Below are 144,179 nucleotides of genomic sequence, written 5' to 3' on the forward strand. Positions count from 1 at the left end.
CCCTGTTGAGCCGCCGGCACTGCTGCCTTCACCGCTGCTCCATCGCTGCCTGCCACCTCCCCCCGCCACAGCCTCTCTCTACCTGTGCTGCCGCAGTGTGGGGGAGTGTGCGACTACAACTCCCAGCGGCCTCCGCGACCGGAAGTCGCGTTAAGGCGGAGCGCGCCAGGAGGCGCTTAAAAACGATCTTCATCTCCCGCGTCGCGGGAGCGCGCGGGGCCGCGCCGGGCAACGGGCGGGCCCTCTGTGGCCCTCAGAGGCCTGAAGAGACTGGTCTGGGCCAGTCCCCCTAGTCGTGGGACCCCACTGAGTAAAGTGTCCAAATTTCCTATAGTTTGGTGTAACATTACCATCGTACTCTAATGTCTACCACCGTGCTTAGTCCGGGCACTGTTGTGCCTGATAAAGCAGGGGGCCTGATGAACGGAACTCTGGATAACTATTTCACCAAAGCTGTTTCTGAAGGTTCAAAAGAATTATCTTTAGCAGAACGGCGGGCTGACCGCCGTCGTTCTATTGAACGTATTAAGAACAGGACTCTTTCTGAGCCTTTTCCTGTTGTTACCTTGGACAACGAGCTCTGCGCCGATAACACGGATGCTATTTCACCTGTGGCCAGTGTGCCCCTATTGCTTAGGGAATGCTTAGCACCCTCTATCGGCCTAACTCAAGCTGAAGCTGATATTATTCCTCTTGATTCCTCTAGTACACCTAATGTATCAAAGGTTATGATTTCACCTACACCCAGGCCAGGGAAGGTAGTAAGAGGAAAAATTATGAGGTCTATGCCATATAAAACCCATGGTCCCCCGCCAACTAAAAAGAGACGTAAGAGGGTGGATCCAACTAAGCCAAAGCTGAGCCATTCTGAGTTCGGGAAGAAGTCTAACCCTATTAGCACCGGAGCCGCGGGAACTATAGTCGTTAAGGAAAATGCAGGAACAGCGTTAGACCCTCCAACACTCCTACCATCATCTTCTCACCCAGCTAATGAGTTTAATACGGAATATGATTTAATGGTTGAAGGGTCTCAACTAGCCCCTACTAGTAATCTGCTGGATAGTATAGAACATATTGTGAGAAGCTATACATTAGCTATAGTTTAAAAACTAAAAGGAATGGAGCTAAGACTAGGGAAAATAGAGGCAGATCTGGCAATACATGGAAATCCTACTAGGACTTCAGAAAATAAAGGGCCAATAACAGCATTAATCCCTTCTCAAGCCTCTACATCGGCACATACCTCCCTATCAGACGCAGTTGTAGCAGTACCTTCTACCATCACCTCACACAATAACTTGAAATCAGTTATATCGGCTGCTACCAATCATTTGTCTACAAGTATAACATCTGTACCCAAACATCCCCTCAACCCTAATACAAACCAGTCAAAAATATCAACGACAAGACCGATCACAACTTCGAATCGCATTCCTGATATTCCAGCTAATAACTTAGCTAGGGAAATGGGTAATTCATTAAATGGGTTACCAAGATTAGAGGAGGAAGAAGCGAGATATACAAGAGGGGCCCAAGGCAGGAGACCACCCACTGAACTCCCGCCGGAAGCCGTACCTTACGTGGTGGTTCTCACCGGGGTACCAGAGTTGTCTGGAAATAAGCGGGAAGGCTTCTTTCAACTAAAAAATAAAATAATGCACTGGTTGACCTCATATAGACCAATAGCCAGTAATATCAACGGCGACATAGTCCATGTTCGACGTTTGCCGTGGCTAGGTGGAAGACCAAAAGACATAGGGGGAGATGTGGTTGTAGTAAATTTTAGGGATAAAAATGCAGTACAATACATACTAAATTGGCCACATGGTAATGCGAACACTTGTATCACGCCGCGCCCATTAACCTACTTTTATCCAAGATCCATAGTATTTCCACCTCATTCGGTACCCAGTAACGTTTTCTTTGATAACCATTTCTCTAACATGGATTTTGCTAGGAACCCTGTTTATATGTATCAATCAGCACCAGCCCCTGTTACATCTGGGTGGAACACCGTACCCCCCAGACACAACACATGTGAATATAGAAGAATGGCGCCTCTTATGCCATTTACGCCGCTGGAGTTATTGAATAGGTTTGATGTATTCCGTGGTCTGGATGAATGTGATTGAAGATTATTGAACAGGGAGGAAGACAGTGGTGGTGCAAATATGTTTAGTTCAGACGGAGCTAAGGAGGTAGAAGGGAACAGATCCCCAAGGGTAGAAAATACTAGTACTACAACCCGCACTGGGGCTAATAGTAGCCTGCCCTTATCTACACTATCAAGCAACTGCGGGTCAAATGAGGGGCCTTCTTTGATTACACTAGTCTCATGGAACGTAGCGGGAGTGCGTGCAAAAATATGTGACCCGACTGGAATATTTATATGAATACCTTTGATATCTGTGTGTTGCAGGAAACTTGGGCTACGGATCAGGTTCACAGAGTTGGATATAAAACATACCAAATAGAGGCTGTGCCTTCATTAAGAGGATGAGCCTCAGGAGGTTTATTAATATGGATCAGTGTATCTATTAACATTGGCATAAAAATGTTAAATACTGATTCACTAGACATACTTGGTCTGGAAATAACCACAGAGGATAAAAGGGTGATTAATCTTATAGACGTGTATAACAGGCATCATCCATCTTATAAGGAGTCGCCATGCATTGAAAAACTGGAGATTTTTATGGACACTTTAGAACCAGATGCAAGCATAATCTTATGTGGGGATATGAACTGCAATTTTGAACCGATTATGGGCATGGTTAAATTGTATGAAGATGAGGATGTTGGTAATGGGATACCTGTACTGACTAATAATGGAACAGTTGCTGGAACCACGCTAGCCCTTCAGATCACAAGGTTGCTTACAAGCCAAGGTTTGAGGGCATGTAATGGGCGCATGCCTTCTGATAGCCCGAAAGCACCTACTTTCAAGAGGCGAGATCGCGAAAGTAAATTAGATTACGTTATTGTTTCTTTTGACCTATGGCCATACACAAATGATTTAAAGGTCAAGGAGAGATTTGATATTACCATTATCCACTTGAAACTAGCTTTCTGCAAAGTTTATTAAAGGGGTCGGGAGACATTGAGGGAGGTCCCAGCCAAGTACAGCCACCAACAATAGATAATATCATTCTCAGTAATAATCGAAGGGCTGTCAAATGGGCATATATATTGGAAAGAGAGGACTTATTGGCTAACATTTACTGTGCCTTTGTAAATACATTTGAATCATATTGTCCATTTAGATGTGAATCTGGAGAATTTGTTAAATTACATAAAACCCTTTTTAATGAATTGTTAGACCTTCTTACAAAAAGACCAAAAAAAGGGACCGGCACAGTGAATGCAAAACCAGTAGGTAAACCATGGTACAATAAGGAATGTTGTGTTGCCAAATCCATTTTGATGGATGCACTTAAAAGAAAAGTTCCTATAGAAATTAAAGATAAAAGGAAATCATATAACAAGATAATGGTAAAAGCAAAATCTTCTTGGGATGAGGAACTATGGTCCAACATGCTATCAGCAGCCAAAACAAAGGACCAGAGGCAATTCTGGGAATTAGTGGCTAAGGGAAACAAACGTGTGAAAGGCTCCAGAGAGGTTTTCCTAGATGAGGCCACGTGGGTAAAACATTTTACAACGTTGTACGCAGCCCAAACCACCGAGGAAACTCCTCAGGAAGAACACATTTCTATCCAGCCAGAGAAAGCATACCCACTGGTAGTCTTTGACCTGCAGGAAACTGAGCTAGCAATTGCTTCAGTTAAACAAGGGAAGGCGCCTGGACTTGATAAAATTCCAGGCAATCTTTATAAGCATAATATTGATGTTTGGGCGCCCTACTTAAATCACTTATTTAATGTTATTGCGGCTGGTGACCAAATCCCGGACACATGGGATGGTGCAGAAATTATTACAATTTTTAAAAAGGGGGATAGAGGCGATCCAGCTAACTATCGCCCAATTAGTCTTTTAGATATAACTCAAAAAATATACGCCAGGCACATATTAAATCGTATAAACACTTGGTTGGATGAAGAATCAGTTTTATCAAAATACCAGGCAGGGTTTAGGGAAAAAACAGGGACCATAGATCAGGTATTAAGGTTATGCTGCTTGTATTGGAAATACGTCATCATTCGCAAGGGCCACTTATACGTGACCTTTGTAGACCTACGAGCAGCATTCGACCTTATTCCTCGTGACCTGCTTTGGAAATCTCTGGAAAGGCAGGGACTTCCTGGAGAACTATTAAAGCTGGTGATGGGCCTGCACCAGGAGAACTATGCTAAGGTTAGGTTGCGGCCCAAACGGGGAATTAACTGACCCAATCCCCATAAAAAGGGGAGTACGCCAGGGATGCGTTCTGGCTCCCACACTTTTCTCCCTTTTTGTTAATGATATTGCAGCTTATATGGAGAATTGTGAAAATGACTCGCCCCGATTGGGGGGGGGAACGAGTACCGTCCCTCCTCTTCGCGGACAATACGATCCTCATTTCACAAACTCCTCGGGGCCTTCAGATCCTATTAGATGGGTTCCAGCAATATTGCACTTTAAAAGGGTTAGAAATTAACATAAAAAAACAAAATATATGGCACTAAACCCGCACAAAAGTTTTAAACGAAATCTAATCTTAAACGGTCACAAACTTGACTATGAACAGAGTTTCACATATTTAGGGGTATTACTAGATTCGTCACTGGGATGGAGACCTCAGCTAGAGAAATCAAAAATAGTGTTTAAACAAAACTGTCTTCCAATACTAAAAAGACACAATAAATGTGTGAATAAGGCAGTTACCCCAGCAATAGAGATTTTTAGGTATAAGGTCCAGACAGCTGTTTTGTATGGGGCAGAATTATGGGGACCAGTATGCAGGAAGACCTTTGAAACACAGGAGAACAAGTTCATTAGGGGTTTATTAAAAGTACCAAATAATACTCCATTGATACCACTATTTTTAGACTTAAACATTAAGCATACTGACCACCATGAAATGTTGAGACCATTATTATTATGGGTTAGATTATGGACAACCCCCGAACTGTTTGAATACAAAAATGGGTTGAAAGAAGTATTGGACCTAGATAGTGGCAGCAAAATCTATTGGTTTAAGCACGTAAGAGCTTGATTAACCAAATTAGGACTAACCCATTTTTGGAGTGAGCCGGAGTCTTTAAGTATGGCCTCTAAGAAAATTGTTAAATTGTCCTTCTGGTCCTACGTGAGCCATGATTCTGCGTACATAAGAGTGCACAGCCCCTTAACTGAAACATTTTTATTGGTTAAAAATGTGGCCCATTTTGAAACGTTTCTCGATGAGATTCAGCCACCATTGGCCAAAACCCTGTACCTGAAATACAGATATGGAACATTGAGAACAAAGGCCACTGAGAAAAGCTGGAGGAGGACAAACGGTGATTATTGCACTTTATGTACAAACAACATAAGGGAAGATGTTTTACATATATTGTTCTTTTGCCCTACCTATGGGAAAGCAAGGAAAAAATGGATAGTGCCACTATGTCGTAACATTGGTTCTATTTCCCATAAGGAAGCTGGCAGAATCCTAAATATGGATACCAGCCAAGTAATTGTGTTTGGAATTAGTAGATTTCTTTTGGCTGTAAATTTCATTAGATTGAAAATGTCTCTTCCTTTTTAAATTGCAAACCCTGCGGATCAGTTCAAACCATGCCTTGGCTGTTATAAACTTAAATTTAATGACTTTTAGCTTTGTAAATAATGTATTTTAATCTTTTATACATATTTATTTCATATTTTGTGATAATTCTAACCATAACAATGTGACCCAAAACGATGATGTGTAGTATTGATTATTGATTTTTGGCATTGTACAAAGTACTTTTTTATTGTATATCTTTTATGATGCAAAAGCAACGAAATAAAGATTGAATTGATTGATCTAGTTGATGTATTCGTAGGTTTAATAACTGACAGAAGATATTCACACATTCACTGCACCTGAAAGGATTTTTCTCTGTGCATTAACTGATGAATCCTTAATGCAAAAGATTTCCTAAAGATACTTCTACATTCACTACAGTTGTATGGTATTTACAGAGTGTATGTAAGCTGATGTCTATATAGGCTTGATAATTGACTACATTTATTCACACATTCATTGCACTTGAAGGCTTTTCTTCTGCGTGTGTTCGCTGATGCCTGTTTAGGATTGATAATGGACTTCAGCTTTTCAAACATTCATGGCATTTAAAAGATTTTTTTCCCCTTTGTGAGCTCGCTGATGATTTCTTAATGCTGAAGAGTAAGTAAAACTACTGCCACATTCATTGCAATGGTAAGGTTTTTCCCCAGTGTGTATTCGCTGATGTCTCCGGAGGTCTGAAAAGTGACTAAAGCTCTTTACACATTCACTGCACTGGTATGGTTTTTCCCATGTGTGTATTTTCTGATGTGTGTTGAGCTGTGAAATTTGACTGAAGCTCTTTACACATTCCTTGCAATGGTAAGGTTTTTCCCCAGTGTGTATTTGCTGATGTCTCCCGAGGTCTGATAATTGACTAAAGCTCTTGACACATTCACTGCACTTGAATGGTTTCTCCCCTGTGTGTATTTTCTGATGTGTGTGTAGGTGTGAAATCTGTTTGAAGCTCTTCACACATTCACTGCAATGGTATGGTTTTTCCCCTGTGTGTATTTTCTGATGTGTGTGTAGGTGTGAAATCTGTTTGAAGCTCTTCACACATTCACTGCAATGGTATGGTTTTTCCCCTGTGTGTATTTTCTGATGTGTGTGTAGGTGTGAAATCTGTTTGAAGCTCTTCACACATTCACTGCAATGGTATGGTTTTTCCCCTGTGTGTATTTTCTGATGTGTGTGTAGGTGTGACATCTGTTTGAAGCTCTTCACACATTCACTGCAATGGTATGGTTTTTTTCCTGTGTGTATTCGCTGATGTGTGCGGAGGTTTGAAATGTTACTGAAGCTCTTTACACATTCATTGCAATGGTATGGTTTTTCCCCTGTGTGTATTCGCTGATGTGTTTTTAGGTGTGATAACAGACTGAAGCTCTGCACACATTCCTTGCAACGGTATGGTTTTTCTCCTGTGTGTATTCTCTGATGTGTGTGGAGGTTTGCAGTTTGACTGAAGCTCTTTACACATTCATTGCAATGGTATGGTTTTTCCCCAGTGTGGATTCGCTGATGTGTTTGGAGATGTGAGAACTGACTGAAGCTCTTCACACATTCAGTGCAATGGTATGGTTTTTCCCCTGTTTGTATTCGCTGATGCTCTTTGATGGTTTCTAATTGGCTAAAGTTCTTGATATATTCAGTGCAATTGAACAATTTTTCTCCTGACCGTGTTTCCTGAAGGGTCAGCATAGTTAATAAACCACTTGCGTTATTTTGGACGCTTGATTTCCGATTTAACAATAAAATACAAGACTCACTAAATACCTGCCACATTCATAATATAAGTAAGGCTTCCTTGTGGGTGATTGCATCTTTAGATTGGATAACGGCTTCGCATGCTTGCGGGTAAAGCTTAATCTTCCTTCCAGTAGGTGAAAATTGGGACAATACTCTGTACTTTAGAGAGCAGAACTCCCCTTTCCTTTAGCCTTCAGTTGTTAGGCTCCACTTCGTTGTGCTTTTCCCTGGTGCCTGTGGTTTGGCTAGGAAGAGTTTGCAATACACCTAGAGCACTGAATGGTGGTCTGTTGCCAGTTTAAATAGCGAAGCACTGCTCTAGCAATATCATGATAATGAAGCGACTTGTAATGTGTACAGCTACTCCAAAGAGTGTCCTGGGGCCAAGCACAGGTCAGAAAAGAAAGTAAATCAGTTTGTTTCAAACATGGACAAAAAGCCAAGTTTTTAACCTTTTTAAAACATTTTCATGTTGCTAACAGCTCAAAACTGAAGAGGGAGTTTGTTCCAAGCTATGGATCCCAAATAGACACAAGACCTTCCGCCAACTCTCATACCGGCCTCATGATCAAAGCTGGTGTTAGACGCTTGTTTATACAGCAGGTTGTTTGTCAGTTTTGTTGTCTTGGCTTTGTTGAGGTCATCTCTTCGTCTTGGGGTGTCGAGGTGCAGATCTCAGACTCGGACACTCACTGAATTGCCTTTGACTGCTTCTTCCTGGATCTGTCCTCTGCCTCTGATTGCACTGATGTTTTTGGAGCTCCTTATTTTTGATAATTTTTGCAGGTTTGATGTGTTATCTTCATTATTCATAATCAATCCGTGCATTTAAGGCTTATTTTCTGTTGGATGTAAAGAAACTCAATATTACTAAATGCAAATGTAATAGAACGTGAATACACAATATTTAACCAGCTGTAGAAGACATCTCTTCTCTACCATATTTGAAATTTAGTAAGGAACATTTTACCATACATGGATATTTCATTAAAACTGTGGTTGAACATGTCACATTGTATTTACTTCTGAAAAGGTAGTGATTTACCATTATTCACTGAGTAACTTACTAAAGAAAGGGCAGCCACTGAGCACTCATGCTACAGGTAGAGTTTTAGGTAGATATACATGGACAAGATTTCAATTAAACAGAACAGATTGTGGAAAAAGAGAGGAATCAGGAAGCGCTGCCGTTAATTCAGTTTCAGGAAGTATCTACCAAAGGTAGCTCTTCAGGAAGTGTATAACAAAGGTAACTCTTCAGGAAGTGTACAACAAAGGTAACTCTTCAGGAAGTATTTAACCAAGGTAACTCTTCAGAAAGTGTATAACAAAGGTAACTCTTCAGGAAGTGTATAACAAAGGTAACTCTTCAGGAAGTATACATGACAAAGGTTGCTCTTTAGCAAGTATATATGACAAAGGTAACTCCAGACACCTTTTTCCACAATGCTTTCCTGTTCACACTGGATCAGTTCAAATGCCAACTCCCGCCTTTACCTTGCAGCTTATTAAGAGTCTTTCTATGAGTGCGACGGCCCTCATGATCGCCGTACTCACGGTTGCGGTCAAACTGCCACCATCCAGGCGGACTGACCGCCGTATTATGAGTGTGGTGGTGGGACCGCCCCCCCGCCAGGATCAAGGATCCCGCTGTGGAGGCGGTCTGCAAACACCCTGAATATGTTGGCAGTGCCGATGCCGTCATCGCCGAGCATATTACAGTCTGCATATCCACCGCCCTTTTCATGGTGGGGACCCTACCATGAAAAGGATAAAGGACATGCAGGTAAGGGGGCCCTCACAGGGCCCCGGCCAATTCTGCTCCTGGGGTTGCATTCGGGGGCCACGTGTTGTGCCACCCCATGGAATTGAACATGCTGCAGGCACTCTTAAGGTGGTGGTATGCTGTTTAGGCTCTCTAATGAGCCTAATACAGCCGCCGCGAGACCGCTGCTGCACCGCCCACCCACCCTGGATTTAGGTCATAATCCGGCGGCGGGCTCTCAATGGGCTTGGCAGTCTGCCTGGTACCTCCGCTGTGGTAGTCCCATTGGAAGACCGCCACACTCGTAATAAAGCCCTAAGTCACCTTCAACACATTTTACAGCCCTCCTGGTTCAAGCATTTCTGGATCCTTCTAACCTGGAAGACTGGAGCATTATCCCGAGTTGAGGTGGATTTTCTATCAGCGTAATATATATCCATCTCCCTTGAACTATTGACTGATTCTGCCCCGAAAGACAACTTAAAAAATGAGTCTTTAGTTCTTCCTAAACTAGGTAAAGTTAAGATCCTGTTGTATTTCAATCAGCAGATCCTTCCAGGGCTTTCTGTGAAACAGAATGAGGGGTTATTTCCAATAGCCTGTCTTTATATTGCGCACACAGATATGGCAAACAAACATTGAATCATGACATTTATTATTCAACGATATCAGTCATTTATTCCTTATAGAGAATTCATCACAACCAATAAATTATCTGAAATATCAAGCATCCAACAGATGTGTGCATATTAATAATTGCATTCCATTTCCTGTTTTCCATGATATTTGACTTATTGTGGTCTGTCTGAAGGCCAGGATGCTACTTTGAAACTCAACAGCGCTTTGGTAGAGCGAAAGGGGATGTCGATTGTTCACAGGTGAAGTCACATTCCTCCATTCCCATATTTCTTTTATCCAGGTATACCTCATTCCATGTCCTTCAGCTCCTGACTCCCCTCGGTCTGTGTACTCACTCTTCAGGGTTCATTGTTAGCTGAGGCAGGAGACACACTTGAAGCATGCACACAGCCGATGCAGATAATGGCCTTATAGCAAAGAGGCCATGGTTGGCAGTACGGAGCTCACAAGCTTTATTTCAGAAGCTCACCTGGGAGGTACTAAATGAGGAGGTGCACAGGAAGGGACCTATTAGCTATAAACAGAGAAGGTGCACAGGTGAGTGCTTGTGAGGTATAAACAGATGAGGTGCACATATAGGTACCTATGAGGTACAAACAGACCAGGCGCACAGGTAGGTACAAATGAGGTATAAACAGAGGAAGTAAAGAGGTAGGTGCTTCAGTGCCTCTGGGACTATATCTGCTTCTAGGCCCTCTTCCTATAATGCTGGATCTTGCTCCTTCTACAACACTTGCTGCAGACATAGGGCCTGATTTAGAGTTTATCGGACAAATTATTTTCTCAAACATAACAGATTCCATCCACTTTATTACAAATGCCACAGGATATAATGCACTTTTAATAGGTTGGACGGGACACCTACCACATTTATGACAGAATAAACCATCCACCTAAATATAAATCGGGCCATTGGCAGACATTGTGTCCAGTGTCTTTTCAGTTTGGAAAGCATCCATTTTATTAATGGCACAGTATTATCAACCACTGCTGTGGCTTGCAGTCTTAAGGCCATTATGAATGGTCTAAGATGTGTGCCAGAATGCCTGTGAATAGTTTAGCATGAGCGTTTAGGAGGGAGATGGGCCTTTATGATGAGCAGGACTAGGCGGTTTTCCAGGGCCTGTGAATAAGTGTTATTACTGTTTCTCTCTTGGTGTCAGTGGGCTTGTCTGTGTCCCAAGATGAGTTGTTTACAGCTTATCTTATTTATGCACAAATAGTTGTAGTTTTTAGGGCTAAGCAACTCTTTTAACAAGGTTTGAAAACAAAACTAGTCAGATGATCGCTGCCAGGTGTACATGTGTTGCATGTGTAGAATCACACACTAGTAAATGTAGCGCACGCATGCTTCGACGGGCCAGTTTGTGAATGAACCCTAACTTGTGAGTAAGTGAGCATTCACAGACGCCAATCTGACTCTTTATGACACTGGAAACAGTTAGAGTTTCACTTTAACAAAATGCTGGAGTAACTCTCCATCCAGGGTAGGAAGAGAAATGGATCACCCTCTGAACGTGGTGGCGAGTAGTGCTATACGGTTCATAGCACCATTTATCTGGGGAAAACTGGGGAAATGGTACAATGCACTGGGAAAATGGCATGTGATGACAATGTGACATGACATTTCTACTAAACGTGCTTTTACACTTTTTTGAGCTGTCTGTGTTCAGTTTATCAAGCTCCATGGTTTAGTTTCATGTCAAGAGATAGTGCAGGATTAGACTAATTATAATGTCATAGATACCAACAAATGCCTTTAACACGTATGCCTTTACCCTGCAATGCCTTACACACGTATGCCTTTACCACGTAACACCTTTACCATGCATATGCCTTGCCCATGCATAATGAAGGATTTACAAAAATGGCCCTGCCAGTAAAGGGTGGGTGCCCTTGAGCGCATCCAGGGCACCCACATGATCAATGTTGAGGGCCCCCAAAGTCCCCATGACGCCAGCGGGAGCCAGTATTGTTCCTACCCTTAGAGAGCAGCTTAAAATCCTGTGCTCTACGGGCAGGAACAATTTTTTTGATGTGTTTCTCTGCCCGCTTTATAAGCTGTGCATTGTGGGGAGTGTAAGTTATAGTTAGCCCAGGTAACTATAACTGCTCAGTTTCTAAGGTTTTGAGTATGTAAAATCTGAACCTAAGTAAACGTCTCTGTAACCTTTGTTTTTTTCGGTTTGATGCTATTTCCAATCTAGAACGTCTCTGTAAACTTTGGTTTTCTTTCAGTGAAAATATCTCTCTCTCCCTCTGTCTCTGTGTCTCTCTCTCTCTCTCTATATATATATATATATATATATATATATATATATATATATATATATATATATATATATATCTCTTATATATATCTATATATATATATATGACGCTCAAAATCCGCTTTCCTCAAAAAAGGACAACAGCACTCCGGGGGTGGTGAAGATCACAGCGGTCTTTAATGAAAAGTCAACAAACGCGTTTCGGCGCAAGCCTTCGTCAGTGTCAATGACACTAAGCACATGACTCAATTTTAACCCCGTCCATGCTGGGCCGATTCTGCTCCTGTGCTGAAGATTTCAGCGCGGGTGCCGTCATGACGGCCCCCAGCCGTCATCAGCACACGAGCACTGTAGTGCATGACGGCTGGGGGCCGTCATCAGCATGGAAGGGGTTAAAGCTCCTACACAGTAGTAGACATCAGCAATGGACTAGCCCCAAGTCAAATATAGACGCCATCTTGTAACGAGTAGAGTCCAGTACATAAAGTATGTAACTGCACCCGTGCAAGACAATAGTACCGTACATCGGTACACAAACAAGAAGTATGGGCATAAGAATGATAAATTTACAAAACATAATGTAACAACATCTAGCCCTGGATCGGCATGAGTCCTTTAACAGTCAGTCCGCCCCTGCAGGAGTAAGGCACGAGTCAGCGAGACATTCATTAAGAGCGATTACATAAATGTGCATATATAAATATAAATGTAATTATAATACAATGGCCATCCAAACTCCAATATTTCTACATCCATTGCTCCTAGGAGCAAGCAAAAAATGACCATTATATACCACATCATAACCTACAAGAGGATTAATCAATACAACCCCGCAACCATCTCACCCATGTTCAGAAAATAAAATAAAAGCAAGAAGACAAAAGGGAGAGATAAAGAGAAGAATTTAACAAGAGAAGAAAAGAGAAGGAAAGAAAATAAGAAAAGAAAAGGAAAAGGAGAAAAAATAAAATATAAATAAAAAGAAACAGTGGAAGAGATGGAATGGATAATTCAATATATACATACATACAATTATTAAAAAGTAAACTGTGTGTAGTCATAGCAAAAAATCATCATGAAACATCCTACAATTCATTATCCCAAGTTCGCCTTACAAATTTATCCTGAACACCAAACATAAGCTTGAACAGCCCTTCTGCCATATCCCCTGTTGTAAATTACTTCCCTAGATGGACGGCCATTTCCTCTCTGCTGTTAAGACCCCCGGGGTGTTTAGTGGCTAAATCGATGATGTACCTTGATTTCAGCCGTCTGAGTCGTCTCAGTTTATCTCCACCTCTGACATTACTAGGTATACAGTCCGATCCAAAGTATTGCAGTTTGCTGCGATCTTTGTTATGATGCTCTGCAAAATGCCGGGCTACTGGGTAGGAAGGATCTACCTTATCAATAGCCCTAAGATGTTCTAGCACCCTCATTTTTAGTTGATTGATGGTGCTCCCAATGTAGCGGAGGCCACACAGGCACACTAAACAATACACTGCATAAACAGTACTGCAAGTCAAAAATTTCTGAATTTTCATGGATCTACCCGTCACCTGATTTTCATATCGGAGGACTCTTACTAGCTGCGCAGGCTTTACAGCGGCCACACGGGTAAAACCCACTCATATCCTTAAGTGTTTTAGGCCTGATGGTGGGTTTATCGAAATGGCTTCGTACCAACATATCCCCTAATGATCTGCTTTTACTGAAGGTCACCAGAGGATATGGGGGCAAATCCTCCCTCAACGTACTGTCTGTGCGCAAGATGTGCCAGTTCCTACGCATCATGGCTTTGAGGTGGTTAGCTCCAGCAGAAAAGGGTGTGATCATCCTGAATTTACTCTTTCCTGTAATGGCATTCCTAGTCGGCTGTTCCTTCTCTTTCTTTTTGAACAATTCTGCCCTAGGAATTCTCCTGACTCTCTTGAGTGTGTTCTGCAGTAGGGAATCATCGTATCCTCTAAGTCGGAAGCGTGCCAGGCACTCAAGGGCTGCCCTCTCAAACTCCCGATCTTGTGTACTGTTTCTACAGAGTCTAAGGAGTTCCCCATACGGGATACTCCTGAAGAGTTTGGGTGGGTGACTGCTCTTCACAAACAGAATTGAGTTCCCTGCCGTATCTTTTCTATATAATGAGGTATGTACCTGGCCCTCATCAATATACACCCTCAAGTCCAAGTAGTCGACTGCCACTCGACTAATTGTTCCCGAAAGATGCAAATTGTAGTTGTTGTTATTCAAGTCCTCAATATACTTATCCGCGGTGGCGGTCGTACCCTGCCACACGATGAAGAGATCATCAATGTAGCGGTACCAATGTACCACCCTGCCATGCTCCTGACCCATCTTCCAGCTTCTGGGCACCTGCTCCTCCCACCAGCCAACGAACAAGTTCGCATAGCTGGGAGCGAAGCAGGTGCCCATCGCCGTACCAGAGGTTTGCCTGTAAAGCTGTTCTCTGAATAAAATTATGTTATTTAAACAGAACTTCACAAAATCGAGAATCATGGTATTATGCTGTAGAAAACGTAGCTGACGCTTATCTAAATGGTGCTTGACAGCATTCAATCCATGTTGATGATCGATGTTAGTGTAAAGGCTGGTGATATCCATCACCATCAATAAATAGTCACACTCCCAGCTCATATCCGCAATTTTATTCAGGAAATCTTTGGTGTCCTGAATATATATGAGTCAAGGCTGGTCACAAAGGGAAAAAGGACAGAATCCACGTACTTGGACATGTTTTCAGTTAGTCCATAGATAGAGGCAACGATGGGACGGCCTGGAGGAGATGTACAGTTCTTATGGAGCTTGGGAAGATGATAGAAAGTCGGAGTCATGGGGTTATTGCTCCCTAAAAAGAGATGTTCGTCTTTCCCCAGCATATGCAAATTATACCATTTCCGAATCAGTTCATCATAGTCATTGATGCTTTCCTCATAGGCCTTGCTGGTAGTTATAGAGTAGTACTTAGTGTCAGACAGCTGTCTCATTGCCTCTTGCTGGTAGTATTCACTAGTTAATAGTACCACGTTGCCCCCCTTGTCAGAGGGCTTTATTACGATCTTGTTGTCCCTCATAAGGTCACGCAAGGCTTTTCTTTGAGGCTCTGTGATATTATGGTTAATAGGATTCGTTGTCTTCCTATAATTGATCAAATCCACGGTCATGGCCTCTGTGAAAGCATCAATGGCGTCCCATGGTGATTGAGGAACGAAAATAGACTTCGGCTTAAAGTGGCTTTCTTCTCTTTCTTGTTCTATGCCCTGTAATAGGGCTCGTTGTACCATGTCCACATTCGTGACATTAAGTGGACTTCCTTCTTCCTCCATTCTCAAATGTTCCATGGCCTCCAATCCTGGCAGGTCCCTGCCACTCAGTATATCTGTAGCTGTCAATCTAGTCCCCTGCTTAGATGTATCTTTCATATGCGATCTCAGTTTAAAGTACTTGTGAAGTTTCAATTTTCTCGTGAAACGGAAGAGATTAATTTTTGTTTGGGTATATTCCATATTGTTACTCGGGCTGAATGTTAAGCCCAATTCCAAAAGTTCCCGTTCGGTGTCTGTTACATTTTTTTTGTCAAAGGTGTATTTTATTGATAGAAAAGAGAGAAAAACATTTGCGACAATCTCGCACAACTCCCCTCACAGGGGGCAATCATGGCAGGCGGGAGAGATTAAGATTAAAGGTGAAGACCCTCATCCAGAGGGCCGGGGCTCGTAAGATAAACAGTCACAGTTTGTGCACTCCAGGTCCAATGTGTGTCCACGGGTGTTAGTGACACAGACCCGGTAGCCCTCGATATCATGGATGCCTGCAACCAGCTGCAGCCTCCTCGGAGCGTCGTTGTACCTCTCCCGCCACAATCGAGGAATGGCGTCCCAGAAAATCCAACCAAAGAACCCCAGAAACCCCCCCCAACCCCCCTCCCCCCTCCCGGTGGTAGTAGCGTCCTGCAATCATACTCAATCATACAACTAACACTCATACCTGGAAGAGATGTAGGGCCCGTAATGTGGGTGGGTAGACCGCAGATGGAAGCCCCTTAGAGAGGAAACGGACCAGTGGACCCCAGCGGAAGGCAACGTTTGTAAAATCCCCCAGGAAGACCTCAGCCATGCGCTCCATGCTTAACAAACGCCACAGTCTAGCATGCCATAAAGAAATCGCTGGGGCCTCCCTTTTCCTCCAGGCCGCTGCCAAGGTAGTCTTGGCCGCCCCAATGCACAACCATAAGATCTTCTTATCCGCCCGGGTCTGATGTTCCAGCAGTGGATCTCGGAGGCCCAGTAGCACGTGCGCCATTGAGTCTGCCACGGGGTATCCCAGGATCTCTTTAATATGAGAGAGGATCTCCTCCCAATAGGGGCGGATAGCGGGGCAGTCCCACCACACGTGGCGGAAGTCACTTAACAGCCACAGCCCCGCCAGCATCTATCGGAAGCGCCCGGATATATACGGTGTAGTTTGGCTGGGGTGAGGTACCAGTCTATCATCGTTTTAAGATGGGCCTCTCGGAGTCCAACGGAGTGATTGTGTTTCGCCAAATCCCTCCACAACTGCGACCACTCTACATCAGAAATCTCGCGGTCCAACCAATCTTCCCACGATCCCATGTATCGCGGCCTGGGGGACATTGCCGTGGACAGGAGGCGACGGTAAAGAAAGGAGATAGTTCCTCGCATGCCAGAGGCCCGAGCGATAAAAGCCTCAAAGGGGGTGAGAGCTCTAGTCGCGGCGTCGCGAACAGTAGGGGAAAGAGCCCAGTGGAGAAGCTGGGCATGATGGTATTGTTCCGTTGGCAGGACCTCATAGTCCCGTCTGCAGTTGTCAAACGTTAGTGGGGCTACTCCATGAAACAGGTGGGTGAGGGCAAAACAGCCCCCCGTCCTCCAGACATCAAAGGGCCCCTCAAATTGGGCAGGCGGGAAGGCAGTGCCATCGACATCCCTCCTCACCTCCCGGAGGTCCGAGGCGAGCTGAGACCGCAGCTCCGAGATGTCCTCCTTGATGGCCGAAAAGAGTTCTAGCATGAAGGCTTTGGTGGCCGGAGCCTCATCATCCCGCAGCCAGGGAGACGAGCTGGAGCTAGTGCCTGGGGATGTCGTCGCCTGCGATCCCCTCAGGGGCCCCTCTTTGCCGGGCTTGTCCTTGCGATTTCTTTGAGCCATCGCGATCCGACCAGTCGCCGGCGTCTGCTGGTGAGCCCTTTCGAACGATGGCGATCCCCTGCCAGTCACGCCAGAGGCTCCGCCGCAACCCTGAGGTCTCGGTGCAGCTCTCAATCGCCCCCCAGTGGGCCCACGGTGCTCCCCTTCGTGTCGTTACCAGGGCCAGGCCACTTTGCCAGGCGATCCCTCTCAGCTCCCCTCCAGCAGCGCAGGTCACTCCAAGCGCGGAACCGCGTGTCCCGCGACCCCCTTAGCAGGAGAGGGGCATCACCTCCACGGGCCGCACTCTCACGTCCGGCCCACTTGTGTGCCAGGCAGCAGTTAGGCAGCCTGCGAAACACCGCCAGTAGGCCGCCACCAGGGGCCGTCACAGATATGGGCCGCCGGTGGTACTAGGTATAGGGAGCCCCCAGGAGAGCTCTACGCTCCTCAGTGCAGGCCTGGGGGCGGGCTACAGAAAAGGCAAAACAAAAACAAGAAGCAAAGGGCCACCACAAGGGCGGCTTCAGCAGCCCACAGCGGGCTGCGGGTGAGTCACCAGTCAATGTCCCAATCAGTTCTTGGACCGGGGTGTCTTCTCCAAAAGTACATAATTACCCACGGTACCTGAGCGGAGGGGGGGTGGTCCCTCCGTCGCCTATCAGCCTTCCCTGCAGGATCATGCCACCCCGAGCTGCTCTGCGACAGTGACTCCGTTGCACTCACCACTGCGGCCACTGCTCCGACCCTCTCTTGCTGGCTGGCCGATGGATCTGGCCTACCTTGCACTGTCGGGCAGGATTGAAATGGATGGGTGTAAACGGGGAGGGGAACGTTGTCCACCTCTCATCCCCAGCGAGTGAATCCCACACCTTCAAGGTGGTATCCGTGGGGGTGCTGATATACGCATTTTTAGGCCTGTCTCTCTTGGGCTTCCACGCCAGATCCCATATTGCCCTCCCCGTCACTCTCCTGTCCATATGGAGCCAGTGTTTTTCTGACATCGGTTGAGACCACTCTACCAGTACTCGAATCTGCTCCGCCTTATAGTAGAGAAGCATATCAGGAAGGCCGACCCCCCCCCCTCCTCCTCTCACAGGCGCCTAAGTGCGGCAAAGGAGAAGCGAGCCCTCCCTCCCCGCCAAATAAAGCGGAGCATGAGGGTTTTTACACTGCGAAAGAAGTCGGCATCGACCACGATGGGGAGCGCCTGGAATAAATAGAGCATCTTGGGGAGAAGCGTCATTTTAATTGCGTGGATCCGCCCCAGCCACGAGATGTAATGAGGTAGCCAGCGCCTCAGATCGGAGCAGATACGTGCCAGCAGGGGGGGGGGGAGTTGGCGGCGTACAGTTTCCCCACCGTGGGAGTGAGGTGAATCCCCAGGTACAGAAGGGAAGAAAGGGTCCACGGCAGGGGAGACAGCGGGCGAAGGTGGTCCACCTCCGCCAGGGAGAGCGTAAGGTTCAAAATAAAGGACTTGTCGTAGTTGACCTTAAGGCCCGCAACTTCCTCAAAGCGAGCCAGTTCAGTTTGGACCTGGGGTAGGGAGCGTGCAGGATCTGCTAAAGACAGCAAGACGTCGTCCGCAAATAACGAGATTTTAGATTGTTCGTCCGTGAAAGACAGTCCCCGGATGTCAGGGTGTTCCCGCACCGCCATCGCCAGCGGCTCTATACTCAGGGCAAAGAGAAGGGGCAAAAGCGGGCAACCCTGCCTCGTGCCACGGGAGTGGGGGAAGAAGGCCGACAGGTGACCGTTGACCGAGACCCTGGAGCGAGGGCAGCTATAGTTCGCTCGTATCATAGATACAAACTTGGACGAAAAGCCAAAAGTCGTTAGGGTCTGGAAAAGGAATCCCCAGTCCACCCGATCAAAGGCTTTTTCCGCATCCAACCCAACCAACACCGCCGGGATACGGAAGCGATTAGCCTTTTTAATAAGGTGTACCACACGGCGAGTGTTATCGTGGGTCTGGCGCCCCTTAATGAATCCGGATTGGTCGGGGTGGATGAGAGCGGGCATGAGATCTTGTAACCTAGCCGCCAATATGGACGAGTATAATTTGGCGTCTATATTCAGCAGGGCTATAGGCCTACAGAGGCACATCTGGTATTGTCCTTCCCTGGCTTGGGGATAACCAAAATAACGGCCTCTGCCATGGAGTCCGCGGTCGTGCCCGATTCCGCCATGGCATTGAAGAGGAGTACCAGATGGTCACACAACTCTGCCGCAAAGGTCCGATAAAAGAGCGCCGTATAGCCGTCCGCCCCGGGTGCCTTATTGGGTTTCAGGGCTTTGATCGCCGTCAGAACCTCCTCCCTAGTGAAGGGGGCCTCAAGCAAGTCGTTCCACCCGGGAGAGACGTGAGGAAGTGGAAGCGCAGTAACGTAGTCACGCTGGGTCGCAGGGTCCAGGGAATCCCCTGAGTATAGCGCAGCATAGAACTCTCCAAAAAGTTCCGCCTTTTCCTCATCAGGATGGTGCAGGTCACCCCCCGGGGTCCTGGATACCGCCTATATACTCCTTCTACCGTTTGTCCCTCAACTGGCGCGCTAGGTGTTTCCCAATCTTGTTACCCTGTGAGTAGGAGAGGCGGCGCAGTTTCAGGAGAGTGAACTCCGCTCTGTTATTATAGTGGGACCTAAGTTTACCCCGAACCGCAGTCAGCGAGCGGAGCGTCTGTCTGGTGGGATTCTGTTTATGTGTCAATTCCAACCTGGCCAGTTCGTCCTCTAACCCTTCCCTTTCCACCCGCCGCTGCCTATTAATAGCCGCGTTGAGGGCTAAGCAACTACCCCTGATCGACGCCTTAAAGGCATCCCAAGTAACAAAAATTGAGGTGTCCTGGACCGGGTTAAGGTCAAACAATTCGCGGATCGCAGCCCGCAGGGCTCTACAGGAGGGGTCGTCTCTGACCAAGGAGGCTGGAAAATACCACTTGCGCGTTCCCATACCATCCGGAGCCCAATGAAAACAGAGAGCTATGATCGGAGACCGAAAGGGGGAAGATCCTAGCATCGCACAGGGCTCCCCGCAGGGACTGGCTCAGAAACCCATAGTCCAGGCAGGAATAAGACTGATGAACATGTGAATAGTAAGTGTAATCTTGTGCGAGGGGATGAAGGGCCCGCCACCCGTCAACTAGCCCACAGTCCGTAAACCGCCTACGTGTCTCTGCTGAACAGACTCCTGCTTCAGCCCTCTGGGGCCGAGAGCAGTCCAGCTCACGATCCCACACCAGGTTAAAATCCCCCAGTACTAAAAGCGCCCCCTCAACAAAGTCCTCCACCGTAGTCAGTAGGTCTTGAAGGAACTTATTTTGACCAGCATTGGGAGCGTATAGGACTAGAAAGGTGCACAATTTGCCACGGAGCATCCCCCTGACCAAGATCCATCTACCCTCCTTATCGTTCCTAACCCCCAACGACTGAAACCGCACTGCTGAATGGAACATAAGAGCCACCCCCCCGTGCTTAGTGTGGGCCGAGGATCTATAAATCAGCGGATACTGTTTATGCTTGAGGCGGGACTCGTCCTTCCTCGCCAGATGCGTTTCTTGGAGGCCCACCACATCCAGATCATGATCAAGAATATACTTCCACACCTTCTGCCTCTTTTGAGGGGAATTCAGCCCCTTCACGTTCCATGTACCGACAGTGACCGGCATCACAGATAAGTACTGTCACTCAGCTCAGCGTCCCTCCACTCTATACCCGACACACACCACTCCATCCAGCACCCTTGGAACCTCAACAAGCCCAGACCCCCCCAGCTCCCTCCCTCGTACCCCCCACACCTTGAGGCTGCAAGAGCAGAAACATACCTCGACACACATTCACTCTACCACCACCCCCCCCTCATCCCCCACCAACTCAACCCCAAACGACCACCCCCCTCCAGGTCTGGAGAGCCTCAACAGGAGTACTGCAATGTGAGGACTTATATTTTAATTTGTACAATTACTTCTATACATTTTCTATTTGGGTGATAAATACAAACATACTAAATAGGTTCAAAACATTACAAAATTTTATTTTTTAAGTTTTTCAATTCATTTAAATACTAATTTTCATCACAAAAATCACAAAGGAAAAAATTACAATTCATATCAAAACCCTGACAAAAAACAGAGGAGTCATCAATATATACAACACAATTAATATATAAAAATTATAACCCCTTGGTAACAAACATATCTCTCAAGTAGCACGTGCTCGCTAACTTAATCGGATTCTTCACCTTTTTTTTTCATTATAGATTACGGTAGGAATTTTAACTGACATCCCGCTGACCGTCTTTGTCTTAAACCACTCCATGAATTCGAAAATCTAGGAACCATCTGCCACACCGGGTCTCCAACTACCATTATAGGTATACTCCTTTAAGGACGTAATGGATGTCCAATAAATACGGGCCTCTCTCTTGGTCTTTTCTCGAATTAGCCGCACACTAAGAGTTCTGTTTGGCTAAAATATGTAATTCTCTGCTTATAGCCACTTCAAGGACAAACAGGACATCCTGCCCTATGAATATTGTGATCGCAATCAACAGTATTGGTGGTAGAGGTACCGGGAGAGTGTAACCCCAGACTGACCCATGACTTACCTATTTATAATTTGTCCAGTGTGGATCTCAAACCGGAGGATGTGAAAGTATTAAGTAGGGGACTTTCATTTGTACCGAGTATCCACCTGAATAAATTTAAATTACACCAGGACCTCTTTGCCTTTTTTCGCAAAATTAGACTTAACAAATTCTTCACTAACCGTCCCCGGATAGAGGATGATAACAACTTGTCAGGATGTAAACCTCTATCGACCTTCACACCCACACTAGACATGGTGGGAACTGAAGTTGGGATTTTTGAAAAGAATGTCCTCCAAGACATAGCACGAGTTATAAGAAATCCCTACAAACCAACAACCAATCTCTCTGCCATAGAAACTACCTCCTTGAATGAATTAAAAACTAATTCATCAATTGTTATTAAACCCTGCGATAAGGGTGGGGGTATTGCTGTCTTTGACAAAGGAAACTATGACGCCAAAATGTTGGAGATGCTGGCTGTGACTGAACATTACAGACCAGCACAACGTAGGGAACTGGAAAGACTGCACAGACACATCCAGGAATTGACTCAGGGGGCATTCACAGAGGGTTTCATTTGTGAGGATGAATACGATTTCCTCAACAAAACAACCCCTGTCACCTCTGTGCTATATGGTCTCCCGAAGACACATAAATCGGAAAGTGATCCTCCTATGCGTCCTATCATTTCAACCATTGGCTCTAATACAGAGCCGTTGTCGAAGTATGTAGATAAGTTCTTGAGCCCCTTAATCCAAAAGTACAAATCCTACATTCGTGACACAGGGGACATTATTAATAAAATAGAGGGCCTCCCTTTCAACCCAGAGACGGACATTCTTGTGACGCTCGACATTGAGGCATTGTACACCAACATCCCTCAATGTCGGGCGTTACGATCAGTGTCCGATCTCCTCAAGAGATACCCATCGGATCGCCCTGATGCCTTTATTCTTCAATGTCTGGAGATTGTACTGATGAATAATTTCTTTGAATACGACGGTAAACTCTTCAAACAAATTAAGGGTACATCAATGGGGGCTTCCTGTGCTCCATCTGTGGCCAATGCATTCATGGGAGAGTGGGAGCTCAGGAACATTCATAACGAACTGGCCCCGTTTTTTGAAAATATCATTGTTTGGAAGCGTTTTATTGATGACATTTTTTTTATTTGGAGTGGACCGGAAGAACTTTTGCAAACATTTTTTCTTTGGCTCAATGCAAGTGATACCAACCTGAAGTTTACCATGAACTTTAGCACAAGTAAAGTAGACTTCCTTGACATTAGCATTGAAGGGACCAATGGATGCCTGACAGTAAGTCTATACAGGAAAAGTACAGCTAAAAATACTATCCTAGAATATAACAGCTACCACCCGAACTGTCAGAAGGACTCTGTACCTTTCGGGGAATTCTTACGAATTCGCAGAAATTGTACAGATATTTCTTCCTTTCATTTACATTTACGCACTCAGGGAAAGACTACTCAAGAGAGGCTATCCACGTCGCCTTGTGCGACATGCTTACAAACGAGCCAAATATTACGATAGGTCGGCACTCCTTCAGGGTAACAAACGGGTCAAACAAGAGCGGATCACATGTGTGATCGATCATTCAACTCTGAACTTTAAGATCCGGAACATCATCAATAAAAATTGGAGAATTCTTAACATAGATGACAATGTTCCTGTGCTCCCACTACCTATGCTCGCATACAGGAGGAACAAGAATTTACGAGACATGCTAGTTCACTCGAGATCACTGGCAAAGAGCCCGTTTTCCAATCAGCCTTCCATTACAGGCCTTCCAGCAGTGACAGGCAATCACAGGTGTGGTTCTTGCCACGCCTGTGACTCAGCCATTACTTCGGATACAATTACTTATAATGAAAGACACATCAAACTGCGATTTCTGACTAACTGTCGCAGTAGTAACATTGTGTATATCATGTTCTGTGACTGTGGATTGGCTTATGTTGGTGAGACAGGCCGTGAGTTTCGTGTCCGCTTCAGTGAACACAAGTCTGCCATCAGGACTAAAAAGCTGACAGCCCCACTGGTTCAGCATTGTTTGGAGAAATCTCACAAAGAAAATGAGATCAAATGGTGCATTTTGGAAAAAGTGACACCTAAACCGGGCCAAGTAAATGAGATTACACGGAAGAAACGAGAGACCTTTTGGATTTTCCATTTGGACACCGTGAAACGTGGTCTGAATGAAGAGTTATCTTGGTATGTAACCAAGTGAACAGAATTCTAAAACGTACCCCACTTGCGACATATTATCCATCAGATAATATTTGTTTCTGAACTCACATCAGGCGGCTTGTCTCTGATGCCTTCTCGCCACCAACACTGTCCCTTTAGGTGTATCTGACATCTGAAAGATGCTTGTTCAAATAATATGGGCGTCTTTAACTTTTATTGTGCAGTTGGTTGATAATAAAAAATCCTTCATAAAAAAGTTTTGACCTCCCGGTTAGTTAACATTATTTTAGATAATAATTTTCAGATACCTGTTTCTTGTTAGACGCGGCAATCTTAGTATGCCCGTTTTTATCATCACCAAGTTTAGGCTTATTAGAGATTATATCTGGCACGAGCATGGGCAGACGGAGGTATGTCTTAGTCCCTTGTTGGTGTTTACAAACGGAGTTGAGTCCCTTATTGATGTCTTAGCGTGGGGATGCTTGCGCCTTACAGCATGATGGCGTATGGAAAGGTAGTCCACTTTCTATGCTTATGATGTAGGACGCCGGTCTGACATTATCTGAAAGCGACTCGCCACGTGACACTGGGATTCGCCGACCGCTTTTAAAACAGGGAAGACTTCCCAGTTTAGTCGTTTGTTGGCAGTTGAGACAGACGGTGCGGAGACACGATGCTACAAGTATAGTTGCAAGGTAAGCGGACTAGAGTAGTGCGAGCTCGCTAATACCGAGTGCCGACCCTGCAATGCACCGAATTGTTTGTTTACGGCTGGCTTTCACACTTGCCATTAACTTTACTCGTAAGAGAATATAGACACCCTGTTCACGATAGCGTGTTAATGAACCCTATCGCCTTTCCTTTTTTTAGTAAAAGAACGCAAGGTTTGAGAATTATCCATTTCAAAGCACCCCCTTTCTTTTTTCGGGGGGTTTCTCGACCGCATTAAACTCGGGAGCATTACTGAATGATCTTGACATGTTGAGTGGATTATGAGTTGTTTTATGCTAGCCATCCGCATATAATATACCATATTCCTACCCCACACTCTAGGGACGCAGACTACGGAGCAACTTTACCCACGAGGGTGCTGTCTTCATGAATAAGTTTCTCTAATCAAATTGAAGTAAGGACTTATTGTGTATGCCTTGCTTCAAACATTGACTTTAGCAACATGTGGATGTTCATTTATTCGTTTTTTTTTATTCTTTTATCATCACAGATGACGGCGAGCACACTCACGAATGTGCCTTTCTACCATATGTGTCCTTTATAATAAATTGAAGTAAGAACTCACCCGGCAGCCCCTTTTCAAACGCACACCCTAGTAGCACGTGCTCCCTAACTTAATCGGATTCTTCACCTTTTTTTTTTCATTATAGATTACGGTAGGAATTTTAACTGACATCCCGCTGACCGTCTTTGTCTTAAACCACTCCATGAATTCGAAAATCTAGGAACCATCTGCCACACCGGGTCTCCAACTACCATTATAGGTATACTCCTTTAAGGACGTAATGGATGTCCAATAAATACGGGCCTCTCTCTTGGTCTTTTCTCGAATTAGCCGCACACTAAGAGTTCTGTTTGGCTAAAATATGTAATTCTCTGCTTATAGCCACTTCAAGGACAAACAGGACATCCTGCCCTATGAATATTGTGAGAGCCGGTCCTCCCTGACTCTACTGCCGTTGGTGCCAATTGGTAAGCTCACTGACAGAGGTATCTGAAAAACGGGATTACCCGGGTATGGCCCTAACTTAATTCGTAACCATTGGGTACATGTTTTATTGCCACACGATTATGTAAGTCTGACTTATGCACCCGTGTAGCCCCTTGCTTAGATAACTTAGATTAAATATTGTCCTTTCTTATTGATCATATGTACTATATGTTTCATTATATGATGTCTTAGTTTGTGGTCGAGTTGATGAGCTTCTGGTTCATGTAACACAGTGAATTAATTAATCCTGTTAGAAGATCTTACTTCCTTGGGTGGTAACAAAATGGTGATTTGTTGTATATATATTTTTCAGATCCCTTGGTATTGATTGTATCACGAGGAAAAGGTCCTGATGAAGGCGGCCGAGTGCTGCCGAAACGCGCGTAGACCTGCTGCGATGGCCCAATAGTACATCTGGGGGCCAATATTTTAGCATTGTTATTCTGCTTATTATCTATTCAGTTCCTTCTCCATTTGAATATGAGGTTGAGTGTGGTATGATTGTTAGCATGTGAGGATGTTGAGAGATATGTTTGTTACCAAGGGGTTATAATTTTTATATATTAATTGTGTTGTATATATTGATGACTCCTCTGTTTTTTGTCAGGGTTTTGATATGAATTGTAATTTTTTCCTTTGTGATTTTTGTGATGAAAATTAGTATTTAAATGAATTGAAAAACTTAAAAAATAAAATTTTGTAATGTTTTGAACCTATTTAGTATGTTTGTATTTATCACCCAAATAGAAAATGTATAGAAGTAATTGTACAAATTAAAATATAAGGCCATTGCAGGAACGTCCTCACATTGCAGTGTTTATGCTCCCCTCTGTTCCTGGGCCAAATTTACCTTTTGAGGGGGTCCCTTCGTACATGTTGGAGCCTCAACAGGAGTGCCTCCCCCACCGGTAACTGCAAAAGCCCCGAGGGGGCCACAGAAAAGGCAAAACAAAAACAAGAAGCAAAGGGCCACCACAAGGGCGGCTTCAGCAGCCCACAGCGGGCTGCGGGTGAGTCACCAGTCAATGTCCCAATCAGTTCTTGGACCGGGGTGTCTTCTCCAAAAGTACATAATTACCCACGGTACCTGAGCGGAGCGGGGGTGGTCCCTCCGTCGCCTATCAGCCTTCCCTGCAGGATCATGCCACCCCGAGCTGCTCTGCGACAGTGACTCCGTTGCACTCACCACTGCGGCCACTGCTCCGACCCTCTCTTGCTGGCTGGCCGATGGATCTGGCCTACCTTGCACTGTCGGGCACCCCACTCTCCGCCAGGAAGATGTGCGGCGCCGCCGCTGCTCCGGTGATCGATCCGCCCCTGGGGAGGGGGCAGTGTCATCCAGGCCCAGCAACTCCCTGGCCGCCTGCAGCGATCGAACCTGGACCAGCCTGTTCTGCCAGCGGAGGATAAGGCGAAAGGGATGACCCCAGGAGTACGCCACACCCTGTTCCCTCAGGTAGGTAGTCACAGGTTTAAAGGTGCGCCTCTTTTGTAGCGTCGAAGCAGCCAAATCCTGAAGAGTTGGGGACGATGCTCTCAGAACTGCAAGTCAGCAATCCCTCTCGCCTTCCGGAGTATGCGTTCCTTGAGCACAAAGTTGTGAATGCAGACCAAAATGTCCGGGGGCGGAGCCCCCGTGCCTCTTGGAAGCCCAACTCTATGCACTCTGTCCATTCTGATCTCGTGCAGGTCTTCTTCACCCAGGATCTGCAAAAAAAGTGCCTCCACATATCCACGCAAGTCCCCCGCCTCTCCTCCCCAGGGCACCGCACGTATGCGGATGTTATTTCGGCGAGAACGGTTCTCCAAGTCCTCAGTGTGGGCCTGTAGATCCAGGTGTTGCTCCGTCAACATGATCACATCTTGTTGGAGCCGATGTATGTCTTCTGCCGTGCCCAGATCGTGCTCTTCCAGCATCGCGACCCTCTCGCCAATGCCATCGACATCTCTCCTCACCTCCCGGAGGTCCGAGGCGAGCTGAGACCGCAGCTCCGAGATGTCCTCCTTGATGGCCGAAAAGAGTTCTAGCATGAAGGCTTTGGTGGCCGGAGCCTCATCATCCCGCAGCCAGGGAGACGAGCTGGAGCTAGTGCCTGGGGATGTCGTCGCCTGCGATCCCCTCAGGGGCCCCTCTTTGCCGGGCTTGTCCTTGCGATTTCTTTGAGCCATCGCGATCCGACCAGTCGCCGGCGTCTGCTGGTGAGCCCTTTCCAACGATGGCGATCCCCTGCCAGTCACGCCAGAGGCTCCGCCGCAACCCTGAGGTCTCGGTGCAGCTCTCAATCGCCCCCCAGTGGGCCCACGGTGCTCCCCTTCGTGTCGTTACCAGGGCCAGGCCACTTTGCCAGGCGATCCCTCTCAGCTCCCCTCCAGCAGCGCAGGTCACTCCAAGCGCGGAACCGCGTGTCCCGCGACCCCCTTAGCAGGAGAGGGGCATCACCTCCACGGGCCGCACTCTCACGTCCGGCCCACTTGTGTGCCAGGCAGCAGTTAGGCAGCCTGCGAAACACCGCCAGTAGGCCGCCACCAGGGGCCGTCACAGATATGGGCCGCCGGTGGTACTAGGTATAGGGAGCCCCCAGGAGAGCTCTACGCTCCTCAGTGCAGGCCTGGGGGCGGGCTCAGCGTCCCTCCACTCTATACCCGACACACACCACTCCATCCAGCACCCTTGGAACCTCAACGAGCCCAGACCCCCCCAGCTCCCTCCCTCGTACCCCCCACACCTTGAGGCTGCAAGAGCAGAAACATACCTCGACACACATTCACTCTACCACCACCCCCCCCTAATCCCCCACCAACTCAACCCCAAACGACCACCCCCCTCCAGGTCTGGAGAGCCTCAACAGGAGTGCCTCCCCCACCGGTAACTGCAAAAGCCCCGAGGGGGCAACAGAAAAGGCAAAACAAAAACAAGAAGCAAAGGGCCACCACAAGGGCGGCTTCAGCAGCCCACAGCGGGCTGCGGGTGAGTCACCAGTCAATGTCCCAATCAGTTCTTGGACCGGGGTGTCTTCTCCAAAAGTACATAATTACCCACGGTACCTGAGCGGAGGGGGGGTGGTCCCTCCGTCGCCTATCAGCCTTCCCTGCAGGATCATGCCACCCCGAGCTGCTCTGCGACAGTGACTCCGTTGCACTCACCACTGCGGCCACTGCTCCGACCCTCTCTTGCTGGCTGGCCGATGGATCTGGCCTACCTTGCACTGTCGGGCACCCCACTCTCCACCAGGAAGACGTGCGGCGCCGCCGCTGCTCCGGTGATCGATCCGCCCCTGGGGAGGGGGCAGTGTCATCCAGGCCCAGCAACTCCCTGGCCGCCTGCAGCGATCGAACCTGGACCAGCCTGTTCTGCCAGCGGAGGATAAGGCGAAAGGGATGACCCCAGGAGTACGCCACACCCTGTTCCCTCAGGTAGGTAGTCACAGGTTTAAAGGTGCGCCTCTTTTGTAGCGTCGAAGCAGCCAAATCCTGAAGAGTTGGGGACGATGCTCTCAGAACTGCAAGTCAGCAATCCCTCTCGCCTTCCGGAGTATGCGTTCCTTGAGCACAAAGTTGTGAATGCAGACCAAAATGTCCGGGGGCGGAGCCCCCGTGCCTCTCGGAAGCCCAACTCTATGCACTCTGTCCATTCTGATCTCGTGCAGGTCTTCTTCAACCAGGATCTGCAAAAAAAGTGCCTCCACATATCCACGCAAGTCCCCCGCCTCTCCTCCCCAGGGCACCGCACGTATGCGGATGTTATTTCGGCGAGAACGGTTCTCCAAGTCCTCAGTGTGGGCCTGTAGATCCAGGTGTTGCTCCGTCAACATGATCACATCTTGTTGGAGCCGATGTATGTCTTCTGCCGTGCCCAGATCGTGCTCTTCCAGCATCGCGACCCTCTCGCCAATGCCATCGACATCCCTCCTCACCTCCCGGAGGTCCGAGGCGAGCTGAGACCGCAGCTCCGAGATGTCCTCCTTGATGGCCGAAAAGAGTTCTAGCATGAAGGCTTTGGTGGCCGGAGCCTCATCATCCCGCAGCCAGGGAGACGAGCTGGAGCTAGTGCCTGGGGATGTCGTCGCCTGCGATCCCCTCAGGGGCCCCTCTTTGCCGGGCTTGTCCTTGCGATTTCTTTGAGCCATCGCGATCCGACCAGTCGCCGGCGTCTGCTGGTGAGCCCTTTCCAACGATGGCGATCCCCTGCCAGTCACGCCAGAGGCTCCGCCGCAACCCTGAGGTCTCGGTGCAGCTCTCAATCGCCCCCCAGTGGGCCCACGGTGCTCCCCTTCGTGTCGTTACCAGGGCCAGGCCACTTTGCCAGGCGATCCCTCTCAGCTCCCCTCCAGCAGCGCAGGTCACTCCAAGCGCGGAACCGCGTGTCCCGCGACCCCCTTAGCAGGAGAGGGGCATCACCTCCACGGGCCGCACTCTCACGTCCGGCCCACTTGTGTGCCAGGCAGCAGTTAGGCAGCCTGCGAAACACCGCCAGTAGGCCGCCACCAGGGGCCGTCACAGATATGGGCCGCCGGTGGTACTAGGTATAGGGAGCCCCCAGGAGAGCTCTACGCTCCTCAGTGCAGGCCTGGGGGCGGGCTCAGCGTCCCTCCACTCTATACCCGACACACACCACTCCATCCAGCACCCTTGGAACCTCAACGAGCCCAGACCCCCCCAGCTCCCTCCCTCGTACCCCCCACACCTTGAGGCTGCAAGAGCAGAAACATACCTCGACACACATTCACTCTACCACCACCCCCCCCTCATCCCCCACCAACTCAACCCCAAACGACCACCCCCCTCCAGGTCTGGAGAGCCTCAACAGGAGTGCCTCCCCCACCGGTAACTGCAAAAGCCCCGAGGGGGCAACAGAAAAGGCAAAACAAAAACAAGAAGCAAAGGGCCACCACAAGGGCGGCTTCAGCAGCCCACAGCGGGCTGCGGGTGAGCCACCAGTCAATGTCCCAATCAGTTCTTGGACCGGGGTGTCTTCTCCAAAAGTACATAATTACCCACGGTACCTGAGCGGAGGGGGGGTGGTCCCTCCGTCGCCTATCAGCCTTCCCTGCAGGATCATGCCACGGCCACTGCTCCGACCCTCTCTTGCTGGCTGGCCGATGGATCTGGCCTACCTTGCACTGTCGGGCACCCCACTCTCCGCCAGGAAGACGTGCGGCGCCGCCGCTGCTCCGGTGATCGATCCGCCCCTGGGGAGGGGGCAGTGTCATCCAGGCCCAGCAACTCCCTGGCCGCCTGCAGCGATCGAACCTGGACCAGCCTGTTCTGCCAGCGGAGGATAAGGCGAAAGGGATGACCCCAGGAGTACGCCACACCCTGTTCCCTCAGGTAGGTAGTCACAGGTTTAAAGGTGCGCCTCTTTTGTAGCGTCGAAGCAGCCAAATCCTGAAGAGTTGGGGACGATGCTCTCAGAACTGCAAGTCAGCAATCCCTCTCGCCTTCCGGAGTATGCGTTCCTTGAGCACAAAGTTGTGAATGCAGACCAAAATGTCCGGGGGCGGAGCCCCCGTGCCTCTCGGAAGCCCAACTCTATGCACTCTGTCCATTCTGATCTCGTGCAGGTCTTCTTCACCCAGGATCTGCAAAAAAAGTGCCTCCACATATCCACGCAAGTCCCCCGCCTCTCCTCCCCAGGGCACCGCACGTATGCGGATGTTATTTCGGCAAGAACGGTTCTCCAAGTCCTCAGTGTGGGCCTGTAGATCCAGGTGTTGCTCCGTCAACATGATCACATCTTGTTGGAGCCGATGTATGTGTTCTGCCGTGCCCAGATCGTGCTCTTCCAGCATCGCGACCCTCTCGCCAATGCCATCGACATCCCTCCTCACCTCCCGGAGGTCCGAGGCGAGCTGAGACCGCAGCTCCGAGATGTCCTCCTTGATGGCCGAAAAGAGTTCTAGCATGAAGGCTTTGGTGGCCGGAGCCTCATCATCCCGCAGCCAGGGAGACGAGCTGGAGCTAGTGCCTGGGGATGTCGTCGCCTGCGATCCCCTCAGGGGCCCCTCTTTGCCGGGCTTGTCCTTGCGATTTCTTTGAGCCATCGCGATCCGACCAGTCGCCGGCGTCTGCTGGTGAGCCCTTTCCAACGATGGCGATCCCCTGCCAGTCACGCCAGAGGCTCCGCCGCAACCCTGAGGTCTCGGTGCAGCTCTCAATCGCCCCCCAGTGGGCCCACGGTGCTCCCCTTCGTGTCGTTACCAGGGCCAGGCCACTTTGCCAGGCGACCCCTCTCAGCTCCCCTCCAGCAGCGCAGGTCACTCCAAGCGCGGAACCGCGTGTCCCGCGACCCCCTTAGCAGGAGAGGGGCATCACCTCCACGGGCCGCACTCTCACGTCCGGCCCACTTGTGTGCCAGGCAGCAGTTAGGCAGCCTGCGAAACACCGCCAGTAGGCCGCCACCAGGGGCCGTCACAGATATGGGCCGCCGGCGGTACTAGGTATAGGGAGCCCCCAGGAGAGCTCTACGCTCCTCAGGGCAGGCCTGGGGGCGGGCGCCGCACCCGTCTCTCCTCTGGCCTCTGGAGACAGGCCGCCGAAGTCGCGCCCTGGCGCTAGGCCGCAGATCCCCGGGCTCCCGTGATCCGGGAGGCCCATCTCGGCCCTTGGCTCAGCTGGATTTCGCTCCGGGGCCCCACCAGACAGCCCAGTCACTCACTCCCAGCGAGAGTGGATCTCTGATCGCCGAGGGTGTAGCAAGCTCAAGTCCCGGTGAGCGGCTCCACAGCTGTGCGGCCCCTCCTCAGCACCGCCGCACACAAGTCTGCGGCTTCCCCAGGTCCGCCACGCCACAGGCCCCGGCGCCGATGCGAGGCTAATCCACCACTCTCGGAGCCGCGGGTAGCGCTCGGAGCGCCCCAGTGATTCCGGGGGCGTCGCGCTAGGGCAAGAGCCGTCGGCAAGGTCCAGGGAAGGCGCTGGGCAAAGGCGAAGCAGATCTCGGCGGCGGAGGGACTGAAAGCACGTCTTACTCCGCCGCCATCTTGGACACGCCCCCCCATCTGTTACATTTTTATTCGTGAGGTTTACCACAGTAAGAGCAGCAGGCCTGCTATCCTCAGTGACCGTTAATTCTTCTTCCTGCTGCGGCTCTTCCAGCTCGGGCTTCCTCCTTTGCCCTTTCCTCTTCCTTTTGCCACCGCCCCCTGAACTCCTAGTTCTCCTGTTCCTGCCTCTGGGGGCTTGTTCTTCCCTCCCCTGATCCATGATTGCCTTATCAGTTTGAATTCTGCATGAAAAGGGACAGCAGCGCTTCTTCGGTCATTTAAAGGGTCAGTTTGGTCATCACTGGACTCATTGGCAGTTGCATCGGACTCTGATGTCGGTGCGCTGGTGTCAGCTGCTGCTTGTGTGTTTTGTGCACCTTGACTAAGGGCCTTCCTAGGGGCGTCATATTTTTTAGCAAAAGTGAATACATGCCCCAGGCGATAGTCGTTCTCATCACGATCGTATTTCTCTTGCTTTCGTGTTTTTATTTTTTGCTCATATTTAGTCAAGCGTGCTTTCATTAGCCCTTTTAAATGCTGCACTTTATCCGCGTCTTCTTCTTTATCAATTTCTTCCTCTAAGATCTTTATATCAGCCAGAGCCTTCTCTCTATCGCTCCAGGCGTATTTGACCAAAATCTTTAGTGTCCCCTCACAGTACTGCACTGTATGTTCCTGCTAGTCTGTGAGTAGTTGGGGGTCCGGGTGCTTGTAAGAGGGGACAGTGTACACTCTTAAACCTCTCGGTACACGTCCCTCCTCGATGTAGCTGGTCAAGCTTGTGGCTTCCCACCACTTACGAACCTCGCGTTCGTATAATCTCTACAGATTTGCCATGCTCTCATACAGGTTATTATTGCCCATTTCCATGGGTGTATTTGTGGCGGTTTACTGTATATTATGGCTCTTAAACATGTCCTTAGCCGCAGCGCAGCGTTCCGTCTCGCAGAACATGCTCATGTGCGTGTTTTCAAATAATGGACTTTTCGTGCACTCAAACCAGTTCCGGTCGAGAGACCGCTAAAGGCACCACCCTCCACGACGCACTGCAGCTAATCTGCTGTACTATCTACCCGTAATTACGGGTGATGGGCTTACCGGCTGAGCGTAGTTGGCGAGGCACAGTCGGCGTTCTTCGTTCGGCGATCCTTCTCTTTGATCCCTTCCGAATATTTCAATGCCCAAACAGCTTGCAGCGGTGCTCGAGACAAGGTTCCACCGCTCGTATTCCACAAAAGTGTACTCGAGCACTCAAGCATATATATATATTTAGAGAGAGAGACATATTACCTACTGGCGGTCGCCAGTAGGTATATATAGTTAGGATTTTTTTGAATAGGGATTTCTGAAAATTCTATGTTGAATAACTTTGGCGTTGATGGACGGAATTGGCTGAAATTTTCAGGAAAATGGCACATTTCGTTTCTGAGCGTCCCCTGAAAGTTTGGGGGGGTTTCGTCAAGCGGGGGCCGAGAAAAAAGGGGGGTCCCAAAACGAGTTTTCCATAGGGCGGTTGGACTAACTTTTAGCTCGAACGGCTGAATGGATTTCTATGAAACTTGGCAAAATTGTAGAGACTGTTTGCCCGATGTGCCTTTGCTAGGTCTCAAGATATGTGCTCCAGTGGATTTTGAGAAATTAAGGTTAAAAAAAATATATATATCTGTGACAGCGTCCCGGTTAGCGCCCCGGTTCGCGTACCAGACGCGTAACGGAACTTCGCGAGGAGAAGCGGATTGGCTCTCCGGTGACTCTCAACATTCAAAACAGTCCAGAGCGGCCGCCATCTTGTCTCTCGGTAGGATCGAGAGACAAGAGGTGGAAATAAACGAAGGGGGAAATGAATGAAAGGGGCAAGGTAGACCCCTCCTGACCCCCTAGGATTGATGTGGGGGCTATTAAAGGGCCCCGCGGGGCAAAAAAATAAAATACATTTTTTTTCGATTTTTCGCGGTGGAAGCGCTACCCGGTACGCGAACCGGGTAGCTCACCGGTAGCGTAACGGGAGTCCGCCATCTTGTGTTTCGGACGAATTTAGTCACAAGATGGAGGATAAACAATGTTGGGAATGGGTATAAGGGGGCACGGGAGACATATCCTGACCCCCTAGGTTTTCTGAGGATGGCTGAGGAGGCCCATATATGTAAAAAAAAAACACCTTTTTTTTCAAATTTTCGCACGGTTAGCGCCCGGTCCGCGCACCGGGTAGCGTTCCGGAAAGCGTAACAAGGGAAAAACCAAGGGAAATAGTAAAATAATATTTTAGAGTGCTTAGAGGTAGGGTAGCTCTGAATAGAGCTGTTGTGTTGTGTGGGTGATGTAAGTACCACAATGTAGGTACCAATGAAGAGTCTAAAATTCAATGTACACCGTCTCCTCTGTAGATATTTTGTATGTTCTAATATGGGTTATTTAAATGTAAATGTGTGGAAAAGCACTTCATGCTTTAAAGCAATTGTATTTTTGAACTGATTGTTCTTTCCTCTTAGTCCTCCTCTTTGTTTTTTTTTCCCCACACTCTTCTTCAGCATGATAGTTGATAAATTTGTTCCCTCAAAAAATGTATATACATAAAAAAATTATATTAAATACATATAAAATATATTTTTCCTTTAAAAGAAGAATACATTTTACAGCTTTTGATATTTGCTATTAAAAAACCATTGAAATTCACTGAAAAAACCATAGGTTATAGACCATATATACTTAGGAATTAGCATTTACAAAACCTTGAAAATTCACTGAAAAAACCATAGGTTATAGACCATATATAGTTAGGAATTAGCATTTACAAAACCTTATTTTACTCACACAAAACCATTGAAATTCGCATATATAGTTAGTTGCACTAACTATATATCGCGCACCCGCAATCCACTGCTGATCATGTCACATATTACATCATTCATGACATGGTCAGTGACATCACTGATGACATCACTGATGACATCTCAAATGACATCACTGATGACATCACTGATGACAACATCCAGTGACTGCATGTTTCTGTAAAGTTAAAATATGTCTTACATATTGAAGAATGAGTGGATGTATATGTGTCTGGATGAAGGATTTAGTAGGTGCATGACTGACTGTATGAGTGAGTGATTAAATGTGTCTCACTGAGTGCATGGGTTAGTGACTAAACTGTCTTAATTTGTGCATCATTATGTCTGTTGTTCTGTAAACTGCTGCATGTGTTGATCAGTAGCTATATGAGTAACTATACGGGTTATTGATTGGTTGCTCAAGTATTTGTATGGGAGACTGAGTGTGTGTGTGGGTGGCTGGGAGGTGTATGACTCTGTGCATAGATGTGTGAGCAGTTGATTCACTAGATGTATGGGTTCAAAAGTGCATGTGGAAACAGCTGTATGGGCGGTTGACTGTGTGCATGAGTGTATTGGTGAGTGAATGGATATCTCGGTGCTACATGTCAAAGTAAGTACATATGTAAAACACAGTACATGTGAGAGTTGACATATATAAATAACTGTGCATAAGAGCCAGTGAATGTGTGAGTGGCTGTATGGATCATTGTAAACTTGTATCAGGGATTGTATAAGAGAGTAAATATGTGTTAGTATATGTTTGAATAAGTAAGGTGTGTATAACTGTATAGTTGAGGAAATGGAGGTGTGATTGGTTCTTTGCATGACTGACTAGGTGTGTGAGTAACTCCATGGATGAGTGACAGTCTGTGAGTGTCTGTTTACACTGAGTGTATCTAAGGTTATATTAGAGTCTGAAGAGGTTCACTTGTGGGACACCCCCGCGCCGCACGGCCACCAGCTGCTGCGTGTGCCCCTTGCCTCGCTGCTGCCTCGTTTTTGCCTCGTTCGCCGGCTGCCGCCGCTGCGAGCGCTTTTTCCCCTTGTTTTGGTTGTTTTGTCAGGTATTTGTGCTTGTCTCACTGATCTGTTGTTTTCTCTGCTTTTTCCCCGTTTTTGTCGCTATTTTGTGCCTGTTCAGTATTGTAACGTGTGTACCCTCCTTCCTGGTTGTCCGCCTACCGCTCCGCCCCCCGCCCTCCCTTCCCGCCACCGCCGCTTGTCCCCGCCCCTTTTTCTTCTGTAACCCTCCCCGCTCCCGCCTCCCAGCTGCCCCGCCCACCCGCGCACTTCGCCTTAAATGGCGACCGTGCGAACGCGCAGCGGTCACGCGCAGCGGGCGCACCGATTGTGCGCCGAAGGCGCGCCAAAGGTAAGCCCGTCTACGCCTGTCCGCGCCTGGACCGCGCCCAGTGCCAGGACCCCTGGCCCCCGAAGAGCCCGACCGACCCGCCTGACGTACTCAGCCGCCACCCTCACCGCTCTCAACACCGGCCGACACCCAGAATGCCACCAAGCCACTCCAAGACGCACCCACGGACCATTCAGCTGCCACGCCTGCAAGTTCTCCTGCAGCCGGACCAGCCCCGCACCAGCACCCGCCAAGTCGAACTCCAGCAGCACCCACCTCAAGTGCATCCTCCTCAACACCCGCTCCGTCCACAGACACGCCATCGAACTCTGGAACCTCCTCGACACCACAGCCCCAGACGTTGCCTTCCTCACGGAGACCTGGATGAACGCCTCTTCAGCTCCCGACATCGCCATCGCTATCCCAGAGGGCTACAAGATCGTCCGGAGGGACCGAAACGCCAACCAGATGGGAGGAGGCATCGCCATCATCCACAGGAACACCATCCGCCTCACGACCAGCACCGACAACACCCTGACCAGCGCCGAACACCTGCATTTCCAGATCCACACCAACCCGAACACCACCCTCAGAGGCACCCTGATCTACCGACCCCCTGGACCACGCACGCAATTCAGCGACGACATCGCCGACTTCGTCAGCCCGCATGCCCTCCCCTCCGCTGACTACATCCTCCTGGGAGACCTCAACTTCCATCTGGAGAACAACAACGACCACAACACCAGCACCCTGCTCGACAACCTCGCCAACCTGGGACTCAAGCAACTGGTGTCCACCCCCACCCACCTCGCCGGACACACACTCGACGCCGTCTTCTCATCCAGCACAGACATCGACTTCAGCCACGCCACAGAGCTTCAATGGACGGACCACAGCTGCGTCCACTTCACCTTCAAGAGAACAACGACCCACCAACACCAGCAACACACCGCCCGCAGAAGCTGGAACAAGATCACAGCAGACCAGCTCGCCACCTCCCTGAGCCAACACCCTCCTGCCAGCTCAGCGAACCCCAGCCAGGCCGCCGATAACATCACGAAGTGGATCAGCAACTGCGCGGACGAACTCGCCCCGCTGAGGACCCCGCCTAGCAGACCCGGCAGCAAGAAGGCCCCATGGTTCACCGACGAACTCAAGAGCTCCAAGAAGAACTGCCGAGCCCTCGAGAAAGTCTGGAAAAGGGATCCGACACCGGACAACAGGACCTCCTACAAACTTGCCACCCGGAAACACCACCAGCTGATCCGCGCCGCCAAGAGAACAGCATTCAAGGACCGGTTGGACAACAACGCACACAACAGCAAGGAACTCTTCAACATCGTGAAAGAGCTTTCCAACCCCAACGCGGGAAACAACGACATCACCCCATCGCAAGACCTCTGCAACTCCCTGGCTTCATACTTCCACAACAAGATCGCGGACATACACAGCAGTTTCAACAACCAACCAACGCACACCACGACCGACCAGCCAGCCCCCCCCACCACCACCCTCCACGCCTGGACCCCGATCAGCACAGAAGACACCATCCGCACGATGAACTCAATCCACTCCGGATCACCAACCGACCCCTGCCCCCACCACATCTTCAACAAGGCCGACGCTGTCATCGCACCCCACCTGCGAGACATCATCAACACATCCTTCGACACCGCCATCTTCCCCGAGAGCTGGAAACACGCCGAACTCAGCGCTCTACTCAAGAAACCAACAGCGGACCCCACCGACCTCAAGAATTACCGCCCCATCTCGCTTCTCCCGTTTCCAGCCAAAGTCATCGAGAAGACCGTCAACAAGCAGATGGCCGCCTTCCTCGAGACGAACGGATCCCTCGACCCCTCACAGTCCGGCTTCCGAGCCAAACACAGCACCGAGACCGCCCTCATCGCCGCCACCGATGACATCCGAGCCCTGATGGACAATGGAGAAACAGCGGCCCTCATCCTCCTAGACCTCTCCGCGGCATTCGACACGGTCTGCCACCGCACCCTAATACGGCGCCTCAGCAACATCGGAATCCAGGACAAGGCGCTGGAATGGATCATCTCCTTCCTCGACGGAAGAACACAGCGAGTCCGCCTACCACCGTACAAGTCAGAGGCCTCCGAAGTCATCTGCGGCGTCCCCCAAGGATCATCCCTGAGCCCCACCCTCTTCAACGTCTACATGAGCCCCCTCGCGGCCATCGTACGCAAACACCACCTCAGCATCATCTCCTACGCCGACGACACCCAGCTGATCCTCTCCCTGACCAACAACCCCGCCGCCGCCAGAGCCAACCTACACGAAGGGATGAAAGAGGTAGCCGAGTGGATGACGACCAGCCGCCTGAAACTGAACTCGGACAAGACGGAGGTCCTCATCCTGGGCTCCTCTCCCTCCGCCTGGGACGACTCCTGGTGGCCTCCCGCCCTGGGCACCGCACCCAAACCGACAGACCATGCACGTAACCTGGGCTTCATCCTGGACTCCTCCCTCTCCATGACCAGGCAAGTCAACAGCGTCTCCTCGGCGTGCTTCAACATCCTACGCATGCTACGGAAGATCTTCTGGTGGATCCCCACAGAGACCAGGAAGACCGTCACCCAGGCCCTCGTCACCAGCCGACTGGACTACGGCAACGCCCTCTACGCCGGGACCACCGCCAAGCTCCAGAAGAGACTCCAGCGGATCCAAAACGCCTCAGCCAGACTCATCCTCGACATCCCACGATCCAGCCACATCTCCGGACATCTGAGAGACCTTCACTGGCTCCCCATCAACAAGAGAATCACCTTCCGCCTCCTCACCCACGCACACAAAGCCCTACACGACCAAGGCCCGAGCTACCTCAACAGCCGAGTCAACTTCTACGCTCCCAAACGCCACCTCCGATCAGCCAACCACGCCCTCGCCGCCGTCCCCCGCATCCGAAGAGCAACTACAGGAGGAAGGTCCTTCTCCTACCTGGCCGCCAAGACCTGGAACTCCCTCCCGTCCGACCTGCGCCTGACCCAAGACCACCTCTCCTTCAGGAAGAAGCTGAAGACCTGGCTGTTCGAGCAGTAGCGGCACCCCCCCCCCCCCCAGCGCCTTGAGACCCTACGGGTATGTAGCGCGCTTTACAAGTGTCACTGATTGATTGATTGATCGTATTATCACATGAATGATGTCATCAGTGATGTGATCAGTAATGTCAAATGAGATGTCATCAGTGAAGTCATTTGAGATGTCATCAGTGATGTCATTTGAGATGTCATCACTGATGTCATCAGTGATGTCACTGACCATGTCATGAATGATGTAATATGTGACATGATCAGCAGTGGATTGCGGGTGCGCGATATATAGTTAGTGCAACTAACTATATATGCGAATTTCAATGGTTTTGTGTGAGTAAAATAAGGTTTTGTAAATGCTAATTCCTAACTATATATGGTCTATAACCTATGGTTTTTTCAGTGAATATATATATATATATATATATATATATATATATATATATATATAACACATAATTTATGACTTATTATTATTAGAGACAACTCTATAAGGCCTTGTAGAATGCATTATTTATAGATTGTAAATAATTGTTGTGACAGAATAACTTACTGCCATGAATGAGGAAATGATATCATCATCTCGCACGCAGCACTTTAAGAGTACTTCACAGGAATGGAAGAAAGAAAAAATGGCGATTGTATTGAGCCATAGTTTGTAAATGAGGTTAACAGTCTAGTGTTTAATGAACACAAAGAAGGGTACTACCACTGAGCACTTTTTATAAATTTACTAGACGCCTGGGACTCTATGGTCCAGTTGAAGGCTAATTGTAGCCGAAACACGTAGGCCGTCCTATTCTTGCACGTTTTTGCACATGGTGTTTTAAAAATAAAATATTTTGCATAACCTACCTGTTGTCGTGCCATGACTTCCGCTGGGAAAAGAAAGCTGGTGAGAGGTATCGAAAGAATATATATATATATATATATATATATATATATATATATATATATATATATATATATATATATATATATATATATATATATATATATATATATATATGTATATATGTATATATATATATATATATATATATATATATATATATATATATATATATATATATATATATATATATATATATATATATATATATATATATATATATATATATATATATTTCACTGAATAAAACCATAGGTTCCAGGCCTGATATAGTTAGGAATTAGCATTTAAAAAACATCAGAAATTCACTTAAAAAACCATAGGTTTTAGAGGTGTTATAGTTAGCTGGACATTTCACTCGTACAAAACCATTGAAATTCCTCCGATATAGTTAGTTGTACTCACTATATCTCGTGCGCCCGCAATCCACTGCTGATGATGTCACATATTACATCATTCATGACATGGTCAGTGACATCACTGATAACATCTCAAATGACATCACTGATGACATCATCCGTGAATGTGGTTTGATTCGTTATTTAAATATGTATTATATGCATTGAAGAATGAGTGGATATATAAATATAAATATCTGAATGGAGGATTTAGTAGCAGTTTGATTGACTGTTTACTTGATTAATTTAAAGTGTCTCACTACATATGTTTGATAGTGACTAAACTGTGTGAACATCTGTATCACTTTGTCAGTTGTTGTGTAAACTGCTTCTCCAGTTGGATACTAGCTATTTCAAAGACTATATTAGTTATTCATTAGTTAACTGAGTATTTGTATGGGAGAGTGAATGTGTGTGTGGTTCAGTGGGGGGTGTGTGACTGCCCAAAGATGTGTGAATAGTTGATTCAGTAGGTATAGAACAGTTGTTTGGGTGAGTGAATATCTTTATGGGTGTGGTGATGAGCAAATATCGCTCTCAATGGTACATGTCCAACAAAGTAGAAAAATAAAAGGCAGTGTATGTGTCAGTTGTTGTTTATAAATAAGTATACATAAGACTCAGTGATTGTATGCGTGACTGTATGGATAACTGTATACTTGAAATAGTGATTTTATAACACACTAAGTAGGAGTTACTATCTATATGAATAGATAAAGTGGTATTTCTATAAGTGTGTAGCTGAGTAAATGTAAGTATGATCCATTGTTTGCATAAGTGAGTAGGATGACTTCCTAAGTGTCTAGGATGTGTGCTGGTGTGTAATGTTGAGATAGGTGTATAAGTATATTTGAAAGTGTTCTATTGATCATTGACTGCATGTATGAGTGAATCTATAGGTAAATGGTTAAATGTGTGTGTATATATCTAGGAATCACTGAGTGGAATTTTAGAAACTTGTATTGGTGTGTCAATGGATTCAAATATGGTACTCTGTATTTTACAGTGAGTGAACAAAGGTTATGCTAGTGTATGATGAGGTGTATCCGATTGTCACGTGGATGATGTCATTTGAAATGTCATCAGTGATGTCACTGACCATGTAATGAATGATGTAATATGTGACATCATCAGCAGTGGATAGCGGGCGCGCAAGATATAGTGAGTACAACTAACTATATCGGAGGAATTTCAATGGTTTTGTACGAGTGAAATATCCAGCTAACTATAACACCCCTAAAACCTATGTTTTTTTCAGTGAATTTCTAAGGTTTTTTAAATGCTAATTCCTAACTAGATCAGGCCTGAAACCTATGGCTTTTTCAGTGAATTTCGAAGGTTTTGTAAATGACAATTTTTAAATGTATTAATTGTTATATTTATTTTTTTGATACTGATTTACTACATTTTTTAAACAATTTATTTTTACATATTTTATTTTGTAAAAAAGCATTATAATTACATTATACATTACATTACAAAATATACTTTCTTAGAATGAATTACTTTAGTTTAAATACTTTGCAAATAGGCAATAGACTTTTAAGTACAGTAGTTACAGTTGTTGCAATGGGCAACAAAATTTCAAACACAATGCAACATTGACCTCAATGTGAATTTCTAGTTAAATGCAATTAGTTACTTTATGGATTACTTTTCTAACCACTGGACTGGATCCTATATTCAGTCCTTGGACATCTCCTGTAAACGGTTGAGTAAAAGTGTTTTAGTTACAGTAGTGATTTTTAAGGAATATTATTGTATTTTAAAGTTGACACAAATATGTTCACATAGAATCACCAATGTTATCCTATAGCAGGAAATTCCTTTAGCAGATACGTAGTGCTATAGTCACTTTTTCCTACTCAGTGGTGGATCCTGGATCCAGCACTGGTGCATCTCCTGCAAACAGTTGAAAGAATGCGTTTAAGTCATGCAGGCGATTTTTAAGGAATATTTTTTAGTTTGTGAAAATAGACATTAGAAACTTTTCTGGTGAAAACCAGACAATGTATTCTTATGGAAGGAAATACAAGTTACTGGTAAGTACGGTTAAAATTACTTTTCAGGGTCAGTGCTGGGCTGAAAGATGCAGCACTGGGTTCTCTCCTGATAACAGGTGAGTAACATCGGAATTTGTTGTTCGGATGATTTTAGGTGAATATTTAAAAGTTCTAAAACTCCACACTTAGAAGAATTTCCAAGTGAAACCAGTCAATGTTAGCCTATGGAAGAAAGTTCAAGTTACTGGTAAGTATGGCTAGAATTACTTTTGAGTATCAGTACTGGGCTCAAAGATGCAGCACTGAGGTCTCTCCTGTTAACAGGTGAGTAAATCGGAATTCGTAGTACATCCAGTAAGCACCACAGAGCTGCGTAGCAGAGAGATGTAAAAAGGGGCACTGCATGCACCACCTCTCTGCAACGTAGCACAGTAGCGCTTCCTGGAAGCACGTGGTGGACTACATGGCCCCCATGGTCCCTCAGGTTTGAAGTTGAATTTTTTCCCCAACTTAAAACGCGCCTCAGGGCACACATCACGTCAGTCCCCGCACCCTCCCTTCGCCACTGTGTAAACACACCCTGTCACTGTTCTAAGTTGAGAGATTAAGTCCCCTTCAATCCTAAGGATCCCTATGGTCAAACTAGCCCACTAGGTATCTCCAGTAAGCACCACAGAGATGCGTTACAGAGAGGTGTAAAAAGGGGCGTGGCCTCTGAACACCTGTCTGCAACGCAGCTCCCTGGCGCATACTGGAGATACCTGTTGAGATCTTTGGAGACTGCCAGTAGTGTGTGTGTGTGTGTATATAATATATATATATATAGCTTGCAAATTTGGGGTCAACACAAGAACATACACCACCCCCTTTGAAATCAACCCCGTCCCCCTACGAGATCATTTTACTTGCCGTACTGAGTTGGCAGTATACGTTTTGACCTGCAGCTGCAATTTGCAGTATGTAGGCAGCACCAAATTACCGGTGCATCAACGTATATTGCAGCACCTCCGTGCGATCCTACATGCAGACCAAAGTTATCCGGTGGCCCGACATTTTCAAATGGTGCACAATAAAAACTTAGCACATCTGAAATACTATGTCATTGATGCTGTAGTGACCAGTAAGAGAGGTGGCAACTATGAGAAGAAACTGAGGCAACTCGAGTCCCGCTATATAGTTTTGCTTAATAGCAAAAGCCCTGGGGGCTTAAATATGGGGGAAGATTTGCATAACTTCCTGTAGCTCTCTGCATTAAAATGTCCTTTTATCTCAAACAGTTATTCAACAGAGATATAGTGACGTTCTGTGATCAAAAAAGAATTCATGCAGATTTGCACATATGTCCCTATGTGATTATACCTACATCCCACTGTGATGAATTAGATCTTTTTAATGAAAATAAAATAAATGAAAGGATATTTTTTACACCTTTGTTTGAGCACAACACTTATGCACTATTTCAATATAAGTTTATTGATCCTCAAAAACTGCACTTTTTAAGACATATATGGTTTACACACTCTTGATGTATGCAACACAATCAGTACTATTTATATAAATACAAACAGATAGCATCCATCTTTTATAAATTCGAATAAGACTTAGCACAGTCACTTGGTACATTGTCCTATTTTGTTGAACTAAACATGCGAGTTGGGACACTTGGATTGAAATATTCATGAAATTTACTAATCAACCGTGTACGTTCAATTTTAGAATACATATAGTGATATATCAAAATGTCATTATCACAATGTATTTGTACCAACAATTAATTATGAATTGGATCATTGCAAATAGAAATGTGTCGATGGGACCCCTTATATACCACTATATATATGCACGAATGGGAGAACTAGGTTGAATAATTGATAAAACTATATATACTTTTTCTTCAGTCCCAGCGTAACCCCAAATCCCAATATATTCGCTTCCGAAATATAGCCTTATATATAATTGATCATGACTGTATATTTACACATAGCGTATTTGTACAAATAATAACTTGGCCAGAATAACCCATGAATTAGATGCAACACGAATGAAGCATATTTGCATGTAACTATGGTCATAATTTATTTAAAAATGTATAAAATGCCAGTTGCGTATTAGTACAAACAATAGCCATGGCAATGTCATACGATAACTAAACAATCGGCTTTTTTTAATAATTTCGAGAAGATTGTATATGTATGGGTTCAGTTATTTACATGAATGGTCAACACTGACAAGTACAAGTGACACGAAACAACCTAAATGTGGTACAATACAGAAACCGTTTATTTGAACTTGATTTTCTTTTTAAAAATTTTCTATTCAGATAAAGAAAAAGTTTCATAAACAATGTAAATCATGAACTACGTTCTGTTAATGTTACTAGGCCAAGATGGCGTCCACAGTTGCTAACAAATATCCCCTTCGTGCTACCAGTCTGTTAACTATGTCAACTATTTTATTTGGCGCGAATTTTGAAACATTCTGTATTTATTGTGTTGCTCCATCTCTGCCATTTGTCAGTGAGCAAGGGCACAGGCGTGCCCGAAACGCGTCTGATGGCAGCTTCTCCACCGCACAATGATTTAAAATAAAGCATTGGATACCTGACTTTCGCCTGGGCGTGCTGATTCCTGGTCTGTGTGCCTTTCTGTGCAGCTAAGCACTGGTGTAGACGGGCTGGATACATATATATATATATATATTTATATATATATATATATATATATATATATATATATATATATATATATATATACACAAGAACAGTAGTCTCTCACCACAGAACCACCAGGCAGGTAGCAACGAGGAAAAACCACGCGAGTCCCAATCTTCTTTCGGCAAGTTTTATTAAAAAGGAAAGTTCACCAAATCTGACGCGTTTCAGGGGTCCGCTCTTGGTCACAGATCGTCAGGTAAATGAAAGAACATCCCTTTTAAAGGGTACATTGCACAAATTCAATTAGTGATTTTTTTCATTTGCAACACCATGTGATTAGAAAATAAAAACTGAGGACACACTACATATGGCTGACATAGATAGTCTGTTTTCCAAACCACAATTTGATAAGTTCAAAAGATCGAATAGAAGGAGGTATTATCACAATATTTACATTTTGTTGCCAATAATATGTAAACATTTTGTCATATTTCATATTATGTAGATTTCATATAAAACAAATGCTGTTAGTGTCCATTTGAGGTGACACATGATATCCGCATAAATGCGCTTGTAAAATAGATAATAATGCAAAATAAGAAGACACAATGTAGCTATTAGTCATATATCACTGGAAAGTGCAATGCGCGTAGAAAAAGTGCAAATGCAATTGTGCAAATAATGCAGAATATTCTGTGCAAACATAGCATATAAATAAATACAAATATAAATATTTATAAATAATTTCATATTAAAATCATATAGGCTACTCAATTTAAACAATACTTGCTAATATATGTATTCACTAAGATACACTTAATAAGCCAGTTAACCAATCAATTTTTTTATAAAAAAAAAACATTCATTAAAACACTTATTTAAACATTTATTCTTCCATAGACCTTTACATATACATATATAAAACATATTTATTTTTCAGAAAGACACACATTCACTGGATGGTGTCATCAGTGATGTCATGAGTGATGTCACTGACCATGTCATGAGTGATGTAATATGTGACGTCATCAGCAGTGCATTACACGTTCAAGTTATAGTGAGTCCAACTAACTATAACGTGGAATTTCAATGGTTTTATGTCAGTAAAATTTCCAGCTAACTAGAACTGGTGTGAAACCTATGGTTTTTTCAGTGAATTTACTAGGTTTTTTAAATGCTAATTCCTAACCATATATAGGGCCACAAACCTCTGAAATGTAATATTTTTTATAATCAATCCTATATTATATATTTATATATTTTTTTTTTGTTTTTGCCCTGGAGCGCTCCGGGGGCGCGTACCGGGGAGCGCCCCGGTCAGTGCAATTTTGCCGCGTGCCCCGGGGCGCGTACCGGGGAGCGTCCCGTTAGCGCTTTTGCCGCGAACGAAAACATCATCGTGACGTATCGCGTAGCCGCGTCCGCGTGATACGCACGGCGTAAGCGCACCCGGAAGCACTCGAGCGAATACGATTGCGCAACGTACACATCCGACGCGCTTACACGACGCGGGGCGCGCCCGGGGGCGCGTAGCGTAAGCGCGTCGGGTCATGTGACCTGAAAATAACACTTTTTATTGGTGCAAAACAGTTTTGGTTTCATAATGATGACATCCCTGGTCTTGTGACCTGAAAATAACACTTCTCATTGGTTCAGGCCTTTTTTTTTTCCAAATGATGAAAGACCCCACCTTTTTTCCTTATTCTGACTTTATCCTTTGACTGAGGAAGACCTGTTTCAGCAATACAGAGAACTATTTTGTACTTTCAAATGGCTACTGTAGCAGCAACAGCTGGAGCATCTGCACCACCACCAAGAGGACCACCACAACTGTACATTGGTGGTCAGGAAGAGGAGGAGGAGGAAGAGGAAGAGGAGGAGGGGAGAAGATGGCTGCCTGAACAGAATACCCCATACCAGCCCAAACCACACATTGTATGGGAGTTTTTTTCAATCCCAGAGGGCAAAAAAAAAGTCAATGCGGCCAAGGTAACTTGCCTAATCTGTGGCATGGAACTCTCAAGGGGCAATCCAAACAAAAAGTATTCATTTGGTAATAATACCATGATTAGGCATATGACCCGCAAGCATCCAAACAACTATTCTAGAGCAGAGTTAATTGAACTGGCCAGTAACCTCCCCCAGTCTTCAAGGACCACCTCCAAAAGAAAGCAACCCACTCCATCGGGACCAGAAACAACGGAGACGATGGCTTGTATTCAACAACGATTTGAAGATTTTAGAGTTACATGCATTCATTGTGGCAAGCTGATCTCCTATGGGGAAAAGAGCGTAAAGCTTATCGTCCTTGCTGGGGACAATCACAATTGCCCCAAAAAACCCTAATTTTTGTTTTTTTTGTTTTTTCGCTCCAGTTGAGCCATTTTCAATTCCCTGTTTTTTGTTTCTCACCATAAAAATAACAAAAAAATAAAAAATAGTTCATAAAAGCCAAAAAAAGTACAAAATGTTCAAAATACACGAAAAAAATATAAACCAACAAAAAGAAGAAAAAAAAAAGAGTTCTTTTTAGAACTACCTCCAATTTATAAATAAAGGCTAAATTTTTTTAAAACTCATTCTTTTTTCCTCATGGAACGCTCCCCGGTGCGCTCCCCGGTGCGTGTACCGGGCGCTCCCCCCGCGGGGCCCTTTTATAACCCCCACATCAAACCTAGAGGGTCAGGTGTGGTACTGAAAATTCTGGACCCCGCTATTGTATGGTACCGAAGCCCTACACTTGTGTCAAAAATATTGTATCATGACGATTTTGGTATTGGCAGACCGGTAATGAATGGGATACTATGCACCAGCATTTGTGTCACGATAGTTTTCGTCTTTAACCCTTGGGTTCCATTTTGCGAGCGGCATCCATTTTGTGATTGCCCTTACATATTCAAATGACCGCAACTGAATTCGATACCAAAGGACACGTACACCTCTACTGACTCTTCTGTGACCTGGGCAAGCTGGAACCATCGCCCCAAGCCAAACCTGTTCGGTCAGTTCCTCTCCCAGTGGCCGAACGAGATAGCATCAAAGCACAACAGGCCATAAACTGTTCGCATCGCACACACACACCGCCCAAATCTTGCTCACACCTGTCTTTGCTCTTTTCTCTTCTTTTCCTTTATGATGAGGAGGAGCCCGGTTTTATTGAGGGTACACCGATATCTGATGAGAATGTTGGGCCTTGCCGGGTAATTTATTATGAACTGGACACACTGAAATGTGTACTTGTCATCATGACTCTGCTTTTTCTTTGTAGTGAAAATATGTGAATAGCCCACTGTAAATCTAAGAATGTTTGCACTGTAGATCTAAGAATTTGAGCCTGAAGCACAATATTCCGTATAAGTAAGAAGGCTGGCTTTGTATCTTTGAGCAGTCTCCTGAGAATATACACACCGTGTTGTTGTACTTCTAGGACACCTGTTACTTGGTTGCAGCCAATAAATTCGATCTTGGACTTCACCTAGAAGACTCTGTGTTTCTGTGGTCCGGAACAGGGAAGGACTCGAGGTCTTCAGGTGTTGTCCCCTGGCACCGCCGGGTCCGTAAAAACCCGGTACCTCAGTTGGCGCCCAACGTGGGGCGGTATCAAGCGGTTTCGGTCCAAGCCAGATGTTCGCGAGGAGCTTCGTGTGAAAATTCCAGAGGACGGCCAGCCACTTCAGCGACCCCTGTATGTCCACATGGTTCCGAAGGTCTTTGCTGCGAGGTTCCCCGCGTCCCGACAGCTACGAAGGACTGCTGCCCTGACTATCGCCCTGTTTTGGACCCTTGACGATTGGAAGAGCGAAACGATAGACGAGTCTTCTAGTGACGTCATCGATCATCGATACTTCAGTTAAGTATAAGTGGACATCTCCCAGTCCTTAGTTTGGTTCTTAGTTTAATATCCTTTGGGATAGCTTTGATTTGGAACTTGCAAGCGCCAAAGCCGAAGGACTTGTGTATTCACGAGGCTATCGTATTCGATAATCCTTTGAAGTTTGAAGCTAGACTAGAGAGAGAAGATGCCTGGTTTTAGCAGACTTGGAAATTTGTTTTGTCTTGGTTGTAGTAGGGATTCCCGGTTGGAGGACTCGTGTCCGGTTCCTCCGATTGGAACTCCAACGTATGAGCTCTATGTGAAGCATGGCGTAGGCCCTATCACATATAATGAAGTATGGGTCAGATACACCAGAAAAGATGGTGTTTTAAAATGGCCCCAATATGGTAGTTTCGACACAGAAATATTAGATAATCTAGAAATTAAACTTTTTAAGAAGAAAGCCCGGCCGGCGATTTTTGACTCTTTCCGCCTATGGCGCAAAGAAGCCAAAATGCACAAAATGCTACTGCGCCCCCGCAACACTTTGTTATACCACGCCCCGCAGCACAAACCCCAGTTCTTCCATAAACACCAGCTCCTCTTCAGCTGGTTCCTACTCCTCCGGCGCAGCCCTCTCAAGGGCTGCCACCTTTGCTACCTACTCCTTTTGTTTTTCCTACGACTTTGCCTACTGCTCTGACTGTTTACCCTGATACACCTTCTGTGTCTGTCTCCACTTCTGCATCACCTCACCCTGTCTCTTCTCCTGTCCTTCCGTCAGCCTCTCCTTCTGTGCGACAGAGAGTGACCAACACTGTTGCTGGTCTTTTCTCACCTTTCTTTGGGTCGCCTAATACGACCCCTAGTACAGAACGAAGACAGTTGCGAAGTCAACTGCCCGACCGTCGAGAGAGAGAATTGCTGGATCGGTTAGCACGTAAATGGGTTCTCGACACTGCAAGGTATGATGTACAGTCTGTCATGGAAGTCTTCCGACAGTGGGAAGCACCGAAGCAGAGATATGTTTTTGAGCAAATGTGTATTTTCCTCTGGGAGGATTTGGAGGGAAACGATCTAGAATGCCATCCACCTGAGTTGTGTCGTGTGCGGTTCAATTTTTCAGAAGGTATGATCGTAGGTCCCGACGTTGAAAGAGCAATTGAGATATTGTTGTCGTATCGGAGTAGAGGGGCGACTTCTCAGTATGACGCACCTGGTAGGAAAAAGGCGCAACAGTACCCCATGAGAGAGGTTCCTCCAGTTTGGAGGGAAGGTGACGCAAATGCTAATCCAGCCATTCCGCCGCATTTTCAGCGTGTGTGGGTACATGTTCCTTGGAAGAGATCTGAAGTTTTGGCTCTTAAACAGACATTGCCTGATCCCCGCAAAAATCCTGCAGGGTCAGACTGCAAGCTCCTGTTTCATGAATTTAGCTGATGTAGACATGTTTGGAAATGTTGTTCCACAGCCTTTATGGGGAAACATTAGTCATACAGATCATGATCAAGAGTTAGGTGACACCTGGGTTAATATTGCTGCTGCCGATTCTAGACAAGTTGGTGGTGCTAAACCTGAGCCTCTGGTAGCAGAACTTCCTGGTAGGATTATTGCATATATGAAGACTCTAATGCCCGAATTGCGTGTGAATTGGGACAAGTTGTCGGCATGCAAACATAAAATGATGAGACTGTGTCTGACTTCTTTAGGAGGTTCGAGGAGACTTTCGCCGATCATAGTGGTCAGGATATGTCTACAGAGGGTGGCCAGAGATTGTTTGTTGACAAGTTTGTACATAATTTACTTCCTGAATTATGTAATAAGTTGAAGGATTCCTAGAGTGCTTGGGCTGTTTCAACGTCAGCACAGATTTTAGCTACAGCCCAGTACTATGAAAATAGGCGCAAAGATGAGCTAGAGAAAGCGGTTAAAAAGACTAAAGAATTGAAAACTAAAATCCTTCTGCAGCAAGCTTATCCACCTCATAATAATAATGATCAGCGCGATTATCAGCAGCCTCAGCAATATCCAAGGAACTCGCAAACAAGCGAGTTTTCTCAGCAGCGTTTACCGTATGGACCGAATCAGTGTGCGTATTGCAAGGAAGAGGGTCACTTCAAGAATAGTTGTCCGGTTTTGTTACGGCGTATGAATTGTGCTTCTGGTGCGAGAGGTCGAGGCGTTCAACAAGCTCCTAGAGGTAGGGGCCGTGGAAATTTCTCCCAGAACGCTTGTTCATTCCCGCCTCAGAATTCCATGAATAGTTGTGACCAGCAGAATAACGCGTTCGCTAGGACAGCTCAGTACTATGCTGATGACTACTATGCAGAAAACGAGAATATGGAGGGTAATGATTGTTAGGACACCCATGGACAAAGAGAGGGAGTTGTTTCAGTTCCAGTAGATCAGATTGGACCTTATGTTGAGGTAATTACATCAGGTGTGTCAGAGCCTTTTCTGTTGGATACTGGTGCTACAAAGAGTTCTATTATGAACTCAAAGCTCCCTGGCGCACCTTTGTCTGGCGAAATAAATGTTTCAGTAGGTTTTTCTCTCGCCCCAGTTAGGAACCCGATTTCTAGCCCTATGTCTCTTTCTGTTGGGCCTTGTGAATTGGAAGCACCCCTCATTCTTACAACAGGTTGTGGCGAAAACCTGTTGGGATTGGATCTGTTGAAAAGATTACATGCAACTTTGTACTGTTCTCCTTCGGGAGTACAACTTACACTGGGTAAGAAAGTGGTTTCTCCAATATACCTGTCAAGGGAAAAACTTCCAACAGAATTGTCTTCTCTTCCAGATGTACTTTGGGCCACTGGCTCTAATGATGTGGGTCTCTTGGCAATAGCGCCATATGTTATAACATTGAAAACGAATGTTAGAATGCCACGCATTCCCCAGTACAAAATCTCTAGCGAAGGTGAAAAGGCGTTGTTAGCAATCATTTATGACCTGATTGAGAAAGATGTCATTGAAGAGACAACAGGCAACATCTGTAATAGTCCCGTTCTGCCGGTTCTGAAGCGTACTGACCCTTCCCAGCCACCTGTGTACAGATTTGTGATTGATCTTAGAGAGGTCAATAAGATTGTTGTGCCACAGTTTCCGGTTGTACCTGATATCACTGCCCTATTGACTATGATTCCAGCTTCAGCCACTTGGTTCTCGGTGATCGACTTTAAGAATGCTTTCTTCAGCATCCCGATTGCTGAGGAGAGCAGGGATATTTTTGGCTTCAGTTTAGGAGGCCGAAGTTTCCGCTTCAAACGCGCTCCTCAGGGCTACTGTGAAAGTCCATCTATATTCAGTCAGGCTTTGAAATCACAGCTTGACATGATTGCTTTACCTGACGGCGCTACCTTTATTCAGCACGTCGATGAAGCCACATTGTCGTTGTTGCGTCATCTGTGTGAGTTGCGCCAGCAAGTCTCTCTTTCAAAGTTGCAATATTGTCGACAAGAAGTGACCTACTTAGGTCACCTCTTATCAAAGGAGGGAAGGAAACTGACCCCAGAAAGAATTCAGGCAATTGCAAAAATGAGTGTCCCAAGGACACAGAGAGAAGTGCGTGCTTTCTTGGGCATTACTTCATATTGCAGACAATGGATACCAAATTTTTCCTTGTTGGCCAAATCTTTGGTGGCATTAACTCGTAAAGATCCACCGAAACCCATTCCGTGGTCTGGAGAGTGTCAGAAAAGTTTTTCCGAATTGCGTGATGCATTATGTTCGGCTCCTGTATTGGGTACCCCCGACTACAGTAAGCCTTTTACATTGTATGTCCATGAGAAAGAAGGTTGTGCATTATCAGTTCTGATACAGACTTTTGGGGACAAACAGCGTCCATGCGCATGCTTTTCGGCAACTTTAGATCCGGTAGCTAAGGCGTTGCCAAGTTGCTTGAGAGCCACTGCTGCAGCAGGTGTCTGTATTCGACAGTCTGCTGGGTTAGTAATGAATAATACGTTAAATGTCATGGTCCCACACGCAGTAGACATTTTGTTAAACAGAACGAGGACACAGCACTTAACTAGTGCTCGATTGTCGAGTTATGAGCTGACACTATTAGCGAGTCATGTACGCATAAGGAGATGCGATACACTGAACCGAGCCACGTTATTGCCCATTGCAGTAGAGATAGATGAGGTTGAAGAGCATGACTGCTGTTTTAGAACAGAAGAAGAAACAAGAGGGAGAATAGATTTACAGGACACTCCTCTTCCTGAATGTGATGATACCTTATGGGTTGATGGTTCATGTTTCAAGTTGCCAAATGGCGATACGACTGCAGCATATGCTGTGACGACGTTGCATACGATTGTTGAAGCTGCACGTATCCCCCACAATTCCGCGCAAGCAGCAGAATTGATTGCACTTACAAGAGCATGTGTTTTGGCGAAAGGGAAACGAGTGAATGTGTACACGGACAGCAAATACGCCTTTGGCTTGGCTCACAGTTTTAAACGATTGTGGCGTGAACGTGGGTTCCTGACGTCACATGGCACTAAGATCCAGCATGGTCAGTTAGTGAATGAGCTTCTCGAGTCACTGACCTTGCCTCTACAAGTCGCGATTGTAAAATGCAGTGCTCACAGAAGAATAAAGGATGATGTTGGTCGCGGAAATGCGTTTGCGGACGAAGTCGCGAAAGAAACTGCAAGGAATGTGATGAGTCGAATGTTTGTTGCGGGTCCGGCGAGATGGGTTCCGGATAGAGGGATGTGCGAAGACACCATTGAGAGTGTGAGATCCATTCAATCTGAGAAAGAGCTAAAGGTGTGGAAAGAGAGAACGGGTAAACTGGATGCTAATGATTATTGGATTGAATTGTCAGAGCATCAGAGATGGCTGTTACCCGATGCGTACGTGCTTGCAGTAGTTACAATGGCTCATGGAATGGCTCACATCAGAGTGAAAGGGATCTGTAAGTTGTTGGCCCCAGTATGGCAAAATGATGGAATCCCTAGATGTGCAGAGAATGTGGTCAAGAATTGCATGGTGTGTCTGAAATACAATCCTGGTAGGGGAACCCCAACTCCAGCTGGTCATTTTGCGCCTCCAACGTATCCGTTCGAGGTTTTGCAGCTAGATTTCATCCACATGGAAAGGTGCAACAATTTGAAATACGTACTCGTTGTTGTTTGCGCCTTTTCAAAATGGGTCGAGGCATACCCCCTGAAGGACAACACTGCCTTATCCACAGCCAAAGCCCTTGTCAAAGAGTTCTTCCCCAGGTTTGGAATGCCGAGAATGGTTTGGAGTGATAATGGGAGTGAATTTGTGGGTCGAGTGATAAAAAAAGTGTGTGAGGGGCTTGGCATACGACAGAAGTTCCACGCTGCAAATCACCCCCAATCAGCTGGACTAGTAGAGTGCTATAATGGCACTCTAAAATTGAAACTGGCCAAAATTCAAGCAAGCACAGGTCTTCAATGGCCTGACGCCCTGCCCTTGGCACTCCTATCCACGAGAATGACTGTTCACTCTAGAATGGGACTTAGTCCACACGAAATTGTGTTCGGCCGCCCGGCCAACATATGGGGAGTGCCAAGGCCCACTAGGTTTAGTGAAATAGAGCATCCTGTACTGCTTGACTACCTGTATGAATTGATGGCTAAATTGCGTGTTTTACACCAACAGGTCCACAAAATTCTACCTCAGGCTTCTGAAGCTCCACGGCATCCCATCGATCCTGGAACCTACGTGCTGGTGAAAACTTCCAGCGAACAAAGAACGACCAGCCCCGGTGGACCGGCCCTCATCTAGTCCTTCTCTCGACGAGATCTGCCGTTCGAGTTGAAGGGAAAAAACATTGGGTCCACGGAAATCATTGTAAGAGGGTCCCACTGCCTCTTCCATATGACCGGTGGGTCCAGGAGAAAATCGCTGACTCCGAAGCCGAGACTGTACCTCGCTTCCTACCTTTCAGCGATGCACGTATAAAAGGAACGAATTCTGAAAAGGAAAGCAATAACATTTTGCAAGAAGCTGTGCCTCCATCGATTCGACTGAACACTACGGAGCGTGAACTCTTTTTCCTGGACCAAACAGCGCCTGGCAGGAACCGTTACAATTTGAGGACAAATAAATATTTTTTTCATTTTACTGTGCAGCTCTCATCTAGGAAACTTGCTCATTTTTGTTTTTCTAACCGCCATCCGGTTCTGCTGCTAGGGTCGCGGTTGCCACAGTCTTTGGAGTGCAGCTGGAGACGGCAGGGCCTAGGCTCATGGTGGCCCTGTGCAGGGAGCGTAGGTGGGGGCCCCGGAAGAGGGGGTCCGGACCCTCATGGACATCCGATTCGCCAAAATGTTATGGGTGACAAAAGCGACATGTCACTCCCTTTCACACCCAGTGACATCACAGGCGTGTCTAACCTTGGACTTTCGACGGCCTCCTATTTACTGCTGAGGTGTTATGGAAAGAGCAAGAAATGGAGACAACAGAAAAGTAAACAAAGCTCCATGGGCCCTCTTTAGTTTCTGTTCTTATCTCTCTCTCTTCATAAGCTGAATGTGTGTGGTGTGTGTGTGTGTGTGTGGTTGGGGGAGGGGTAAATGTAGGGGATGGGGGAAGGACTTTGCTAAGGAGACCGGTCACCAAAGGGCAAGGTGGAGGTCAAAAGGCAACACACTGTAGCATGTGCTTCCTCTGGGCACCCCCAAAATGTCATCCATGTCTATCTCTCGCTTCCACTCTCTCCCAATCTCTTTGTCAGGAAACCGACACTGCTCTCGAGAGTAAAGCCTCTTTTCAGACTCGTTAATCATAAATTTCCCTGACGTATACAAGTGTACAGCCGACGCATGCGCAAGTGCGCGAAGGGCAGGCGGTGCAACAGAACAGGTGTTCTAATGCAATTTAGTGGTCGCCCGATATCCTCACCTTTTACCCCCGCCCCTGCGCTCCTGCTTACTGCTCTGCACTTCGACCTGTAGAGTTGTAAATGCAGCGCGTATTCAGTGCAGTCTGGATCAGGTAATGGCAGTGACGCTCCGGGCTCCTGCTATGTCTGGCTCGGGAGAAGCCTCAGACCAAGGTGTGCACTATGTGATTACACGTTTACAGCACAACTGAAGCCGTGCGTGTGTTGCTCGGGGTGATGACATTCACTTACAGACAAACAATGAGACAAATGGCAGAGAAAACAAGTAGTGAGCATAACACAGGCCCACTCTGTTAAACAACTTTAGTGGGGCATTAAAACATGAAAATGGCAACATACGAACAATAACATACAACACGTTCTGCAAGAAAAAGTTCCAATGTGATATGCATCGATTTTGACATTCGAAATGCGCCAACAGCGTTGGTTGCGTTGTTGAACCTCGAAAGCATCTTATTATCTGTGTACAAACGGGATTCTGTATACACTGAAAAAAATGGGTTGGTGCTTATGGAGTAAAAATAAATCTGGCATTTCACATAAAAACTGCGAAGTTCTGTAGGCAAGATAAAGCGTAACTTCTGACGAAAATACCTTGCTGCGTTTAGGCAGCCTCTGATAGAGCACCAGGCTGAAACATCTGCAAATAGCACAGAAAACCCTTGGCACTGAAAAACCATCTCTGGCACTGCTCTAACGTTCTGTGGGACTGTATAAACATTTCTCTGGCACCCCAACGACACCGAACAATCACCTTCTGGCCGTATAAATCAATATTCTGTATTATGTCAACAATTTAGGACAATGCATACGGTAACTCTGGAACTACACCCTGCATAAATTCACACTGCCCCTCGTAGTAAACTGACACTGCCCCCTGTTGTGAAGGAACACTGAGCCCTGAACTGCTATGGCCAGTATTTCCTTAAGTGAAATAAAGCCGTCCCAGCAGTAAATCGACAAAAGACCACGAGGTGCATTTGAGCCAGTGCTTAATTTGTAAAACTATAACTGCCGGTATTCATGGCCAGCATTATCCAAAACCTGAGTGTCCAAAACTAAGGCTGCAGAGTAGTGATTTCATTTCACCTCATGCCTCTTTAATGTACAACCAGACACTACCTGCTCCTTTCTATCAGCCTTGCATGTTCCATTTCATCAATGATTTTTCCCTTTGCTACAGATTTTCAGTCTTTCCGTTCCCTTTTCTTTCCCTTTTGTCTTTTTCTCTCTATTGTTCTAGATCAAAGATCATTGAGGAAAAATAAGTGCCGATCCCCACAATAAGTGCCAATGGACCCCCCCCCCCGTTGAAGCACCTGCTTAAATTAATCACTAATTAACTGCAAGTAATTATTCCCTTTCTCTCAAGACGGCCCTATATATCTAGCCAGTACACTTTTTCCCAACAAAATGATTTATTTTCTCAACAGATGAGTCATGTCAATCGGTAGTATCACCATTTATGCAAAAACTTATGCTATTTAGTTCCTTTTACAAACATCGTGCAAGTATGATTAATCAAATCACTCCTTTCTCCAGGTAACATGGTATTCAGTGCTCAAAGGAAATTACAGACACCACGGAGAGAACCGTTTGTTTGGACAGACATTATCCTCAATGCAAGTTTAAATAGTACTGACGGGGAAAGGATATACAACACTGAAGAATTAATACTATTAGCAATAGCAACATTCTAGAAATTTCGGGATTACTGAGGAAATATAAATTTTATGGTCAAGTTGTGTTCCCTAGCGTGTACCCCACCGACTCCATGTACCAGCTTAAAGTGCATGTAACTTCCCTCCTGTGCCAGCTATGAAGACGCAAATACATTTGCGTCCAACGTTAACATGTCCTCTTTCAGACCCACCCTGAATGGGTTGAATAGTCCGTTCCTAAGTATGCTATGCCAACGTCTTTTTGTGGTATACTTTACACGTTTTTCAGCTCTGGCAAAGTAGGCCCTGAATTCTGCCATCGAGCCTTTTTCTCCTGGCTTCTGACTCTGAAAAGCCTCAGCCCAGGCTGTCTCTGTACCCGTGACCTCTGACTTACTTTCTGTGCGGCTCCCGGCGCTTAGCACAGCCCGCTGCCTGCCAAGACTGACTTCAACCTTCGAATTATCTGTTCCGCTCCTCGAAAATACATTCCTGCCTACTAGTTTAAGTAAACATCCCCCCAGCTGCAGAGCGAAGGGCTCGGCCTCGCTGTCTCTGTGCAAGTAATTCATAGCCACTGTTACCATGGAAGGCCCATGCCCCTCGCATTCTCATGTAGACACTTAGGCGCTTATACACGCACTCACAGTCAGTATAGAATAAGCTTCTGCCCCAGAGACCTTTCCGTTTAGATAATATGGTTCCCAAACATCAGATATCAGATATGATAGAAGTACGAGTTGATCTGACATGCCAGACTCCTGTCTCTTCCCCGCCCGTGTAAATGTCAAGTCCCCCTGCACCCTCCAGTTTCACGTCAATCACACGTCATGCAGCTGCGCGCGCATCCAAGCCTCAGATTTCTGCTGACATTACAAGATTTCTGCTTTGTGCCACCCACTTGTGACACCTATCTGTGACGTTTCTAGCACACACCTCTATGTTCACACCCAGTTCACGCCTTCTAATTACGTATCACTACCACGTGGATGCTGTTATCTTGTCTTTTCTCAGCTGTTACGCCTTCTGTATTGGTTTCTACTGTACGATTTAAGTATATAAGTTATGTACTGTCAATAAAATATTGCTCTATCCCTTCCTGAACCCCTGTGGTTGCAGGAACATGATATCCAGGTCATGACCATTCCTTTTTGAGGAATAAAACCCCTAAGAACTCTAACACCACGGACTCTGCCTTTTTCTTTCCCATTGAGTTATTATTGATTAAGTACTTACCTGCATAGAAATTAAGACGGTAAATCAAATATTTACCACATTACATACATAGTCTGAGCGGCCCAGCAAGCAGACGTTTTGCACAATACATGAAATCGTTTTAAAGAATTAATGGTTGCAGGGAACCAAGACGGCCACGCCTGTCTTGTCTTCTAACCTGAAAATACAGTCACTGTATCGCGAATAAGAAGATATCTAAATATATTTATAAAGCTAAATAGTTAAATGCTATGAATGAGGCATACAACATACACATGGAAAAAGACTGCCAGAGTGACGGCTGGCAGCTATGGAGAGTTGTGCTTCGGGCAAACGGAAGGTGGGTGGGTGCATTCACGCATGTAAGGCATCAATAAGAAATTCATGCACGCATTCAAAGAACTCCCCTGCACAATCACAGGACTTAGTTTAAATCCATACAACCATGGTGGCACTTTGTGTGTAAAGACTTCCGCTGTACCTCATCCAACCGTGCACACTACAATAGACAGTCACCCCCGCTGCACTAAGGATTCACATGTTCACGTGCACCACAAATCCCTTTGCCTTTGTTGAACTTTGAGGAATGTTCCTTGCTCTAAAGTCTCTAAACAGCTCCTGCGGCACTTCAAGTTCACATCCACTCGCTGCGTTCTGCTATTTATTAATAGTTTACCGTATGCACTTAGAAGTAACTGCCCTTTCTTATTCATCTTTCGTCTGCACTTTAAAGTGGTCGAGTTCTTGCAGCAAGACTTTCGACACATACTTCCCTGCCGCGCACAGAATGCTTATTTGAGCTCACATCATCAGTGCACGTGCGTGGCGGCCCCTGGGGTTTGGCGGCCCTGTGCAGGTGCACAGTTTGCACATGCCTAGGGCCGGCCCTGGAGACGGTTAGGTCGACAGTGCTGTTGGTTCAAGGGAGTTACCCTGGACTGACAGAAGCACTCTTCAGCAGAAACAACCTACCACCGCGGGCAGCAAATTAGAGTGGATGGAGTTTTCTGAGATGAAGAGACCTGCCAGATCCGCGAACTTTGAAGCAAGAATATGCACTGTGATGGCAAAACACGATTTTTGATAATATGCATTTTTATGTTGTGTAGTATAATGATGTTTTTAATAGGCTACGCTTTATTAACCTTTCGAGTCTCATTTGCACCCACTACACAGCCCATACCTCCTCCTACTGTCTCCTCGCACTCTTTTCACCCTTTACCTGAACACGAGTCTGCCAGAAGATTGGAGTTCATAAATAACTCATTCGTTCAGCTCCTACACCAACACCAGGTTGTAATAAACACGACAAATTGTTGGGTATGTGGACACACGACCGATAAGGGTATCCCGTATTTTGTCTTGCCATTTAGCTATTATGGTTCTTTGTGGGCATTTCAAACAATGTTCCTATTTGCCCTCGAACCATATTCCCCACGTTCCACGGGGAGCAACTCGAGCAACAAGGCACTAATAGCAGGAATCAGAAATATGAGCAGAGATATCGACACATATAGAACGCTTCCCAGAGACGAATTGAAGGCTTACAGTAGGTGGAATATAACAAAGTATGGAATTTCCTTAAGTGAGAGCCAGCGAGCAAAGAAATCCTCCCCAATCTGGATAGTACCCCATCAAGGTCACCTATGTCTGCAGGGAAATGGCAAAAAACCCAAAGCTCAGTTAGGGAAGAGTGTCTGTACCGAAACATATGTCTTCCCGTCTCAGACCTCCCCTTCATTTTCAGCAGCTAAGAGTACATATTTCATCTGCCATGATAGAGCATATACATGGCTGCCCCCTGACTTTTCGGGCACATGTTTCGCCTCGTTCCTGTTGCCACCCACCTACACGGCCGCAGCAGATTACCATAGGACAAGGACAGTTAGGGGTGTTGTGAGTAAAGACGACACTGCGGAACAAGAGTTTGGGGATTTCGCAAAAGGTTTTCTGCCGTTTTGGGGGCCTATGGTGAACAGCAGGAACATTCACCAGTTGACAAGGGTAGTTGAATCCACCGTGATCAAAATGGCTGGTGCCCTTAGTAACTTGACTGCAGAGCTCCAGTCGGACCGTCTTATGACTCTTCAGAACAGGGTTGCCCTAGATGTCATACTCGAAGACCGTGGTGGGGTATGTAAAGTCATCCAATCCAGTTGCTGCATCTTCATCCCAGATAACGCTCCGACAGTATACCAGGCCATCTCCAACCTGCATAAGATCTCCGAGTCCATTCACGTGGCTGAAGGAAACTGGTCCTTAATGGGGTGGATCTGGGGGCTGATAACTGCCTGGGGATGGAAGATTCTGATAGCCTTTGGGATGATCTTAGCCATCCTTTTCCTGTTCTGTCTGTGCGTACAGTGCGCTCCTGCAATATGTGGCCTCTGTGCTACGTCATGTGTAAGGAAACCTGTATCAAGAGGCGAACTAAGTAATAGGATGATGTTACAGCAACATCTCAATGACTTTATGAATACAGATCTAGACTCAGATTAGCATGAGTACAGGATTTTGCCTATGCAAGGGCAAAAGGAGGGTCTGTGGTACTGAAAATTCTGGACCCCACTATTGTATGGTACCGAAGCCCTACACTCGTGTCAAAAATATCATCGTATCATGACGATTTTGGTATTGGCAGACCGGTAATGAATGGGATAGTATGCACCAGCATTTGCGTCACGATCAAGTGACGCAAACACCCTGAAATCGTAGTTTTCGTCTTTAACCCTTGGGTTCCATTTTGCGAGCGGCATCCATTTTGTGATTGCCCTTACATAGTCAAACGACCGCAACTGAATTCGATACCAAAGGACACGTACACCTCTGCTGACTCTTCTGTGACCTGGGCAAGCTGGAACCATCGCCCCAAGCCAAACCTGTTCGGTCAGTTCCTCTCCCAGTGGCCGAACGAGATAGCATCAAAGCACAACAGGCCATAAACTGTTCGCATCGCACACACACCCCCACCCAAATCTTGCTCACAACTGTCTTTGCTCTTTTCTCTTCTTTTCCTTTATGATGAGGAGGAGCCCGGTTTTATTGAGGGTACACCGATATCTGATGAGAATGTTGGGCCTTGCCGGGTAATTTATTATGAACTGGACACACTGAAATGTGTACTTGTCATCATGACTCTGCTTTTTCTTTGTAGTGAAAATATGTGAATAGCCCACTGTAAATCTAAGAATGTTTGCACTGTAGATCTAAGAATTTGAGCCTGAAGCACAATATTCCGTATTAGTAAGAAGGCTGGCTTTGTATCTTTGAGCAGTCTCCTGAGAATATACACACCGTGTTGTTGTACTTACAGGACACCTGTTACTTGGTTGCAGCCAATAAATTCGATCTTTGACTTCACCTAGAAGACTCTGTGTTTCTGTGGTCCGGAACAGGGAAGGACTCGAGGTCTTCGGGTGTTGTCCCCTGGCACCGCCGGGTCCGTAAAAACCCGGTACCTCACAGGGGGGGTCTACCCTGCCCCCTTATGGTCTTTTCCGCCTTTGTTTTGGCCACCTCTTGTGTCTCGATCCTACCGAGACACAAGATGGCGGCCGCTCCGGACTGTTTCGAATGTTTACAGACACCCGAGAGACAATCAGCTTTCCGTACGCACCTCGCGTGGCGCACCCGGTACGCTCCCCGGTGCGCGTACCGGGGCGCTGCCATAGATATATATATTTTTTTGAACCTAAATTACTCAAAATCCTCTGGAGCACATTTCATGAGACATAGCAAAGGCACATCGGGCTACCAGTCCCTAAAATTTTGCCAAGTTTGGTGAAAATCCATTCAGCCGTTCGGGCTAAAAGTGAGGCCGACCGCCCTATGGAAATTAACATGGGGAAAACATGTTTTGGGACCCCCCTTTTATCTTGGCCCCCGCTTGACGAATCCCCCCCACATTTTCAGGGAAGGAGCGGAGCGGGCCATCTTCTTTGAGAAATTCGCAAAGATACGTCCACCGGCGCCAAAGTTATTCCCAATAGAATGTTGCGGATTTCCTATGGAAAGTAGATCCTAACTATAACTACCTACTGGCGACCGCCAGTAGGTAATATATATATTACCTACTGGCTAGGTACGTAGGTACGTCCACCGGCGCCAACGTTATTCCCAATAGAATGTTGCAGATTTCCTATGGAAAGTAGATCCTAACTATAACTATCTACTGGCGACCGCCAGTAGGTAATATATATATATATATATATATATATATATATATATATATATATATATATATATATATATATATATATATATATATACTTTTGTCATAAGTAAGACTGTTAGCGCTCTAGTTGTTCTTTAGAACACTCTGGGACATTCTGTAATTGGGTTATAGTTGGGCTACATCTGGCTGATATTTGGGCTACATTTGTTTTTTTTGTCTCTGGTGGCCATCTTTGGGCTACATTGGGCTACATTTGGGCTCTAACATATATATAGCCCAATGTAGCCCAATATATATTTTTTCAAAGTTAATTTTCGTAAAAACCACTGGAGCATATATCTTGAGACATAGCAAAGGCACATCGGGCTACCAGTCCCTAACATTTTGCCAAGTTTGGTGAAAATCCATTCAGCCGTTCGGGCTAAAAGTGAGGCCGACCGCCCTATGGAAATTAACATGGGGAAAACACGTTTTGGGACCCCCTTTTATCTCGGCCCCCGCTTGACGAATCCCCCCCACATTTTCAGGGAAGGAGCGGAGCGGAGCGGGCCATCTTCTTTGAGAAATTCGCAAAGATACGTCCACCGGCGCCAAAGTTATTCCCAATAGAATGTTGCGGATTTCCTTTGGAAAGTAGATCCTAACTATAACTACCTACTGGCGGTCGCAACATTCTATTGGGAATAACTTTGGCGCCGGTGGACGTATCTTTGCGAATATATATATAGAACACCAATCCGCTTTCATGAAAAACGGGTCCGACACATGCTTGGAGCCGCTTCAGGAAAATTAATTTTGCCACCATCAGGAAAAAGAAAACACCTGGCAGACGAGTTTCGTGCCTTAATCATTGCCAGCTTTGTGTTTAGTCTTTGTTATCTGCACGGGGCTTTCATATGCTGCAGGGTGTATTCCCATTGAATGATGAAATAATCCAATCAGAGGCACAATGTTTCTGACCTCAGTGTGCGGCATACGCACAGATTGCTGGTAGTTGTAATCCCCACAGTGCGTTGCAATCCACAGGCTCACTTAACCAGGACATGCATGCCTTCCCACATCGCAAGCTCAGGTACAGTGACCGCTTCGTGCATTAAGTAATGCCCTGATTGTGTCAGCTTGTGAGTCCGCCCAGTCCCGGTTTTCTGAGCATATGGCGGCAATCGTCTCCTGAAGGTGTCCCAATCAGCAGGGGTCTGCTGCTCTCTCCCCGATACCATGAGCGTTGTCTTTTCGGCCGCTGTGTGCATTCAGCACGTTACACCAGGGAAGATGTCGGTCATCAGCGGAGCTCCAGAACGAGAGGCGCACCTCCTGACTGCCCTGGGGCTTGTCTTTATGGCTGCTCCCCCTTCGAGTCGCTATGGTTCGCAAGTAAACTTCCCCAAGGAACTGGGCTCTTAACGCCTTAATATTATGTACTTGCAGCACATACAGGAGATCACCATATCTAGTTAAGTTGTCCAAATGTCATGACAAGACCTAGAATACAGGCACCTGTAATGCACAGAGCAGCCTCCTGTACTTAGCTGTGTTCACATTCAGTCCTGTTAGGCACTGCCATGCTCCCCGATGGAACCTCCCACCACTGACGGGGCTGATAATCATTTCCAACTCTAAAGCAGGTGTATTTCACGAGTAGAACAATATCCAACAAGTCTTTACTCTTCCATACAGCATCCCTCTCGCAAATAACGTTCTCCAGCAAGGCTAGGTGACAGCAGTAGCCAGTGTGTCAGGGGCTCTAGTCCAAGAAAGAAATTGCCTCTTTGGCCCATGTTAAACTATGAAATACAGCATTAATTAGAGTTCAGTGGGCCTTGGTGCCACTGCACCTGCTGCACTAATTAAAGCTACGCCTGTAGTTTACACATTGTGTTTGAAAGTAGAAGTGGAGGATAAACAATCTGTGTTTGTGCGAAAAATAATGATTTACAAGTACAGTTTTACACAGAAAATCTTATCCTAATAATTGACTGTGAATACATAGAAAATTGGGTGTGCTAATGCAATTTAATGTGTGTTTTAATGTATAGGGCAGGCATAGAGAATACCTCATTAAAAGAGGATTTCTATCTTCTAAGGAAGAGGTTAAGCACATTGATAGCCCTCCACGACACCGGCCCAGTGTACCTCAACAGACGACTCAGCTTCTACACCCCCACCCGCAAGCTCCGATCTGCCGCTCTCGCCCTCGCCGCTGTCCCCCGCATTTGAAGAACAACAGCCGGAGACAGATCCTTCTCCCACCTCGCCGCCAAGACCTGGAACATCCTCCCCACCTACCTACGGCAGACCCAAGACCTACTGGCCTTCAGAAGACTACTCAAGACCTGGCTCTTTGATCAGTAGCAGCGTCCCCCCCCCCAGCGCCTTGAGACCCTCACGGGTATGTAGGACGCTTTACAAGTGTCCTGATTGATTGCTTGATAAAGACAGAAAAGAGTGCTCCTACAAAGCAATACACATACAAAGAGATGCACAGACCCACAAACACACACCAAACATGAACATACAGAGACCTAACTACCCACAATGGTGCACACAAACACATAAATACAAATAGAAACAAACTAACACCCACAAACAGATATTCAAATAGATGCACACAAACATGCACACATAAACACACAGGCTAAAAGACACTCACATGTAAACCAGCCCACACCTCATACACACTGAAGTAAATAGGTAATAATGAGACACTGGCAGGCAGGAGCGTGGCTTGATCAGTAAGATTGGAGGAGGTGAGCTGTAGAGTTTCCATGAATGGAGCCGAGTTATAATGTTTAAATGCATTATATGACAAGCAGGGTGCATGAGAGGGCCTAACGGGGCAATGGAAAGGAGACACATGCGGAGTGAGAGAAAACACGTTATTTTGTATTACAACCAACATTGTTAAAGACTTTCAAAACAGAAAGGGAAAAGTGTGTGTCGATAAAAATTCCTGTTGAAATGCGACAGACATCTCACCATACCCGACTAAAAGCACCTGTGCCCAACTATTTAGCTGAAAATACACTTAACTTTTACTGCTGGCATGGCAGAGTATAACACCGAATATGTAAATGTAAATGTACATGTATTTATATAGCGCAAATCACTGACCGAGGTCGGTATCTAAGCGCTTGCTTAGGGAACCCATCCTGGTATTCCCCTGTGAGATAACCCCGGCAGGGTAACCACAAGGTGAAAGCCAGGCATCCCGCCACGAGGGGCCGTTGTGGAGATTAAGCAAGCTATTGCCCAGAGTCGCAGAGTGTGAACCCGTGAGTCGAGAAGGCACCGGAGCAAGAATTATCGAGTCCGTGGAATTTTTTAGCCCAAGACCCGCCGAGGCGGGGAATTGAACCCTGGTCCAGGGCCGATCTCAGCTTCCGGGTCTGCCACCTCTAACCCCTGAGCCACACTTCTCCACAATAGGGAATGAAGTAGAATTTCAAGTACTAGGGTCTCTACAGCTGCACAGAGGATGGGTGCCTAACTTGGCCTGGTGCTCTAGGGGGGCCGTTCCCACTAAATCTGCAGCCCGATCTTGCTTGGCCAGGGATTAGGGATGGTGACGCGATAACTTAAGACACCCAGTGGGTCGGTAACAGGCAGGAAGCTCTGATACCAGCTATTTTTAGCCCACTGAGCAGACAAGAAGACCATGTTCCAAAAGGGGCTACTTCCCACTAAATTAGTATTCAAAGATCACAGATATGATCACATCCATCCACAACAGCCCCTCAGAGATCACTGAACAGTGCAGGAGGGGGTGAAACTTATAAATGTGTATTTAAAGGAAATTGGCTGAAACTCTGTGGAGATCCCAATAATCTGTCACAAAGACAAGAACTCCCAAATCTCCATTTTAAACGAAATTTTAAATAATTGATGTATAAATGTATGTTGTAGCCCAACCGTGTAAAAATGCTACTAATGATTTTACGTGTTTATATAAGTATGCAGTAGTACTAATATGAAGGTCATTGGTTTAATGGTTTTTGTTTTTAAAAGACTGATCACTTAAATAAATAAGTCTATACACAAGGAGAGAGCACAGAGGTCGCCGTCACCAGCCATGGTTCCTTCTGAAGCCCTCGTGATCCGTATTCAATGGGCGGGAAGCGCAGTCGGGGTGATGGAAACGAGGAACAGCAGTACAGATACGAGAGAGAGGGAAAGCCAAGGAAGAAAAAGTGCGAGGGAAGGAAGTAAAAGGGCGCCTGGAGAAGTAGAGATCCTTACATTTCGCTCCCGGCACGTAAGCAAGTGGCCTGGGGACTGATCTCATCCCGGTTAGACTACTGCAATGCGCTCCACCTGGCTATCAACAAGACTGTAATAGCCAAACTGCAGCTGGTCGAAAATGCGGCTGTATGATTGATTTTTGATATTCCTAAATCTCAATCAGTTTTGGCAGAGATTCTGAAGGTCAATTGGCTACCTGTGACAAACCTATTACCTTCAAACTTTATGCATTGTTCACAAGGCACTGCATAACATGTGGGAAAGGAGATATTAAAGACATGTTTCAATGATATATTCCCTCCGGACAGCTTCAATCCTCAAGTCAAAATCATGTAATTGTTCCTAAATACCAAAAGGCAAGTTGGGGAGTCCAGAGCCTTTTCCGTGGCCGTATTCAAGCTATGGAACTCCCTTCTCCGTTCCATCTCCAGTCTTCAGGCTCACACCCCATTTCGTAAGGCCTTAACCCGTTTGTTGCGTGATTCCGCCAACGGCCGTCACTAGCACTACCTCCGTAGTGCTGCACACGTCCGTTGGCCGACACAGCCCCGCCCGCGCAGAGAAACGTCCGCACCGCAGCGGAATCTACGCCGCGCTAAAGGGGTTAAAAACCTGACTTTTTATTCTGTCATGGATGCTTTCGGGGCATGAGACCATGGAATTTCTATTTCCGTCTTCTTTTCCTTCTTTAGGGATAGTTTCTGTCAGCGCCTTGACACCTTTGGGCATTTGTTTGCGCTCTATAAATCCTTTTCATTTCCTATAATGTTAGAGAGACGTCAAGGCGAACAGGAAAATGTAAAGTGAAGGGGGTGAACGAGGAACACCAGGAGAACGCCAGGCATAAACAATAGCTTGTTTTCTGGTCCTATTATCTTTTCTTCCTGCCCTTCAATAGAAGGGCAAGAAGAAAAGATAATGGGACCAGAAATGGGGGCAGAGACAAAAATGCCAGTTTTATTAGCTGCAATAAAGAACTTAAAAAGCATTGTGTGTTCAGAATGGGAGGATATGTAAACTGAGCTCTATTTGTGTTGTTGTTGTTGCAGTACTTAACCCGTTTAGCGCGTCGAACATTCCGCCCCAGTGCGGACGTTCGATCGCGCTAACGGGATTAGGTATGATGAGGTAGTGCGCGCGACGACCATTGGACGTTCGAAGCACGGAAGGGGTTAAAATCATTTCAGTAGTTGTTATTGTTATTGTTAATGTATAATTATTATTGCGTACACTAGGTCTCGAAGGAGGAATCAAAGCGCTAAGTTGTTCTCTCCTCCTGGAAACCACTGAAGGCTTCCAGGAGCACACAACAAACCATGCTCAGTCTCATGCCCCGTTGTGAGCAGCACTCTTGGATAAACGGCAACAAAAGCAATGCGAGCACCATCCAAGCTAAGAGGCGATGGTAGCACCGCTGTGAGCAGCACTCTTGGATGAACGGCAACAAAAGCAATGCAAGCACCATCCAAGCTAAGAGGCGATGGGAGCACCGCTGTGAGCAGCACTCTTGGATAAACGGCAACAAAAGCAATGCGAGCACCATCCAAGCTAAGAGGCGATGGTAGCACCGCTGTGAGCAGCACTCTTGGATAAACGGCAACAAAAGCAATGCGAGCACCATCCAAGCTAAGAGGCGATGGTAGCACCGTTGTGAGCAGCACTCTAGGATAAACGGCAACAAAAGCAATGCAAGCACCATCCAAGCTAAGAGGCGATGGTAGCACCGCTGTGAGCAGCACTCTTGGATGAACGGCAACAAAAGCAATGCGAGCACCATCCAAGCTAAGAGGCGATGGTAGCACCGTTGTGAGTGGGTGAATGTCTTTGTCAAATCAGTACACGCGCCGCCGCCACCCTTGGCCCGGATTGCACCCGCTGTGTGAAAGCACTGGATAATGCTTGCGCGATACAGTATCTTGCAGGGACTGAAGAATGCATGGCTCAGCAGTCTGTCTGCCAAAACCCTGAAGAGGCATGCATGACGCAGCAATCAGAGCACAAATATATCTGAACGATGCATGGCTCAGCAGTCGGTCTGCAACAACCCTAAAGAGGCATGCATGACTCAGCAATCAGAGCACAAATATATCTGAAGGATGCATGGCTCAGCAGTCTGTCTGCAAAAACCCTGAAGAGGCATGCATGACGCAGCAATCAGAGCACAAATATATCTGAAGAATGCATTGCTCAGCGGAATGTCTGCAAAAACCCTTAAGAGGCATGCATGACTCAGCAATCAGAACACAAATATATCTGAAGGATGCATGGCTCAGCAGTCTGTCTGCAAAAACCCTGAAGAGGCATGCATGACGCAGCAATCAGAGCACAAATATATCTGAAGAATGCATTGCTCAGCGGAATGTCTGCAAAAACCCTTAAGAGGCATGCATGACTCAGCAATCAGAGCACAAATATATCTGAAGGATGGATGGCTCAGCAGCCAGTCTGCAAAAATCCTTCAGAGGCAAGCATGACTCAGCAATCAGACCACAAATATATCTGAAGGATGGATGGCTCAGCAGTGTCCACTATCACACTGTTGCGTCGCATGCAGGCAGGAGGACTCTAGCATCACAAATATACTCTATGTAGGAAGAATGAGAGGCGATTTCTGTCCGTGCATGCACACACTTATGCTGGGCAAAGGACGTGCACGGCTCATCTGTGTGCACACAACTGCGCTGTAGAGGATACAAACATAGCAAGCATAGCTCAACAGTCTTGTGCACAACTGCGCAGTACTGGATCCATACAAGATGTATGTGGGGGTGTGGTGTGTGTGTGTGTGACTAGCACACGGGTTGAAAGCAGGATGGCGCAACAGTGTGCACAATTGTACCGTATTGTAGTGCACAACTGCACTGTACAGCAAACCAAGTAGGAGTTAACAGCGTGCAGAACTGCACCATACAGGAAGCATGCAAGGCATAACTGTTTATACTCCGCAGCACAGCACACTAAATAAAGCATGTATGGTACTAAAGTGTGTGTACAATTGTACTGTGTAAAAAGAAAGCATGGCTCAGCAGTATACAAAAATTATTTTCACGGTAAGCATTTAAGACCTAACACTATGCACAACTGCACCTTAAACGAAGCTTGCAAGGCAAGAGAGATTGCTGCACGGTTGGCTATAGGATGCATTGAGGGCACAGCTCAGCAGTGTGCACAACTGCACAGTATCATAAGAATACCTGGTTAAGAAAGGCACAGCAGAGGGTGTGCACAATTGTGCAATATAGAAATCATTCACGGCTCATCAGTGAGGGCACAACTGAAATGAAGATGAAGCACGCGTGGTTCAGCAGTGTGCACAACTACCCAATATACGAAGCATGTTTGGCTCAGCAGTGATTGCCCCATTACAGTGCGTTGAAGTATGCAAGTTCAGCCGTGATCGTCTGACTGGAAGCATGCAATGCTCAGCAGAGGGGTTACAACAGTGGTGTTTAGGGATGCGTGGCTCGCCACGGCGCTAAATTGCACTCAAGGAACCATGTATTGCTCAGCAGTGTGTACTACAGCAAAGTACAGTGAGCATGCAAGGTACTGCAGTGTGCACAAGGGTACAGTAAATGAAATGAGCTAGACTTTCATAACAAATAATCAAACAAATATTGAGAGAACACATGGTTTAGTAATGCATGCATGATTAAGTAGCTACTGCTGGTAATAGCAGAAGTGTCACAGCCAACCGTGTGTGACTACCCAGATCCTAGATGCCTAGGAAACATGTACTGCTCAGTACTTCATTTCGTTCCTGTGTGTCTCAGCACAAAGATTAGATGTGGGATGATAACGTCTGTGTTTGTGGGTTGTGCATGCACCACTATGTGGCCCACGTTGCCAGTTCGGTTGCTAGAAAGCATACACTGCGCTCCTGTCAGTTCGCTGGCCCTGTCCACGCAGGGATTTACTTTGCACTCGGACAGCGGATCTAACAGAGCAGAGAGGTCACTGCAAGCCCTAAAAGCAGCAAGCACCTTTCACCTCTGTTCACATGCACCACAAACAAGTACTTCCCAATAAGCACATGGCTATTGAGAGTGCCAGCCCCAGTGCCCTATCCGTGATCTGCCATAAGCACATGCAGACCCGGATGCAAAGTGCAACAATTACCTGGGGGCTCCCATGCAGCTCAGCATGTAGAGGAGGCCCAGGGGCTGAAGCATGGCTGAAGCGGGGCTGTCCGCTGACCATGGAGGAGAGAGCTGCAAGGTGCTTCCGCGAGAAGGTCATGCTGCTAAATCTTTTTCTTTTTAATTATTTAAAGACTAATCAATGGATTTGCAACAAATTACAAAATGATAACTTTCTGGAACAAGCTCCAGCTTGCTGCAAAATTTGGTGTAATATTGTTCAGCGGTCCGGGCTGTAGTCATGTCTAAAACCCTATGGGAAATTGCATGGAGAAAAAGCATTTTGGGACCAACCTTTTTCTCTGCCTCTACTGACGAATGACCTCCAAAGCTTTCCAGACAGCAGCTGAATTGAATAGTAAACTAGCTTTAAAACTTTTGCAGACTCGTCAAATGGAGCCAAAGTTATTAGCAAAACAAAAAAAAAAATTATACCGAAACTAGGTCCTAACTATAACTACCTACTGGTGACAGCTAGTGTTTTATATATACATACATTGAGCGCATTGACTCGCACACGGGGTCCGGCGACACATAGAAGGAATCTAACCTGCAGTGACTAAAGTCTGTTAGGTATTTATACCTACGCCACGCAGTATATGCAATAAACATGGCGTATACTGCGTTAACGAAACGCGAAGCATCGGCTCATAGAATCTTTACATCGAAGTAAGCTGTGAGACGAGACGGCGCCGCCAATGTAAGTGATGCTAATGGCTCAACTGTCACTTTGAAACAACGAGGAATTACACTGGATAAAATGAGGAAAAGGGAAATCATTCAATGGTGGGAAGCCACATCACTTCAAAATTACCTGGATGTAAACAGAATAACAAGAGGCCTGACAAACTTTATAATCCCCGCATTGGCAAATCCTAGACCTGAGCTACTGAAGGATTGGACAGAAAATACTCAGAATCCTGATCAAGAGTGCATGGATAGAGCATACAGATTTACCAACTAAAATCAAGTGCATAATGGATGAATTTGAGAAATAAACAGATCAGGAAGGCGTTAAGAAAATACTTAAGCCAATTGAAGAACACTTCAAGACCAATGAAAAGAATGTAATAGAGCATAAACAACATAAATTCCTTTGAGATGAACTGATTACGGAGCAGTAAGGATTGTGATATTTGCCCAAAATTTTGATAAAGGCCACCAACAAATTGCTAAAGATAGCAATGGAGCAGAGAAAAATAGTTTCTTACCTGTCGGTGAAGTTTTGCAGCTTGAAGATCTTTCTGGATTCACTATGCTGTGCATTATTCCACGGTCTAGTGGTTGGGTCCGGCATCATAGTCTTTTCTTTCTTTTTCGTAGCTCAGGTGGGAGTCGACGTCCCAACTTTTGGTGTACTTCCTGTGACGTCGGCATGCTTCCTGCGGAAGCTCCCACCTTTGAGCGCCATCTTCGGATTCTTATTTCTTGTTTTTGTGTTCTGCTTGTGAATCCTTTGGCAATGTTTTCAATTTTTTCTCCAAGTAAATGATTTTTGCCGCTTTGTCTATTTAGGTGTCTTTTTGTATATTGTCCTTTTTATGTCCACCTTCTTCTCCTGCCTCATCTTTCTGGCGGAGGTGGGTGGTGAATCCAGAAAGGTCTTCAAGCTGCAAAACTACACCGACTGGTAAGAAACTATTCATTTTGCAGTGTGAATCTTTCTGGATTCACTATTCTGTGCATAGACTTTGTAGCGGTTTGTTATATTTGTGGTGGCTGGGTGGAAGATGAGCGTTGGTTGTTGAATATATGTTGAAGCACCTTCTGTCCTACTTGTGCTTCCTTGTTCATTTGTATATCCACGCAGTAGTGCTTAGTGAACGTGTGCACTGAAGCCCATGTTGCCGCCAGGCATATGTCTTGAATGGGTGTATTATCCAGGAAGGCTATTGTTGCTCCCTTCTTCCTGGTAGAGTGGGCTCGTGCCCCCTCTGCTAGTTCTTGGCCTGCCTGTTTGTGGCAGAATTGTATAGTTTCTGTGATCCATTGTGCGATGGTTCCCTTTGTTACTGGTCTACCCAGGAAACTGCTTGCGAAGGACACAAATAACTGATTTGTTTTCCTGTGCTCCTTAGTTCTTTCCTTGTAATGCATTACTGCTCTTCTAGCATCCAGAGTGTGCAGTGCCCTCTCTGCGCTTGTAGGCGGTTTCTGAAAGAAGCTTGGTATTTGTACTGTCTGGTTCATGTGTAACCTAGACACCACCTTTGGCATAAAGTGTGGGTCAGTTCTCATTACCACCCTATTATAGTGTATTTGAATGTAGGATTCCTGCAGTGTCAGCGCTTGCAGTTCGCTTACCCTGCGCAGCGAGGTGATAGCCACCAGAAAGGCTGTCTTCATTGCCAGCATTTATAGGGAGGCCTTATGAATGGGTTCAAAGGGCACTTTCACAAGCTCTGTTAGGTCTAAATGAAGGTTCCATGCCGGTGGCGGCATCCTCTTAGGTGGTGCAATCCTTTTTGCCTCTTCCAGGAATCTCTTTACTACTTGTGATGTAAAGAAGCTCTTTCTTGTCTCTCCTCTTGTGTAGGCTACTATCGCTGCTAGGTGTACTCTTAGCAAGGATGAACTTAGTTTTGCTTTCAGAAGGTGCATGAGGTATCTTAGCACTGTTGATTCCCTTATCTTCTTGTGTAGTTTCTTCTTGCTGCACCATTGTGTGAACCTCTTCCATTTTGCCACATAGCATCTTCTTGTGGTAGGTATCCTTGCCTCTCGTAGCACCAGCAGGGTGCTCTCTGGTAACCTTAGGTGTGCAAACTCTATGTCTTCAGGAGTCATGCCGCTAGGCTGAGGCTCTCTGGCTTTGGGTGTAGTACTTCTCCGTTTTGCATGGAGAGTAAGTCTTTTCTTTTACCGAACGTGTGGGGTGGTTCCTGTGCCATTTCCATTATTTGTGAGTACCTGGTCTGCCTTGGCCACTGTGGTGCCACCAGGATCAGTGTCATGTTGCTGGTTCTGCACTTGTTGAGTACCCTGTGTATCAGTGGTATCGGGGGAAAAGCGTAGACAAATGTTTTCAACCAGCTTATCCATAGGGCAGTCCCCTGGAATCGTTCCCCTGGTTACCTGGATGCGAAGTGTCGGTATTTTGCATTCTGGTGTGTTGCAAATAGGTCTATCATCGGTGTTCCCCATCTCCTGAATAGCCTTTGCGTTTCCTGTGCATTGAGCTTCCACTCGTGGGATGCTGAAGTCTGTCTGCTGAGCCAGTCTGCTTCCACATTGTCCTTCCCTGGCAGGGGTATAGCTAGCAGGTCTATTTTGAGTGGAATGGCCCATCTCCATATTTTCTGTGCTAGGTTGGATAGTGCGACTGATCGTGTTCCTCCCTGTTTGTTGATGTAGAACATCGTTGTTGTGTTGTCTGTTTGTATCAACACTCCCTGGTTGTACAGTTGTTTCTGGAATGCCTTCAGGGCGAGGAACACGGTCTTCAGTTCCAGGTAGTTGATGTGTCTGACCGCATCTGCTGGAGTCCACAGACATGTCACTTTGAGTTTGTTCATGTGTGCTCCCCATCCCATCTGGGATGCGTCTGTGGTGATGGTCACCGTTGGGGTTGGTGGTGTTAAAGGCTTCCCTTTTGTTATAGTCTCCCTGTTCCACCACATAATCTTCTCCTGCACTGCGTGCATTACATCCACTAGATCTTCCCAATTTCCTGTAGCTTGTGACCATTTTTGTTGCAGCCATTCCTGGAATGGTCTCATGTGGAGCTGTATATTGGGGACCAGGTGTATGCAGGACGCCATCATCCCCATGATCTTGCTCGCTGTCCTCACTGTCAGAGCTCGCCCCTTCTTGTAGTGGTGTGTCTCCTTCAGCAGGGCCAGTGTTCTCTTGTCGCTGGGGAACACCTTGCGCTGTATGGTGTTGATCTGTGCCCCCAGGAAGATCTTCACTTGCTCTGGTTCCAATGAGGATTTACCCCAGTGTATGGAGAAACCCAGGTCTGTCAGTGTTTCTGTGACCCGCTGTACGTGTTCCTTGCATGTACTGTGTGAACTTGCTTTTATTAGCCAGTCGTCGAGGTAAGGGCATACATGAACCCCTGCCCTACGCAGGTACGCTGCCACGGCTGCAAGACATTTGGTGAACACCCTTGGTGGGGACTTTAGTCCGAAGGCTAGGGCTGTGAACTGGTAGTGTTCTTTGTTGATGGTAAATCTTAGTAGATGTTTGTGCTTCCTGCTCATGAGAATGTGCAGGTAGGCATCTTTGAGGTCTATGGTGGACATGAAGTCTCCGTCCCTTATCTGAAGAATAACCTCTTGTAGGGATGTCATTTTGAATTTTTGTGTCTTTACGTATTTGTTTAGGAACCTTAGGTGAAGGATGAGTCTTAGCGTTTCGTCCACCTTTGGAACTAGGAAATAGTTTGAGTACACTCCCTTGTTCCTTTCTCTGAATGGAACTGGTTCGTTAGCCTCCTTTTGGAGCAGTTCTTGTGATTCCTCTAGGAGTAACACTAGTTCGGATACTGCATAGAACTGGAAAAGAAACCACCAAACAGAAAACCAAAAAGGAAGGAACATTCAGGAAAAGAACTGTATGATGTTGAGTATCCATTTGTCTGTAGTTATCTTCTTCCACTCCTGGAAGAAGTATCTTAGCCCGCCTCCTACTGGTGTTACATGTTCGTCGATGTTTGGTCCGTGTAACCCCCTCTAGTTGACCTTGTTGTGCCTCACCCTCGGAGGGGTCGTGTGGGTGGGCATGCTTTGCGTGACGGAGTCACTTTGAGGTGGGTAATTGGCCCACTCTTCTTGTTTGCCCTCGTCCATTCGCCCTCCAGTGAAAGGACTGGCCCCGAGGTTGGTACTGCCAGGCTTGCTTTTGCTGTCCCTGCTGTGATTGATTGCCCCCCTGGTGTGCCTGCTGGAATGTCTTGTGAGACGTTCCCGGCTGGTTTACTGTAAATTCCTTTGTCTGTGGGTAGGGTGGGGGAAGAACCAGTTGCAGCTGGTATGGGAGCACCCTTGATGTGCTCAGCCCCTAAATCTATTCACTGGCAGGGCTAGGGTCATTAGACGCACCACAGGGGGCGGAGCCAGCATTGTGTGGGGAAAGCCCAGCCCTATTCAGAACCCAGGTGCACTCCTCCCCAGCCATAAGCATGCTAATATCCACACTCACCACCGGGCAGACCCATCATGAATCATGGAGCCGGGCATCCCAGCCAGCTCCAGCCAATCACACGCCAGCACCTTTACAGCACACGCACAGCCATGTCTAGAAGTGGCACTTCTACACTAGACACATACACACCGCATGCATCATTGCGCAGCATTCAATCACACGAGTCCGCACATACCAGACTCGAGCCTGCTCACCCCACGCATCAGGAACTACCAGGGCCACAGACATTCCCCATGCATTCCTATGGGAGGAAAGGCCAACCTTACTCCACGCACTCAGAGTGCGCACGCACTTTCCACTGGGACACAGTGAAAGTGAGCAGAACCCAAAAATCACCATCACCAGGTCACCATTAAAAGCAAAAAGTTTAGGGGTGAACCTGCCAGAAGGGCCAAGTCCAACAGTAGAGAACAATTGAAACAGAGTAACTTGAACAAAAGACAATGGAACACATTAACTGAGTTACAGAAAGATCAGACAATAATCATTAAACCCTCCGACAAGGGGGGCATATTATGATACTTTGTAGAGAAAACTATGTAAAGGAGGGTCTCAGACAGGTGAGCAATAGCACCTGTTACATTAGAAGTGACAGGGAATGTTAGAAATGGGATTTCCGGTTGGCTAATGCTTGCGCCAAAGCCAGGCAGAAACCACCACTCTAGTCAGGGAAAGGAAGTTACACGCCAAGGATAACCCCTGCTCACCCTCTAGGTAACGTGACACGAGCAGTAAGGCTAATCCCGAAGGCAATGTAGGTTAAGTATTTGCGCACTCACCCAGCAACAACACCCAAGGCCCCCCACAAAGGAAACTCCACACAAGGTTATATATAAAAATAGCCTTTGTATTATACCAAACACACTAGATAATAAACACACCATTTACAAGGTGCCAAAGGCACAGGCAGAATTTACAGGGGATTAAATACATGGGACAGGGCCACATGAACCACTGTCAGGAATAAGCACTTGGTAGAACTAGCACTTTGTAGAAATAGAATACTTGTAGGAGTAGCGCTTAGCACATAGAACATATCATAACTGTAGCATCAAATAGTAAATGTAGCACACAACCAGTAATCACTGGTAAAAGGTAAGTATGACCTACGCGATCCTAAACACCTTAGGCAAATATCACACAGGGAACCATGAACTCACTAGCATAACTATACTAGTAAATACAACAACCTAAGCTTAAAAATACATTTAGGGGTATAGGCAAGTAGCTTGGCACATGATGCATGAAAACACATTCATAGGTGTAGGTAAAAAGGCATTACGCAGTAGGCAGGTAATTACAAATTGCGCAAAGATCACATAGGGCAAGAAACAGGTACCCACACGCAAGGGTACAACACCAGAACTGTCTCCCAAGCCAACTGGCCACTCAGGGGCTGAAACGCCCGGTGTCCACAATGTCAGGGAAGGCTGTGCAGGCAGCCAAAGAAGATGGCGCAAGGGTTCCGGGGGGGGCCTAAACGAAGCAGCTGCCCACTAAGTGCTGGGCAGCTGGAGACCTCCTCTGGGCTCTAAATAAACAAAATAGGGCCAAAACAACGTGGGAACCTCGTGGGCTCAAGAGAAAATGCTGCCCACTGTAGGGGGAGCGGCCCGCTGCCAGCCGGGGCCGCTCTACCCCCCGAAATGCCCCCAAACTGGTGGAGCCTCTCGGGCTCAAACAATAATACCCCCAAGATGTTGGAGTCCCGCTCGGGGGACTCGACCAACAATTATGTTCCAAAACGAAGGCAGCACATAGCAGGAGGGGGTGGGCACCGGCAATGTGCCCCGATGCCACCTCTATCAATAATGTCCCCCGGGGCCCCTCATGGGCTCTGAATGCACTGGTGCCTGGGAACCTCTCTGGGCTTGAATCAGCAAATGCCCCCGTTGGTGTCCCGCTCTGGGACTGCTACAATAATGTGCCCCCAACGTCGGAGTCCCGCTTCACTCACCGGAGGTCTTCTGCAGCACTCCTCCGGTCTGCACAGGGTAGGGCGAGGCTCCTCTTGGGCTGCGGGGCTCTCATTTCACTCGGGGAGCCTCGCTGCTCTGGTGGCCGGTGCTCCTCTCTGCCGGCGGCTCCGGGTCTCTCTGGTGGGAGACACACGCAGGGCTCACACCGCCGATGCAGGAGCCCTGCTTCCTGTCTTCTTCTACGGCCGGACTTCCTGCTCCTTGGCCGGGCCCTGCCCTCGTCTCAGCAAGGGCTGCCTGACTTCCGGAGGCCGCACAGTAATTTTCTGTTGTCCCGGGCTGCGGCGGTGATGCGGGCTGATGAGGGGTAGGCTCCCTCTTTAATTTAAATATAAAGCGGGTGAGCACCCACTAGGTCGCAAATGTAAGAATACACCCTGGCACAAGGTCGCAGGTGAGGTGGGCACCAGCTAGGGACATAAACCGGCAAAATTGCGGGGTAGGCTACCGCGCCAATGATAAGCACAAAGGGGGATCCCCACGTCGGGGATTCCCTCGAGAAAAGGGATCACCGCTCCAGCGGTGCAATGCACTGTTTTTAGAGGGGGGAGGCCAGCGTTCCCTAGGCTGGCAGGCAGGAATCCCCAAAGTCCAGGGCAAAGTCTTTGAAAAGGCAGGGGGGCAAAGGCTGGGCCCAGGGGCCAGCTCAAAGGCCCTCCAGGCAGGGAGGCAGTTCCCAGTGGTGGTCCTCCTGGCGCCCAGCAGCAGCAGCAGGCCCCCCTTTTCAGGTCAAGAACAAGAGAGCAACATTCATGGGGACACAGCCCCTTTTTATTCACCTAATTCCTCTGTCTGTGTCTGCAGGGTAGGGGGGAAAACCAGTCGCAGCTGGTTTTGGAGCACTCTGATGTGCTCAGCCCCTCTTCTCATTCACTGGCCAGGTTAGGGTCATCAGTCGCACCACAGGGGGCGGAGACAGCATTGTGTGGGGAAAGCCCTTCCCTATTCAGGTCCCAGGTGCACCCCTCCCTCACATTAACATGAAGATCTCCCATTCACCACCGGGGCAGACCCATCCTCACTCATGGAGATAGTCACACCAGCCAGTCTCAGGCAATCACAAGTCAGACAGCCAATTTACCTTTTGTACACAGACAGGCCAACTTCTAGAAGTGGCACTTCTACACTAGGTACAATAACGCCGCACACATCATCACACAGCATGAAATCTCACGAGTTAATACATACCAAACTCGCCCCTGCACTCCCCACGCATCAGGATCTACAAGGGACACATACATTCCCCATGCATTCCTATGGGAGGGCAGGCCAACCTCACAACACGCACGCACTTTACACTGGGACAAAGTGATAAAGTGTGCAGAAGCTAAAAATCACTTACACCAAGTCACAATTAAAAGCAAAAAGTTTAGGGGTGAACCTACCAGAAGGGCCAAGTCCAACAGGGAATATTTACAAAATGTAATTACACACCATAAGGAAAGACTACAGGAGTGGCATGAACACCAACTACTCCGTTGGGATGAACTACAGTTCCTAAAAATGAAACACCTACCATACCCACACACTACCTGTTACCAAAGGTGCATAAGGATGCACTAAACCCACCAGGTCGTCCCATTGTTTCCTCAAAAAATAGTATTTTTGAGAATACCTCAATATATGTTGATCGTTTTCTGGCGCCATATGCACAGAATTTGGATTCCTACTTTAGAGCTATGCAAGACTTCATCTGAAAATCCAATAATCTGTGTTGGGACAAGGAATGTTGGCTAGTGTGCTTAGACGTGGAAAGTCTGTACACTAGTATTGGAATGAATACCTGCAAATACTTTCTCGGAATGAGAGATGCTAAGGTACTTGTTAGAGGGGGAAGGTCTCTGGGGGACAGAGGTAAGTACTCCTGACCACCCTGGGACCCCTCTCCTCCAGGAACTTTACCGAGCACTAGAGTCAGACCCTCCAGAGGGGAGGGTCAAGCATTTATGTTCATGTACATGGAGACACCACCACACTACAAAGGGACACCACACAAATGGGTTATAGGCAAAACAAGTTCTTTATATATGGCTTCTCATCAGATCAGGGATTATGTACACTTGGGCTAGGGGTCAGCTTTGCTTCTTGAATGGCCGGGACTCATGGAGGGGGTATGCGGGAGACTTCGGGGGAATTCTCGAGGTACTCACAGTCTCCCCGGGTTAGTCTCTAGTCCGGTCAGCTCGGGAGGGCTGTGGGATTCAGGGCTCCTGGCACGTGGTGGAGGCCACGTATCCGACGTACAGCTCTCAATCCTCGAGCCGCGGGAAATGGAGGGCTGCAATTTAGAGGGACAATCTGCTCCTTTGATACCAAGCCGTGACACTGGCACCGGTGTCGCGGAGGGCCTGTACCCGGTGTCCGTTGACGGTCACCCACTGCACGTACTTCGTAGTGTTGGGTGGTAGTGGGGTTCCGGGTCCATTTCTCCATCCCCTAGGGAAACAAGGGACATCGCTACGGGTTCCCACTCCTCGGGAGCTTCTAACTCCTCCTTGAGGGCGACTGCGGTCAGGTGACGGGGGGGGTTGCCAGAGATGGTGGGCTTTTTGTAGAGGGGACACTGGGCGTCACTGGCATAGTGGCCTGGTTGTTGGCATTTGTAACAAGAGGTGGAGCTCCTTGGCCCCGGTCTGCCTGGAGGGACCCTAAGGCTCATTACAGGGGGAGATGTTGATCCTGGCTGCTGGTTTCCTTGGGGGCTACGTTGGGGCCCTGGCGGGAACTCCCGCAGCCTACCTTGGCTTCCCCCCCTCGCTGTCGGGGGCCCTTCTCAGTTCTAGAATTGTTTCCCACTGGGCCCCTAGGGACCCGGGTGTTCACTCAGCGGTCTGCCTCCACGTCGAGCCATCTGGGGTTAGTAAGCTTGCTGTCCAGGAGGTGCTGGCGCAGTTCCAAAAAGCAGTTTAATCATAGGTGTTCCCAGGCTATCAGATCAAATAACTCTTCGAACGTGGTGACCTTACTGCCCTTGATCCACCCTTCCAAGGCTCTACTGTAAAAGTTGACATATTCTGCCCAGGTGGTACCAAGGAGCTTTTTGCAATCCCTGAATCGCTGCCTGTACATCTCAGGGGTGAGCCCATACCTAGCTACTAGGGCCTCCTTCATGTGGCTGTAGGAATTCAGTATCGTGGAGGGAAGTTCTAGCATGGTATCCCTCCCCTCGCTCAGGAATCGTCCCCACAGCCCGGCCCCCCAATCCTTTTCCGGGACCAGGTGGGAGTTCATCGCTACCTCATAGGCTTTAAACCATTGTTGAATGTCCTCGTTCCTATAGTATTCCTTGACTACGTCTTTAGGGATGTGAACCTTGGCTTCTACAGGGGGAGGGGTTCCTCGTGGGCCTGGCTTCCTCACTCCTAGCCTTGAGTTTGAGTTCCTTCAAGCTCCGTTCGTGCTCTAACTGGAGTTTCCTGCCCTCATGCTCTCGCTGCAAATTTTTTCCTCCAACTCCCCTTGCAACCTCAACTCTTCTATAGCTAACTTCCTTTCTGCTACTTTTAACTCCCCTTTAATTTTTAGCTTAGCTAGCTCTAACTCGTGGGCTCTGCTCTTCTCTCGATCTACCAGTTCCTCTGGGGACAGGCCTCTCTCTAGTGTGCCGCTACGCGCAGGGGAAACTGCTGTCTCCCTCTTCGGGGCCCCAGGTTCGTCCTGCCGTCCGTCCCCAGCACCGTTCCCTTCTACATGGGGAGGAGGCGCCCTGGACTCTACCCAGGCCTTCAGGGCCTTCTGGAAATCTTTCTTGGTGTTTAGGCCAGTGGTGGGGATTTGAAAGTCCTTACAGAATTGTTTCAGTTCCCTAAGGGTGTAATTCTCTAATTGGTCTTCTTGAAAGGTAGGGTTCTCGCTGGGTCCGGTAAGACTCATGGCGCTAGGTAGTGTGTCAGCTGCTCCCCTATACAAAGACCACAAATGCTGATTCGAATCTCTTCCGCTGCTAACAGTGTTCGAGGGGGGAGGTCTCTGGAGGACAGAGTCAAGTACTCCGGACCACCACGGGACCCCTCTCCTCCAGGAACATTACCGAGCACTAGAGTCAGACCCTCCAGAGGGGAGGGTTAAGCATTAATGTTCATGTACACGAATACAGCACCACACTACAGAGGGACACCACACCAATGGGTTATAGGCAAAACAAGTTCTTTATATATGGCTTCTCATCAGATCAAGGGATTATGTACACTTGGGCTAGGGGCCAACTTTGCTTCTTGAATGGCCGGGACTCATGGAGGGGATATGCGGGAGACTTCGTGGGAATTCTCGAGGTACTCACAGTCTCCCCGGGTTAGTCTCTAGTCCGGTCGGCTCTGGAGGGCTGTGGGATTCAGCTCTCCTGGCACGGGTGGTGGAGACCACGTATCCGGCGTACGGCTCTCAATCCTCGAGCCGCGGGATACGGAGGACTGCAATGTAGAGGTCAGACGTACGACTCATAATCCTCGAGTTCTCACGCGCTTCCAGGAACGGGATGGACAGATGTAGCTGCGGTGCGTAGGCTGGAGCACACAGGCTCTCAAGCGCTTCCAGGTACGGGATGGACAGATGTAGCTGCGGTGCGTACTCAGGAGCGCACATGTCCTCAAGTATTTCCAGGTACGGGGCGGATAGATGTAGCTGTGGTGCGTACTCGGGAGCGCACAGGTCCTCAAGCACTTGCAGGTACGGGACGGACAGTTGTAGCTGCGGTGCGTACTATGGAGCGCACAGGTTCTCAAGCGCTTCCAGGCACGGGACGGAAAGATGTAGGCCAGGTACAAGGCTTGAGCCGCGAAGGGAGCAGGGTTCGAGCCGGGGCAATGAAGTGTCCTCACGGGGTCAGGGGAGCCGCGATCTCGTCAGCAGGGCTCGGAGTGTCTTTGGTGGGACTGTGACGTTCTTCTTCTCCAAGATGGGCCGCGACCACGTCAGCAGGGCCCTCTTCTTCCAAGATTCAACTAACTCCACTCCCGAGGTGGCCCCCGTTATATCTCTCCTTTTTCCTTTCAAGTTGTAGCCCTCCCAGATGGCTCCTCGGGCCTGGGGCTGATTGTCAGTGCCTCCGGCCATCTGGCACTCATCTCCTTTGAAGTCTGGAGGTGGGGCTTTTCCGCTGCCTGGCATGGAGTGGGGCCGTTTCGGGCAGGAGGTGTGAACGAAACTCATCCGCCCCATTCCACTGGGAAAAGGATCGCTACCCACAGCTGGGCAGCGGGGCGAAGGGGGGTTCAGGTTTCTGAGGTTGGGACCCTATGGGGAGGGCGCTGGTGGACCCCAGTTTCTATTGTTGGGCCTGGGCACTAGGCTTCCTGCTACTGGGGGGAACTGGGGGTGCTATGTCGGGGTGGCTACGATTCTTCTGGTATCAGGGGGGGAAGTAGGGAGGACAGAGGAGTGGGCTACGCTGGGGGTGGCCGCGCACAGGGGACGGTCGGGGCCCGGGAGGTAAGAAGGCCCACGCCAAGGAGGACAGGTCTAACAGTACTACAACACAAACAGATAATCATGGAAATGATCAAAACTTGTCTAAAGGAGAACATTTTCCTCTTTAAAATACATTGTATAAGCAAATACAAGGAACAGCCAGGGGGACATGCTTCGCCCCCAGCTATTCCAATCTTTTGGTGGGCTGGTGGGAGGAGCACGTCCTATGGAATCAAGATCAGAATAGATTCATTGGTCAAATCAGTGTGTGGCTCAGGTATATTGATGACGTCTTCCTCGTTTGGGAGAGGAGCGAGGATGACCTTAAAATCTTTTTAACTGTCATCAATAACAACAACATCAATCAATTCACCATGAAATGCAGCCAGGAAACAGTGGATTTCCTTGATATATGAAAGTTTCACTCAAAAATGGCACACTCCCGACTGATCTCTACAGGAAGAACACTGCTGGCAACTCGATCCTCCTTGCGGATCTATCATTTACCAAGCTACTGCTGGAGTATCCCCTATAGCAAGTTTCTCAGAGCCAAAAGAAACAGTAGCACCAAAGAAGGCTATAGGAGAACCAAACAGGACATGCTAGATCGGGTTAGTGCCAGAAAGTATCCTATGAAAAGCCTTATAAAATCTAGCATAAGGGCTGATGAAAAATCGAGAGATGAACTTTTACAAGGAAAACCAGACAGATCAAGGGAACCTGACAAAGAACTGATACGATTTATCACCAAGTTTACATGTCAAACAAACAACTTATGCACGATCTTAAAAAGTAGATGGGCAATACTAACACATTATACCACCTTGAGAACGAAGATAGGCAAATACACCCAACATCACTTTTAAGAGAAATCTTTCCATAAAAGACATGTTAGTACACAGCAATCTCACAAGTAACAGGCAAACTTGGATGCAACAGAGTTGAGGTTTCAGAAAATGCGGTAACTGCAAGGCATGCAAATTCAGCACTAGCGTCTATTAGATTACCCTAGACAGGGTTAGGAAGAAACACTGTATCACTAAACCAATCAAATGCGAAACAAACTATGTACTATATGTAATCATCTGCCCATGTGACAGATGAAATATAGGGTTGACTACCTTTCCCATACAAAAGCGTGTACTCGAACATTGGTATGCCATCACAAATGCAGACATGAGCTACAGCCCAACACTTCAGGGAACCCCATGATGGAGACTGGACCAAAGCCAGATTGTTTGGCATTGATACTGTTGTGAAACACCCTAGGGGTGGCAACAGAGCTACTGCATTACGCAGAATGAAATCTAGGTACATATTAGAAGCAGGAAGTCTCACTCCACATGGTGTGAACCAGGGCGAAGAGCTTTACACACACTTGTAAATTAGAAGCTCCTATGTGTAACTCATTTTTCTTTTCTTTTGATGATATTTCTAATTGTCACAAATGTATATATTTCTTTCTGAAGACATATCACATTCATCATCCATATTATTTTCTCCTCTTATAGTGGTTTTCCAAGATGCAACACAAAGAAGACTGTACTTAGGTTGTACTTACGTTACGCTGGTATACTAAATTGCTCTTTTTCTCACTGATAAATATTTGGAAGCTTCCATGCACATCTGCTGGTAGCGTTAAGGAGACAATAGAAGGCGACCCCATGTGGCAACACATTTTTTTATTCACTGAGGTGGAAGTACGATTACGTTTTTATTTGGGTACTATACCCTTAAGCACAGCAGCATTTGTTTGTCAGTTTTGGATTAGTGCACTAGACTCTAACATAAAATTGTTTGTCAAAATAAAAATATAATTCAGAAATAAGCCAAACATAGCTGAACAACTGTCATAGAAACTGTACTATACCTAATATATGGTGGCTAAAGTCAATATTATTGGTAAAACTTAGTTTACTAAATAACTGCTTTTGTTCGTCATTGATACATTTTTTGTTGACAAAGAGTTGAGGAGGAATGACAGAATGTGAAGTATTTTGTTTATGTTTACTTGAACGCGATTTTGCACGTTGTATAAATGCAATGAACATAGAGAAAAACGGGTTATGTGAAAAAGTTTGTCAGATCGAAACGCGTCAGTTTCGTTTAACAAATAAATACCAGTGCTAAAATACTACTGCATTGGTGTGGCTGTTTTCTCAGGAGTAACAAGCAAGGCAGAATACATGTGGAGCATACATATATATATTCACTGAAAAAACGACAGGTTACAGGGACGTTAGAGTTAGGTTCAGATTTCACTGGGTCAAAGCATAGAAATTCAGCTGGTATAGTTACCTGAGCTAAGTATAACTTATGCCTCTGCAATGCACTGCTTATGACCTCACATATTGCATCACTCATGACATGGTCAGTGCCATCACTAATGACAACATCCACAGAACCCCTCACACACCCACTCCTACCCCATAGAACCTATCATAGACCCAATCCCAACCCCACATAACCCCTCACATACCCATTCACAGACCCATACCAGTACTCTCACAACCAATGACTCATCCAAAGAGCCACTCACAAGTCCACTCACTCATACAGCCACTTACATACCCACTAAGTCATCCATACAGCCACTCATGCTCCCATTCACTCACCAATACAGCCACTCACATTAACATACAGACAGATACTTACACACCCACTCCTATCCCATAGAACCTCTCATACACCCAATCCCAACCCCACATAACCCCTCACATACCCATTCACAGACCCTTACCAATACTCACACAACCAATGACTCATCCAAAGAGCCACTCACAAATCCACTCACTCAGATAGATACAGCACATTCCTGCCCTATCACTATCGCGCAGTGCAGCTAGGTGACTTGCTGTGCTGTGCTGTGTGCCCCTAAGTGTAGCAGAAGGAAGTGCAGTATGGACAGATTTTTCCCAGTGAAGAGTAAAGAGCGGTGCAGCGTGCCCAGATGTTCTCTTATTTAAACGCCCCTCGGACTGTAGTAAAAAGTGATTCCATTTGCAGACCACAGATGGGCTCTGAGCACCCTGCACAGAATAGTCAAAGGCAGAGGAGTCTGCACAGATATCCTCTTTTATTTTAAACTCCCCTCACAGTGTAATAAAAAGCAGTGCAGTGTGTGCACATTAGCTTTCCTGTCAACAGCCCTCATAGAGCAAGGAAAAGCAATGCAATGTACAGATTTTCTCGGTTGACAGAGATTATTAGTAAGCTGAGCACAAATTTCTCACAAAGTAGCAAAAAGCAGTGCCGTTTTCACAGACATCTTCTTCAAAGTGCAGTAAAAAGCAGAGCAATGTGTACCGATTTCTCACAGTGAAGGGTGCACAGACTACTCATAGTGCAGTACAATGTATGGCCGCATGCACAGATCGCTCATAGTGCAAATAGCCGTGCAGCATGCACTGATTCCACACAGTGCAGTACAATGCAGAGCAGTGTGTACAGATTTCTCATAGTGCAGTAAGATGCAGTGCAGTGTGCACAGATTTCTCATAGTGGAGTATGATACAGTGCAGTGTAAAAGGTTTCTCATAGTGCAGTAAGAAGCAGTGCAGTGTGCACAGATTTTTCATAGTGGAGTATGATGCAGTGCAGTGTGACAGGTTTCTCATAGTGCAGTACGATGCAGTGTAGTGTGACAGGTTTCTTATAGTGCAGTAAGATGCAGGGCAGTGTGCACAGATTTCTCATAGTGGAGTATGATGCAGTGCAGTGTGACAGGTTTCTCATAGTGCAGTAAGATGCAGTGCAGTGTGACAGGTTGCTTATAGTGCAGTGAGATGCAGGGCAGTGTGCACAGATTTCTCATAGTGGAGTAGGATGCAGTGCAGTGTGACAGGTTTCTCATAGTGCAGTAAGATGCAGTGCAGTGTGACAGGTTTCTTATAGTGCAGTATGATGCAGTGCAGTGGCACAGATTTCTCATAGTGAAGTATGATGCAGTGCAGTGTGACAGGGTTCTCATAGTGGAGTATGATGCAGTGCAGTGTGACAGGTTTCTCATAGTGCAGTATGATGCAGGGCAGTGTGCACAGGTTTCTTATAGTGCAGTAAGATGCACGGCAGTGTGCACAGGTTTCTCATAGTGCAGTAAGATGCAGTGCAGTGTGCATAAATTCACCCTTAAACACACACAATGACCACAAAAGTCCCCAGGGCCAGAAGGAAAGACCCTTCACCCTCCCAGAGGTCCCCTGGTGGAAGAAGCCAGCTCTGTCCACCCCCTTCAGTGATCTCTCATAGTGGGGTAAGACGAAGTGCAGTGACACCGATTCCTTATAGTGCAGCAAGGTGCAGTGCAGTGTGCACAGATTTCACACAGTTTAGTTAGATACAGTGCAGGGTTGTAAACGAATGTAGGAACCTAGTGTAATTTTCCGATTCATGCCCTTATATAGGTATACTTTACCCTATCCTTATATAGGCATAGAAATCATTACCATATTTGGCCTAAGCCTTACAGCCCAAATACGGCAAGGCTACTTCCACTAAGTTCCAAGAATTCACAAGGATTTCTTGGAAAAACCTGCCTTCAGCAGCTAGGAACATCCCCCTGCTTGAATATTAAGTTATCCAAGAAATCCTGGAGTTTTCTAGGAATTGAACCTTTGAGTGACGTTATTAAGTCCAATCATGCGTCAAACTCGGCACCTTCATGGTATAAATATGCCTACATTTGCCCAAACTAACACACAGTGGTTTTGGAGCAGATCGACTAACTAATTGCCCGACGCCCTGCAGCAGCAAGTGCCGAAAGAAGCTGACCCTTCAACAGACGCACTGAGAGACGCTGTTTCTTCTCTTGCCGAGAAATCCAGCTCTAGTGTTTCCAGCTTACCCTTGCGGGTATCTGGGAGATCGAGTCCTGAGAGAGAGATACAAGACCTCATTCATTCTAAACCAAGGTAGGGAGCTGATTAGACCCTTAGAGAATTCTTGATTAGACTCTTGCAGATTCCAGGCAAAGAATACTAAACTTAAAATTACTCCTAAAACTTATTTCTTCCCTCGTGCTAGGCTTAGGTCAGGTACACCGGGGTAGGCATATTTTAGAAGCACCAGTTGAGTACTTTTAGCCATTCTTTTATCACTGTATTTTTTTTATATAGATTAGGCAACTTATGGCTTAAGAAACCATATCATGCTTTTACAGTACTACTTTATAATACTGTTCGTATTATATGCCCTGTACTTTATAACCAACATTACTATTGTAGCAGTACATTTCTCATACTTGAGATAGAAGACTGTTCAATAAATACCTTTTATTGAAAACGTCCGTCTCTCTAATTTCTCTGCAACTCTGGTGAAACGAAGCATGCACGATTGACTGAGTAAAATAGTTATCTACTGTTTCCGCGACTCTGAAGATTGTTTTCTTATTCTTGGGAAACAAAGTTGTCATGTTATATGGTTGTCAGAGACTAATCCCTTCTTGTACTTTCGAGAACGTTTCTAGTGACCTCTGAGCTAGCTGGCACACACAATTAAGTTTAGTATATTCGGTAGAGACCTAGTCGACCTCAGTCCTACGTCTAAGCTGCAGGATATATTATTCCAATGCGCAGAGCCTATTGGGAATATAGGAACTACACTACAGCAGTGCACTGACATAGACTTGTCATAGTACAATAAGATGCAGTGCACTGCACAGACTCCTCATAATGCAGTCCGATGCAGTGCAGTGTGCACAGATTTCTCACAGTACAGTAAATAGCATTGCAGTACTCCGATTCCTCATAGTGCTGTAAGGTGCACTGTGGTGTGCACAGATTCCTCATAGTGCAGTAAGAGGCGGTGAAGCGTTCACAGGTTTCTCAGAGTGTACTAAGTTACAGTGCAGTGTGAACAGATTTCTCATAGTAGAATAAGACGCAGCACATTGTGCACAGATTTCTCATACAACACTTAACTGCAGTGCAGTGTGCATGGATTACTCATTGCAGTACAATGCAGTGCAGTGTGCACAGATTTCTCTCAGTGCAGTGGCACAGACTTCTCATAGTGCATTAAGATGCAGTACAGTGTGCACAATTTCCTCATAGTGCTGTAAGATGCAGGGACGTGTGCACAGATTTCTTATAGTAGTAATATGCAGTGTGCACATATTTTTCACAGTGTAGTAAGATGAAGTGCAGTGTGCATATAATCCTCACAGTACAGTAAGAAACAATGCAATGTGCATAGATAATTCATTAGGCAATAAGATGCAGTGCAGCATGTACAGACTGCTCATAGTGCAGTACATACAGTGCAGCCTGCAGAGATTTCTCACAGTGTTGTATGATGCAGGGCGGCGTGGACAGATTTCTCACATTGCAGTAAGATGCAGTGTAGAGTGCAAATATTCTTCACAGTGTTGTAAAGATGCAGTGCAGCAGCACATATTCCTCATGCAATAAAATGCAGTGCAGCATGCAGTGATTTCCATTGTGCAGAGGGATGTTGTGCAGAGATTACTCATAGTGCAGTCAGTTGCAGTGCAGTGTGTACAGATTCCTCAAAGTGCAGTAAGATACAGTGCACAGACCTCTCATAGTGCAGTAGTATGCAGAGCAGCATGCACAGATTCCTCACAATGCAGTAAGATTCAGTGCACAGACCTCTAATAATGCCGTCAGATGCAGTGCAGTGTGCACAGATTATTCATAGTGCAGTAGGATGCAGTGTACAGATCCCCTCTTCAACACAAATGATGCCCACAAACACCCCCAGGGTAGGAAGGAAAGCCCCCCAGGGCCCCCGGATAGAAGAGCCCAGCTGATCCCCAGGGCCCCCGGATAGAAGAGCCCAGCTCAGCCCCAGGGGCCCTGGATAGAAGGGCCCAACTCAGCCCCAGGAGCCCTGGATAGAAGAGCCCAGTTCGGCCCCAGGGCCCCCGGATAGAGGAGCCAAGTCAGCCCAGGGCCCCTGGATTGAAAAGCCCAGCTCAGCCCCAGGGGACCGGGATAGAAGAGCCCCGCTCAGCCCCAGGGGCCCTACATTGAAAAACCCAGCTCAGCCCCTGAGGCCCCGGATAGAAGGGCCCAGCTCAGCATCAGGGCCCCCAGATAGAAGAGCCCAGCTCAGCCCCAGGGGCCCCCAGATAGAGAAGCCCAGCTCAGCCACAGGGGCCCCCAGATAGAAAAGCCCAGCTCAGCCCCAGGGGCCACCGGATAGAAGAGCCCAGCTCAGCCCCAGGGCACCCGGATAGAAGAGCCCAGCTCAGCCACAGGGGCCCTGGATAGAAGAGCCCAGCTCAGCCACAGGGGCCCCGGATAGAAGAGCCCAGCTCAGCCCCCCCTGGGCCCCGTGGATAGAAGAGCCCGGCTCAGCCCCAGGGGCCCCGGATAGAAGAGCCCAGTTCAGCCCCAGGGACCCCTGATTGAAGAGCCCAGCTCAGCCCAGGGGCCCCTGGATAGAAGAGCCCAGCTCAGCCCCAGGGCCCCCGGATAGAAGAGCCCAGCTCAGCCCTAGGGGCCACGGATAGAAGAGCCCAGCTCAGCCCGGCTCCTGCAGAGATTCCCTCCAGTATTATTCAGTCTATTTCTACAAACACAGCAGAGGGTGCTGCCAATCTCCTACCTGAGCAGACATCTCCAGGCTCTCTACTCCTTCTAGGGCTGGGGAGGGGGGGGGTCTGGGGTCTGGGGATGGTAAATCTGGGCTTTGAGGGCGGTCTGCAGATGAAGGTAACTGCACAGACAGACAGGGCTCCTTCCTCCTCTGCTGCAGGCTGCAAACACCAGGAGAGGCCGGAAGTGATGTCACCCCCGCTGCTGGTGCTGTCTCTGCCGCCGCTGACCCGGAAGAGGAAACCCTTCTCCCTTTCATCCAATGTGCAGCTCAGTGGGTTTCATTAGCAGGCGAGGACCGCCCTCAGGTGGCCGCTGACGGAACTGCTGCCACTGTGGTGCATCTTACTTCATTGTGAGGAATCTGTGGACTGTTCACTCATTGTCATGACACCATCCACTGAGGGAGAAATCTGTGACAGTCAAATCTGATTGTTCTGTCTTATGAAGTTATTGAGACTGTAATCTACTTGTTCATTTATTTTATAAGTGAACCTTTGAAGGGAGTGAGCGGGTAAACAAAGCAGACAAATGTAAAACTTAATTTGGTGCAGTCAGAAAGTTGTTTGAAACACACAGTCCTACCAAATACAAAAAATTACCCACAGAAACAGGAAAAATAGAAAACATTGTCCAGTTTAATTCTAGCAGTGCACAGATCCCTCACAGTGCAGCAAGATGCACCACAGTCCACAGATTCCTCACAATGCAGTAAGATGCACCACAGTGCACAGATTCCTCACAGTGCAGCAAGATACACCACAGTGCACAGATCTGTCACAGTGCAGCAAGAATGAACCACAGTACACATATTCCAAATAGTGCAGTAAGATGCAGTGCACAGATCCCCTTCTTTAACACACATGATGCCCACAAACACCCCCAGGGCCCCCGGATAGACGAGCCCAGCTCAGCCCCAGGGGCCCCGGATAGAAGAGCCCAGCTCAGCCCCAGGGGCCCCTGGATAGAGAGCCCAGCTCAGCCCAAGGTGCCCTGGATAGAAGAGCCCAGCTCAGCCCCAAGGGCCCCTGGATAGAAGAGCCCAGCTGAGCCCCCGGATAGAAGAGCCCAGCTCAGCCCCAGGGGCCCCCGGATAGAAGAGGCCAGCTCAGCCCCAGGGGCCCCCGGATAGAAGAGCCCAGCTCAGGCCGGCTCCTGCAGAGATTCCCTCCAGGATTATTCAGTCTATTTCTACAAACAGAGCTGGGTTGTGTCTGTGGAGCTAATATCAGGGGCGAGATAGCCAAGTCTGCCTGCGCGTCCGGCCTCTTACTGACCTGTTCTTGTAGTCACGGGTCTGCAGACGTGCGGAGCCCACTGGGCGGAAAGGACTTTAGCCCCCATCCCCTCCCCAGGCAGCTGTGGGGGCAGGCGGGGCTGGCATCGCTCAGTGAAGTGTGGGGGAGCTCCGTCGCTCCCACCGAGGCCGTGTGAAGGTGCACGCGCCCTCCTTTGGTTAGACTCAGAGCCTTTCATTTCTTTCAATTACTGCCACCGTGTTCCCTTCCTAGTGCTCCCCTCTATGCAGATGTGACATGGTGCGTTCTAAGTGTCCTGGATTAGGTGAGAAAGTTGCTCTGAGGAATACCTCAGCTATGATCAGCGGGGGTCGATTGTAAAGGAAAGCATCTACAATGGACACTGTGAGGCAGAATAGTGAAAACGACGGCCGGGGCTTCAATAATGGCGGCGCCCGCGGACTGAACCTGGCAAAGAGAAGAGCCTCGGAAGACCTCGGACTGCGACTTAAGGCGCTCCTTGAGACCTCTACGGAGATCGGAGTAGCTACGGGAATGAACAGCTGGCACCTCACCGGGAGAACTGCGGTCAGTGAGTACTTTATGGGGTGCATTCCACGGGGCCTCGTGGGTGTGTAAAATGGCAGAGTACGCGGAACGCATAGAGTAGAAGCGTTTCTGCCGTCTCGGGACTCCCCTTTTTCGGCAGTAGTAACTCCCGCGACCTAAGGTGAGCGGACCCAGGAGCAAGTGAGCGCCTTGACGCCGCGCACAGCGTCCACTTTCCCACATGATCGGCCACTAAGGAAATATTTAAAGATCTCTCCGATCTCACTGCCTCACCTTGGGTCTCCTCTGCCTGACCTTGCAATGGTGGAGGGGCGGCTGAAACGCTGCGATCTACTGGCGCTGATGTGTTTGGTAGAGTGGTCTAGCCCTCTTGCTCCTTACTGTTCAGCGAGAGCGGGTGCCTTACTTTCCCCCTGCTTTGCCTGCTATGCCTGTACTCCAGCACTGACCCCGCTGCAAACGTGACATCGGTCGTCACCCAGCCTGACCTCAAAATCGCGGCGGCGACGAAGAGGGATATAGCGTAAATTTAGCCAGGAACCAGAATCGGCAGGGATCTGGGGATCTGATTCCCTTCAGTGGTCTACTGTTGTCGTTGAAATACCCTGCCACAACCCACAATACCCTGCCACAATACCTGCCCTACTACTGCAGCCAAAAACTTCAGACTGCCAAATCCTACTCTGTGGCTATAACCTTCAATGCTGCCATCCACTGCTGCCTTACTTACCTGATATACTACTGTTGCCAAACCCTTCGTTGCTGCCAAATCCATTCCGGCTTTTTGCGCCCAAAACCTCAATTGCTGTCAGGGGATTTGCTGCTGATGCCACGTCCTGCCTTAACCTGGGGAAGATGGTGGACACCTTCATGGAATTGAGCCTGCCTGTCAATGGTGGAGAGCTAGGAGCGGACCCGGGACCCGTCCACCTGCGCGCCTTATTACTGAACTGTATTTAGTGAGCTCACAGCCTGTCTTCCAGTTGTTACATTTTTGCGACCAGTGCCTCCTGCAATAATTAGTCAGCCCTGCGGGTGTGTGCGAGTAATGAATTTTTCCATCTTAAACGCTATCCGCTTAATCACTTTAAATGTGTGGTATTTATCTTGTACTCTTTTACAGCTGCGCAGCAAATAGCGCCAGCTGCACCGTTTAGGCCTTTTTACGGCTGCGCAGCAAGTAGTGCCAGCTGCACCGTTTAGGCCTTTTCACAGCTGCGCAGCAAATAGCGCCAGCTGCACCGTTTAGGCCTTTTACAGCTACGCAGCAAGTAGTGCCAGCTGCATCGTTTAGGCCTTTTACAGCTACGCAGCTAGTAGTGCCAGCTGCATTGTTTAGGCCTTTTACAGCTACGCAGCTAGTAGTGCCAGCTGCACCGTTTTGTCCATCAATCAGATGTACAGCCAGGAGTGCCTGCTGCATTGTTTAGACCTCTTACGGCTGCACATCTAGTAATGCCTGCTGCACCTGTTAAGCAACTTTCTCCGTGGGGACAGTTCAATTTGAGTTATGACTCCCTGGTCCTACTATGTGCAAACATTCCCCCGGTAAATTTTATCTAGTGACAGGTGGCAGCTTGTACTCCTAGTTGAATGGCCCAACAAATACCCACCTCACTTCCCGGACGGCACTTTAGCTCGGTTATCGCACCTTAAACATCTGGATTATGCGCCCCCTTTTTGCCCTTTTACTTCTCCTCACCTCGGCTTTCCCAGCAATACTCCTCTCATCTTCCCACCACCCTCCTCCGCCTCATTTTCCCAACATGGCCACCTCGCGAGTCTGGACTCAACTGCTACAGAATCATTTATCCTCCCGACCAAACTAAAGCTACAATAAAACGACTGAAGCATAACACCATTGAACGTTTCCCGGACTCCCTTTTTGTTGACCAATTTTTCAATGGTAGTCTTGGGAGGCTTAAAAACGATTTCATTTTCTTCACCCATGACACCCCCTCGTGGTCCAACAGTTTTTACCATTCCCTTAACGTCACCTCCTCCTCCTCTATCCCTTATGGAAAACAACTAAAAATTTCCCCCTCTGCGCGCTTCAAAGGTTACCTCACTATCTCACTCTATAACAACGGCACTGTCATGATTCAAGGCAAAGACACCTGCCTCTCGCTCTTTGACCTCCTCTTCCCCTCCCTACTCCCCTCCTCTGCAACCGGGTTTCCCTCTGTCTCTCCTTCCAGCTCCACCCATTACTCCCTTTCTCCTCCGCCGACCCCACCCCACTCCAATTGGCAGCACTCTCGAGAAGCACAGGTCGGCACTCGTCCCTCCCCCTCCCTTGTGACCTCCTCTCCTATCCTCCCCCCTCACAGTATGTCCCCTCCTACATTACTTCAGCTTTACCACTAGCTAATACGCTCCTCGTCCCATCTTCACTATCCCGATACTCCAATCTCCTCTCCTCCCCCATTTTCCTCCCCATCACCCCCCTTCTTAGTCCACCTCTCTTCCAACCCTCTCCCCCAATGAACTTTCCATATGCTCCCCATATCCCTCCTTCCATCCCTTCGTTATTCAACCCGTTTTCTCCACAATCCCACTGCATTTCTCTCCTTCCTCCTACTCCTCCAGTACTGCTGCACTACTCCCTTTCCCCTCCTAGTAACCCCTTCCATTTCCCTCCCTCAAGCCCAAAAGGACCACTTCCTTTCCTCAACTTCCCTTGCTCTCAACCCCCCTCACTCGTCTAGATGCCCGTTCCCTCACAGCCGCCTCTCTTAACTGACAGGACCTCCAGAACCACTGCACCTCTCTTCCTCCTCTCTTCCTCCCAAACCTCCCACATTCCCATGGCTCCACACAGGCCTCCCCTCTCCTTCTCCCCTACCGCCGTGTTCCGCACCCTGCTCCCTCTAAATTTGTCCTTAACTCCTCTCCCTCTTGCAACACCAACAAGGACAACTCCCCCTTAACCTCCAACTCACAATCTCCCGCTCTCACCCCACCTGTGAACACCACACCCCAACATACCTCTGGTCCCCCCACCTCTTCCTGCCTTCCACCACCAGTTCCACCCCCTCTTGTTTCAATCGAGCCACCCAGCCACCCGTGCTCTGCCCCATTCTCACTGGAAAATACGCTAGGCTCTCTTATCACCTCCATCTCCCAGCTTACAGCTGCCATTGCACTTTTATGCTCTAAGATTTCCAACCTTCCATGCATCACTACTCCTTCCCAACTTCCCACGAGATGCACCTCGCCCTCTCCCCCCAATACAGCCAAGCTCAACCCATCGTCTGCAAACTTAGTTAACTCACACAAGCCCTTGAACGCCTCCCCTCTTCATCCGGCATATCCTAGCAACCCCACTATCTATAATATTCCGACCATCACCTCTGTCAGAACTAAGCATCCACCTAAACCTTCCCGAGCGCCACCGCATAAGTACAATATCCCGATCACCCTTCAGAGTCCAAGCGCCCCCGTCACCAAAACAGTCTTGACAGAGCTGCGCTGTATGCTTCACAACTGCAGATCTGCAGTAAAACACAAATTCGAAATCGCCGATACCATCACCCTTTACAATATTGACATGCTCTTCCTCACAGAGACCTGGTTCAAAGATACCTCTCACTCTATTTTTGATCTCCTATTACCCACAGGCTATTCTAGGTGTTGCAGTCATCTTTAGAAACACCCTCCAAATTAAGGCTTCTCCTATCAGCTCCTCCGACACCTTTGAATGCCTTTCTCTTGAGCTCCAACTGCAACACCGTTCACCCCTCAGATTCCATGTCATTTACCGCCCGCCCCGTAGTGGCCCCTCGTTTATGGAAGATCTCACTGACTTCATCAGCGACCAATACTCGCAAAGTGTCAATCAGACCTTCGTGGGTGACTTCAATCTCCTCTGGGGCGTACCGCAAGACTCCTCTGCGAACTCACTGGCCTCCTTCCTCTCTGCAAACGATCTTATTCAACACTGTTCTGAATCAACACACTCTAAGGGCGCAATCCTGGACCTTGTTATTTCTAAAGCAGGCATGCTTTCTACCACTACCCCAATTCATGTAGATTGGTCTGACCACCTCCTCATCCCATTCTCTCTTCAACTTTCACACTCTATAACTCTTGGCCAACCAAAGAGGGCCATCTCCTGGTTCCGTGACGCCAAAAATATTGATGTCGGTCCCCTCTGTGAATCAGCTTTGTTATCACTTCCAAGGCTAGACCCGAACCTAGCTGTTGACGATCTCACCTCCCAATGCCTCACAGTTCTTGCAGCAGAAATTATTAACGTCGCTCCACTCTGAAAAGCAAAAGGACAAGGCCCACTCCCTCAGCACCTTGGTTCAACAAATCCCTCTACGAGGAAAGGAAGCAGCTAAGATTCCTGGAGAAACAATGGAGGCAAGTGCCCTCCACTGACAATGTGGCCATGCTTCGCTCAGCAAGATCCAAGTATCACAAACACATCTTCCTTGAGAAAGCGGCGCACTTCAAAACCCTCCTTGACTCTGCTAAAAATAGACCCAAAAAACTTTTCGATCTCATCAAGATTCCTCGCTGCCCTCCCCCAACCTCCAAGGTGGAGGATTCTTCAAAGAGAGCAGCGGATTTCACTATGTTCTTCGATGAAAAAGTGAAATCACTTGTGGATCAGGTCGCTCATCCTACCCCTCCAGAGGAGCCCAAATCCTTAGCCATTTGGCAGAGCTTTGACCCCATATCTGAGGATGCCCTTCTCAAGTGCATACGCGAAACAAAGCCCTCCAACCATTCTCTTGACCCTATCCCCAGTGCCATTGCCTTTGACTTCTATACCCACTCCCTTTCCTATTGGACCACTCTGATCAACCTTTCCTTCTGGCAAGGCTCCCTTCCTGTCTCCTTCAAAACTGGGCAGGTCACCCCTCTGCTGAAAAAACCCACTGCTGATGCGAATGACCTCAACAACTTCCGCCCCATCACTAACCTTCCCTTTCTTGCGAAGATCACAGAAAGATGTGTAGCAAAACAACTCTCCTGTCATATCAAGGACAATGATCTTCTTGACAACTGTCAATCCGGATTCATCCAAAACTGCAGCACTGAAACAGCCCTACTGCAAGTGGTTGATGATGCGCTGAGGATACACGATTCAGGGGGATCCTGTCTTCTAATCCTCCTTGACCTGTCTGCAGCCTTTTACACTGTCAATCACAATACCCTCCTCAATATTCTTCAACAGAGAATGGGCATGGAGGGCATTGTGCTTAAATGGTTTGCATCGTTCCTCTGGGACAGATCTCAAATGATCAAAATAGAGAACAGCCTTTCTTCTCCTGTGGCGGTAGGTCAAGGTGTCCCCCAAGGCTCTATACTTGTACCCACTTTGTTCAATCTCTACTTAGAACCACTGGGATATCTCCTAAGCAAATCCGGGATTCACTATCATCTCTATGCAGACGACACTCAACTCTACCTCAAGGTTGCCTCCACTCATGACCTCTCCATCCTAAGTTCGACTCTTGACTCCATTCAAAACTGGATGTCAACGCATCAACTGATTCTGAATCCCTCCAAAACTGAATTCATCCTCTTCTCCTCCTCACTCTCTCCTCCCCCGGTTCAATCATGGATGGATCAGATGAATCATACTAAACAAGAAACCCATCATTGTTGACAGCGCAAAATCCCTTGGTGTCATACTTGACAAAAAACTCAATCTAACTCCCCACATCAATTCCATTGCAAAATCTGCTCGATACCAACTGCGCCTTCTTTGGGGAATCCGTCGCTTCTTCCCGGAGCAGGACCTTATAACCCTGGTGCAATCGCTGGTCCTCTCCAGACTAGACTACTGCAATTCTCTTCTTACTGGCCTCCCCAAATCTCACCTGTCTCCACTTAAGTCTGCTTTCCATTCAGCAGCTCGGTTCATTTATGGGGCCAAAAGAAGCGATCACATCACACCGATGTTATCCACCCTCCGCTGGATTCCCTTCGAGGCTAGAGCTATCTACAAGACCGCTTGTATCACCCACAAAGCCTTGCATTCCGCCTCTCCTCGCTACCTGGCGAATAAACTGAAATTCTCTGGAGGCTTTAGACCTTCACGCAATGCGGAGAACCTACTGCTTGAACCTCCCACTTTCAAGAAGGAAAGAACGATGGCCCAATCCTTCTCAGGCAACGCAGTGAGAATCTGGAACTCCTTACCGCCTCGGGCTCCGGACCACCGCCTCCCCCCAGGCCTTCAAAAGGGACCTCAAAGTTCTCCTCCTCCAGAGACACCTCCAAAAGTAATTCACGTCCTCTTTGTTATTTGAAGGAAGACCTCCCACTACTGAAAACTCTACTCTCCATGACCAAGGTAGTGCTTCCCCAGTGTGTTCTTGTGGTTGGAATGCCTGCCTTTTTTATGCAGTATTTTCCATATACTTGTGTTTGGTACCCTTTTGTAACATGCACACACCACTTGGCCCTTGTAACACACGGTTTGCTACCTCTCACATGTTTCTGCCTTAGATACCTGCACAAGGGCCTCCTTTGCCTATTTAACGGCTGTCCTTGTGCCTGAGTGTCTAGCTCATATTGCAGTATTATACCTCTAACTATACCTTGTTTTCTCCTATATCCTGCACTCTTGTCACTTTTTCCTCTTGTGCACTCTTTACTACCTCATGTGTTTTATTTGCTCACAATTGTCACTTTTACCTTATGTAATGTAACGCCTACTTTTGTAATCGGTTCCTGTGTAATGTTCTCATCATGTTTCATTTGTGTTCCTATTTTGAAGCGCTCTGACGCCTTCAGGTAAAGTCCGCGCTATATGAAAAATGCATAAATAAATAAATAAATAAAACAGTCTCCTACCTGAGCAGAGACCTGTGCAGACATGTCCAGGCTCTCTCCTCCTCCTAGGGCTGGGAGAGGAGGGGGTGAGGTCTGGGGTCTGGGGATGATAAATCTGGGCTTTGAGGGGGGTCTGCAGATGAAGGTAACTGCACAGACAGACAGGGCTCCTTTCTCCTCTTCTGCAGGCTGCAAACACCAGGAGAGGCCGGAAGTGATGTCACCCCCCGCTGCTGGTGCTGTCTCTGCTGCCGCTGACCCGGAAGAGGAAACCCTTCTCCCTTTCAGCCAATGTGCAGCTCAGTGGGATTCATTAGCAGGCGAGGAGCACCCTCTGGTGGCCGCTGACGGAACCGCTGCCTCCAGTCTTTAAGAGTGAATTGGAAATAGCCTGAATTTTATTAATTATATGCAAATGTGAGAAAGTGCTAGAATTAAACTGGACAATGTTTTCTATTTTTCCTGTTTCTGTGGGTAATTTTTTATATTTGGTAGGACTGTGTGTATTCAAACAACTTTCCGGCTCTGCACCAAATTAAGTTTTACATTTGTCTGCTTTGTTTACTCGCTCACTCCCTTCAAAGGTTCACTTATAAAATAAACAAACAAGTAGAATACAGTCTCAATAACTTCATAAGACAGAACAATCAGATTTGACTGTCACAGATTTCTCCCTCAGTGGATGGTGTCATGACAATGAGTGAACAGTGCACAGATTCCTCACAATGAAGTAAGATGCACCACAGTGCACAGATCCCTCACAGTGCAGTAAGAATGCACCGCAGTGCACAGATCCCTCACAGTGCAGTAAGATGCACCACAGTGCACAGATCCCTCACAGTGCAGTAAGATGCACCACAGTGCACAGATCCCTCACAGTGCAGCAAGAATGCACCGCAGTACACATATGCCTAATAGTGCAGTAAGATGCAGTGCACTGATCCCCTTCTTTAACACACATGATGCCCACAAACACCCCCAGGGCCCCCGGATAGACGAGCCCAGCTCAGCCCCAGGGGCCCCCGGATAGAAGAGCCCAGCTCAGCCCCAGGGGCCCCCGGATGGAAGAGCCCAGCTCAGCCCTCGGGCCCCCGGATAGAAGAGCCCAACTCAGCCCCAGGGGCCCCCGGATAGAAGAGCCCAGCTCAGCCCCAGGGGCCCCGGATAGAAGAGCCCAGCTCAGCTCCAGGGGTCCCCAGATAGAAGAGCCCAGTGCAGCCCCCGGATAGAAGAGCCCAGCTCAGCCCCCGGATAGAAGAGCCCAGCTCAGCCCCAGGGGCCCCGGATAGAAGAACCCAGCTCAGCCCCAGGGCCCCTGGATAGACGAGCCCAGCTCAGCCCCCGATAAAAGAGCCCAGCTCAGCCCCAGGGCCCACGGATAGAAGAGCCCAGCTCAGCCCCAGGGGCCCCGGATAGAAGAGCCCAGCTCAGCCCCAGGGGCCCTGGATAGAAGAGCCCGGCTCAGCCCCAGGGGCCCCGGATAGAAGAGCCCAGCTCAGCCCCCCCTGGGCCCCGTGGATAGAAGAGCCCAGCTCAGCTCCAGGGGCCCCTGGATGGAAGAGCCCAGCTCAGCCACAGGGGCCCCGGATAGAAGAGCCCAGCTCAGCCCGGCTCCTGCAGAGATTCCCTCCAGGATTATTCAGTCTATTTCTACAAACACAGCTGAAGGTGCTGACAATCTCCTACCTGAGCAGAGACCTGTACAGACATGTATAGGCTCTCTCCTCCTCCTAGGGCTGGGGGGAGATGGGGGTGAGGTCTGGGGTCTGGGTATGGTAAATCTGGGCTTTGAGGGGGGTCTGCAGATGAAGATAACTGCACAGACAGACAGGGCACCTTCCTCCTCTTCTGCAGGCTGCAAACATCAGGAGAGGCCGGAAGTGATGTCACTGCAGCTGCTGGTGCTGTCTCTGCCACCGCTGACCCAAAAGAGGAAACCCTTCTCCCTTTCAGCCAATGTGCAGCTCAGTGGCTTTCATAAGCAGGCGAGGAGCGCCCTCAGGTGGCCGCTGATGGAACCGCCGCCTCCAGTCCTTAAGAGTGAATTGGAAATAGCCTGAATTTCATTAATTATATGCAAATGTGAGAAAGTCCTAGAATTAAACTGGCCAATGTTTTCTATTTTTCCTGTTTCTGTGGGTAATTTTTTATATTTGGTAGGACTGTGTGTATTCAAACAACTTTCCGACTCTGCACCAAATTAAGTTTTACATTTGTCTGCTTTGTTTTCCCGCTCACTCCCTTCAAAGGTTCACTTATAAAATAAACAAACAAGTAGATTACAGTCTCAATAACTTCATAAGACAGAACAATCAGATTTGACTGTCACAGATTTCTCCCTCAGTGAATGGTGTCACGACAATGAGTGAACAGTCCACAGATCCCTCACAGTGCAGCAAGATGCACCACAGTGCACAGATCCCTCACAGTGCAGCAAGAATCCACCGCAGTACACATGTTCCTAATAGTGCAGTAAGATGCAGTGCACTGATCCCCTTCTTTAACACACATAATGCCCACAAACACCCCCAGGGCCCCTGGATAGACGAGCCCAGCTCAGCCCCAGGGGCCGCGGATAGAAGAGCCAAGCTCAGCCCCAGGGGCCCCGGATAGAAGAGCCCAGCTCAGCCCCAGGGGCCCCTGGATAGAAGAGTCCAGCTCAGCCCCAGGGGCCCCGGATAGAAGAGCCAAGCTCAGCCCCAGGGCCCCCGGATAGACGAGCCCAGCTCAGCCCCAGGGGCCACGGATAGAAGAGCCAAGCTCAGCCCCAGGGGCCCCGGATAGAAGAGCCAAGCTCAGCCCCAGAGGCCCCGGATAGAAGAGCCCAGCTCAGCCCCAGGGGCCCCTGGATAGAAGAGTCCATCTCAGCCCCAGGGGCCTCCGAATAGAAGAGCTCAGCTCAGCCCCAGGGACCCCTGATGGAAGAGCCCAGCTCAGCCCCAGGGGCCTCCGAATAGAAGAGCCCAGCTCAGCCCCAGGGACCCCTGATGGAAGAGCCCAGCTCAGCCCCAGGGCCCCCGGATAGAAGAGCCCAGCTCAGCCCCAGGGACCCCTGATTGAAGAGCCCTGCTCAGCCCCAGGCTACCCTGGATAGAAGAGCCCAGCTCAGCCCCAGGGGCCCCAGATAGAAGAGCCCAGCTCAGCCCCACAGAGGCCCCCGGATAGAAGAGCCCAGCTCAGCCCCAGGGGCCCCGGATAGAAGAGCCTAGCTCAGCCCCCCAGAGGCCCCCAGATAGAACAGCTCAGCTCAGGCCCAGGGGCCCCCGGATAGAAGAACTCAGCTCAGCCCCAGGGGCCCCCGGACGGTAGGGTCCAGCTCAGCCCCAGGGACCCCTGATTGAAGAGCCCAGCTCAGCCCCAGGGGCCCCTGGATAGAAGAGCCCAGCTCAGCCCCAGGGCCCCCGGGTAGAAGAGCCCAGCTCAGCCCCAGGTACTGCTGATTAAAGAGCCCAGCTCAGCCCCAGGGGCCCCTGGATAGTAGAGCCCAGCTCAGCCCCAGGGGCCCCTGGATAGACGAACCCAGCTCAGCCCCAGGGCCCCCAGATAGAAGAGCCCAGCTCAGCCCCAGGGACCCCTGATTCAAGAGCCCAGCTCAGCCCCAGGGGCCCCTGGATAGAAGAGCCCAGCTGAGCCCCAGGTGCCCCTGGATAGAAGAGCCTAGCTCAGCCCCCCAGAGGCCCCCACATAGAACAGCCCAGCTCAGCCCCAGGGGCCCCCGGATAGAAGGGCGCAGCTCAGCCCCAGGGGCCCCCGGATAGAAGGGTCCAGCTCAGCCCCAGGGGACCCCGGATAGAAGGGCCCAGCTCAGCCCGAGGGGCCCCGTATAGAAGAGCCCAGCTCAGCCCCAGGGCCTCAGATAGAAGAGTCCAGCTCAGCCCCAGGGGCCCCCGGATAGAAGGGCCCAGCTCAGCCCCAGGGGCCCCCGGATAGAAGAACCCAGCTCAGCCCCAGGGGCCCCCGGAGAGAAGAACCCAGCTCAGCCCCAGGCCCCCAGATAGAAGAGTCCAGCTCAGCCCCAGGGGCACCCGGATAGAAGGGCCCAGCTCAGCCCCAGGGGCCCCGGATAGAAGAACCCAGCTCAGCCCCAGGGGCCCCAGACAGAAGAGCCCAGCTCAGCCCCAAGGCCCTGGATGGAAGAGCCCAGCTCAGCCCTAAGGGTCCCAGATAGAAGAGCCCAGCTCAGCCCCAGGAGCCTCCGAATAGAAGAGCCCAGCTCAGCCCCAAGGGCCCTGGATAGAAGAGCCCTGCTCAGCCCCAGTGGTCCTGGATAGAAGAGGCAAGCTCAGCCCCAAGGGCCCCTGGATAGTGGAGCCCAGCTCCGCCCATGGGTACCCCAAATAGAAGAGCCCAGCTCAGCCCCAGGGGTCCTGGATAGAAGAGCCCAGCTCAGCCCCAGGGGTCCTGGATAGAAGACCCCAGCTCAGCCCCAAGGGCCCCTGGATAGAGGGGCCCAGCTCCACCCCAGGGGCCCCCAGATAGAAGAGCCCAGCTCAGCCCCAGAGGCCCCCGGATAGAAGAGACCGGCTCAGCCCCAGGGGCCACCAGATAGAAGAAACCTGCTCAGCCCCAGGGGCCCCCGGATAGAAGAGCCTAGCTCAACCCCAGGGACCCCCAGATAGAAGAGCCCAGCTCAGCCCCAGGGCCCCCCCAGATACAAGAGCCCAGCTCAGCCCCAGGGGCCACCGGAGAGAAGAGTCCAGGTCTGCCCCAGGGGCCCATGGATAGAAGAGCCCTGCTCAGCCCCAGGGGCCCCCAGATAGAAGAGCCCAGCTCAGCCCCAGGACCCAAGGATAGAAGAGCCCAGCTCAGCGCCAAGGGCCCCCAGATAGAAGAGCCCAGCTCAGCCCCAGGACCCCCAGATAGAAGAGACCAGCTCAACCCCAGGGCCCCCGGATAGAAGGGCCCAGCTTAGTTCCAGGGGCCCCCGGATAGAAGAGCCCAGCTCATCCCCAGGGTCCCCCGGATAGAAGAGCCCAACTCAGCCCCAGGGGCCCCCGGATAGAAGAGCCCAGATCAGCCCTAGGGGCCCCCGGATAGAAGAGCCCAGCTCAGCCCCAGAGGCCCCCGGATAGAAGAGCCCAGCTCAGCCCCAGGGGCCCTGGATAGAAGAGCCCATCTCAGCCCGGCTCCTGCAGAGATTCCCTCCAGGATTATTCAGTCTATTTCTACGAACACAGCAGAAGGTGCTGACAATCTCCTACCTGAGCAGAGACCTGTGCAGACATGTCCAGGCTCTCTCCTCCCCCTGGGGGGCCGGAGGGCAGATCTGGGGTGTGGGGAGAGGCAGATCTGGGGTCTGAGGGGGGCGGGGCAGATCTGGGGTCTGAGGGGGGCAGATATGGGGTCTGGGGGTGGCAGATCTGGGGTCTGAGGGGGGCAGATCTGGGGTCTGAGTGGGGGGGTCTGTGAGGGTCTGAAGATGGAGGTAACTGCACACACAGACAGGATTCCTTCCTCCTCTGCAGCAGGCTGGACACACCAGGAGTGGTCGGAAGTGATGTCACCCCCGCTGCTGGTGCTGTCTCTGCCGCCGCTGACCCGGAAAAGGAAACCCTTCTCCCTTTCAGCCAATGTGCAGCTCAGTGGGTTTCATCGGCAGGCGAGGAGCGCCCTCTGGTGGCCGCAGACGGAACCGCCGCCTCCAGTCTTTAAGAGTGAATTGGAAATTACAGCCTGAATTTCAATAATCATATGAAAATGTAAGTTACCGCTAGAATTAAACTGGACAATGTTTTCTATTTTTCCTGTTTCTGTGGGTAATTTTTTATATTTGGTAGGACTGTGTGTTTCAAAAAACTTTCCGACTCTGCACCAAATTAAGTTTTACATTTGTCTGCTTTGTTTACCCGCTCACTCCCTTCAAAGGTTCACTTATAAAATAAACAAACAAGTAGATTACAGTCTAACTTCATAAGACAGATCAATCAGATTTGACTGTCACAGACTTCTCCCTCAGTGGATGGTGTCATGGCAGTGAGTGAACGGTGCCGGGTCTGAGGATGAGAAGGTATTCCAGCACCAACAAATGTCAGACTCCTTCATACAGGCTCTTATTAGAGTTACCACCTTTTGGTCATGTTTCAAGATTTTGCAAAGGCACGTATATTATTCTTCAATAAGACTTTGTGTAAAAGTTTTTGTATTCATTACTGACAGTTTTGCTGTCTTTGTTTACATTAACTATCAGTCTTGATTCATAAAGGCAGCTCTAGAAAACATTGAACAAGTGATTTTTGCTTATATTTGATATTTTAAGTTTACACTGATTGAGGAAACAATACCAGCTACTTTTGTACTGCCAGGAAAATTAAAATACTAGCCATGCCGGTAAAAGACGGGCAAGTGGTAACCATCTCTCCGATCATCGATGTGCGGGTGTAGGAGGGCTTCGTAGCACTGTCAAGCAAGTTGCATTTGTTGTCTGGGAAGTGACATCAGATCCGACATGCACACACATCAGAGCATTCAAGTCTCACTCATCATGAGTGACACTCACACATTTAGAGGTCGTGCTGAAGTCTCACTTACACCTAGCTGAATCTTATAACTGGGAGACGGGTCCTAGTATTCCATATGTGACTATGCTCGCACTTCTACTATGTGCAGAGTAGCCGTTTACAACTAAAGAAGGAGACACTATTCACTTCATAGAGTTCAGCAAACCCACTGTCCTACATTTTGATAACACTACATTTTCAATATTTCACCTTGCGGCTGCACAGATTATACATCCCGTGTAATGTTAATTTGGATGCCTGTAATAATGATTTGGATGTTACCTGTGTACCCATCATTCCTATAATTTCACCAATGTCTCTTCCTCTGACATTTCAAAGGCACTTCCTGTAAGGTCATCGATAGGATAGTTTATTTTGGCTCTTAAGAATCTCAAAAACTTGAGCTCTCTGAAGCACATATATGAGCTCTCATCTCACAGTGAGTGCCTGCCTCTACACACCAGTGCACCAGGAGGCTTTATCGGTATACAATATTCTTTCTTTCTCTCCCTCGAAACCTAGGGGGAGAATCCTATGGTTTGCTCAGAATTGGAGGAATATCACCTCAGACCAATGGGTTCTGTCTACCACCTAGAGTTCTATGGATCCCCAACCCAGGTGGTACGTCTGAGACCTCTGATCTTCTCACCTGAGAAGATGAGTCTGATAGACTCCGAGTTGATGGACCTTTTTGGAAAAGCCGCAATTTGCAGGTCTGTATTACATACAAAAGTGTTTGTTAGCAACATATTCTTAGTAAAGAAAAAAGGACAAAGGGTTCAGACTGGTCATAAACCTGAGGGAATTCAACGAGTAACTAGTCTGTCGACTCATCAAGATGGAAGGTTTCCATCTTTTACAAGATGTCCTCCTGGCGGGGGACTGGATTGTGAGACTGGCCTTAAAGAATGCTTACCTTCCTGTCCCTATATAACCTCCTCACCACCAAGTCCTCCAATTTGGTTGGAGGGGACATATTTAAGAGTTATGAGGTCTCCCCTTCAGCCTCTCATCCGCTCTGTAGCACTTTACCAAGCTCCATTGCCTGGTGATGGAGGTGCATGAATCTGCCTTCTGTGTAGTGATGCCAATGTAAGGGCACACCATGCAAAAAGTCCAGGAGACCCTTATTGGTTTACAGCACTCCACCAAGTGCTCAACTAGTGTGAGTGTGGTCGAGCAGCTACGGCTTAACAGAGAGGCGTGGGATGCATTTGTTGCACTCAAAGTCAATAAACATTTCACACATTCAATATGAAATTCAAGACCAATTTATAAAAATAAAGCAGATTTTTATAAGAATTTAGACACCAAGATCTTTAGAATAACTTAGGTACAAGCGACAATATCAATTTAGAAGACAAAAGAAAAATACTCAAATAACGGTTTTGAAGCATGAGCCTCGAGCATAACAGTGTTATCCTATGGGAGAAAGAAAGAGATAGCAGACAGGTATTTGGAGGCAGAGTTCTGAGGTGCCCTTTGGGACTTAGGGTGCTCGGGCTGAGGGCCAAAGTACCACCAGCAGTTTCGTTTTACCTGCCCCAGAGAGTCTGGGTGCCGAGGTTCTGGTCCGGATGGCGGCCTCAAGCACTACACTACAAGGGCTGCAAGGAGGGACTTGGGGGCAAGTCCAGGTGAACGTTAAGGAGGGCTCAGGTCGTGTGGTGCCTAGACCAAGGGGACACAGTCAGAAGTCACAGAGCTCAGGTGCAGAGGGTCTTGGAAGGCTGGTCATTGGTATTCGAGGGTCTCATGGTTGTTGATAGATCTGCAGAGGGAAGGAAAACAAAACAACAGGGCCACTTTGGTCATGGGTCTCCTCTGTCCTGATGTCCCTCGATGTGCAGGAAGGCTCAGGTGTTTGGGCAGGACACGAAAGACGCCTTGGATGGTGCAAGTGCCCTTGTGCGTAGGGTATTGGTGCAGGGAGAGCTCCTGTAGGGTCTAGCATCTCAAAACTCAGTTGAGAGACGAGCCTGACCTCCTGGATGGTACAAAAGAGGGTGGTGATGGACGGAGCATCTGAACCAATCAAACACTCACACCCAGTCAACATATCTGGGTTTGATCCATCACCGTTCTTTAGCCCACTCTGCCACCCCAGTTCAGACATGGCCATATGCAAATCAGTCTGACCCTGTGTCTCATGGGAACAGTCCAGCCCGAACTGCCAAGCCATGCCTTCCCTGGACTGGCAACAAGCTTCCTAGGACCGGTTTCTGGCATTACAGCCATCTTCAGCCAGGCTTGCTTGAATCCAGTGGCAAAGTGAGCAAGGGACTCACGTCTGAGCATACCCTGCCAATTTATGGCGAACAAAGCGGTACAAAAGGGGGTGGTGATGGACGGAGCATCTGAACCAATCAAACACTCACACCCAGTCAAAATATCTGGGTTTAATCCATCGCTGTTCTTTAGCCCACTCTGCCACCCCAGTTCAGGTCCTAGGAAGCTTGTATCTGGTCCAGGGAAGGCATAGCTTGGCAGTTCGGGCTGGACTGTTCCCATGAGGCACAGGGTCAGACTGATTTGCATATGGCCATGTCTGAACTGAGGTGGCAGAATGGGCTAAAGAACGGTGATGGATTAAACCCAGATCTGTTGACTGGGTGTGAGTGTTTGATTGGTTCAGATGCTCCGTCCATCACCACCCCCTTTTTGACCTCCTGGAGACACAAAGACCGCCTCCTGAAGTGATGCTCTCTCGGTGGGCACGATGGCCAGCAACACGGTGAACCGTATGGATACGGTTGGTGCCTGCAGATGCCATGAGATGATAGCTGGTTGTCGTAGTGCTGGGCAGCCCTCCTAGTTTTGAGGAGGATGCGAGTCAGGTCTTTGCAATTGTTAAGGAGCAAGCAGCAAGGCAGAGTTTCGCCAGTTTCTGTGCAGTTCCTTTGTTCTCGCGGTGTCGTCTCTTCTTTGTCCTTCTTCAGTTCCCAGGAAGTAGGATCCAGTGTTGAGGAGACCCCTAAATACTAAATTTAGGGGCGTTTAGGAGAGTACAAGGTAGAAGCCAATGGGCTACCTACTCCTAGGGTAACTACACCCACTACATGACCGCGTCCATTGAGGAGTGGGCATATTCATGAATCCTGACCCAGAAGTCCCTATTTCACCAAAACAAGATGGTGAAGCCCTTCTCTGGCTGTTCCGTTCATAGAGCCTAATTAAGGGGTGTGACTAGCCTCTGGGTGCAACACGCCTCCTGACTGACTCATTTCCCACCACAGGGATGCCAAACAGGCCCTAGGGCAATGGGTGGCGTTCCCCAGGTCAGAGCCCAATTAAGGGGTGTGACTAGCCTGTGGGTGCAACACGCCTCCTGACTGACTCATTTCCCACCACAGGGGTGGCGTTCCCCAGGTCAGAGCCCAATTAAGGGGTGTGACTAGCCTCTGGGTGCAACACGCCTCCTGACTGACTCATTTCCCACCCCAGGGATGCCAAACAGGCCCTAGGGCAACGGGTGGCGTTCCCCAGATCAGAGCCCAATTAAGGGGTGTGACTAGCCTCTGGGTGCAGCACGCCTCCTGACTGACTCATTTCCCACCACAGGGATGCCATGCAGGCCCTGGGGCAACGGGTGGTGTTCCCCAGCTCAGAGCCCAATTAAGGGGTGTGACTAGCCTCTGGGTGCAACACGCCTCCCACCACAGGGATGCCAAACAGGCCCTAGGGCAATGGGTGGCGTTCCCCAGGTCAGAGCCCAATTAAGGGGTGTGACTAGCCTCTGGGTGCAACACGCCTCCTGACTGACTCATTTCCCACCACAGGGATGCCAAACAGGCCCTAGGGCAACGGGTGGCGTTCCCCAGGTCAGAGCCCAATTAAGGGGTGTGACTAGCCTCTGGGTGCAACACGCCTCCTGACTGACTCATTTCCCACCACAGGGATGCCAAACGGGCCCTAGGGCAACGGGTGGCGTTCCCCAGGTCAGAGCCTAATTAAGGGGTGTGACTAGCCTCTGGGTGCAACACGCCTCCTGACTGACTCATTTCCCACCACAGGGATGCCATGCAGGCCCTAGGGCAATGGGTGGCGTTCCCCAGGTCAGAGCCCAATTAAGGGGTGTGACTAGCCTCTGGGTGCAACACGCCTCCCACCACAGGGATGCCAAACAGGCCCTAGGGCAACGGGTGGCGTTCCCCAGATCAGAGCCCAATTAAGGGGTGTGACTAGCCTCTGGGTGCAACACGCCTCCTGACTGACTCATTTCCCACCACAGGGATGCCAAACAGGCCCTAGGGCAATGGGTGGCGTTCCCCAGGTCAGAGCCCAATTAAGGGGTGTGACTAGCCTGTGGGTGCAACACGCCTCCTGACTGACTCATTCCCCGCCACAGGGATGCCAAACAGGCCCTAGGGCAATGGGTGGCGTTCCCCAGGTCAGAGCCCAATTAAGGGGTGTGACTAGCCTCTGGGTGCAACACGCCTCCTGACTGACTCATTTCCCGCCACAGGGATGCCAAACAGGCCCTAGGGCAACGGGTGGCGTTCCCCAGGTCAGAGCCTAATTAAGGGGTGTGACTAGCCTGTGGGTGCAACACGCCTCCTGACTGACTCATTCCCCGCCACAGGGATGCCCAACAGGCCCTAGGGCAATGGGTGGCGTTCCCCAGGTCAGAGCCTAATTAAGGGGTGTGACTAGCCTGTGGGTGCAACACGCCTCCTGACTGACTCATTCCCCGCCACAGGGATGCCAAACAGGCCCTAGGGCAATGGGTGGCGTTCCCCAGGTCAGAGCCCAATTAAGGGGTGTGACTAGCCTGTGGGTGCAACACGCCTCCTGACTGACTCATTCCCCGCCACAGGGATGCCAAACAGGCCCTAGGGCAATGGGTGGCGTTCCCCGGATCAGAGCCGGTCCGGTCCTCGGATGCTTGATTCCGTTCTGGGAAGGACATGGCTTTTGTAGTTCGGACTGGACTGTTCCCATGGGGCAACAGGGTCAGAGCTGATTTGCATATCGCCATTGTCTAACCCAGGGTGGTGTGGAGTGCAAAAAAACGATGGATTTGGGCCCAGATCTTTTGACTGGGGGAGTGTGTGACATTGATCCACATTCGGTCCATCACTTGTTGTTTTTGCAGTAGCCTCTGGGTGCAACACGCCTCCTGACTGACTCATTTCCCACCACAGGGATGCCAAACAGGCCCTAGGGCAACGGGTGGCGTTCCCCAGGTCAGAGCCTAATTAAGGGGTGTGACTAGCCTCTGGGTTCAACACGCCTCCTGACTGACTCATTTCCCACCACAGGGATGCCAAACAGGCCCTAGGGCAACGGGTGGCGTTCCCCGGGTCAGAGCCTAATTAAGGGGTGCGACTAGCCTCTGGGTGCAACACGCCTCCTGACTGACTCATTTCCCACCACACGGATGCCAAACAGGCCCTAGGGCAATGGGTGGCGTTCCCCGGGTCAGAGCCCAATTAAGGGGTGTGACTAGCCTCTGGGTGCAACACGCCTCCTGACTGACTCATTTCCCACCACAGGGATGCCAAACAGGCCCTAGGGCAATGGGTGGCGTTCCCCAGGTCAGAGCCTAATTAAGGGGTGTGACTAGCCTCTGGGTGCAACACGCCTCCTGACTGACTCATTTCCCACCACAGGGATGCCAAACAGGCCCTAGGGCAACGGGTGGCGTTCCCCAGGTCAGAGCCCAATTAAGGGGTGTGACTAGCCTCTGGGTGCAACACGCCTCCTGACTGACTCATTTCCCACCACAGGGATGCCAAACAGGCCCTAGGGCAACGGGTGGCGTTCCCCAGGTCAGAGCCCAATTAAGGGGTGTGACTAGCCTCTGGATGCAACACGCCTCCTGACTCACTCATTTCCCACCCCAGGGATGCCAAACAGGCCCTAGGGCAACGGGTGGCGTTCCCCAGGTCAGAGCCCAATTAAGGGGTGTGACTAGCCTCTGGGTGCAACACGCCTCCTGACTGACTCATTTCCCACCACAGGGATGCCAAACAGGCCCTAGGGCAACGGGTGGCGTTCCCCAGGTCAGAGCCCAATTAAGGGGTGTGACTAGCCTCTGGGTGCAACACGCCTCCTGACTGACTCATTTCCCACCACAGGGATGCCAAACAGGCCCTAGGGCAATGGGTGGCGTTCCCCAGGTCAGAGCCCAATTAAGGGGTGTGACTAGCCTCTGGGTGCAACACGCCTTCTGACTGACTCATTTCCCACCACAGGGATGCCATGCAGGCCCTAGGGCAACGGGTGGCGTTCCCCAGGTCAGAGCCCAATTAAGGGGTGTGACTAGCCTCTGGGTGCAGCACGCCTCCTGACTGACTCATTTCCCACCACAGGGATGCCAAACAGGCCCTAGGGCAACGGGTGGCGTTCCCCAGGTCTGGGGGAAGCTGGGGTTACAATTCAGAGATGGCAGAGGCTTTCAAACCAATGGTCTTAATATTCTAAATTGCTTGCCATCCTGCTAGAGTTGGTGATAACGCCTACTGCCGAGCAGGCATTCTTCTCTGACAGCGCAGGCTCTACCTGGTAGGGGCCAGAAATCTGTCTGTGGTGACAAGTTGGAAGATAACAGTCAGCCAACAGACTAAGAAACTGGTAGGGCTACAGGGGGCACCTCTAACGTGCCCTCTGTGTGCATGTTCTACTAAATCTGATGCCAGCATCAGTACCGATTTATTAACACAAGGTCTTTGATACCAAACACCAGTATTTTTAGTGAAGCCGTCATGTAGCTGGGTAAGTCGTAATGAGCAGTACCCAGTATATGTCCTCAAAATGGCTTCCTGAACACTTGTGACGACTAACAATAAAAGTAGGCATCGCTGGGACATATCTGCTCATGCAGGTGTCCCCCACACGTAATGTAATTCAAACTTCCTTTGGACTCTCAAGGCCTGCTGTAGGGGAGACTTACATATAGCACAGGCAGTGTATGTGGACATTGTTGTATTTTTGGCGTCTTGCATCATTCATTTAACGCATTCTGCAATGGCAGTCTGCCTGCAGTTTGAGTGTGGGTCCCTTTGGGTAGCATAATACATGCTGCAGCCCTTAGGGACCCTCTTTAGTACCTATGCCCTGGGTACCAGGGTTATCATTTACAGGAACTTGCAAGGGTGCTACTGTCCTTGTCTATTGGATTACAATTACATTGAAACTGCTTGGTAGGTGGTTCTATAGGGTATTGCCGCTCCAGGGCCATTCGCCGGTAAGTATACTTTAGTACGGAGTGAGGATCACGGTGCATAAGGGTAGGGAGAGCCACCCTCCTCGGCAACGAGTGGATGTCCACTGGCAAAACAGAACATCAGTCCCCTGCACACGCTAACAGTGTTTCAATTATATCAATAATCGTGTGTCAAAAGCTTGAGTCTTTGCTGGAACATGCGCTTCAGTTTATTCACAACAGTTTTAGCCACCACGTGTTCAGTTGCGTTTACAGTTGTGTGCAGCAACTTCTTCTGGGCTAATAAACAAGCAATGCTAAAAAATTGGGAATAAAAGGTATGCAACAATAGCATATTGAACACTAGGGGGTAGCTGTTCCTAAGTTCAAAGAAAGTCACAACCTTTTCTGGTTGGAAATGATGAGGTGAAATAAAGTTGGGATGCTTTGGGTGATGGTAGGAACCCCTCCGTTGGATATAGTGCCCTCACACACCCTTGCGATGTCATGCTTCATAATGGGGCGTTGCTCCTCGTGGGGTTGGCACTGCTGTCCTCCACGTGCCAGGCGGGAGAGCTCTTTATCAGAGATATTTTAAGGAGACGCCACAGTTGAACATGTGGGTATGTGGGACTAGGATAGTGAGTGAGTGAGTGAGTGAGTGAGTTAAAATCACCAATCGGTACCTGGAACCTAATTTTATTCACTGGTCCGAATGGTATGGTTAAAATGTGGTGGGATGCTAGAGCTACTTTTGGGAACATAGGTGGAGAGGGGATAAGTGTCTTCCCACTGCTCTCAGAATCCGTGTCAATGTGTATTAAAAAGATAGAATGGTCAACATGTTTCGCGCTTCTTGTAGGTCCATAAGGGATCCAAGGGCGCTTCGTCAGGACCAAGAAGTGTGTAAATAAGGGAAAGTAAACAGGATTCAGGGAAGAAAGGGCCCTGTATACCTGTGGTACCTATAGTTAGGTGTAGATAAGTCCTTGCACTGAAAGGAACGCGTAGTACAGGTTCTTAAACCCAACCCCGACATTCAGAAAGGTAGGCCACGTCAGCACTCACTCGGGTTGTAAGGCAGAATATAGTAGATCGTCCCATCCAGGTCCCAGACCTACCCGTCCGTAGTGAGTAGCCGGGATCAGTTGTGTGCAGCGATTTCTCTAGGGCTAAGAAACAAACAAAAGTACAGATTTGGGATTAAAAGTTGTGCAACAATAGCATCCAATGTCAGTTTCCCATTGTGACAGACTAACTTTGAAGGATCGGCTTGTGTTACCTTGTTGGCTTGTGTCGAGCCTGAGGAAACCCATGCTGTCTCAAATGTGTCACCTCGGTTGTTTAGTGACAAACTAGTGTATTTTGAGGAAAAATTATTTCAACACTCTTAGATAAAATAAAATTGTCCCCCTTAATGTTGCCTAGTACTCAAAGGTATGTAATAAAAAATAAAATACCTATATTCAATGCGTAAGAAAGAAGAAAAATTATGCTAAGTATACAAGCTCTATAAAAGCATTTTTATTGAGCTTAGGTGACCAAATCTGCCCGGGAAACCACCTTAAATCCAGTTGTATTTCTGTGCTAAAAGGGATTCAATAGGGTCCAATGTTAGATACACAGTTAAGACTGCACATATCTTGTGTCCAGAAATATTCCCTCCTATCCACAGTAAATGTATCCTGGATGTGTTCCAAATGAGAAGTCTCTGAGGATGGGTAAATACAGGAAAACGGCCTAATTACATATAAGAATACAGCCAAAAGGAAAAATGATCGGGCCTAATCTATATACTTTGATAATATGGTAACGTGGCCCCATGAACCTTAAGCGAGGCTTCAGTAATAGTGCAAGTTTATTTAGTCATGAATACACAAAATCTGTGGTGCATTGCACCCATTGAATCCAGGTTGTGTTAACGAAAATAACCAGAAGCCATATCCTTGCCGGTATTAATACGGGACCTGGTTAGCAGGAACCCCGTGCACTTCCAACCAAGAGCATCAGTAGCAGTGGGTATTCATGACGAAAAGACGCACTTTCCTACAGGAGGTCTTTGGACGAGAGGAATCCGGCTCATCTTATACTTGGATGACATACTTCTGGTGGATCAATTACATTCCCAACGTATGCAAAATGTGAAAATTACTATTGCACTCCTACAGGATTTGGGCTTTGTAATCAACGGCCAGTTGAACCCATCCCAGAAGATGACTTTACTGGGGTTTCTCATAGACATTACCTCAGCTTCCCAAAGCCTACTGGAAGAGATGAGATATAATCTCTTTCAACCAGTTGGACAGGATTAAGGGTCTGCTATCATCGCCGATCCAGGCCGTCTTCCCGGGCCCGTTACATTTCAGGTCGCCACAGAGGCTAAAAGCAACACGCCTCAGGAAAGGCCTCACAAACTCAGAGCAGATTTCGCTGTCACCCAATCCAGGACAGAACTCCAGCGGTGGATAGATCATATGAAGGCTTGGGATGGCAGAGTGATATTTGGAGCCACACTGGAGATGGCCATAGCATCAGATGCCAGCAGTCAGGGCTGGGGAGTCAGACGCAGTGACATCTCCATGGGGCAGCGGGGGGGGCAGATGGATGAAGGAGGAACTGAAGTTGCACATCAACCGCCTGGAACTCCTGGGTCGATCCTTCACGAGAAAATCCCTCACCCGAGTCAAGATCTCCTGCTGCAGCCTGTTGGGGATGGACAATGTGTCAGCAGACCAGTACATCACTGCTTGTGAGGCACTCGCTCGAGGGCCCTGTCGGAACTATCGAAGAACTTCTGGCATTACTGCCTGCAAAGACAGACCTTGGTGATGGCGGAGCACCTTCAAGGGATCCAGAATACGAAGATGGACTGGAACTGCAGATACTTCACAGTCAGCACCAACTGTATCAAAGAAACTTCCTGGTCTTCATGGACAGATGGGGTCCATGGGATTTGGATCTGTTTGCATCTGGACTGAGTTTTTAGTTACCCCGGTATATGAGCTGCTGTTCAGATCCCGAAGCGGCAGACGCTTTCCTCCAGGATGGGTCGAGCGGCCTATGCCTTCTCACCTTTCATGATGATTCCCAGAGTAACGGCTCAGGTCAGGCAACAGAAATGTTCATAGTGTTAGTGACACTGATCTGGAAGTCGCAGGCATGGTTCCCGACACTGATGGAACTTACATGGGATCCCCAATAGAGTTACCCTTAGTCTCTTTGATCCTCCAGAGTCCCCAGGGTTGCCACCACCTGCTACTTTTGCAGGGCCATCTCAACCTCATGGCTTGAAGAATTTCCAGCTATGCTGGAAAGACATCCCCCTTTCGGAAGACGCTGCGAACTTCATCCAACAAGATGAGCTATGGGTAGCATCAAGAGGAACAGATCAGCTTGAAGATGATGGTTTCATTGGTGTGTGGAGAGACATATGGATCCCATGGGGGCAGAGATTACTCATATTCTAATTTTTGGGGCAGAGCTGGCACAATCGGGCCTGGCCAACAGAAAGAAACTTTCTGCAAAACTGGACCTTGTTATACCTGATTTCTTGCGGGAGAATTTCGGATGTGAGGGAACTGGATTTCTCAGCTAAGGTCTTCACACTAAAGGCTGTTACATTTACCATCCCTAGGAGGACAAAGATGAATACCAGGTTGGTATCCTACATGCTTTTAGTGACAATCCATAAGTGTGTGTGGTAAGATGCATTAAGGCATACGATGATATGATGACCAAAATTAGACCGGCAGGTGAGTGACATCTACCGATTGCTTGGAAGAAACCTCTCAAAGTGGTATCCTCTTAACCATTACCAGGTTGGTGAAGTGGATCATGGCAGAAGCCGGACACGATGGGGCCATGGCATCTAAGGCCATCCAAGTAGGTGGTAGATTAGAAGACATTATGAACTCTGCGGCCTGGTCCTCCGAATCAACTTTTACTTCAAACCTACTTTGGATGATGCAGCTTTGGTGGTAAGTTAATCCTTGCCTCTGGTCCTTTTTTTGTAGAAAAAAATATTTCCTAGCTAATGAGAAGGAGAGTTTTTTTATTCTATTAAGGACACAGAGGCGGGGATTATCGCACGTGGAGACATCAAGGAGAGAGCTCCTTGACCTCCCTAAGATGATTCGTTTGATAGTAAGTCATGCTGATGAATGGTTTCATTGATTTTGGAAACATAATTTCGTCTTGGTCTAATGTTTGTCATTCATAGTTGTTTGGGGCAGAAGTGATAATAGATAAATCCATGCAAATATTAAACTGTTGGTGTGCAAAGTCATTGTAAAGAACTGGAAAACAAGGGTGACATTTCTATTCCATATGAACGATCAGAAACCATAGTACAGCATGCGTTAAGGGTTAACTTCCTCCAGTGAAGAAGAGGAACAGTAAGGGACGACACACATTCATATATACAACGCACTGTTATGTGATTGGACAATGGTTGCTATGGGGACACTGTACCTGGAGGTTAATAGGAAATGTTGTTAATGTTTTTTTTTTATTAAGACGCTCTTTGAAGGCTGCTGGGTTAATAAGGTGAAGAGCGATATGCATAATCCTCGCCTGAGTCTCCTTAAGAGAATTGAAACTTTTCATCTTGTTAGCTCAGAAATGTTTCATTTGCAGCAGTATCCTCAGTAGGAAATGCTTTCAGTTTTCAAATCCATCATGATGGCATTCAGCTTTGCACACACCACCAGGGAGGTAACTGGCAGTCTGCTTCTGGTGCTGAAAGTGCATGTTTCAGTCCACATATCAGAATGTTTTAATGAATTAGAAGAGGACGATATTTGAGAACGCACTTAAAACATGTCCTAATATTTTGTTCTACAGCACTAACCATAATTTCTATGACAAACTGAACCCCCTCGTTGTGTTCCTTTCTAAATTAAATGTTTTAAGTTTCACCTGTTTGATTCAATCAAGATGGCTTCAGGTGTGCCACACTTTTGTCATAAGTAAGATTGCTAGCGCACCAGTTTTTCTTAAGAAAATATGCTCTCATTTAAGCTTCTCGAGCACCTTCCATAACCTGTGTGAAAAAATCAGAAGAAAACAGTTTTCTTGAAAACGCTTCATGTAATACCAGCAGGTCAGCATTTTTCAGAGGGTAAAATCACCTTAGAGCATACCACAATTCCTAAAATTAGTATGGTACCGCCAACAAATGATTTATATTGCAACTGTTATCACCCTTTATATGTGCTCCTTTTTGTAACCCTCAAAACCTGCCATTCACTATGAAGCCTTTGAATGGGTTTGATGTCCCAGAGTCCTGTAACGGCTGCCACAGCATGCTGCGGCCAGCCAATAAAAGGGGGAGGTCCATTTGGATCCCCCCACAAGCCCCGTTGGGTTTGGGCGTGCCCACGCAGCCCCATTACATATTTTTTTTTATTCATTTACAGGACAAAAGAACCATGTCCCTGAATCTTGTAATGACTGCCTAAAAATATTGTTTAGGATGAAACCAACCAATCAGGATTGACTACTGGCCGTTAAATTGGGCAATCAGAGCATATCATGACATCAACTGCCTAAATATGCAATTCATTTTACCCATAATTTTTAATAAACTTACGAATGCATTTACACCAAATCACAAAAAGCACATTCTCTGGACCAAGATCTAGCTTTCCACCAAATTTGGTGCAATTCCGTTCATACGTTTTTGCTATAGTCTTGTTTAGAGAGGTCTATGGAAAATGCATAGGGAGATTGTGTTTTGGGGCCACCTTTTTTTTCAGTCATCCCCTTGATGGATCACACGGAAACCTTCCCAGAAGGAGCTGAGGTGGATGGACTTTTTTTTGTAAAGTTTTGTGAAGAGTCTGCAAACAGGGCCAAAGTTATTAGCAGTCCTACATATAACTACATGGTGGTGACTGACACTTGGCAATACTTATTTTATATACCTACCTACTATTGGGAGTCATCAGAAGGTAGATATAGTTAGGACCTAGTTTCCATAGGAAAAGCATTTTAGTACTTGCCCATATCTTTGGTGCCGGTTGACAAATCTTCACAAAATTTTCCCCCAGAAATCAACAATTACGTCAGCTTGTGTCTGGAAAGTTTTGGTGTGGCCCATCAAATGGGGGCTGAGCGGCCTCCTCTCCCTTAATAAAATAAAAATAAAAAAGATGGCTCAGCAGGTTGATGGAGGCTGCGCCCTATTTCACTAACACTCTGCAAAAGTGCCACCTGGTGCACTCCTGGTTGCGGGATGAAGTCGCCTTGGCTGTTGAGGGTCCTTGGGGCCAAACAAGCCCTCCTGGTACCGCCAGTAAGTTCCACTCAGCGAAATTGCAAAGAGATTTTCAGAGGCCATGCCCCTTTCTCCTCCACTCTGCAATCACACCTCCTGGCACACTCCTGGTTGGGGAATGAAATCCCCTTGGATGCTGAGGGTCTTTGGGGGCCAAGAAGCTCTCTTGTTACCTCCAGTAAGTCTTACACAGCGGAACTGCTGCAAGCTGGTAGAAGGCTCCGCCTCCTTTCTCCACCACTCTGCAAACACGCCTCCTGGCGCACCACTGGTTGGGGGATGAAATCCCCTTGGATGCTGAGGGTCTTTGGGGGCCAAGAAGCTCTCTTGTTACCTCCAGTAAGTCTTACACAGCAGGATTGCTGTGAGCTGGTAGAAGACTGGTAGACGGCTCCGCCTCCTTTCTCCACCACTCTGCAAACGCCTCCTGGCGCACCACTGGTTAGAGGATGAAGTCCCCTTGTATGCTGAGAGTCTTTGGGGGCCAAGAACCCATCCTGTTACCTACAGTATGTCCCACATAGCGCAATTGCTGAGAGCTGGTTGGAGTCCTCATCAGCTTTGTCCACCACTCTGCAGAAGAGACTACTAGTTAAAAAAACATCTGAATTGCCTGAAAAAACACAAAGGTTACAGGGGTGATATAGTTACGAAAAAGAATTTGAAAAACCTTAGAAATTCACAAACAAAAGGTTACAGAGACATTAAAATGACACCAAATTTGTCGGAAAGCTAGCTCTTGGTCCAGAAATCGCCCTTTTCGAAATTTGGTGTAAATCTGTTCAGTAGTTTTGGAGTTATTACAGAAAAAAAGATATGTAGATCGCTTGGGACGCGGAGGGTCTGCGGGTCCCAGAGATCTCTAAATGAGATCTGACTGGCTGTCACCAAAATAAAGAAGGTGGCAGAGTTGAAATACCCTGACCCTAAGTCTGGTGGTTGGGTCCACAGGGGCCAAAAACGTTTTTTATGCAGCAAAATAAATAAACAAGCATTTTCAATGCAATAGGTCTCACATTTACGCAAGTTTGAACTATTGGCAATGTTAATGTCATTGCCTTTTATTTACATAGATAAAAGGCATTGTCATTTACAATGCTAATAGCTGAAACTCTTGCAAATGCAAGACCTATTGCATTGCAAATGCTTGGTCCATAAGGAAATATCCTCAATAAATGCAGTTTTATGGATTTCTTGAGCAGTGTGCTCGTTGAATCAAACATCTTCGAACCACTTAACCCCAAAACCCAGCAACTCAGGACAGCGCCATGTCATGTACCGATGTCTGCACCCTGTGAATTGCACCTATTGCAAAAAGGCTTCTGCAAGGATATATTAATGCAAGTTTCTTCGGAGTAAGCTACATGTAAAACAGGAATGTCTGACAAAATATCGATAACACAAATATCGATATACAAAAATATTGATATACAAAAATATCGGAAGAAAAATTTCGAAGTCAAAAATATAGGAATCCTATCCCTAACAAGGTAAGTACAAATATATCGAAAATAAAATATAGAATGACAAAAATATTGTTTTTTGTAAAATATAGTTTTTTTTATATAATAAAAATGTAATATTAACAAAATAATACTTATAAATGTAATAAACATATTTAAAAATGTACTATAATATTTAAAATTAATACATAATATAATACAAATTAATATTAATAAATATATAATACATAATATATTTTTCATTAATAATAACTCTAAATTAATTATTTTCATAACTTATAAACAAATAAAAATGTAATAAATTACTAATACATTTATTTACATAAAATATTCACATAAATAACAATTAATAACAATATAATACTAATAAAAAAGCTAAATACATTTTAGATAGCGTATGAGTAAAAATTACTATTCCCACTCCAGAGAGTGCAACAGTAGGGAAAGTGTTGGATAGCGTAGGGGTAACAATTACTATTCCAACTCCAGAGAGTGCAACAGTAGGGAAAGTGTTGGACAGCGTAGGGGTAAAAATTACTATTCCCACTACAGAGAGTGCAACAGTAGGGAAAGTGTTGGATAGCGTAGCGGTAACAATTACTATTCCCACTCCAGAGAGTGCAACAGTAGAGAAAGTGTTGGCTAGCGTAGGGTTAAAAATTACTAATCCAACTCCAGAGAGTGCAACAGTAGGGAAAGTGTTGGATAGCGTAGGGGTAACAATTACTATTCCAACTCCAGAGAGTGCAACAGTAGGGAAAGTGTTGGATAGCGTAGGAGTAAAAATTACTATTCCCACTCCAGAGAGTGCAACAGTAGGGAAAGTGTTGGATAGCGTAGGGGTAACAATTACTATTCGAACTCCAGAGAGTGAAACAGTTGGGAAAGTGTTGGATAGCGTAGGATTAAAAATTACTATTCCAACTCCAGAGAGTGCAACAGTAAAGAAAGTGTTGGATAGCGTAGGATTAAAAATTACTATTCCAACTCCAGAGAGTGCAACAGTACGGAAAGTGTTGGATAGCGTAGGCGTAACAATTACTATTCCAACTCCAGAGAGTGCAACAGTAGGGAAAGTGTTGGATAGCGTAGGGGTTTAAATTACATACTTATACATTTTTATTTTTTTGTAATAATACAAATATGATCTATTAAATAAATATAAAACATTTACAATACATATACATAATTATAAAAAACATGATTAGCAAAATATATATAACCTAAAAAAATCATGAAATACATACCATTTTATAATATTTAATTACCAATTAATAAATAATTACCAATTATAAAATGAACTTAACAAATATTTTTAATTCATTATTACTTAATTACATTAAAATTAGTTCCCACCATATTCCCCTATAAACACACAACCCGCAACAGAACACATCTATCAATTAATTAATTATTTAAAATTAATTACCAATTAATCAAATTTATTTACCAATTGATAAAAATTAATGTATGCTTCCTACTAATTAATAATTAATTCTACATAATGAAATTACTTCCCACCCTATTCCCCTACAAACCCATAACCCGGTACAGAACATATTTATCAATTAATCAATTAATTAAAAATAATTACCAAAATAATTAAATATAATTACCAATTATTTTTAATTAATGTATGCTTCCTACTAATTAATAATTATTTAAACATTATTAAATTACTTCCCACCCTATTCCCCTATAAACCCGTAACCCGCTACAGAACATATTTATCAATTAATCAATTAATTAAAATTAATTAAAAATAATTCTCAATTAATTAATTACTAATTCCTACTAATTAAAATTAATTTAACATAATTAAATTACTTCCCAACCTATTCCCCTATAAACCCATAACCCGCTACAGAACATATTTATCAATTATTCAATTAATGAAAATGATTTAAAAATTATTCTCAATTAATTAATTAATAATTCCTACTAATTAATAATTAATTTAACATAATTAAATTACTTCCCACCCTATTCCCCTATAAACCCACAACCCGCTACAGTACTAAAAGACAATATTTAATTAAATTACATTAAAAATAAATAATAAAACATAATAAATACAATATAATATACACAAAATTTATTTAAAAATCGATATTAGTAACATCGAAATTATTTACTTCGATATTACTGACATCGATATTTAAAACTTCGATATTACTAATATCGATATTAAGACTGTCGATATTACTTACCTTCTATATTATGTCCCATCGATAGTTGAACTTCGATATAATTGTATATCGAAATTTAAAACTCAATATTTTGTCTGTGTACCGTAAAACAGATTTAAACGGTATTCATTTTGAACGTGGGTTAGGGGAGATTCGTTTTAAAATCTTGCACACTTTAAACTGAGCAGATTCAGTCAGAGGCTCCAGGCGGTCCTCAGTCCATTTCTCATATGCCTGATCTATGCCTTCCCACTATCCTGCAGTAAAGCTGCATAGTTTCTAGATTAATTGCCTTATGCGAGCTAAACTGCTGCCTACTGGCAGGCATAATTAAGATTGATGTCATAATAAGTGTTTTTAGCAGCGCTTCACTCACGTACGTGCCGGCTGGGGGCGTCAGGCTCGTTCACACTCACGCACACATGACAGAAGGGGGGTGTCAGGCTCGTTCACACTCACTCACACATGCCAGCAAGGGGGGGTGACAGGCTCATTCACACTCACTCACACATGCCAACAGGGGGGTGCCAGGCTCGTTCATACTCACTTACACATGCCAGCACAGCGTGTCAGGTTGATCACGCGTAAATGCCAGCAGGGGGTAGGGAAGGTGTCTGTGGGGGGGTACCCACCTTCCTGCACAGCCGCAGCTGGCCGGTAAGGATCACCAGCAGGAACATCTTGGGCAGCAAGGCCATGTGTTCCCCATCCTCGTGGCCATGCGAGGGCTGCTCTCCGCCGAGGGCCACCGAGACGTGCGGAGCTACGCGGGGAAGAGGCACAAGGCAGGGAAAGGGGGGGAAGGTGACTTAAAGGGCAGAGAGGAAGACAAGAGGGGGTCAAAGAGGAGGCAGGGAGAGAATGGGAGAGAGCTGTGAGGGAGGAAGAGAGGGGGCCACAGCGGGCAGGAGAACCTGAGCCTGGGCTGAAACACCAGAGGAAGGGAAAGTGAAAGCACGCCATGCGTGCGTTGATGGGGACGAGTACGCGTGCACTGGCTGGGTGCGGCTGGTGCGTGTGTGTTTGTTGGCGGAGGACGCGTAGAACTCTGCTGGAGTTAAGCAGGTGAGAGCGGGCCGAGTCACAGATCATTTATCCTGTGGGGGAGGTGATAGCGCGATGGCCTCTAAGAGCTGCCTGCTTTGAACTGTAGGCTCTAAAGTGTTTTATCCAGTGGGGGGGGGGTGGGGGGGGGGGGGTGATAGCAGGATGGCCTGTAAGAGCTGCCTGGTTTGAACTGTAGGCCCTGAAGAGTTTTATCCTGTGGGGGTGTGGGGAGGGGGTTGGGTGATAGCGTGATGGCCTCTAAGAGCTGCCTGGTTTGAATTGTGGGCCCTGAAGTGTTTCCAAGTTGCCTTTAACACTTTCATAGAGCTTGAGTTGGGAGAGGCCGACATCCTTTTTGAAGTGCTTATAAATCGACTCTTGAGTGGCTGCTATTGTGGTCTATCTGTGTGGGCATCTCAATTAATCATACGGTGTACAGCGCAATATTAAAGATTTTTTCAGATTAACTGTCTGCCAGGACCAGCACTGTAGGGTCAGTCGGAGAGAAAACAGAGAAGGCGGAGCGTGGGCCGGAGGGACAGAAAGCGAAAGCACGCCATGCGCGTTTAGGGAGACGCGTACGCATGCACTTGCTGGGGGCGGCTGGTGCGCGTGTGTGTGTTTGTTTTTAGCACAGTTACTGCATGTAGCCGGCTTGCGTGGATGGAAGAGGAACAGGAGATGTGCACATCGCGCGTGTTAATGGGCGCATTCATGACCTCCATTCACCCTGCAAGTGCCGTTTCCTATCTCCCTTCCGAGGCAAGTCGATGACAATAGATCTCGCTGGATGGTCGCCAGGCGAGACCTAAAAAACAATTAGGGACTCATGCACATGTTTTTTATAACACCCTCAAGGTGGGACAGGTTCCAGGGGGATAATTAGCTTCATAATTGCGAGCGGCCCCCTCCCTCGACCAATTTTGGCAACGGGGACCACCAACCCCCCAGTCCCGGACACCCAAAATGAAGGGGACGGGCCGAATTTAGCCATGGGGATCCCATCCCTCAGGGCCTGCACGAAGTATTCACTCTCTCTTCAGATCGATCTACTCTCCTCTAAATTCCTGTCTCTTACCAATGTTACCCTTATGAACATTGGATCAAATTATCCATCACATGAAAAATTTATAGGATGACGAATATATTATATGTTGTTGGTTTTCCATCCCAAATGTAAATGAGCTTGTGTTAAAAACGCTAAAATTGGTTGCATTTGCTCTTAAAGAGTTTAACCATAGTGGTCGATTGTAATAATATAACTTATAGGTCATTAACTGTAACAAAGCCTAGCTATCTGGTTGATTAAGCTTTTTTAAACTCAGATTTTAATTGTATGTTTATATGTTTTTATGGCAGCCCTGAAGAAGTCCCTTGAGGACGAAATGCGTCGGCTGCGAACACCCGTGTTTTGATTGTACACCCTTTTGGAATAAGAAAATCACAACTAAGAAAACCTACGTCTGTGATTATTGGCATTGTAATTTTGGAATTGTGTGGTGCACCTTTGCGTTTATGTATTGATTACTTGAGTTTTTGGATGAACTATCACTGTGACAGTGGGTGTTAACCAGTGTGCACACACTTCGCCCATACAAACTATCAGGGGCGACTAAAAATTTGGGGGGGATTTGGGTTAGGTGCTACAATTAGGAAGTTTCCACTGTCTCTCCTTTCTTTTGAAATGTTAAACTCACTTCCAAAGCACTAACCAACTCCACATTTGAATCTCTACAAAGAGACTATATATAAACATCATTACAAAAAATAAGATACCATTATGCCAGGCTTTAAAGATAGAGGTCAGAAGTTAGCTCAGGATCTGTTTGCAACCAATCCTAGATTGACGAACAAACCAACCCCAATAACATCGGGTTTAAAGGCCAAATTTCAAAAATTGGAGAAACGTCACGGTGGTGGGATGGCACCACCTTAGAAAAATACATCGAAAATGAAAAAATTCCCCTAGGCCTTAGAATCCTAATTTTTCAAACATTTGAGGACCTCAGTCCAGAACAAATAGAGGATTGGGAGTGCAACCTACAAACTGCCTCCTACAATATGATGAAAATCTTCATAAAAAATGCTGAAATAAAAGGTGAGAAACTAAAACGAGAAATTGAGGAACTTAAAAAGGAAATTGAAAGCTCTGCACTCAAGGAGACCGTTAAAAAGAATTATGCAATCTTGGATGGAATTCTAGAAAATCATCAGATGTATTTAAGGGACAAGAAGATTAAAAAAATTAAAAGGGATGACAAAGATTATAAAGATGGGAGAATGTATACATTGCTGCTATATCACCCCCAGCAACAAAAGAGGCAGGGAGCTGGTCCGTCAAAATTGTCAGGCCTGGTTTGGGTTCTCAGTCCGGCCGTGACCCAGAGGAACAACATTTCCTCCTTGCACATACTGAACATAATAATTCTGCACACCAACGCCGTGCATATCCAAATTCATACCAGCAACAAACCCAGATTTAAAACAAGAATACAATCCGTGAGAACCAATTTCGTCACCCGTTTGGAAACATTTTGTCTGAGCCATCATTATTTTTATTTTGATCTTCTGCTTAGTAATAAAATTGTCACTACAGAACTTTGGTTACAACAAAGGCCTCTCCTCCTCTGCACCCCTGGACAGGCCTCACCTCCTCTGCACCTCTGGACAGGCCTCTCCTCCTCTGCACTCCTGGACAGGCCTCTCCTCCTCTGCACCCCTGGACAGGCCTCACCTCCTCTGACCCCTGGACAGGCCTCACCTCCTCTGCACCCCTGGACAGGCCTCACCTCCTCTGACCCCCGGACAGGCCTCACCTCCTCTGCACCCCTGGACAGGCCTCACCTCCTCTGACCCCTGGACAGGCCTCACCTCCTCTGCACCTCTGGAAAGGCCTCTGCACCGCTAGACAGGCCCCACCTCCTCTGCACCCCTGGACATGCCTCACCTCCTCTGCCCACTTGGACAGGCCTCACCTCCTCTGCACCCATGGACAGGCCTCACCTCCTCTGCCCTCCTGGACATGCCTCACCTCCTCTGCCCACTTGGACAGGCCCCACCTCCTCTGCACCCCTGGACATGCCTCACCTCCTCTGCCCACTTGGACAGGCCTCACTTCCTCTACACCCCAGGACAGGCCTCTCCTCCTCTGCATCCCTGGACAGGCCTCACCTCCTCCGCACCCCTGGACAGGCCTCTACTCCTCTGCACCTCTGGACAGGCCTCTACTCCTCTGCACCTCTGGACAGGCCCCACCTCCTCTGCACCCCTGGACAGGCCTCACATCCTCTGCACCCCTGGACAGGCCTCACATCCTCTACACCCCTGGACAGGCCTCTACTCCTCTGCACCTCTGGACAGGCCCCACCTCCTCCGCACCCCTGGACAGGCCTCTACTCCTCTGCACCTCTGGACAGGCCCCACCTCCTCTGACATCACCATGAATTCCAGGATTAATAAATTGCAGCCAAGTGAGTTAACAGCTCTCCTACCTGATCAGAAACCTGTCCAGGTTCTCTCCTCCTCCTGGGGCTGGGAGTGGGGATCTGGGGTCTGGGGAAGGCGGGCAGGAGCAGATCTGTGGTCTGGGGGTGGGCAGATCTGGGGCCTGAGGGGGGCAGGGGCAGATCTGGGGTCTGAAGATGGAGGTAACTGCAAACACAGACAGACGGGGCTCCTTCCTCCTCTGCAACAGGCTGGACACAGAGCACAGGGAGGAAGTGATGTCAGCACTTGCTGTTGATGCTGTCTCTGCTACCGCTAACCCGGAAAAGGAAACCCTTCTCACTTTCATCCAATGGACAGCTCAGGGGCTTTGATCAGCAGGCGAGGAGCGCCCACTGGTGGACGCTGACAGAACCGCCACCTCCAGGCTCTAGCAGTGAATACATTTGACACAAACAAACATTGGTGCCTGTAAACACCTGGGATTTCAGATGTCACAGACGGGAATGTTTTTAAGGGTCAGACAGTTCAACTACAGGGCCTCACACTTTGCTGCTGTAAAAAAGCATTTATAGCTTCACTTCAGATGAGCATCTTCAAAACACTGATGTAAAGGACTTAAGAGTATTTACAGAATGGTGACAACTGGAAGTGACAGTCTGTATTTCAAAGAATATATCTGTATTTCGAATATATCTGTATTTCGATTAATATATCTGTATTTCAATATATATATGGGTATATGGGTCAGTTTTGCAATTAAGCTGGGCATCTTATTTATTCTTTTAAATAATTTATTTGCAGTTTTTCAAATCCACAACGTCCTAGATAGCAAAGTAAACAGAGGTAAATACCATGGAGTTTAAGACACCAGATCAGTGACAATGAGGCATAGGTCATGTGTCAAAGCGACAATTGAAGGAACAGCTTATTTCTAATTTTCCTGTGCCTGTGGCTTATTCCTTATATTTAATACGGTTTTATATCCTCGAACACGACTGAATTGTAGGTTCTAATTAGGTTTTGAGTTTCTGGTTAAGAGCACAATGGTCTCCTAAAATATTAAGATAGAGGTCTCTTGCAGGCTTTGTTGTTTTGTTTACAGTAACCACCATCCTCTCTCAACAAAGATTCACTGACAAAAAATAAAGCAATATATCTTTGAAACAATTAATTCCTAAGATAGGGCAACCAAGTATGAACCAGAAATTTCTCACACAGTTTGCATTGTATCATAAAAATGAGTGGGTGTTACTGGTCTGAAGAACAGGGGAGGGGCATTTCATTACTCGAAAATATTGTACTCCTTCACATAGGCTCCTATATCATAGTACGCTCGTCATCAATACACCGCTGATTAGAGAGTGTGTCAACTCTTTGTAGCATTGTCATTCAAGCAGCCTTGAGTGCCTCGACGGTGACATTAGTTCGGACGTGCATACATCAGAGCCCTCAAGCCTCACTCATCACGAGTGACACTCACACATTTTGAGGTCGGTCTGAAGTCTCACTGAAACATGGCCCATTCTTCAAAACTAGGGGGATTAACTAGAACTTCACAAGTGACTATTTGGCACAGAGCAGACCCTCTGTCCCACATTTTGGTGCAAAACCTTTCTTATATTGCACCATGAGTACTGCACACAGTGCAGTAGAATGTTACATTGAATGTCTATTATAGTGAGACTTGGTTGTAATTTATCACTTGACATGTGTGCTGATCATGTCTATAAATTCAGTAATGTCTCTTCCTTTGGAATTGTCAAAGTCAAATGTTAAGTGACACCACTCCCTGTGTCTTTTTTTTTATACCTCAATTCTCTGTTGATTTTTCATATACAATGAGCATATAACAGGGATGGAAGTTTATCGATTCAGCAGAGTCCAAGATACTGTGTAAACTAGAACTTATGAGAAGACATTGAAAACAGGAAAAACAGTAAATGAAAAAACCCTCTAGATAGAGGTGATGTGGCTCAGAAGATCCCACAGGTGATCAGGGAAGGAGGATGAGGGAGAACACGAAGGGAAGGGACATGGGAACAGGAAAAAAAATATGTTAGGGTGCCAAGCCCCATGGTCGCCCCCAAAAAGACAACTCCCACTATGAAGGCCGTAGCCAGCTAACTCTTACAGTGGTGTGTTAAATCCTGGAATACTGACATTTTGTGAAGCAAGGTCAGACGGGCCATCAATTGCGGTGCCACCCCTAGGTTGCTCATCAAGGTATCCCAAACTGAGCCCAATAGCACAAAGTACTGTACAGTCTGCAGGAAATGTAAAATGTCACAGGCGACTGCGCCACTCCGTCAGCACCTCCAGCACTTGGAATTGTCTGCCGTATGTGTTTTATAGATCCACTCCGGCGTCCAGTGCCAGTGGTGTAGGAACTTGAAATAACTGAATTTCAACCTGACCTCCTGGAGGAAACTGCCATGGTCTTTCCAAAGGTTGTGTCCGTCCTGCTCAGACAGTGAGAGGCACAGCCTCTGCTACCACAAACAGCATAAAGTGTGGGCAGTGCTGTAACATACAATCCCACCATATTGTCCTTGAATCCTTTCCACATCAGGATATAACTCAACATTGGGACAGTCTCAAGATCATAAGGGGGAGCACCCAGCATGTGTCGCAGGCTCTGCATGAACTGTCGGTACCGTCAGTGATCCGATTGTGGCAGCCCATAATCACGCATGAGTGTAGCAAAGGGGCCAACTCACCGTTCCCTACTATATCGTCCACAGAGCGTATCCCTCTGGTCCTCCACTGTGTAATCGGAGTTCAGATCATACTTGGCCCCAAGCAGCTCCTTGAGAAGAGCAGGGATCAGCAATGCGTTATACGTCTGAGCCAGGTGAAACGTGAGGTCAGTCAACCAACACTGTTATGCCTCGCAGTGGCATTATAGGCAGCCAAATTGTTCATCGGCCTTCCTGCCCGCTCACAGCACCTGTGCAGAGGAGATGGACCCAGCGTTCTCCTCCAAGTACTGGCTCAGATATTAGGACCATCTGTGTTTGTTTTCAGGGGCTTTATACCGAGCTGTATACATTCTCCAATGGGCCTGAGGGGTTTGAAACCGTCGAAGATCATGGTCGAGTTGCAGAAGATCATGATCAGAGGTACTGTTCGGGAGGATCAAGGGGTAAACGTTTACAATGGAAGCAGGAGGTGAAAAGATAACAGCGTCCCTCAGGTGCGCAAATCACCATGTATCCATCAAGGCATGATCGTCAATAATGTCAGAGAGGATGAACCGGTCTCAGGGCTGCCTGGTCATTTGGTTTCTGGACTTGTCAAGGTGCCATATTCCAGTACCCCACTCATGAATACCCTGGCTGTCCAAAGGAGAGCAGGAGTTTGGTCAGCCGCCGGGTCATAGATAGAGCCCATACACGAAGACTCATTGAGAATCTGAACCTTGGCAAAAATATATCTGCCCAGGGTGGTCCCACCATGTCTGCAATGTGCAAACCCCCAGGGATTTGTGAAAACAGATATCCAACCCACTCTCCCCATGTTCCAAAGGAGTAGATGGGTGTGTAAGGGTAGTCCGGATCCTGCTGGAATGTAGTACCATACTCATCCAATCCCTTCTGAGTTTATCATGTTCACTAGGTGACAGGTATGTTTCCTGAAGCAATGCTACATCAAGGCTGTGCATCCTCTGAAATAAGAGGATTTTCTGTCTCTTGATAAAATAGGTCAGGCTGTTGACATTAAGGGGCATATTTACAAGGAAGTGGTGGAGCACGGGGTTGGCCTCCTTGGCTTAACGCCATGCTCTCCACTTCTGAAATGCAGGGCTACACCATATTTACAAGAATACGGTGCAGCCCTGCATTTCACCCTGTGCTGGTGCTGAATTTAGCTGCCTAGCACTAATGCAGGCAGCCTTGCACCATACTGCAAGGGTGCCTGCGTTGAGGGGAGCAGGCCTGACAAGAACCACCCATCAGGAGTTTGACTAACACATTTCAATGTGGTGGTCTGCATCACAGTACTGAAATGCAAAGTCACACATTTTTATGGCTTCCTGAGCTGTCAAGTGCTGAAGCGCTGCTATAATAATTAGAAATCAAACTGAGCAAAGCTGGCAGCGCACATTTAGGGGTTCTGGTTTAGCTACATTCAGGCATGGCATTCCGTTTCATCACATGAGACATCCTGTGATTCTGGGCAAATCATTCAATATCCCCGGGTCTAACAAAAATGAAAGTGTTGATCTGTAATGCAACTGGTGCTCATATAAAGCACTATGATCCCCGATACCTCTGGGTACACAAAGACGGACTGTAATCCAAGTCACAGAGTTTCAAACCCACTACTTCCTGAAGTAAGCCTAAAGGAGGTTCTGGCGGTGCCCGACCAAAAGAACTAGTGGAAGCCAAGTTGTCTGAAATTTGGGTGGTTTCCTAGGGTCAGCTCTAACTGCAGCAGTTTAGGGAACACAACTCTTCCCCCTTCAAGAGTTTGACATCAGACGCTGTTCTAGTGGTGTATGTACTGTCTATACATTATTTTAAAGGGCTGAGCAACCCCTGGTCATAAGCACTGAATGCCCATGCTCTTCCAGAACAAGGGCTGCCTGTCCCCTGTCAACACTCAGCATTTCTGTAAGTAACCGGTTACGTTTCAGCCCCACACAGGACCAAACTAGTCCTCGTGGATCTCTGGGACCAAAGACTCTGGTCCCATGATCGGGGTCGATCAGCAGCCCTAGTTTTGTTGTTTTTGCCTGAAGTGCTCACCCCATGTCTGCTAAAGGTGGGTTTATGAGAGAGAGTTTACTGTTCACTGGCCAACCGCCTGCAGGTGCTGCTAGAGAGGGTCTAGAATAGGGTGGGTTTGCAGGTATGATGAGGTATGGCTGACCTTTCCCATGGAGCGGCGCTGTTAGCAGATACATTTACACACTCTTGCCAGCAGTACTAACAATGTCACACAGGGCTTGGCATCACCATCACCGGCTTCCTTTGTAAAGCGTACATGTTTCTATTACTTTCATGTTATACATCTCAAACCTTGATTTCCAAACCTGTGCTGAATATACTCAGCCGGCAGCCCATCCTGACATGGAGGGGGCCTGATCCAGTCACTTATTGCAATTGTGAGGATGATTAAGTGGTGATCAACAGGTTTGACATTAAAATCCATTGGCTTTGAGTCTCTGAGCCCTCTCCTTTTAGGACTTGACTAACCAACAGTGTTACATCAGGCCCCTCACACCTCTCCGATGACGAACGCTCTAGACCAGTGGTCTTAAAACCTTTCAATGCCACGCCCCCATCCCCACAGCGATCGTCGGGCACCCCTCAGAATTTATCACAATTATTCTATTCAATTGACAATGTTTAAATATGTCTAGATTCATTTAAACATTGCAGTTAAGTACTGTTTTAAGAATGCAATCAAACACATGATTGCCAAACATACTATTCTGGTCAGGTAGGCTTTATATAGCCTTATGGCCCGTTGACGAAGGCATGCATCTCAGGACTATAAAGGGTTCAGGGCCCTTAATAACCAGTATATCCCGTGGCAGAAGGGCTATAAGGCAATTAGAAGATTCCACCCACTAAGTGTATAATGTTCTAAATTAAAAAGAGAAAAAACATGAAGACAAACATTGGAATGTTGGAGCTACGGACTTATACCAGCCATTACAAGCCCGGAGCTGCTTCAATGGAGCTCCCGACATTCCAATGTTCTAATAACGGGTACAAGTGCCCAGAGTGTGTTCATTTGAAGCGGGGGTTTTGAAAAACATTTGGAGTCCCGTCCCTTTTGACACATACTCCTAGCTAGTATATAAGTATATAAACGTCAAAACATGTTAGTGACGGCCCACTGGGGAGCAGCTTACTGCAACTCATTATTTGCAGCTTAAAACAAAGCACCATTATCAGCAGAATGCTTCTTTTGACCACAGCCTGGCGCCCCACCTGGGATCATCTCAGGCCCCCCTGGGAGGGCCCGCCCCCAGTCTGAGGCCCCCCACCTGGGATCAAATCAGGCCCTCCTAGGAGGGCCCGCCCCCAGTCTGAGGCCCCCGTCCTAGACATACATTTCAAGCATTCTCAGATCCTAAAAAAATATCACTTAAGAGCTGACAGAATGAGAGTGAATGAATCAATCAAGATTTATTTTGAATTAATATTTCACGAAATTGACACAGCAATAGCACAGAAGAACGAGTAAACAACTGAAATGCATTTTAACATCAACTAATCTATTCATAAACACTGGTAGGAAACAAGGAACTGATGGATCAAAAGGATAAGATGCATCCAACTTCTAAAACAGATTACACGTTTGATTAAACATTCGAAGATACACAAACTGACTAAAAAAATTCCAGGGTTAATCACGCCGCTAGTTAAATCAAACCTGCGGAAATATGTTACCAGCAGCGTCCTCCAACTTATGGGTGATAGGAATTTTTAGGCTAATGAAGTCACTTTTTGACCTAAAACTCTATAGTTTGTTTGTGTCATACTGTTGACTAATTACTACAGAATGTCCAGATCATCTGAGGTTAGGAGGAAAGTTAGATTCTCACACTAGCATTCTTAATTTTTTTTTTCATTTTTAGGGCTTTATTACAGTGAAAATGAATATCAATACATAACTTTGGGCAAATTGCCACTTTGTTATCATTATATCCATCCCCTCGGAGTCAGCAACTAAGTGTTTCAGAAATTGATGACCTCCTTATTCTGTACACTGTAGTAAAAGCTAGGGACAGCTGTCCACCGTTTAAATTAGTTTGAGCATCAACAGTGCCCTCCGCATAGATTGAGAAGCCAGTCCTCAGTGAACACCCACCATGTCATACAGGACAGGTAGCCAAGTCGATAGGGAGTCATCTTTCTTTACTTGAATATCATTGGTACACAAATCCCTCCATACCAAAAGTGCCATGGTGGACGGAACTCTGGTTTATATAGCATTTAACAGTAACTAAAGGTTTCATTTCCAAGTTCTGAAAGTGACCTTGTCCTCGTCTACCAAACATTGACCTAGTGTGCTAGCTGTTGTGTTGCTTACTTTTGTACTGCTCCTTTAACCTCACACATTCCTTCCTATGTCATGCTGAATGTAGAACCTTGCATATGTCATTTTGATGTGCATTCCTTGTAAGAGTCAGTTATCCATTGATGCTGATTTATGCTGGATGAATTGTACTGTGCTCTTCGAATAAACTAACTTCTACCTTAACCATCCTTGGATTTACCTTCATTTCACTGGCGACGAGGATGGAAACTTTTGTCACTGAAGGTATTCCTTCTTGCATTCTCACCGATAATGGTGTTCAATTTTTATCAGTTAAGGCAAAAAGGTATTTTAGCAAACTTGGTATTAGACATAGGACTACGTCCCTTTACAATCCTAGTGGCAATGGTGTTGTGGAGCGTTTTAACAGGGTTTTGAAGAACACTATTCAACTTTCTATTAGTAACAATCTGGATTGGCAAACTCAGGTTGGAAAAGTTGTTTGGAACTATCGCATTACTGTGAATGACTCTACAGGTGTTTCTCCTTTTGTCTTGATGAAGGGTAGGAACCCACGTTCTAAAACCATTCCCACTTGGTTATTTTCTGGTGAAATTGATCCCTACTCAAAAGATTTAGTTAAGGCACGGTTAGTTCAAGTCCACGATAAAAGTAAAAGATATCATGATTCGAGGCATGGATCAAAGGAGGTAACAATAAATGTTGGTGACTGGGTTAGAATTAAAAAACCTTTCAAGGTACAGAAGGGTGGGTCTACTTTTTCTGAACCCTTCCAAGTTTTAGAAGTTTTGAAAAATTCTGTTAAACTCAGTAATGGGAAAGTTTGGAATTTAAGTAGAGTTGCCAGATGCAATCCTGGTTCTTCTCTTAAGGTTGATGTTCCCAGTCGAGTGTGGAAAGCTGAAGATTTGGAGGTTGATGACTCTAGTGGTGATTTGGATTCTTCCCATGGTTCTGGAGTTGTGAGTTGCCCAAATTCGTCTGAAGTCCCAGATCATAGTTTGGTTGTCACTGGAAGCAATAACTCAGATTCTCCTAGCGGTATTTCTGAGGAGTCAGTTGTCACTCCTAGGGAGGATTGTTTGGTTTCTGGTGAGGATTCTTCTCTCCGCCATTCCTCAAGGAAGAGGGTGGTTCCTTCGTGGCTTAAAGATTATATCACTAGTAACAGTTAAAGATCATATCAAACAGTTAAAGGTCATATCACAAACCTTGTTAGTGTTTTCTGTAGTCGTTTTTATTCATTATATGTTTCCTTTCTTTTCTTTTCTTTTTTGTTCTTTTTATTATAGATAGGGGGATGTGTTGTGTTGCTTACTTCTGTACTGCTCCTTTAACCTCACACATTCCTTCCTATGTCATGCTGAATGTAGAACCTTGCATATGTCATTTTGATGTGCATTCCTTGTAAGAGTCAGTTATCCATTGATGCTGATTTATGCTGGATGAATTGTACTGTGCTCTTCGAATAAACTAACTTCTACCTTAACCATCCTTGGATTTACCTTCATTTCACTAGCCTGTATCTCAAACCAGCTTTATAGGCATATTGGCTAGCACCTGTTTTAAAGAGAACCAGGGGCAGAAAAAGGTTTACGTAATCAAAAGAACCAAATACAGGGTGGGGTGGCTAGTGACCAGCCAAGATGGCCGCAGCTTAACGGAGCTCTGTGACTGAAGAGCCCTTCCCTGTAAAATCTGCTCACTTATCCGCACAACAACCAGTGCTGAGGCACAAAATCGTCAGCAGGAGAACCTCCGGTGCAGATTGCACTAAGCCTTTTCCCCAGACTCCGAAAATTGAAGCCGTGATGCCGCCGTGAAGAACGTTTTAGAAAAGGGGGTGGTGATGAACAGAGTGTCTGAGTTAAACAGACCACTCTTACCCAGTCCAAAGATCAGGGCTTGATCCATCACCGTTATTTATCTCACTGCCCCATCCCAGCTCAGAACCTGGCTATATGCAAATCAGTCTGTCCCTGGCCCAGTGCATCATGGGAACAGGGCAGACTAAACTACCAAGCCAATTCTTCACCAGAAAGGAGACAAGCTACCGGGGACCGGTTTCTGGCATTTCAGCCTTCTTCGGCCCGGCTTGCTTGAATCCTGATGGAGCAGTGAGAAAGGGACTCATGTCTGAGTATACCCTGCCACACCTATAGTGGCCAAAAACGATTTAGAAAAGGGGGTGGTGATGAACAGAGTGTCTGAGTTAAACAGACCACTCTTACCCAGTCCAAAGATCAGGGCTTGATCCATCACCGTTATTTATCTCACTGCCCCATCCCAGCTCAGAACCTGGCTATATGCAAATCAGTCTGTCCCTGGCCCAGTGCATCATGGGAACAGGGCAGACTAAACTACCAAGCCAATTCTTCACCAGAAAGGAGACAAGCTACTGGGGACCGGTTTCTGGCATTTCAGCCTTCTTCGGCCCGGCTTGCTTGAATCCTGATGGAGCAGTGAGAAAGGGACTCATGTCTGAGTATACCCTGCCACACCTATAGTGGCCAAAAACGATTTAGAAAAGGGGGTGGTGATGAACAGAGTGTCTGAGTTAAACAGACCACTCTTACCCAGTCCAAAGATCAGGGCTTGATCCATCACCGTTATTTATCTCACTGCCCCATCCCAGCTCAGAACCTGGCTATATGCAAATCAGTCTGTCCCTGGCCCAGTGCATCATGGGAACAGGGCAGACTAAACTACCAAGCCAATTCTTCACCAGAAAGGAGACAAGCTAGCGGGGACCGGTTTCTGGCATTTCAGCCTTCTTCGGCCCGGCTTGCTTGAATCCTGATGGAGCAGTGAGAAAGGGACTCATGTCTGAGTATACCCTGCCACACCTATAGTGGCCAAAAACGATTTAGAAAAGGGGGTGGTGATGAACAGAGTGTCTAAGTTAAACAGACCACTCTTACCCAGTCCAAAGATCAGGGCTTGATCCATCACCGTTATTTATCTCACTGCCCCATCCCAGCTCAGAACCTGGCTATATGCAAATCAGTCTGTCCCTGGCCCAGTGCATCATGGGAACAGGGCAGACTAAACTACCAAGCCAATTCTTCGTGAAGAACGTGGCCTGTTTTGGCGCCTGGAGCCGGGGACTAGAGTGGAAGTGAAGCCCGAGAGCGTGCAGCGCGGGACGGAGCTCACAGCGGCGACAGCAGCGGAAGAAGGTACTAACTCGGGGATCGGGCCCTCACTACACTCGGCAACGATTTGGGCAGACCGGAGTGGGCCCCCCCGCCTCACTATAGGCGGAATCAAGATTTGATCCCCACACGGGTGGGAAACGGCTGAAACCCGCCGATCGACTATTTGGAGCCATAGGAACCGCAAGTGGCGGCCTGCATCCAGCGTCTGCGACCCTGCGGGCATGTTTTTGACAACAGCCTCGCCGATAACCACCGGAGTGCAGGTGGTAGCGTCATCATATCCTCCTTCATATTCCATTCCCCATTAGGAAGCCATTTACACCCTTGGGGCCCATAACAATTGCGGTGCTTCTGAGGCGGTGGGCCTGACCGAGTGCTCTGCAGGGGGGGGAACGTGTACTGGGCCCTCCATTGCGCAGCAAATACTGATGTAGTGCTCAAATCCTGGCACTCGGACGGTGACTGGTACACTGTAACGCACTGGGAAGCACCACTGGATTGGAAGTGGTCCTACCGACTAGAGCACCACCAGGCCCCAACCCCCTGCAGCCAAGACCAGCATACCCCCTACAGACTGTTGCTTGCCTAATCACTGACATATACCAGGCGACACAGTGGCACAATGAGCGGCAGGGGACAACGTGCTCAACATGTCCCGCGATTAGACAAATATGCGTGTAACAAAGATCCCCCAGACACCTCAAGGGAGGATACGCCGCGCACACCTCCCCCGCTGAACGGTGACCAAACTACTCCCGAGAAGATCACCTCCAAGACGTCATGGCAGCCCTTAAAATAATGCAATCTTCAATGGGCACCAGTTCAACAGATGTCTCCTTACTGAGAGCAGACTTTGCGAAGATATCAGATCGACTGATGGAAGTCGAGAAGACGACGGCAGGACTCACCGGAGACGCAGCGGACCTAAAACGGAAAGTGCAAAAGCTGGAAGATGACAATGTTATGCTGAAGGCTAAACTCGATGAACAAGAAGGCCGCTCCCGGTGCAATAACGTACGCCTGGTAGGCGTACCAGAATCCGAAGGAGGCCCAGCCTTAGATTTATTTGTAGAAGACCTTATACACAACCAACTCAAGCCAAAAGGACTGTCCAACCACTTTTCGGTGGAACGTGCCCACCGAGTACCTGGGGGTAAGCCAAAACCAGGAGCACCACCACGTCCTATCTTGGCAAGAATCTTTAACTTTCGAGATAGTGACGCCATTTTTCAGGCTGAATGTGTCACTCCGCCGCTCAAAATAGACAATTCAGAAATGCCTTTCTATCCGGACTATATGGCAGCAGTGACACAACAACGGAGAAGTTTCACTGATGTAAAGAAAGAACTCAGAGTCTGTGAATTAAAGTACTCAATGATTTTTCCAGCTAAGCTACGCGTTGAATCAGAAGGACAATCTTGGTTCTTTGAATCGACAAGAGAAGCGCAAGATTGGCTGGAAGGCTGGAGACCAGCTAAAGGACCTAAGAACGGGGATGTAAGACGTAACACCTAAAGATGACATCCACATATAACCATCGGGAGAAGGGTCAAGTATCAACACACAATATTGTACTGTTGATGTTTGCGAACACTGATCCACTACTGGAGACCCACAGAGTCTGCATTTGTTCAGCTGCATTCATCCTGGTCATGGCTCAGGATTGTGTGGTGAGATGGTGGGGGCGGCCCTACCACTGCCCTACTGTTCCAGACGCTCACCTTGAGGTAGGACGCAGAGACATAGAATGGGGCTCTCGAAGGTAGGCCGCATAAATCTAAAAACAGCACCGAGCGGGCACTTACAGAGGGGGAGGGGGGGTTCAGAAAGGACACAGACATCTCACCCTCACGAACGATACAGTTGCTTTGGGACATTAAGCATTCTGCTCAGTTGGGGAGGTGGAAGGTTTTTGATCCACCAGGCAGGGAGGGGGGTTCGGGTTTTAGATTCAATAGATTTCTTAAGGTTTTGTTATTGTTTTTCAATCTCTCCATGATCATCTATGTTTGAAAATATGGATTAAGTCTCCACAAATGCACACACTGGATCCATTGCACCGATCTCTTCATAGACACCTCTTATTTACTGTATGGCTAACCGCTGCTCCTACAGTCCCCTTGCTGGGGCTACTGATAGGCCCACCGTGTAAGCATGGGCGAATTTTGCGAATCTCGCGTTCGCGAATTTTGCGGATTTGCGAACTCGCAATCCGCAAAATCCGCAAATTCCCGCGAATTTGCGGATTTTTTTTTTTTGTGTTCGCCCGTGTTTCTGCCAGTTCGCGAGGGTTTTTACAATTTCGCAATTTGCGAACTTACCTGTCGGGTCGCAAGTTTTGCGAACTTGTTGTTTCTACGTGTCCAGCCTGTTTGGGACACTCTTCTTCATCACTGCCACTCTCTGTCACCACTGCCACTCTCTGACTACTCATGCCACCCTCTGGCCCACCCATGCCACCCTCTGTTTCATCACCACACCCTCTGGTTGTCCAGTGTACATTATTTTCGGCAAAGCAAAGCACACCTTCCCTGCCTCAAGTGACCTGAATTAATTTGGGGCTGATTAATGTGTCACAGAATATTTTTTTAGCTGGCACCTGCTTCCTTAGTGCGCCCTGATTAGTGATCTTTTGCACTTGCTAAGTGCTTTCATTGTTGCAAAATTAGTTACAACACCTGCCCTGCCCCAACTGACAATAATGAATTAGGGGCTGATTAATGGATTTTAACTTCCAGCCTGGCTCCTGCTTGTCTCCCTTAGCTGTAATTCAGGACCTTTGTGGCATATGTGTAACTATTCTGAGGTTCAGAGCAGGGTCACATAATAGTTGCAACTGGCAACTGAACTCTGGAGGGGCCCCTCAGGAAGCACTACAGGAAATGGCTACTAATGATGAGCCTGAACTTTTGAACCTGGTAAGTAGTTTCAGTTTTGCTAAGATCGTATTTCTGCAATTTAGCACTTATTCGCGGGGCGCGAAGTTGTACTGGGAAGCCGCAAACTCACGCGAACAGTGCGAGCAGTGCGAGCAAAATCCGCTGCTCGCGGATTTGCGGATTTTGCGGGAGATTCGCGAATCTCGCGGATTGCGAATTTCCCGAAAATCCGCAAAATCCGCGAGCGAAACGGATTTTCCGCCCATGCTTACCACCGTGGGATGGCATACATTTTCATTCCGCCCACCTCAACATGCCGGTTGTCAGACTACACTCCCCCCTCATGCACTATGCCAGATAGTGAGCTACTGGAACATGGTTCCCAGAAGCCACAAATGACTTCCCCCCCCCTGACAATTATCTCCTGGAATGTAAATGGATTAGGGCACAAAATAAATAGGGGACTGGTCCTACAATACTTAAAACGAAGAGCCCCGGCGGTGGTACTACTCCAGGAAACACACCTAACAGGGACGGCCTGTAAAGCACTAAACCGGTGGGGATTCAAAATGGCCTCACATGCTGAGTTCTCCTCAGGGTCACGAGGGGTTGGTATCCTGATACACAAGGGCTCTCCGTTGATAATTAAAAATACATGGGCAGATGATCAGGGACGCTTCACTGCAATTGCCTGTCAATGGGAAGGACGGAATTATAACATAGTCTCAGTATATATCCCCTGACGCTACATCAAGGTACCTTCCAAGACCTTGGGAAATTACGGCTTGCTCTCCCTGAGGGAGAACTGATCATAGAGGGAGATTTTAATGCGGTGCTTGACTCGACCATAGATCGTAATCCTCCAAGGGAATCAAGTAGACCCGCTCATGCTTTTGGGGAATTTCTAGATGCTGTAGGACTGACGGACATGCGGAGAATTAAACATCCTGTCGACCGACACTATACATTTCACTCGGGCGCACACAACAGTCTATCCCGTATAGACTACATACTGACACTAGTGATACCTCCGAAGAAAATAACGGCAATAGAACATTTATCGAGAGGAATTTCGGACCACTCCCCGATTCAGCTCACCTACACCACGCACCTCCCTAGGCAACAGAGAATCTACCCTGTACACCCAGGCTATCTGAAGAATCACAAAATAGCGAAAACACTCACAACTTCCACCGACCACTATTTCGAAGAAAATCTAGCATTGGTAGACTCGCCTTTCATCCTCTGGGAAGCGTATAAAACTGTCATTAGGGGGCAGGCCATCTCGACGATCACTAGGAACAAGAGGGAACATAGGGAGCAACTTGATTCACTAGAGGTCGTACTGCAGAGAGCGGAGACAGCCCATGCGTTGGATCCCACTGACATAACAGCACATACACTCACACTGGCAGCCCAAGAATAGAGAGCATATGCGGAAGATATGGCAAAAACTAGACACACAGATACCTTATATAGGATTTATGAATTAGGAGATAAAACTGGAAAAATGCTTGCATGGATAGAGAGGAGGGAAAAGGCAGACAGATGGATAGCTCAGATTGCACTAGCGGATGCGTCCACCACCACAGACCCCCAAATGATAGTAGAAGAACTGGCCACATATTTTGAAAAGGTATACACTCCACTGGGCACAATGACGCGGGACGATTGCCTGCAATTCCTCGACAGCATACTGCTGACCACACTTTCACCTGAAGACATGCACACACTTGAAAATGACTTAACGGTAGAAGAAATTGGACAGGCATTGGCAGCACTCCACACTGAGAATGGTCTATCGGTGGAACTCTACAAAAAGCTTTCTCAGAAAGTCACCCTCACATGCTCCCCATGTATAACGACTGTCTAGCACAAGGCATAATGTCCAGAGACCAACGAATAGCTACTATTGTGGAAATTCATAAACTAGGAAAGCCCTCGGAACTCACATATTCCTATTGCCCGATATCATTAATGAACGCAGACGCAAAAGTACTGGCAAAACTGTTAGCATTACGACTGCAACCCCACCTCACGATTTTGGTTCACCCAGACCAGTCCTGCTTTATGCCTGGACAGAACACCTCTCTTAATCTTAGACGTCTTAATGGAGTGCTCCACTGCATTCCGCTCCTGCAGGAGGATGCGGCCGTCCTGTCTCTAGAAGCCACAATGGCCTTTGACCTTGTGGAATGGCCGTTTCTATTTGCGGTGCTCCAAAAAATGGGTTTTGCCCCAAGATTTTGCGGTTGGGTCAAGTTATTG

At 47.4% G+C, this 144,179-nt stretch overlaps 1 protein-coding gene across 1 annotated transcript; it reads right to left on the reverse strand.

Annotated features, from left to right (window-relative positions):
- Positions 1-6,115: 6,115 nt before the first annotated feature.
- LOC147737489 (uncharacterized) lies at positions 6,116-106,044 on the reverse strand. The gene is made up of 2 exons (XM_086933189.1): positions 105,995-106,044; positions 6,116-8,286 (listed from the first exon to the last, which is right to left on the reverse strand). The coding sequence occupies exon 2, from the start codon at positions 7,478-7,480 to the stop codon at positions 6,242-6,244; it is 1,239 nt and encodes a 412-aa protein (XP_086789315.1). The 5' UTR covers positions 7,481-8,286; positions 105,995-106,044; the 3' UTR covers positions 6,116-6,241.
- Between the last annotated feature and the right edge of the window lie 38,135 nt (positions 106,045-144,179).

This window comes from Lissotriton vulgaris, chromosome 1_1 (assembly GCF_964263255.1).
Source record: "Lissotriton vulgaris chromosome 1_1, aLisVul1.2, whole genome shotgun sequence".
Classification (NCBI taxonomy): Eukaryota; Metazoa; Chordata; class Amphibia; order Caudata; family Salamandridae; genus Lissotriton; species Lissotriton vulgaris.

What these genes read in the sequence shown, in the direction of transcription:
- LOC147737489 (XM_086933189.1), bottom strand. Translation starts at nt 7,480, where the DNA reads ATGTGGCAGGTATTTAGTGAGTCTTGTATTTTATTGTTAAATCGGAAA.